We start from the raw sequence: 110,585 nt of genomic DNA on the forward strand, positions 1-110,585 counted from the left end.
TACGTAGAGGAGAGGAAGCGAGAGGAAGGAAGAATTGTGCTCGATAGCATCAATAAATGCAGCACAAGGCTGCAGAAATAACTGGGATGTCTGATGTCTGCTACTGCTACCTGCCCCTTCAAAGAACAACATATCCTTGGTCAGCGACATCTTTGTAACATCGTGTTGAGCTCACAGAGCTCACATAGCCTACCTACATACAGGTGGGATGCTAAATCAATGCATTAAAATAAATATTTAATCTTTATAAATGTAAACATATACATGATGACTGGTAATGCATTGAAGAGGAGTTGTGTGGGGCAGGAGGTAGCCTACTAGCTGTTGAATGTGCATGTAGGCTACTATAACAAGGTCATCATATTTTGCAGAAAAAAAAGGTATCAACACTGGAAAGATTTGATACATTTACATTTATAAACTTGGAGGAACTGATACAGTGAGAGGAATCAGTCTGCCCCTCTACTGACATAAGGCTCAGAGCCAAACAACAGCTCAAAGGGCAGCTATCTTGGCCTGTAGGTAAAATTATGTTTCTTGTGCTATGGTGTCTTGTAACAGCATGGCAAAGTTTAATATAGTTTATAAATAGCCTCTGTTTTACTGTCTTATTATGACAAATTATTAGCAACACTGGTTGCTATAGCAATTGAATGCCTTACAATCACTTCAGTGAAACTGAAAAAGTGATAACAAACTGAGTGGGAGGTGAGGAATAAGTGAACTTGTACACTGTCTGCCTCGGTCTGGTGGTTATGGAGAAACCACTGCTGTGCGTCCCTCTACTTCCGGGTTGGGATTTGTCCTCTGTCGAGCATCACTCCTCCTCTCGCGCGCAGCAGCAGCATCCACGAGCTCGCAGCTCGAGCGGTTTCCCAACAGCATGGTGTTTTGTAGAGTCGGGGTAACGCACCCGGAAAAAGAAAGACGAATAAAACAATAAAGTCATGGGTGAAGACTTTATCCCTGAGCCGGAGCGTCTGCTGACATTTGTGAGAAAACTTAAAGAGGTGTTTGACGTGTGTGACGAGGACTCAGACGGGTTTATCCGTCCTGAACACTTTGTGCAGTTGGGTTCTCAGTTTGGACAAACAGAACAGGTGAGAACATCTATCTTGGACATTTAGTAGCTTACATTTTTTGCCTAGCCTTTCTTTTCCCTCAAACTATTGGCTCCCTCCGCCATTATAGTGAGGTCAGGTGTTACAGTATAATAACGCTAGCCTTTGCCCGCGCCCTCATTATTATCTGTAATGTACAGGCTACTGTATCTGACCTCTCGAAAATATTTTACACGTAATATATGATGAAGAAAGTAACGTGAAGTTTCACTTTTTGACATGAGAGGCTAATTGTGAAGAGCTCAGCTGGACCGGACTGATGCAGAGGAGGTACACAATGAAAGTTCTGCAGGTTGAAGCTAAAGCAAAAATAAATTTTTAGTTTCTCAGGGAACAGTGGGAATAGATATGACACTCCAGCCAAACAACCTGATGACCCTTTACCTCGCTGACCTGAAAGTTTTCTGTGTAATACTTATGATGGTTGTTAAGTTTTACTGGAGCAGGAGAGTTACTCTGAATGCTCGCTGGGCGCTCTGTCTGGTGGAAATATGCTATTCACTTTTAACATTTTTCCAACATTTTAATTGCATGTGCAGAATAGTAGAGGCATCACATTTCTGATCTGAAGTGGGAAGTCATGTAGAAAAAAATCTGTTTGATTTGACAAAATCTAATATTAAAAAAAGGAGATGAAACCGACATATAAACCAGAGGAATAAGAACAAGGTGACTACTGAGAAAACTGAGATGTGAATAGTTCAAACTGGCCCAGCAGAGGACTGAAACTCAGTGTGAAGATAAGTAGCTACAGTATAGGCCATATATTTGTTTATAATATCTTATTGCTGAAATATTGGAATTAGTGTATATGACTGATAAGTGATAAGTAATAACTACAGAAATGCCAAAGATATGTCTGCAGTCACTGTAGTCTGTTAAGCAGAGAGCACTCAAGTTTTTATTCAAGGGTAAAACCTGGTGTCTTGGAAACAGTTTTTTAATAACCACATTTACAGGATCTATGTTGAAAATGTTTGTTTGTATTTTGTTATATTTTTTAAGAGAAAAAGGCTATCAGCTGATATATCATAATACTATTTTTAAGCTCTAAAACAGTGGTTCACAACATTTTTTCTTAAAGGACCCTTTTTTGTTATTCAGTAAACTGACGCCCCCTTACTAAGTGACATATTTTATGGATAGGTCTATTTTATATTATATTCAGTACATACCAATAGCAGTTCAAAATAAACTATATAATTAACCCAAATAGTGAACACACTGCAGGAAGTTTGTGTTAAACAAGGGATTTGGATGAATTTTGAGCCAGTTATTTCCCATGAATATTTCATCAGAGTTTTCTTGATATTTTTAGGATTTTTCTGATGTTTTTTTTTGGTTTTGTTTTTATTATTACTTATTAGGCATTTTTTGGACAAATTCAGTGTTTTATTCTCCCTGACTCTTAGCCGTTGTTGCATTACCTTATACTGTAGGGTTTTTATTTTACTTTTTTAATGCAGGCTTTTTAGCAGAAAGTGACGGCTCTGTGAATATCGCTTGTGTTAAAGTCTTCACCGTTACTTTTAAGTTTATATCGCTAAAAATAGTCTTAACTTCAAAAATTTGAATTTAGCATTCATCAAAGAAATGAATGAAATACAAAGATGTAGGTCTACTGTATATATTTATATATATATATAATTTATTTAGTTTTTCTCTTACACCACTTGCCCCTGCAATCCTCAGTGTAAGCCGGTGTAAGTAAGATATGTGTCCCTAGCATTTTGTACATGACGTGTATTTAAATCTAGACTGTTGAGTGTGGGTGCACCCTGCCTCTCACCCAATCTGTGAAACAGCTTCAGCTTCTGGCAGCACTGAACAGGACTGGCACTTCAGTATATGAGTGTATTTTGGAGTAGAAGGAAAGCCAATGAGGGTTTATTAAGATTGTTGTTGGAAAAGGGACCAGGACAGCAGCAGAGGAGAGCTCTTTCTCAGAAACTGCTGCTCATAGGCTGTTGGACAGGCTGCTCTGTCAAGCAACGCCATATTACCTCAGCCCTGAGTGGTTGTATTGCCATGTTATTGTTAAAACTGAATTACTATGAAGCTTAGAAACAAAGACTGCAGTCTATATCTGTTATTATTGGGAAATGTAAACTTAAAAACTCTGACGTCCAATAAGCCGCGATTCAGGATGCTGCTTTGCCTGACTGTGGATATATTTTTTTAGCATATCATTATGAAAGATCTACCTTCATAACAAAGTAGAAAATACTGTCATCTTTTGTAACTCATTTGACCTCAAAGAGCTTAGTTTTTAATGAATAAGCAATATTATGAGTTATATGTTAGATGTTTTTTATCAGAGCAGGTGTCACTGTGGACATCCCTTGTGTCTTGCTGCATGTCAGGGTAATTGAACAGAACTCTGTAGCTGGTTAGCTCCTCTGTGTTGTGTTGTTCATCTGCAGGAACATTGTGGAGGCACTGATTAGCTCCTCGGGGAAGCTTCCACTGACCTGGGAAATGGGTTATATAAGTGGATGCATAACTAAGGACCTACACATTAGTTGATACTATACAGCATCATGCAAAACATTTTATACTTAGTATGACCTTTTATTATTGTTAATCATTGTTTAAAAAGGATAATCCCATTCTTATGATCCAATTATCTGACGTTTGTATTGGAAATAATGCAGCATTTGCACAAAAAAGAAAATCTGTTCTTTTATAATGTGACTAAAATAAGACTGTGTATACAGAAAAACAAACACACATGCTAATTACACCTACTGTTTGGTTTGTGCTATTTAATTGATGCACTGCATTAAGCAGCGTCCTGCATACATCACCCTCTCATGTCATTGTCCTATATGGGCAAATCCCACCGGCTGCTCCGTGACAACCTGACCTAGTATTGTACACAGTAGGTGACACTCTCCCAGTCGTACAGACACATGCAAATGTGCACACACTAGCGTAATCCTACGTTTTTTTCTCTGACCTCTTTTCTTTCCCTTTCACTTTGTCCTTAAAATTTAAGTACAAGTGGGGCATCGGTGGCTTAGTGGTAGAGCAGGCGCCCCATGTACAAGGCTGTTGCGGCAGGGGCCTGGGTTCGAGTCCAGCCTGTGGCCTTTTGCTGCATGTCATCCCCTTTCTCTCTCCCCCTTTCACACTTAACTGTCCTGTCCATTAAAGGCAAAAAATGCCCCAAAAAAAATAAAAAAATTTAAGCACAAGTCAGAAACAATAAACTAGGCTGGCAGCACTCTTGAACAGGAACAGCTGACTTATACAGATCTCTTAAAACTGGGTGTCATCCAAACAGACAGGTTACCTTGATCTTAGTCCTCTATTGACCTCAATTTAAAAACACCTCAAAATGCTCTAATGAGCAGCACTTTGAGTGACCCAGTTGCCAGGGTAATCGTAATGAGGTTTCGACATGACCTATCTCAGAGTGTGTGCCATATGTTCTAGTAACAGGCAATAGGATTGGGTGGGTCTAAACATTTTAAAACTGGTTTGATATTAAGCCAAACACCAGACCAAACTGGTGTACCAAATTTCAACACTGGGTGTTTGGCTTGACTCAGCAGCCGCTCCCAGGTTGAACGTAATGACACTCAGCTTTGTTACTACCTCCACTGTCAGGTAAATGGCAGAACAAGAATGCCCCTCCCATTATGTGTTCACATGTTTTATAGCCTACAGAACAGTGAGGCGGATTAATGATGCAATATTCCCTCCTTAAACAGGCTGTATATAAGGTGCTCCATCTTGTCACGTCGCCCCAAAAAACAGGTATATTTAATGGACACATTAGTGGTGGGGGTTAAGGTTTAGGAAGTTAAGGATAAGGAGCTGGGTCACAGAATCTGATGGGTCACAGAATTTGGTGTAACACCGGCCTTTGTTTGGCAGTACATTTCCTAATAGGCTGTCAGACACTAGTAGCTCCATTATTCCATTTATTAGCAAACATAATATATTTATCAAGTTTTGTGAAACTTGCGTGAGCCGCTTCAACAGCAATGTCTTGCTATTTTATGGTGTGACAACGCTGTGGTCAAGGTCTGGTTTGGTTTAGGCACAAAAAACTCTTGGTTAGCGCAAATGAAAGGTAATGGCTTGGGTTAAAATGATCACTTGAAACATGGAACAGGAAATCTCATGGGAATTTTTGTGAATCTAGAGGAACTACACATGACCCTCACCTGCCTCATAGCACTACAGACAGCTGGTCTGGCTACTATGGCAGCCAGAGGCAAGATGTCGGCAAGTCATTCAGCAACAAGAGCGCTTTGCTCAAACTGCGCTGCAGGCACTGTGATGGTTGGAACAGAGTGAATCATCATTTTCTCCTTGTGTTTTATTCCTGCTTTCTGTCTGCTTCTGTGACGCTGTCGGCACAGGTTGCTGCTGTGGGCTACTTTTTCATTTGGCAGAAAGTGTAATAATGACAAATGCCAGTACAGCTGGTTGACATGAAATCAAGCTGGTTTAAGCCCATAAACTGGACCAGACTAGCAAAACTGGAAATGTTTAAAAAAAAAAAAATGTAGTGACACACTGTTTTTTTTCTTATTTTGACTCTTGTCATGGTGCTGTCTCTACCTCTCAGAGTTTGAGCATCAAGGTCCCACTCAAGTTTTTTTTTAACCTGGGAAAACTCTGAAGTTGTTTCCATCTAGTCACAAACCTTTGCTAAAATTAGAAATGGCTGTGGGTAGCTTGCAAAGAGAATAATGCATTATTCAGCCGTGGTGCAGAGTGCTTAAAGGCAGCAGCCCTCTTCAGTGATGTGATGTGGGTGGAGGATGTGCATGTACTTGGACATGTTTTGGTCACTTGAATTATACAAATGTGTGATATTGTACATGAGGTTTGTTGGTTCATTTAAATAAACAGCCCACTGCCTTCAGTCTTGGTTTAGGTCAAAAGTTATTTATAGTTGTTTTTATGGTAATCATGTCTGCCTCAGTGAGGGCCTGAGGATGGCGATATCATTTTGTCCATTTGTTTGACAGCAGGTCTGTTTTGAAGAATACAGCTACTAGTCAAATTTCTATGTAAATTACTCCACAACATTATCATGGTTCCCAGGGGAATTTTTCCTAAGGATTTTGGTGACCTCTTGCACGTTCATGGACTGTCATTACAACATAGTCTGACAGAAATACATGAAATGGACACGACCTTTTACGCATTATGTGGTGGTGGGCACGAAACTTCTTAAAATTATGTGCCAGCAACACGAAAACAACGCAATGAAAGTACGTCTACCAACGGCTGCACTTTTGGAAGTTACAATGTTATGTACTTACATAAATTACCTTTGTAAAGAACTTCGCGTACTTACATAAAGTCTGTAGTCACGTAGCTACGTTGACTTTTGTTTTCACATGGGACACAAACATCAGTCTCCTGGCTGAAAGTCCTTTTCTGTGAGACAAGGCTGGTCATTATTAGGCGCAGGGGAATGAGCTGGCAGGCATGAGCAGTCACAGGTGGGTTTTCAAAAAAAAAAAAAGGCTTTTATTACATTAAACAAAACATTAAAGAAACATTAAAGAAAATGAGCAACAAAGTTCTGGGCTCATAAAGGGGGTCAACTAAACAGAAGGTAACTCAAGCAATGCTTACTCAACATAAACTGAACACACTAAAGTGACCTAACATGACAAAATCTGACTAAACTAACTAAAAACAACAGGGAAACATACAGTATATGTAATGAGTGATCAGACCATTTGTGAAAGAATGGGGTAACAAAGACAAACACTACCCACTAAACTAAAAAACAGTACAGATGATCCATTAATATATTTAATTCAGTAATTAACCAACACAACACCAACTCTAAAGAAATAAACAGTCTGTGAACTATAAAACCCGACACCCCCATGATGTGGTGGACACGTGGTACATTCCAATTGGCCACTTCCTGTATTTAACAGCTCTGCTTTGAAGGGTGCATGTTTTGCTTCAGGTCTAACAAGATATCCATCCACCAACAGCCGCACTTTCAGCACTGGTAACTCAAAGAAATAGAAATGATGAATGATTGAAGGCAAACTTGTCTAAAGACAGTGTTGGGAAAGCTACTTTGAAGGCATAGCTTTTCAAGCTACCATTTACTTCACACTGGAAGAAGTTGAACTGCAGCAAAGGTACTCTAGGGTGAAATCCAGGTTGGCTAACTGGAGCTACTGAGAATAAATAGTTCAAACTACTTTGATCTCAAAAAAGATCAAATTGACAGTGTCCATAGACACAAAATTGTAACAACATATAATACAAAGAAATCAAATGCCACTCAAATGAGTTTATTGCAAAAACAAAAAGTGCCTATTGTTACACATTAAAATAAGGGGAAAAAAACATTATTCATGGGAAAGTGCAAGGAATGACAGCTTTACATCTGTCTACAATGTCCATCAGTGAGACGCCTGCCTATATTGAAGTTTAGTTTAACATATTCTTTCTGATGAACGCACTGCCTGGGCATGTCTTCACAGCGGTCAGGAGGGAGAAAAAAAGGCAACAGGGCTGGTCAAAAGGGGTTAAAGGAATGGTAGAATAAATATGAAAAATTATTCCTTTTCTTTTATGGCTTGTTTTTAGTTTCAGTAGTTCACTACACAAAATTGATTAAAAAGTAGTATGTATGTATTTGAAGTACCAGCAAGCTACTGCAAAATGTAGATAAACTAGGTACTAGTTTACTTACATGTAGTTTACTACCCCCAACACTGTCTAAAGACAAATTAAAGTGTGATTGTACAGAGGTTAACTAAATGTGTACACTACAACTCCAAACTAATGTACAGCCATAAACTGACGGGTGTTCAATGTCAGTGGTCAGATCTTAACAGAGGAGTAATGAATTATCAAGTATGTAACTGTAGAAAATGAAAGTGTGTGCAGGAGAGTTACTGACATTTAAATCAGTTATGTGGGAAGCAGCAGGTGAGGCCATTACAAGAGGACAAACTCTACTTACTCAAGAAAATATTAGTTTAGTGGGTGCCCAGAGGCTGATTCCTGTCCATTTTGTACATATGTGCACCACCATCAGGCCATAATATCAGTTTTGCACATCCAGTATCTCCTAATCTAATAGACAGATTGCCTTGAATTTGCCAAGATGATAAACATTGTTGATTTTAATGACTGTGTTACCTTCTTTCTGTTGTCATTGTCCAGATAAACTTAACATTTAGAACTCCTAAGGCTCTAAGAATATCAAAACCATCAGTAATAGCTGTTTGGCCAAATACCTACATTATAGTGCTCAAGTGCTGTGTTATAAACATTGCAAATTACAGTGAGGCTGTAAACATTGTTTTGTTTTCAATATGATAAAAGCAGTAAACAGTTTTCATTTAGACATTTATTGTTGGTTATAATCCCGCAAGCGCATAATCTTTTAACATCGTGTGTGACCTTTTGTTTGCATGACTTAGAATAGTAGAAGCTTTGAGGTAAAATTTGAATATTGGTTGTTTTTTTTCAACATTTTGAAAACAAAGTTTCTGGCAGTCTGTTTTTTGATGGATATTAGTTATTTTACAGCCTGGGAAGTCTGCAATTGAAAAGCCATGGTTTTGCTTGCATTGATAATGAAAAGAGAGAACGGATACAGCATCATAGAATATTATGAGTATCAAATTATCACTGTTATTCTTAATATGGCTGGTGATATGAACCCTTTTACAGCACTGCATCTCTGCAACGAGAATGTTGAAAAGACAGGATGAGTCATGTAAATTTAACTGCTTTGTGCTTATCAGCCACCTCTTGCTCGGAAACCTACTGGTTTACCGTGGCAGTGGGAGACACAGACCTGCATCAACACAATTATATACACACACATGGAAATACATGTTGAGGTGGATGAAGATGATGATAAACGTTACTTTTTCAATATCCTGACACCAGTATGATACTATAACTGTGTGTTAATACTGGTTATAGTATTTTTTCACAGCACACATTTTGAGTTGGTTTAGCAAAAAAAGCACAGGCCTTACTAAGAACACCAATGAATGCTTGGTTCTATTAAGCCAGTGGTACACCCAAGAAATGCAGTGGTTGTTTATGTTATAACAAAAATTGGGCTTTTCTTGCAATATGAAGTTTTTTTTTTTTTTTTAAAGAAAACCCCCTTTTCATGCAACAAAATAATATCTCAAATGTACGTATAAGGTATAAACTTAACCAATGCATGGGCACATTTTGTATTGTCTGGGCTGTAAGTAACTGGTCATTTTTGAACATATGCAGGTTTAGTATCATGGATCCCTGATGATTGCTCCACAGGACCTCAAACAGACAGACAGAAGTGTTATTTTTTAACTGACACAGGAAGCAAATAAACCTCATCCTTGATTAATTTCACTGTGCATTAACAGAAATGTGGTTAGTGTGCTCTGATAGCCATGCTGTTTTCTCCGTACTTTTTCACAGGTGAAGAAGTTGGCCAAATGTCTGGACCCCGATTCTCATGGGAGGATCAACTTCAAAGACTTCTGCCGTGGTGTCCTCACCATGAAAGGTCAGAGTGAGGCACCTGAGGAAATGTAGGCGTTTGCATGACTGTCTCTGGCATTAGGTGGTCATGTGTGCCTGTAAATATCACCGTTAGCAGGTCATATCAGAAACATATTAAGAAATGTAGTAGAGAATGTAGTTGCAGTGTTGACTTAATAGATTTAAGGGTTGCACAGGTTGTATTTTAGGGAGCAGCTGAGTCTGTAAGTGTATTGCTCCCTTTTACATTACTATAATCATTATTATTTATAGAGTACTTTTCAAAATCCACATTACAAAGCGCTTCATGGGGCAGGAAAATAAAACAAGTCATAAAATAATCAGGTATTAAAAATTTTGTGTATAAAACCAAGACAGTGTAAGAAAAAGTAAGAATAAGAAAAGAGAAGACAGTTCAAGGAAATAAATGATGAGTAACTATGTTTTATATGTATGACTCTAGTGAAGCCCTAATAATGCTACCCTGCTTCACCAAGTGGAATAAAGTTATCATTATGCCCACTCATCATATTTCCTCTCTCTGGGTTCAGTTCTCTTTGTGTTCTGCCCAGACAGAGAGTCTCTGTAAAACCAGGTCAGCTTATCCACTACAGTGGACCCAGGCCAATGAGGACAGAGGGACAGAGCAGGGGTGCTACCACTGAGCTACAGTGGAACTCATTTGGGTTCCTAGCTCTGCATTGTTGAGTTATATTGCATTGACCTGGCATTAATGATACGATGTTCATTTAACACTCGACTGTCAGTTAAAGGTAGAGTTGGCGTTTCTGGAGAAAGATTGTTGACAATGCCGTGTGGAGTTCAGCATGTTGGCATGTGCCAGATTTACTGTCCCTCTCACTCTCACTGCCTCTCTATACATCCATGGCCTTTCCCCTGACTTATGCATGAGCATTAACACCCCCTGTTGCTGAAAGACTGGAATGGTGTTGTGTGGCTCAGTTTGAGCCACTTTTTGTATGACAATCAAATTTTTTTTTCAGCGCTAGAGGTAGGCAATATGGCCCTAAAATAATATCACAATATTTCAGGATATATTTGCAATAACAATATTCTTGACATTATGACAAATTAGAAAAAAAATGTGTTATTAATTTAAGAAAACAGAATTGCAACAAAACAAATGAACAGTTTGCCTTCAAATATTCAATAAAAACTAAACAGAAAGGATCTCTCATTTCTTCAGTTTGTAAACAACAACAGTAACTCAGAGTGAGATTCAGATTCTGTATATAATATTAATAGTTCAACAAAATAAAATCTACCACAAATTACACATTTAAACAGCTCTCAAATGCAAAAAAAAAAAGTACCCTGTGATCTAAATAAATAAATCAACAGGCGATTTCCTTCTCTTTTAGCAAAATTGGGGTTGGGGGTTTTTTTCCACCTGGACCTTTATGTTCTGCCATTTCTCCTCTAATCATCGCGCTGTAACCTGTGACAGGCTTTAATGCTTTGATAACTATTGCACATTCACATATATGTAGTTTTTTGTCGAGTTGTGAGTGGCACATAGGTTTACATTACCAAAGGTTTAATCATGTGACGACACCGACTCCTGTGTGTGCACGGTGAGAGAGTAGAGGGAGAGATGCTGTTCAGCTGCCAGAGGAGCTGCTGAATGAGTTCCCTCTGCAGGGAGAGTAATTCATGCTAACTCGCTACAAAAGTCTGAGAAATCCGGGGCTGTTTATAAAACATTCAGTCCAGGCCTGATGACGCTACATTTTACTCCACAATACTGACGCTGCTCCTCTTTTTGGAATCACTGCAGAGTCGGTAATTTTGCTTTTAGTCATATTTGTTGTTCCCATGGGTAGCAATATGACGTCAGTGTGTCAACAAGCAGAAATATCTCAAGTATCTCAATATGAATTTTTCATATCTTGTTAAAGAATATACCAGTATTATCGTGAACGTGATGATATGGCACACCCTATTCAGTGCACAAACAGAACAGGTGAGGAGATATTTGCTAAATGTGACACACCATGGCGTGTATTAGATTAGAATCACTGACTGCACCTTTATGATCTATTTCCAAATGTGTGAGCAACACAGAAGGTGACATCCATTAGACTTCCATTTCACCACAGTACTGCATATCATTATGAAACACCATGAAGTCTCTCTGTTATAATGGTATCAAGTACACTAATAGAGTGCAGTTGGAATGACAGTTTATTGTAGTGCTCAACCTGAGGAGAATTATTAACTGAATTGGCAGCTCCCGTCATTTTTACTGAGCTTTATTGCAAGTTTTAGCTAATGTTTAACAACTTTACTGTTCTGGTTCACTCTCACCATCCTGGCAGCACAATTTCCAGCTGCAGCAGGCAGCTGTTTTTAGTTAAAAAAGGCTCTTAAAACCCTTTGTACCTACATGCTCAGCTCCAAACAGCAGACACACACAGTTAGTGACTAGCTGCGAAACATAATGGAGCATTTAGCTGCTAAAGAGACAGATATTTCCCTCAGGGGTTGGTAGAGACCAAAAAGAGCAGTAAAAGAGAGTGAATATTGGACTTAGATTCATCAGGTGGACAAAAACACGACTCCAAATGTATGGTAATGTTGCTCCTTAACTGCTGGATGTGTGAATAAGCACCTAAGATATCAACTTAAAAGGTGAAGAACATGTGAATATTGTGTTCACTTGTTCCCTCTGCCCTCATGTAGCCAAAAGAAAACAGTTATTGCAGATTTAAGCAAAAGTTTTTATCCCATACATCAGTTTATTGTGCTTTTTGTGGGAAAAAGTCTTGCATCCTTTACCTCACTTCAACTGTAAGCCCTCCCCTTGGTGCAACTTCACAACTGTTTTCCTGTTTCTCTCAACGGATTTGGGTTCTTAAATAATAGATCGGCTTCATAAATTACACCACTTATCTGCTCTCTCCTAAAAGTTTTATCACAGGGAGTGTTTGCGGTTTTGTGCTGATATTGACCCGCTGCTTTTGAAATGGTTTGGGAGCATCAGAGAAGCTTCTTCTCTACTTCTCTAAACCACACAGGAGAGTCTGGTTGTTGTGGCTTTTGATAGGTTTGCAGAACATTGTTGTGTTGAAAATCAAAACTAATGTGACAGTTTCCACTTTCTTCCCTTTTTAAAATTTCTCTTTTGAAAGTAAATAAAAATTATGGTGTTCAGGTGAATAACATTAGATGAAAACTGCAAAGATTACATCACTTAACACCACAAAGACAAGAACGGCAGTTAAATATCCTTAGTGAAAATACAACACACAATACACCAGTGTTTTTTTTTTCTTAACATAAGCTGTGTATTTAGCAGCACCTTTACTTTTAGCAGACTGGATAGGAAATGATTGCTCTGCAGAATCTCAGACGGACTGAGATGAGTCATGCATGCTTTTTTTCTTTGCAGGTTATGTTGGGATCCTTAAAAAGAAAAGTGGGGCACGGTTCACCACAAGGCCATATGAGATGGCTAAGAGTTGCTATTGGGTAAGTTTTTAAAGTGCCTGAGTCTGTGTGTGTGCATGTATAATAAGTGTCCAACTGAGTTGAACTGAAATTTATCAACCCCAACAACTTTTTTTCTCAACTGCCAGTCTCTGACACTCTCCCACTATCCTACATTAAAACGATAATGTTAAATCATTGTACATATCTCTGAATGCTGGATATAAGCTGGGCATTATATTGATATGATATTGATATCATAATGTGAGACTAGAAATCGTCTTAGATTTTGGGTATCATGTTTGGGTAAGTGTGGTCTTTTGCTGGTTCATTTTCTGAACTTACCAGACTGTTGTAGTTGTTCTATTATTTGCCTTTCCCCACTTAGTCATTATATATACACTACTGATGACTATTTATCAAATCTCATAGCACAAATGTTTTGGTAAACACTAATAGTCAACCCCGCAACATCACTGTAATATGGATATCGAGGTATTTGGTAAAAAATATAGTGAGATTTGATTTTCTCTTTATTGCCCAGACCTAGCTGGATATACTGTGTGTGTGTATATATAGATGAATATCAGCAAGTGGTTAATTGTAGTACAGCAAGAAACTACAAAAAGGACTTTGCAGCTTCCCTGTGACTCCCACTGTTTTAGTTTTACAGTCCTGTTGTGCACATGTGAGCAGTTGTTTGAGGAGAGTCCCCTTTTTACAGTGTGTGGGTTATACCATAGGTTTACATACAAAAAATGACTAAAACTTTCAGTTATCAATGTGCAAATAAGTAGAAGAAAATGTGCTAAATGTTCACCCTCAACAACCCTCAATATAAGATTGTCTTGTGGGGAGTTTAATTCATTTAACAAAACTGTTGTGCAATAATTTTTGAGTGCAACTTGTACTTCACCCGTTTGTCCACTTGGTGGTAGTGTTCAATTGAAGATGCGCAGTGGAGGGACAAATAGTATGTCAAGATCACTTACACACTTATTCACTTGTATGTTAGCTGTTTACTTTCAAGATTTCACAAATTATAAACAGATTTTCCAAATCATCTTAAGGGTTTTCCAGATGGAAAGTTTTTACAGATGTAGTAGTTGTTCTTATGGCCACAGTCTTTTGTCTGACTCATGTGACCTCTTGGTAAGCTGCGATAATTAGTTTGTTACATCACAGTCTAACTGAGATCCCTAGGCGTTACATGTGACACATATTTCATAAATTCCTGAGACTATCTCTTGGGAAATTTAATACTTTGTACAATACCACTCCCCCTGGCAGTAATAACATGGGTACTTTGCATAGCAACAAAGTCAAATAAACGTCAGCTCCACTTCATAGTTGAGAAATAACTGTTAGAACTGATCATGCTGCAGTTTGCGTCAGTATTCTAGCTGTAGAGTGTCTTTTAACATGACTCCACAGGTTTAGAGAAGTTAAGAGCCTTTTCATTGCCAATGGTACAGTGTAACATTTCATTATACCAATGGAGAAGTGCTCTTAAAATATTCACACTGGGTGAAATGCAATACAGTCGCTAGCTACTGCATCTTTCACAGGCAATACAAAACACTTCTCTTTTTTTGGAAGTGCTGTCTCATTTGCACACTTCCCTTTGAGTCAGGGCTTATAAAAGATCTGGTAGCATTCAAACCATCTTGTGTTCCACGAACAGGTGTGTGCCTTTATCTGAGATTGCGTTTCACTGCTCATCATTTTCTCCACACAGTGACAGGTAGGTGTTGCAGTTATGGGTTTAGTTGTCTGAGTAAAAATGCCTTGTGTTTCAACCTTGAAAATGTCTTTGAGATGACTGGGGAAGAAGAAATTAGACAGAATGGAATGGGATGCATGTTGCTGTACTTTTTGCAATGTAGAGACTTAGGGACATTTATAGAGGATTGTTAGACTGATGTTAATGGAGATGACCAGGATGATGCTGCTGCTGCTTCTGATTACAATGAAGCTAATGACAATGCTGATGTGTGGATAGTGTTCAGGACATCTTTTCAGAAGGCTAAGAAAAAAAGATAAGATAGCTACATCTTTTACATACAGCACGTAGACACTTTTGCTACACATCACCTTGTTATTACTGCTGTTTGAAGTTATGGTAAATCTACCTGCAGCTGTTGGTATGTCAGCAGCTTGGCCAGCCAATATAAATCACTGATCGTGCTGAGCAGCATAGATAGTATTTTGCAGGGAGTGTGTAAAGAGCTCTGCTGTTAGGTTAGATATATCGTGTTCTATGTAAAGCACTTCTTCTTTTCAACTTATGTTTTATCGAATGATTCCCTTGGGTGAAATACTCTACCAGCTCTAAACTGCTGCATGAAAAAGCAGCCGCTGCATTTCAACTCATTGGACGTTGCAGCCAGTCGATGCTTCAGTATTGGTTTCCACAGAAAAGCAGTATGCAACCCGAAGGTTCTTCCTCTGTTTCATCTATCGGTCTTGGTCTATGCAGAGCTTATCTCACTTTCCTGTAGGAAGGAGTTTTCCTCCTGTGTTGGATAGAGATAACGAGAAAGTAATGACTGCTACAGTATTTAACCTCCTCACTGATGGCACCCACTTTATTAACATCTCCTCTGTCTACTGGAGGTCTTTTGTACACGTCTCCTTATCTCATTCTCACATTAGAGAGGCTTCTCTTTTTTTGTTGGATGAACATATGTTGCATATTTTTTTGTAATTAGATTTATGATCCATAGAAGCCCAGTTATGTGAGTGCTGGGGTGTCCAGCTGTGGGAAAAAGGAGTAAAGTTGTGTTGCCATAGCAAGGAGAGGGAGGAATCCCAGAGCTCCCGAGGGTAGCTCTGCAGAGGGGTGTGTGTGTGTGTGTGTGTGTGTGTGAGAGAGAGGCAAGGGAGAGGGAGTGAAAGAGGAGCGGGAAGAAAGGTGAGAAGTGTCTTATTAGAGGATTTATTAGCTTGCTCTCTCCTGCTGCTTGGGTTCACACACTTTGATGCATACACATGCACACACACACATACACAAATATGAGTAAGCGCAAGGGAAAGACTCAGCATGGCCAAGGCAGGTGTGGGAATGAATTTTGGCATGAAGCAAAGACAGATTGAACTGGTGCACTAAGCACCTGGGAGAATACATATATCGTGTATGTGTGGGGATGTAGTAGTGGCCTACATGCATAGCCCCAGCATAACAGGAATAGCAAGATAGGAGAGAGGGTGGAAGAAGGCTGTAACTGATCAAATTTATGGACTGGATCATAAATGTGTATGTGTAACTGTGTATAAAATCTATATAACATGAACTTAAATCAGTCAAACATCATTGTTGACATTAAAACAGGGCTCGAAATACAGTGCAATGTGCCTATGCTGGTAGTGCAGGTAAAAGCAGAGCTGTGCATGTAATTCTCATTATTACTATTCACTCACCGCTGCAGATAACTTGGTGCAGAACATGTGAGTGAAGGGCTGCCAGCTCTCACACATTGATCCTGATTTATTGAATTTTTTTTTTATTTGTTTCACTCACGTTTATGCACCACAATCAGATTCACAATTAAAACAACTGTAAGCTGACAGCGCATGTAAATACAAGACAAAGTAGCACAACACAGTAGCATCGTGTAAACACTGTGGTCAAGCTAGCTGCCAATTGGATTTTGATGTACATGTATTCGTGCTGTTACTGTGGCCATACTTGGAGCAAATAAAAAGGTCTGAGATTAACATTACAGCAATAATTTAATTTATTTCTTGCTGAATAGGTGACATCACTATATAAGTCCTATAACAAGATTTTTAAAAACAAAATGTTCCCATATTAGGTTTTCTAAGCTGCTCAAAATGTTCCTACGACCATTCATTTTAAATTAATTTTACTGCAAATTATTGTAAATGGAAAGTCAGCTCAAACTATATTGTGTCACATTGAGTGTGTCCTCACACCACATAGTAAAGTAAAAAAAAATGGGTGCATGTAATTTCAAAACATATACACAGAGATCTCAAGGCAATTGAATCGAACGCAACTGGACTTGGTTTTGTTGCGTTCGATTCAATTGCCTTGAGATAACTATGACCTGGATGAATGAGAATATCCACAGGCATATACACAGAGAAAATATTTTAAGCCCTGGGCAGCTGTCTGTGGACATATTGTCCTCCCTGCACTCTGCACAGACAAATGCTCCTCCATGTGAACCCATCAGAACACTATGGGGCTCACATGTAACACGTTTTACATCAGTTGATTGATATTGATAGCATCAATTGATTTTTGGCCATGTGGGGACTTTGCGACAACACACCTACAACATATGATCACTTTATAAAGTTGCAAAGGCAAATATCTTAGTAAGCAGTTTACACATCCAGCAGATAGAGAGCAACATTAGGGTTCATTTAAGTCATGTCTCTGACTACCTGACAAATGTAAGTCCAATTTTCAATCTCTTTAGCTCTGTTTCTGCTCTACAGCAGCTCCTGAGGGAAATATCTCGCTCTTAAGCTTAAACTAGTTGCTGACACTGTATCTGTACATGAGGCATAGGAGCTTATTTGTTTTGTCAGACATGCTTGAGATGGGAAACTCAAGAACACATCTCTAACTTTGTCTGCTGTTTGGTGCAGGGCAGGTAGTGAACAGTGGGTTTATCTGAGCTTTTTTGCTGTAAACAGCTGCCAGCAGTGAATCAAAACCGTAATTAGGTTGCAGGCTGTAAAAACAAAAGTGAGCTAAAGACCATAAAATGCTCCATTGAGATGATCGAACTGCGCAATTGGATGATAATTGTCTGTGGGTTTGTCACTACAAATCCTCTCACATTACATGCAGTCATTTGACTCAGTTAATTTAAAAATTATTGATCAGCACAGCTTTAAGTAATCAAACCTGCTTAATGTGATGTTGTTGGAAATGATGTTGTCTGGAAACAAACACTTGTCAGTGATTTGTTACCACTAAGGCCTGCTCCGCACAGACATGGATGGTTTTGGAAACAGGATTTTTCCCTTTCATTCTTCCTCCAAAAAAAATCCCTTCCACACACACTGTTATGAAAAAAATCTCCTTCCAAATGAAAATGCAAAAACAATATTGAAGCACAGTAACCCTAAAGCTACATGGAGAAAATGCTGGCGAATCAGAAGCCTAGAGAAAAACTGTTACTGGTAGGCTACCTGGAGCAGTGACCTCCTTAGCACATTCTGACGCCTCTTTTCCTTAATATAGTGTAACAGTAGCTGTACATTTGTGTTACCAAGTAAAAAGTCCTGTTAGCAATGTTAGAGCCAGCACTATTTTAGTCATGTCTGCCATTGTACGAAAAGCCAGCTCATTTGTGATGCCTGACAAAGGGGGTAACAGCAAACACTCCGCCATTACAAGGCAAACTTTGTTTTCCGTCTACAAGGCAACACTAAAAATGGAGTTTCTGAAAGTCTTCACCTTGGACGCAATTTTAGTTAATGGTTAATTTTCCGTGACCTAAAACACAGTTTGTGTGTGGACAAAATGCCAGAACACATAGAAAAAGCTGTGTTTGCAAATGAATAAAAAGTAATTACACATCTAATCAATAGTGACCTGCTGATATTAATTGCATTTACATAATCAGGTCAATTAAACTGCATTAATCTCTTTGGAGACAGCTGACAAGCAAACTCCCACAAAGAAATTATATAAATATGCACATTTCAGATTATACTAATGTCTGCTTTTCAAATATTGATCAATGCATAACAAAATCCACTATTTTCGGACAATATCTTCAACATTTTAGCATAACATTCACAAACCTTTGGTGAGAGGCAATTATAAGCCTAAGTGCAAACCCTAAGTACTCTACACCAGTCCTTAACCAGCAGGGATCCTCAAAAAACAGATCCTGAAAAGATGTGGAAAACTGTGTGGTGGCCCAGATTTGCTGAGCCGCTGCAGAAAAATAATCAATAATTTACCCCTCATTTGTCCTCACATGGAGAGATGTTAATTTCTTCTCCTTGGGGTTTCGAAGAGGTCAGAGGAACCATCTGAGCTCTCTGTCTCTAATCTGCTTTCCTGTCGAAGCTTGTCTGCGCTTTCTCTGTGTGTGTGTTTTCTACATCTCCTGCTTGTTTCCTTTGATCTCTGTGCTGTCTTGAATGCATGTCCTCCCTGGGATATCATGGAGATGATTTTGTTCGTGTGTGTTTCACGGATGCAGAAGTTTGGTTTGCAGGTCAGAGGTGTGCACCACAAAATGCTGTCATCTTGTCACTCTTGTCTCTTTGTTTTAATGGTCTGCTGTAGTTTTACCTCTCATCCTCAGTTTAATATGTACTCTTGTTTGTAGCACATCTCCTGCCTTTATTCATTATCCATCACTCTCCAGCACTTTGCTGCCTCCCTTAACTTGAGCTTTGTTCTCCTTTCATCTTTTTCTAGAAATCTTTTTTATTCATTGCCTTATTCCCTCTCTCTTCTCCCCTTGCTTGTCTACATCTTCCTCTCCCTTCCTTTGATTTCTCCATCTCTTCCCACTTCCATCCTCCTCTTCTCCCTCCTTCCACATTAGCACTTCAGATGATCAGTGAGGAGGAGATTGCTCCGCCAGTCTCTGCAGTCATTTCATGGTCTGATTAAAGCTCTGTGATGGGAGGGAAGTGAGGGTGAGAGGGGAAATTGAGACAGCAGAGAGCAATATCAGTGAAAGTTGAAACAACGAACAGCGAAAAACATAAAAGGGATTTTAAAAAGGCAACCAAAAAGAAACAAAGAGAATACAAAGGGCAGGTTTACAGGTTAACCATTTACCACCTAAGAGGCAGAGGTAACATCCCCATCGCTGTCTACAACATGAATACTTCCTCATAACTGTCAACAAACCTTCCTCAGAGCTGTGTGGCTCTTTTTACAGTTTAACTCTCTGAGTTAGCGGAAGTTTGTCTAAAGGTCAACATCAGTTTATGGATAATGTATTCATGTTATTGTTCATGCAGTATGCATTAGGCACAATAGTCTTGCTCCTCTCACTCAGCAATGCAATGATGCAAATGGCTCATGGTTCGTATCACAGTGTCATTTCATGCTGAATGGTCAACAGTATGCCATAAACCACAATGAATAGCTAACCACTGCATCCACCCAGGACTAAATGTTGTTACTCTGTCTGCGGTATCACTGGATGCCACAACAGAACTGTTTGTGTTTCCTACTTTAACTGTGCCTTTCCTAAAGACCGTCCTCACCAGAAGAACAACAGCATCAGTCATTTGTTCAGATGGCTTCTATTACTAATGTTTACCGAACAAGGACGTCTTGTACCCTTGCAGATTGTTGTTTCTCAGAAGCAAAAGTACGGTGTTATTTTGGCACCTGAAAACCACTGAGGGAGGTCATGGTTGGTGGTTAGGCATACAAAGTGTGTGAGTTTGACATGAGAGGCCACGACCTGTTTCCTACCAACAATCAGAGTTGGTTTCTTTTAACCATGACCACACTTTTTCTGTAACCTTGACCAAAAAGTTTTGGCACCTAAGCCTGACTAATCCTTAACCATGGCAGTGGAAGATCATAAAGAACATGAATAATTTTAGTAGTAATCGTAGATGTGTTTTGGAAGGCACTGATGAATTATGTTGTCTGGTTGTCGGGGCACCAGATCTGAAAATGCTATAATTTGTGTCCTCTTGGCAGGCAGCAATAAAACCACATATTATAATGTCAAGTACGAAGGACTTAGTTTACTTACTTTAATTGGATCATGTCTTTGGCTGAATTTGTGGTAAAAAACATGACTGAAGGCAGAGACAGATCTGTCCCTTTAGTAGTAATACTTATTAGATAATTAGAGGGCATGTAGGTTTTAGTTTCCAGGGTTTCCAGGCTGAACTGTGGCAGGTGTAGAACATGCTGGATCGACTATCTCCTGTTGGGAGCCCCCATGAGTAACTGGAGAATGTTGCTGAGGTGTTTAAGCTGCACTGCTCACTCTTGTTTCCACGGTGACCCTGATCAGGATAACAGCACGATATGAAATCTACTTCTGTCATGTCTTTGTTGCAGATTGGGCGACCCAATTGTTAGAGGTTGACAGATAATTTCTCTTCTGTGTATCTTTGATTTCCATATGTTTTGTGTTTTTTGGCACACATGTGGAGCAGGATGTGTGAATCCCTGCAAGTTTGTGATGTTTGGACAATCCCAAACCAACACGGTAAACTTTCTGGCCACATTAAAAAGCCAACAGTGCTGACTGATAGCCTGCTGACAGCCATGGAAACCCTCCGATACGCGATGCCACATTGTGAACCATCTGGTATGATGTGATGTGATGGCACATTATGACAAGCTGTCTTTTAGATTTGCCATTTTTCTTGTGATCAGAGGACAATGCTGGCAGTGTGTGTTTTTTCTGTGATGTCTGCTAATGACCCAGACCTTTTCTCAGCTGCTGCGGTTAACGTCTTTTTGAAATTTAATTTGAGACAGCTGTCATATGCCATACAGAAGAATTGAGAGCTGACGTTGGTGTATTTTTGTGGACTTTCCTACAGTAACAATTACACATCAGTAATGCAATGTGCAATTACAGCTTCAAAATATTTGAGGATTTGCGGAAATGTTTATACTCTCAGAATTACAAATATTTGGGGTTATAAATGAACGTCACAGCCTAATTTCACATATTGTGATGATTCAATCTCTCCTTTTTGATAGCAACTCATAAGACAAGCTGATATTACATCATTAAAAAAACGTTGCTTTCAGGTACAAAACTCATCGTATCAGCTGTAAATCTATTACCATGTATCCAAGATTGTAAATGCAGTTTTTGTTGGTTTCACTGTGGATCGGTCTTTTGCTGTTTTACTGCCAAAACTGTGATTTGGTGTCAAACTGTACACATACTTTTGAGTATTGTAATAAAAACTGTAGGTATTATCATTTATCTATGCATTAGTTGGATCATGGTCATGATATGTGGTGCCAGTGGGTAGTTGAACCTGCGTAGCTGATGGCCTCAGTGACACAGGTAAACCAGATGTGGCTATTAGTGAGAAATCCACTTTAATTATAAACACTATTGTAGTATTATTCATATATAGTTGTAATCTGTAGTTAATCTGTAATAAATCCCATTTGGAACCCTGAAGTTAATCTTTTTGTACAGACTAGTCAGCCACATGTTCTTAGTGCGATCTGTAAGTCTTTGTTAATCATACAAATCCTTAAGAAGACACATGCATGACACGGTCTCAGTACAGTAGTGCGTTGTTCAGTATTTAAAAGTGGAGTTTTTTTCTTACACCTCCACTAGTCTGAAGGGGACAGGATGCTCTGTCAGAACCAACACATTCTCACTTCTAACTTGTCTTACTGATGTTTTGTTAGTGGCTTAGCCATGAAGCTACGATGCTCTAGGTACCCCTCTAGGGTCGCTTTTGGATGCTCAGGGACGGCGTGTCAATATCCACTTATTAAATGCATAGGGTCTTTTCAGAACTAACTTCTGTCTCCACAGGAAATGCATACAGTCGAGTTACAAACTACACTTCTAACCAATCTGCCACATCTGGGGGTGAAAAATGAGGCTTACAAAGAAGTGTCAAAACCTGCAGGTCCTTGAATGGCCCCTTGACAACGGTTCCAGAGGAGTTAATCCCCACAGACACCCATAATAAAATGCCCAACTTAACAGCAGAAATAAACATGTTTACAGTCTTATACAAAAAAGGATTATGTCTCTATAGCTAATTTCAACATTCATGATAACTGTATATATTGAAGGGCTGGAGTGCTTGAGTGACAGAATGTCTGCCAAGGTTGCTTCAGTTTGTGAGTCAGGAGCACATCTTGCTACTCAGCAGTTCTACCCCCTTGTCCAAATATGGTCACTTCTGTCTTTAAAAAAAACAAAAAACAAGATGGGGACAGCCAAAATGCCAAACTCCAGGCTTCAAAACGGCACTCCACAAACCAGTGTGCGATGTTGTGGTAGCTATATCCATTTTTTTTTAATAGTCTGTGCTTCTGACATAGGTTTACTTCATTTTTAGGTTTACTTCCTAAGGTTAGGGCAACAAAAGCATTTGTAACTTTACTTACTAATGTAAGGTACTGTATGCTACATTCTTGAAATAACTCAACGTTGACTTTTGGTTGTATCAAATAATGAAGTGGCCCCACGCATCTCTTACAGACGCTAAGGGGTGCCTTGGTGCATCAGTATCTGACGCCACAGGCCAAGCATCTGTATTTGATGTGTGGGGATCGAAAACAGGCTGTTGGAACTTCTTCACAGAGGGGCAAATACCTTTGGGAACCTCTGATTAGCAGGGGCTGTTTCTATATACATTATACATTTCTATAACTCTCTGAAACTGATAATCTGACATTCACAGCCACTTCTCACCATTGTTGGCCAGACAGACAGGTGAGAAGGTATGCTAGGTTTGAACTTCTCTCTCTGGCTCTCATTTTTTTTTATTTGTTACTCAACTAACAAATAACCACAACGATTTGTGACACAAACACGTCTGCAAACTATGTTTTTTTTTGTGCATAACCCTACCCCTCCTTTTTTTTGCATCCCAACAAGGTTCAGTACAGCAAAGTATACAATGGGAGACTGTAGTCTAAGTATAGTGGCATAGAGCAAGACACATTGAGACCAGTATGACATATATAACATACTGGTACATAAAATATTGCAGGTATCTTGCTACACAGTTGCTATACATATAATGTACACATATGACAGTGAAATGACTACAGGACTATAGCATTTCTGCCTCGGTCTATGGGAGAAGTAGAGCATGTGGGTTAACTAGCTGTAGAACATAGAGCCTCAAGCAAAAATCAATTGGTATTCATTGCGTTTGTTTGTTATTTTGATAGTATATTGACTTTGAGTACATCTAAAGAAGGTTATGGGAAGCCAGCGTGCATGAGAATACAGACTATGTCAGCTTTGTTTACCTCTGTCTGAGCAAGTGAAGAGAAAATGATGGGGTAGTGATGACAGTATAAAGAATGACACAAGGAAAGCATTAATAGATTGATGGATGTGAAGGAACGAGAGTTTGGAAAGAGATAAGAGCTGCGGAAGGAATGCAGACAAAGAGTCTGAGGAGAGATGAAAGGAAAACAGGCAAGAGAATATAAAGAAAAGATAAGAGGTGGACAAAGAAAGAAGAGATGAAGAACAGAGACAGATAAAATAAGCAGCACCTTTATCTAATTTGTTAATGGGCGAGCCATTTGGCCTGCGATTGTGAGTGACAGGGCCCATTAGTGCAGGTGACACTTGTCAGGCCTCACTTCTAAATCAGTTCTCTGTTTCAGATGGTAACAGGAACGAATGATATGGTCTGGATGAGCCAGAAACTAGTGTGTGGGGTCTGCACTGGGGCTGCCTTTCTTTAAAGGAAACATGGATTACACAGATCCTGAAAAAAAGCTTTAAATGATCTTAACCAAAGATTTTAAAAGTCTACAGTGCATTTAAATATTGCTTTTTAAATGTTATTCAAGTTATTCATCAAGATCTTTTTTATATTTGGGCTTCTTCGGACTTGTTAGTTTCATCATTGTTGATTTAACATTATTTTTTACAGTTATTTAAATTGCTAAACTTGCTGTTATCGCATTCTATCTGAAATTTGAATGGTCTGTGTATTATTTTAAAGAACCGTTTAACCCAAAATAAGAAAATACACAGGCACTTAGCTTGTGATGATCAAAGTGCCAAAACAATACATTTGAAAAATTCAACAGCAATGTCTCTTTCCAGAAATCATGACCCAGTTACTCAAGATAATCCACAGACCTTGTTGTGAGCTGCTCCATGTACAGTAGGAACTATTTTTTTCCACCAAACTACACTCACCAACTGAATCACTACGCAGAAGGAAGTATGCATCTACTGCTAGCTCACATAGCACCACTGAGCTAGTTAATGTTGCAGCTCAGCCGAGGAGGATGTCATTAATGGTTCCATCTCACACTGTCATGAGAATCTGGTCCATGAATAAATGCACGCTTCCTACTGCACAGCGAAATGGTTAACAGGTGTAGATCGGTAGCAGGAAAATAGTTCCTACATGAAACTGCTCACAACAAGGTCTGTGGATTATCTTGAGCAACCCAGTCATGATTTTTGGAAGAGACGTTGCTGTTGAGCTTTTAAAATGCATTTTGATGCTTTGAGCACCACAAGTTGAGTGCCATCTAGTTTCATTATATTGAAGAGATAATAGACATCCACAGCCGATATCTCCAACACTCAGATTAATAGATAGATTGATAAATAGCACTACAGGTAAGAGGAAAAATATGTACTTTTGATTTGGGGTGAACTGTCCCTTTAGAACTATGTGAAATAGGTGCCTCTCTGTGCTGAATTGACCACTGAAACAGAGTCCATCTGCATTGACAGAATTTAGGGGGAAAAACGTGATCACATGAAAAAACAGTAAGTGTAATGCAGCTGTGTGGAAAATATGCTCAATTTCTCACCCATCGATCACAATGCTGCGGAAGTCTGCAAAATGCCCTTGAGAAAAGCAGCCAGTCAGGCCAATACTGTGGAGTTGCAAGAAGAATTCTAACTCCGTTCAAGCAGAGAGCGATCAATGGATCGTATCAATAAGGAAAACACAGCAAGGCATCCTAGTGAAAATGGGACACGGTGCATGTAGCTGCAACCATTGTTAATTATTCCTCCCATTTGCTTCATGCGGCTTCACACTGTCAGTTACCAATTAATAACCAGAAAAAAATGTTTAATGCAGAATATGGCACTCATTTATTCAGACTCAGTTATACATCATATTCTCGGAGGATAGGAAATGCGCACACAATAGGCTGATTGGGAGAGAAGGGAATTACATGTTGATTTGGAAGAGCACAAGCATTGCAGCCTTCCAGTTTTTGGCACCAGTGTGTGTGGCTTAGTTGTCTAATTAAAGTTTTGAAAGACTTCCATACACATACAGACACACACACACACACACACACACACACATACACACAGTCTGGAATAGAGACAAGGCCCAGCAGTGTCCCACCAATGACAGTCAAGGACACACCGCCACCAAGCAGACATGATTATCCTGTTACTGTGCGGCTATAAGGGAGGACTGCTAATGAACAGAAACATCACTCGTTCACCCTGAGACCCTCCCTGTTTCTCTTCCTCCTTCTTTCTCTCTCTCCATCACACATACGAATCGCCTTTCTCCCACAATCTCGCAGACTAGCAATGGCTATATCATATATACTGGCTCTTGCTTCTGTTGTGCTGTCCGATTCCCCAGTGTAATGTTTATGCATGTATGTGCTGTACATAAACTTCTACATATTCCCTCTCAACCTTCTTACATTATTTTTTGCATCAATAGTCTCATACTTTGTGTTGTGGACCACGCCACCTTCCATTTGTCTCTTTCTCCCTCTTCACTGTCAGCATCTTGGAAAGCCAGACTGCAGAGCATCAGTACACTCAGACACAAGTAAAACGCAACTCAACTTTCTGATAAATTATGCTTCTCATTGGGGTTTGATAACCTCAGCCAATCCCACCATGTTGATGTGTGTGTGTGTGTGTCCCAGGGCTGTTTCTCTTGTGTTATGCAAAACAGAGTTGCAATATTTAACAACTTACAAACTCCACTAAAGGTGTTAAAAATCTTTTTATAGCAACAGTCATATTGCTGATATGAGAATATTACATTACGTTACATTACAAGCTCAAGGCAGTGTCGTGAGGTGAATTAGCATTTGGAAAAGAGCTGCAATGAATGAGACTAGCGAGGCTGGAGTCGGAGTGGAAGCGGAAGAAAGTGGTTTCGTGGTTATTTCTGCCGTTCCTCTTTAACTAGTTACTCTGTAAGTTTATGCGACTTTATTCTGACTTTGAGCAGGCTTTGAGCCTCTCTATCCCTGTGAGTGTGTGTGTTGCCACAGGTCCAGACCGTCTGTCAGTGGACAGAGGTCACCTCCTGCCAGGAGCATCTGGGTGGAGATCATGAAGCATGAGCTTTTACACACTCTCTCTCTCTCTCACACACACATACACACACACACACACACACACACACACACACACACACACACACACGTGCTGCATGCATTTATTTCTCTGTGCTTAGCTGCAGAGAAGCAAATTAATTCTGTAATGCAAGTGTGCAATTTCAGACTGAGTTCCAGGAAGTTTCTCAGCACTCTATCATGAATCACCAGATGGAGAGAATGAAGTTGTATTGTACTGTCTCAGAGGAAAGTAGAGCATAATTGTACCTTCACCACAATGAATTATGCAATGGTTTTCATGACTATTTACATTGTAGATTCTCACTAAAGGCATCAAAACTATGAATGAACACATGTGGAGTTATGTACTTAACAAAAAAAGGTGAAATAACTGAAAACATGTTTTATATTCTAGTTTCTTCAAAATAGCCACCCTTTGCTCTGATTACTGCTTTGCACACTCTTGGCATTCTCTCCATGAGCTTCAAGAGGTAGTCACCTGAAATGGTTTTCCAACAGTCTTGAAGGAGTTCCCAGAGGTGTTTAGCACTTGTTGGCCCCTTTGCCTTCACTCTGCGGTCCAGCTCACCCCAAACCATCTGGATTGGGTTCAGGTCCGGTGACTGTGGAGGCCAGGTCATCTGCCGCAGCACTCCATCACTCTCCTTCTTGGTCAAATAGCCCTTACACAGCCTGGAGGTGTGTTTGGGGTCATTGTCCTGTTGAAAAATAAATGATCGTCCAACTAAACGCAAACCGGATGGGATGGCATGTCGCTGCAGGATGCTGTGGCAGCCATGCTGGTTCAGTGTGCCTTCAATTTTGAATAAATCCACAACAGTGTCACCAGCAAAACACCCCCACACCATCACACCTCCTCCTCCATGCTTCACAGTGGGAACCAGGCATGTGGAATCCATCCGTTCACCTTTTCTGCGTCTCACAAAGACACGGCGGTTGGAACCAAAGATCTCAAATTTGGACTCATCAGACCAAAGCACAGATTTCCACTGGTCTAATGTCCATTCCTTGTGTTTCTTGGCCCAAACAAATCTCTTCTGCTTGTTGCCTCTCCTTAGCAGTGGTTTCCTAGCAGCTATTTGACCATGAAGGCCTGATTGGCGCAGTCTCCTCTTAACAGTTGTTCTAGAGATGGGTCTGCTGCTAGAACTCTGTGTGGCATTCATCTGGTCTCTGATCTGAGCTGCTGTTAACTTGCGATTTCTGAGGCTGGTGACTCGGATGAACTTATCCTCAGAAGCAGAGGTGACTCTTGGTCTTCCTTTCCTGGGTCGGTCCTCATGTGTGACAGTTTCGTTGTAGCGCTTGATGGTTTTTGCGACTCCACTTGGGGACACATTTAAAGTTTTTGCAATTTTCCGGACTGACTGACCTTCATTTCTTAAAGTAATGATGGCCACTCGTTTTTCTTTAGTTAGCTGATTGGTTCTTGCCATAATATGAATTTTAACAGTTGTCCAATAGGGCTGTCGGCTGTGTATTAACCTGACTTCTGCACAACACAACTGATGGTCCCAACCCCATTGATAAAGCAAGAAATTCCACTAATTAACCCTGATAAGGCACACCTGTGAAGTGGAAACCATTTCAGGTGACTACCTCTTGAAGCTCATGGAGAGAATGCCAAGAGTGTGCAAAGCAGTAATCAGAGCAAAGGGTGGCTATTTTGAAGAAACTAGAATATAAAACACGCATTGAATGAGAAGGTGTGTCCAAACTTTTGGCCTGTACTGTATATGTAGTAATTTTACCACAATGTTTTCCTAACCTTGAATACTTATTTTAACTCTTACCATGATTCTTCTCTAAACCTAACCAAGTTGTGTTTATACCTAAATCTAATCAAACCTTAAAGGTCCTGTATACGACATTCAAAGCATTAATATAACAGCAAACCTCCATTTGTTATGTAATGATATAGTGGAGTAATGGTGTCCTGTCCTTTCTGTGGTCGAAGGTCCAGCTGCATGTGCATCTTAATGCATGTGAGTTCCTGTGTGTGTATCCCCCTGCTGCTCTGCACTGTGCTTATACAGTGATTCCTGCTTATATCAGAGCCGCACCATCACAGAAGTGTTGCACCCACCCTCTAGTCTTGCCACCAGACAATCAGAGATCTCCGCCTTCTGATAGTCTGGGGGCACTCCTTTCTAAAATGTGTTTAACACACCGGCGAAAACGGCCGGCAACAAAGCAATGCCTCTTGCATTTTTGAAAAGGACACACCCTCCCGGAAATGTGCGCTCCCCCTTTTCTTGTCTGCAAGGACACAAACACACAGAGAGCTTGAAAATTGATGCCAAGAGATTAAACTCCGTTTTATCAAACATGTGCTCAGTCCACAAGATTGTGGAAATGAAGGACTTACAGCGACTTGAGCCATTTTGTACCGCTGCACGTGTTTCTAGTCGGACTATGTTTACGAGCACAGAGTTCAGCGAGCCACCGAAGGACCGCCCTGCGGATTTACTATTGGTTCTGCAACGTAGGGAGTTTTTTTAAACTCTGAAATTGTATCCGCCCATCTAAACACAAAATCAGGGAGAAAGTCATCAGTCTTTAGTTAAGCAAAGTGTCTAAAGACTGACTTGTGAGTCTACCCACCCTCCAGTTCCCCCCAGGCTAACACCCTTAGCTCTGAGTGTCTGATCAGAAAATGTGCTGTTCTAAAGGGCATGGACTAACAACATATTTCCCCATTTAATTTGGAGGACTTGTTGGGATGCAGACAGTCTATAAAGTACTGTATGTGCTTATGCAGCTGGTCTGTCCTCACTGTCCATCTCAGTATGTGCATAGTTGATCTCCGCCGGCCCTTCCTTTTTTAATGACACCCCATTTAACACTTTGCTTTGCCATCACTTTTAGCTATTAATTTCCAAACAACTTCTCTTTCTGTTTGGGTGTCTCTTTCATCATTCTGTGCACGACAGAGCAGAGTGCAGAGGAGACAACATGCAATCTGGCACAGCTGTTAAGTGTGGTTTCTGCAAAGAATGAAGAAGGAAGTGCTCAGCAGAACACAGTAAAGTGGCTGTGCATGAAGATCTTCTACATTGTTGCAAATGTCAACACGGATCTGCAGACACTTCTTGCCAGCATAAATCACCAAATCACACATGTCAATACTTATCAGTGGATGTACTCTCAAAAAGCACACATATTTATCATCATCAAGGCTGAAATGAGAAATTGTACTGCAGTTAACAAGCTAGCAGTATGTCCAACATCAATATAGAAGCATTTCCACTAGAAAATGACCCTTTCAGTCAACAACAGTTGCACAGACTGCACTGTTACTTTGTCAGACTGAATCTGAATGTCATTAAAGTGTCAGATAGCTGAATCAGTGTGACCTACAGGATACATTTTGTAGTTCAGTCTGGCATTGTGTCCAGCAGAGTCAGTTTTTTCAAACATTACCCCTGTGCCAGCCTTGTGCCCTGAGTCTTACTGAATTAGTTACTTTACTCTCTTTCTTACTGTCAGTCTCACTCTCCTCCGTAATTTATTGTCTTTTGCCTTTCGTGTCTCTCCATTGTTATCTCCCATGACCAGTGCTGGAGGTCTGGACAGATCTCTGCTGCCCGTCTGCCTGTCTTGTTATCTATAATGAGTGTCCAGACCCTTTCTCTCTCATTTCAAAGTGGATAAACTGAATTGCTTGCAACAGCACTGTTGCCCCCAACCTCTCTTTCTCTCTGTCCTACAAATCTGAGCCAGCATTTCTTGTTAGTCAAGGCCAGTGTGTAAAACACTGCACCCCTCTTCACTACCTCTGTTACCGCCCCTCTTTCCATTGTCTTACTCCACTTTTTCCTATTCTGCTGCTCATGTTTTATTTGGGCCTTGCCTGATTTAATCATTGATTTTCTCCACTAGATCTTTATTTCCTCTGATTCCCTTCCTCTCTGTGCAATTTTTGTTAACTTTGCTCCCCATTCTCTCCTTTGTTTTTCTCACAAGCTTACGATCAGTCCAAACATTTTTTCCTCCAGCATCACTTTCTCCTTCTTCCCCTCATCTTTTCCTCTCTGTCTCTCTCTTTTTTTTCTCCCTCACTCTCTTTCTGTTTGTTTAATTAGGTCGCTGATTTTCCTGTGATGTGTGGACTGAATAGAAAAGCTGTCACAAGAGCTCAGTTCTGGATCACTGCCTCCTCCTTCGCTCCCTTTCTCTCTCTCTTTCTCCCCTCTTTCATAAACAACACAGATATAAACACGCACACTCCCACTCATAGTGGGAGTTATGGCATTGCATCACACTAAGTGGTTGGTGGTTGATTCACCAAACTGACTGGAAGTTACCTCAAGGGCCACAAACTTTTAACGGACTGCTTTGTTTTGAATTTAGAGAAAATGGCGGTTAAATATCAGTTTTTAGTTTAGTTCCAGTGTCACTGTGTTTTTATTTTGCAAATAGGTGCATCGTGTCACACCCCTATCAACACTAAAGTGACTTAACATTCTAGCAACAACTTGTTCCCGCTGTGAGCAGATAGATTGAGCAGCACATGTAGCAAGTTAACAAGGCAATTTCACACATGAATGTTCCCTCTGCCTCAGCGTCACAGTGCAGCCATTAAGGAAGTTTAGTGCTTGCACAAACTGTTTCAACAGGTGTTTGACCAAATATTGTATCCTCCACAGTGTCATAAGAGGGTGACACACAAAAATGCACAATATCCTCTCAGCAGGCTCAAATCCTTTTTCCCTATTTCCACGCAAACAAGACCTGCGACTGAAAGAAAGGAGTCACCTTAGTGTGAATGTTTACCACAGCCAAATTCCTGCTTTGGCACCCAGGTGTCTCTGAACCACAACACTGACGCACAGCTTCCTTTGAGCAACTGAAATAATACTACAAATTTAAACACAGTGGTTTAAACAAAAATTACACACAATTGATGGTTCTCATTGGTGTTGTGATCTAAAGGCAGATAAGCCTAGTAGTAGTGACAGTGCTACATGTCAGGTATTCTGTTAAATTACTACAGTTCATGTTTGTGCTTTAATGCAGTGTTTGTTGTTTGCACTTTGCGACAGCTGTAAAGTACTACGAAGCTGTGAAAATAGCAGCAGTCTTCATGCATGATAAGATAAGATAATTCATGTGTCCATTCAGAATAGAAGACTAAAACTTGTTTGAACAGTTGAAACTTTGAAAACACAGTTAATCTGCCTATTGCTTCAACTTGTTACATTCAGCTACCTCGCCCACAGTGTGTGTGATTTGTGTGCATCCTCTGGGTTCGTACATCTCTTCGCATTTATATTCCATGACCTTGGTCAATAACTTCTTTCACGGTTCAGCGTTTTTCCTCCTGTCTGTCAGGCTAATTAGCAGCCATTGTCTGGATGCATTGTTTCGGTTCAGCTCACACCAACCCTTTGTGCCCACTCTAACCTTTTAATAGAGGAAGTAAAAACCTCCATTAAAACCTGAACATCCTGCAGAAGCTCTGTAGCACTTCTTCTTCAGCTCTGAGCTGCAGATACACCAGGGTTGTGATATAATGGTGAGAGAATTTTGAGTGTTAGCGTAACTTACAAACACAAATCTTTAAAAAGTTCATTTTCAGCGTCGTTCTTTTTCTGGTTCTCTCTGTCTCTCTGTCTCTGTCTCTGTCTCTCTCTCTAATCAGACTTGTCTTTATCTTTCTCACTACCTCATTGATCCCTCTGTCCCTTGCTGTCCCAGTGGTCTGGTAGTGATTTGATAGATGGATGGTCTGGGCGTATATTGATCATCAGGCTTTCATCTGTTGTCAGTCAGATGTTAGCCAGGCCTGCTCAGCATACTGACAGAGAAGATTCTGTGTGTTGGTTACGTGTCTTTTCTCCAACAATCTATTTTTGACTCTTGTTAAAGGACCAACAAGCGAAATCGTTTCACCTCTAGGTTTGTTGTTGTGCATGCCTGTAGACCAAAACAAAGTGTGTCATGTGCCACTCCTCCCTCTACCTCTGCTCTCCACCCCCCACCCCCCACCCCCGACTCGCCTCGTCTAGCAGTTAGCAATGTCTTGGTCTCTGCTTTGTTAAGCTATTCCCCTGCCTACTTCAATGATGATGGTACCTGTAATAAATGTAATATATTTGCTGAGATGGAGGCGAGGCTCAGTGACTAGAGGAGCTGGTAGAAGTGCTCCATAGCTGTTAAGTTACTCCAGTAGCCGGTGGCAGCCAACTTGGCTAGTGCTAACACAGGGAGCTAACGCTAAAGTTCCTCCTCTTCTCCGTTAGGCTTTAACGGACTACATGACTACTCCACGGTCGCATGACTCTTGACGTCACCGCCACTAAGCTTTCAACTGATTTCGGCCGCTTTATTTTAAAAACATTGTATAATGGGGAAATCGGGCTGTTTAAGCTAAATAAGAAGCTGTAATGGTGGACTGCCAGCACTCTCGCCTGTTCAGGGGTGATGACGTTCACTGCCCCCGACAGGGTTTATAGTCGTATTGAGCAACTTGTTAGCAACCGCCTTTTTTACGACATGTAAAAGCTTCAAAATTCACAAGTAGGGTATTTACTGATGTGTTTTATGTCGTAGAACAAAACCTGAAACTCGCTTAAGCTTTTGTTAACCACAGACCTTATTTGAGGCATTTTACCAAAATCCCATTCAAAAAACGTATTGACTTTTAGACAAGAGAACCGGAAGTGCTAAAAGCGCTAACGGAGTTCCGGGTTTACTGGCACACTCAATTAGAAATAACACTAAATATACTGTAGTTATGATATGCTGCCAAAGATCTTATCTTAAGGTCGTTTCTTAGCCAACAGCTGGTGTCAATATGAATTTGTAATTCAAAACTCTACACACAGTTTGCATAAAAAGAAAGAAGAGGAAAAATACGTTATCTGTTTAACAAACTTTTCCCCTTCCCCTCCCCTGCTGTGGAGAGCTCTGTGAAACCGTCATTTGCATCGTTGCTTTATACATGTACCCACAGTACATGTTTGTGTGTTTGCATACCATCCTAAAGTGCATACCGTCTTCTCTGTCTAAAGCGTATTGTATGCTGGATGCTGTCATTCATAACTGTGTCAGAGTACATTGTGTGCTTCCATAAACAGATGCATTCTCACCATGTGAAATGTAATCAATACCTCCACAGCTGTGTGTGAGTTTTCCCTGTAGGCAAAACTAACCCAGTAGCCTGCTTTCACTCATATTACAGCCATATAGTAACCAAGAGATAGATGTGTCCTGCTGTGGGAAGTGGCTCCTTTATCTGACCTGCAGGATTCCTTCAGAATATTCTGTGTTATTGGATACTTGCATTTTAATTACCAACATCTCTCTGAAAGCTGATGAACCTTGTAATGGCTGTGGTTCATATTTCAAAGACAATATACGTTGTTCTTAATAGATCTAGAGATAATGTTGCAATCATGCAATCCATGCAGTACTGTACTGTTCTTGCTTGTGACTTCTGCATGCGTCAAACTGTCGACACACAGCCTAGCTAAGTGGATGGCTTGACACCCCAGCTTGACAGCTGCTAAGCTGCGGACCACAGCAAGGCACTGTTTAAGACCAATAAACTAAGCAGCAGTTGTTTTTAGAAAGATATTGTAACGTTTCCAGCAGTGACTGTGCCACCAAAAGCCGGTGCTTTTTAGCAAGCTGCGGCGGTACGTCCAGCGGCACTTGGTCCACCAAACATGAGTGTTTTTAGTGAGCAGTTGCTGCATTTCCAGTGGTGACTGTGCCACCAAGATCAGGCATTCAATCTTTTTTCCCCAACCATAACCATAGAATTTTTGCCTAAATACGACCACACATTAACCACTGCATTGTTGAAATATAAAGAAACGTAGAGTTTCAACATGACCACAACAAAATAACATACAAATGTTACATATCCATGGTTTGCAGAAATGTACAATGCAGCTGATTATTCTTGCGATTTGGTTGCTACGTACAATGGTATATATTGTTGCATGAATTAAGTTCAAGAATATGCTTTTGGAAGCTGATACTAAATCACTGTTCATACTTTTTGACAGCATTCATTTATATCCTTTTATATATGTACCTTTGTGTGAATTGATATTTTTATCTCTGTCTGTACCGGGTTTGTGTACAGTCTGTGTGCATTGCCTCCTGTTGGAGTGAAACTAGACTGAAAATTCATATTGCATAGATGTATTTGTCTGCCATCATTCTTTTCATTTGACTTTTATATTTCCCCCCTCTGTTCATGTGTCCTCCCCTCTTGTAAAAAATTCATTGTCTACATTTTTCAATCACACGCACTGAGACTCAGTTATTCATGGTGTCGCTTTTTCTGTCAAGCCCACTGAACTCAAGATAGCAGCAGAAATAATAGTGCAGATTTCAGACTTTTCAATCGCTCTCTCTCGCTTTCTCGCTCACTGACTTGCTCACTCACACTCTATCTGACCCCCGCCTCTCACACCTACATTATCATGATAGTGAATTTCGCAAAGTTGCGAAGTAAGTGCTTACATTATGTCAGATCTTAGGCTCAGTAACAGATGTTAGTTTCTAACCTCCAACCCTGTATAATCATAGATAATTATTGCATATAAAATTTAAATTGTGTTTGGTTATCAATTATGCCAGAAATTATAAGTCATTTAAAAGATAAAATCTGTGACTGTGGCACTGTCCAGTAGTCTGATTGGTCAGGGGGCAGGAGCTGTAAAGGAATTCAGTAGGCTGGAGAATCAACTGTAACAATACTGAACACCCGAGGTCAGCGAAACAAAGGACACATGGCAGAACAGCTGGCCAAATGGTCTGAAATGAAATTTACCTGTCACATGTCACGACATTTATGCATCACGGCAATGCATAAATGCATGTTTGTACCGCACGTGAATCTGGGCATCCATTTGGACTTTTTTTGTCCACAAGAAGTAGCAGCAGAGTTTTTGGCATCCACAGCACTCGGCCTAAATAAGCAGTGGGTTGGTAGAGTCCCTGCCTCGTTTATTTCTTGTAAGCTTCCTCAGCTCTCCTCTCCCTGTATCAGTCTCTGCCCCCACCCTCTTTCTCTCTGTCATTCGTCTTGCTGCATTGCGAACCTCAGCAGCTGGTTGAGAATCCCCACAGAGCTGTTTCAGCTGAACTCTGCTACACGCACATTTGTTAGTTTTTTTTTTTATTACTACTGTGTGTGTGAATGCTCTTAAGGGTGTCCGTGTGTTTGCTTTAGCCCTGTGTCCATTCATCTATGAGGAGTATAGTACAGATTTCTCAACCACCATCTCTCTCTCTGACACCTACCCTCATCACTTTAACACTACGCCTCTCTTCACTCCTTTATACACCATTATAGAAAGTAACGCAATAATGTCTTCTCCTCTCTGAATAGCATTAACATAACTGTGTTCACACTTTGTGAAAGCATGTAGTGAAAACCAGGCCCTTGGTCCATAACTGTGTGTGTTGCTGTCTGAATGAGGCAGGTAGACATGAATAGAATTGTAAATGGCTTCTTTGAAAAGGGGGAAAGGGGCCAACCCTCTAACAAATTGCACATAAACAAATAGCCACAGGCCATTGGCTGAGCCACTGCCAACATCTTTTAAAAGTGAAGAAGAAAGAACTGGAGGGAGAGAGAGAGAGAGAGAAAGGAAACCGTAGGAAGGGCGAATTCCTTTCCATGTAATTTAAGGTTTCATTTGGCTCCCTCCAATTGGATCATATCTCTTTCCTCCTCTTCATCTTTCTCACCACCTTTCCCTCCTCTTCTCATTACTTCATCAGTGTAAGAGTACTCACATGTAGCAACAGGACTCAAGCATCTATGGCTCTCTGACACATACTGTATGAGACATGGAGATTAGCCACCTTTAAGAGAATTAGTCATAAAATTAATACTGAAATATGTCAACAGGCGGAAGAGAGGGACAAATAGCAAGAAGGTAAGAAGTTCACTGACATTTCCTCGTAATTTTAGAAGGATTAAGTTTTGGCCCAGCTTCCATCAGGTCCTGCCAGGGGCTACTGACGGAGTCTAGTTACTGGAACAAGACATGAAGTGGTGAAACCTGAGCTAACACCATACCAACAAAAGTCTTAAAACAGACATTCATATACCCGAAAATATGAGATTTTATAATCATTACAATGATAAAATTTAAAGATGAAGATATGAATCTATATATAAACAGCAATGAGGGGAAATAATAATACAAGAACTGCACAAAAATAGCATACGGATGAAAAAGAAGAGAAAAATACACAAACTATCATCCTTCTCTTTTTATTTCAAATAGCACAGAGAGCGGAGGGGGGTTTGTTTTGTTGGCAGTAGAGTGTGTGATTTATGTTTCCACAGCATGGGGAGCAGGTCCTTCAACTAAGTAGGACAACAGAAATATGGGAGGCAGGGATGTCCTCAGATGACAATATGAGAGAGCGGATAATAATAGTAGCTTGATTAGTCAAGCAGTAATGCAGCAATATAGCAAATATATCTTAGAAATGATTCACAGTGAAATATAATCTTGTTTGTGATCAGTTCTTTATCATATGTATATAAACAAACAGAACAAAGTGAACAAACAAAGAGATTCAGTCCGATAAGATGGCACATGGCATCCCCACCCAAAAAGCTCACCTATCTTACACTTTCCCATACCTAATGTAGTTAGCAACCCCTCTACTTGTATTTACTGCATATACATACACATAAGAAGCACAAGTATTGCATGTGAGATGTAGATTGCTACTGGAAATCTTTATAGAAATGAGACCATATCCTCCGCCTGTATTGCTTTGTGCACCCCAGATGAAACCAGGTCATCCCATTGTCTTTATGAAAAATGTATGGCTTCACACCGACGCAGATACACTGGTTGTTAAAAAATGGTTCTATCTACCAGCACTCTGACTGCTGTTGTATCATGGTGATGTCCATATGGACCTCATTTCAGTTGTGTCCCATTAGGGGTGTAAAGTTACTTGAAATTATGATCATGTAGTGTTAGAGCCTGTCTATAGTAAACTCTAGCCACATTCACCTTTTCACTTGGCTAACAAGATGTAGACAGTCTTTAAGGCAAGATGAATTTTGAATGCAAAATAGCTCCACTAGGGGCAGACACCATCAAACAATAGTAACACACATGATAATCACATTTTTGGAGCTCTAATTAGAAGTTTGGTCTCTTCAGTTGTGACTCCCAAGTTGTTTTTTGTTACTCTGATAGAGTCTGGTCACTGTTTAACTAGAATAGGAGCAATTTTGAAAATACAGTGAGGGGTAAAGTAAAGAGTGGCAGCTGAAAGAATGATTGAAATGCCCTGCAGAGCTGAGATAAGAACAACAACAAAAAAGGTAAACATTACGGAGAGTATTTCCTTACTTTTATTTAAAATCTCTGGTGTCTCTTTGAGGGTTCAGTGAAATTATTTAGAAATGTAGTAGAAATAGCAAAGCTGAAAATTGTTACTTTAAAAAAAAAAATACCATAGCAAAATAGTTTTGCTTTAAACGGGGGTTGGTGCAAAGGGAATTTAGAGTTTCCATTCATCAGCATGTCAATTTAAAAAAGTATCAATGTTGTTTATTTGTTAGCTTCACTGATGACTAAGTAATAGTAATTACCTTTTTTAAACGAAGACTTGGATTTTTGGCACATATCTCTGTCACATCAGTACAACATATTATATTATTATATTTTGAAAGGATTTCACGAAAGATATGAAGATTTTCTCCACTTAAAATGATATGTTCCAACAAATAAAACACAAACATGTAGGTCTCTTAGATTGGATTAACCAGAAATTTTACCCATCAATACCTATAGCCCTTTTTACACAGAGATCATACTGAAGTGCTGCTACAAGGCTGCCGCCTTTGCATGTTTGCACAGATCCAAACAACAGCAGCATCATGCCGCCCTAGTGTGGGATTTTTAGATAGCAGGCCAGCTTCCTGCAAGCAAAAGAGGTGTGATGGGTGTGACATCTAACACAACAGTGTCTACATCTAGTGTAATAAATAACATGTTGACAGTGCTTTCTATCAAAACAATAGCAACAACATACCAACAACAGCTATTTACTGTCCCTGTTACTGTATGATCTCCTGATCACCCCCTCTGCTTAGAGTTTAAGGAGCTCCTGGACCTCATTGTCTCCCCAATTTGTGGACATTTTTGGATGCCATTTTCTTCTGCCTTGAGTTAGCTGCTAACTGCTGCGAGCTGCTTTTTAAAAGTCCTGGTGCTGGGTGAAAACTTTATACTTGTCCCGTCCATAGTCCTGTCCTGACAGCTGTCCCTTTTACACAGAAGTTGACTCTGCACTGTTACTACCTCTGCTGCTGGCTTAAAGGCAAGATTACTCTGTCCCCCAAATTCTAGTATAATAAATTCAGTTCTTGTTTTGTCTGACCAGCAGTCCCAAACCCAAAGATATTCCGTTTGATAACCCAACCAACAAATATGTACACTGGAGAACCTGGAACCAGAGTATTTTTGGCATTATTGCTTTAAATTTTATTTTAACATATGATCCATTGAAATAGTTTCCGATTCATCCTCTAATTGATTAATGGACAAATTGCAGATACAGGTAGTTTTTGAACTCATAGACAGTTTTGGCTGTGAGAAATGGACAAACAAGTGCCTCTAGCTGCTGCTTTGCCATCACCTCCCTCCCTTTCTCTAATACTTCCACGCCCCTTTTCTCCATCTTCATTGTGACTAACCAGTACGTCTTTTCTTTTTGACCCATCTTGAGGAATCTGCTGCATCACTGAAGACAAACTGTTTCAGTTTAAGTGACAACAATCACCTCCCTCCCCCCTCCACAGCCCACACAGGCACTGGCCTCTTCCCCAGCAGACAGACACAGAGGCAGGCAGGGCTTGATATGCAAATATAGCCTGAGTAGGCGGCAGCCGAGAGCAGAGTGTGCAGCAATGTGAGGACTCTCACAGGCCCCGCCCACAGAAGCCAGTTGCTAAGCAACCACCCGCAAGGGGGAGGGAGGGGGGAGGAGGGGCCATGAATTCAACAACTGTTGCCTGATCTGAGCTCTCACGGTGTGAATGCAAGTCAGCCGGCGAACCAGTCAGCGAGAGAGGGAAAGTGTGTGAGTGTGTGAGGTGCAGAGTCTGTGCTTGTGTCTGTGTGTGTTTGTGTGTGTGTGTGTGTGTGTGAGTGTGTGTGTGTTACAGAGAGAGAGAGAGAGGCAGTCTGTCGGTGTAAGAGAAGCCAGGCAGCCGGTGCAGTGTTTTAAAGTGAACGATACATCCTGCTCCGCTCCTCTGCCTCTCTTTGGACTATACCACTAACAGGGACTCACCCTTTGGACTATCCCGACGCTTCCTCCTCCTCTTGCCTTTGAAGGGAACACCTGTGTGTGCCGTGTTTGTGTTTGTGTGTGAGCCAAGACAACGGACTTAGCCCCGGTGATCAGGGAACAGTGGATGACTTCAGTTGATGAGGTTTTTGCTGGTGGAAAGACGGGGACTGCTGACCATGGACTCCCCTCACTAGTAAACGGGGTAAGCAACCAGACTGCACCCAACCAGCTGGAAAATGGGGGTGATGAAAGATCACTTGACAGAATGAGAACAAAACAGAGAAAGGATTCAACAGAGAGATGAGAGGGTTTGGTGAAAGAAAGGCAGAAACATGAAGGCAGCACAGATAGTTTATGTTAAGGGGGGGGGGGGCTGGCCTGTTAAAGGGGGGGCCAGTGCAGAGTCCATTGTCCCCCAGTTTGTGTTTGAATGTGTGTGTTGCATGCAGTTGACCCTGCCTCACAGCTTCCCTGTCTCTGTTGCTCAGCTGTCGGTGTCTGTGTCATCATGCTACACAGTCCTGTCTCTTCTGTTCGCTCTCTTCCCATCACTGTCTGCTCTGCACTATCCCTGCCTAACATTTTCTGTTCCTGCCTCAATCACTGGTGGCTCTGATGCGGTTCAACATCTCTCTGATGGTAATGGGATTAATTGGAAAGCGGGTGGCTGCAAGGATAGGAAATGACAGAGAGTGAACGAGATCAAAAGAAGTGTGCAGGGAACAGGACAGATATAGCATGGCCGGATACAGATAGATCAGAGAAGATGGAGGTAAATGTGAGAACAACAGGTTTGTTGTTAACAGGTCTAACGGGAATGATATTTGGCACATAAATGTAAGACAGTCTAGTCTGATATGATTCAGGGCTCAGGTTCTGTCTTGTGTATTTAACATCTTTAATACTAATAGTGAGCAGTCTGGAAAATGTCTGGAATAATTGTGCTCTAAAGTGTAATTCAAGTTATTCCAGTCTGTTTATTTAGGATGCAGTTCAGTGGAAAAGGGGAAGTTTACACCATAACAATCACGTTGTGTTTTGAACCGAATACACTGAATGTCTGTGCAGACATTTCACCCATAACAGGGCTTAGGAATTAGTGTTTTATTGAAATAAGTTTAATTTACTACTAGGATGTCATGATGCAAATAATTTAGAAGTAAAAAATTAAAGTACTGACAGTCAGTTGACAGCGTCTTCATTTAAAACATGTTAGATTTAGGTCATCTAGAAAAAAAAAAGTACACAATGCTCTGTTGACAGTACAACTTGTAGGCCTACTTGCTGTATTTTTTTGTACTTTCCCAGATCCTTTTGTTCCTCCAAAAATAGAAAGACAAGGTGAGATTTATTTTTATTGTGGGGATTTCAATAGCAACACATGACGTCAGACTCTGTAGTCGTTTCGAATGCTCCTGGTCTGTGACTGGACATTACATAATGAGATTTACTCTTCTTCAGCCAAGCAGGAAATTCTCTGTTGATTGTCTAGAGACAGGGGAGTTTTATTTTCCACTAAAATAATTGTCCTTATCGTTATATAGTTAAACATTGGTGCTGTTTACAGTAATTTGATTTTGTTTCCTTAAACAAGATTGACAGACTTCAGCCAAATGTCTTTGACAGTGCACAGTGAGTACACCAGGACTAGAATAACTAGATTAACATGCAGCACTGAGCTGTACTGCATGAATGGAGGCTAATCTGCAGGAGTTAGAACAGTCACAGCCCTTAATGATTTCTGTCATACTTTGTTACACATCGATACTGAGAGAGAAGAAAGAATAATCTCTAGACAAAGCAAAGAATTTTATCAACACAAATGCATTTGTGTTTTCTTAGAGTTAATGCTCTGCAGTTTTAAAGCCATATATTGCCTCTGAGCTTCTTGTGCTTGCCGTTTTCCTTTGAGAAAATGCTTAAATTAGTTATTTCTAGCACAAAACACGAAATGTGAACTCTAAAATGACATGCAACAGCTGAAGAGAAGCAGGCTCCTGACCACCTGCTGAGGGTCTGCCACTTGCAGCACACTGACATGCTCTGTTCAACTAGAGGGCTGACAAGCAGTCCTTTAGGAGAAAGACAAAGCACTTTGTTAAAGAAAGACTTTCTTTTCTTTTTCACTGGGCATGAGTTCGATGACACAGAAAGGACAATCAACACGCTAGACTCAACACACTTTGAGACGTGGCACTTGAACAATAAATGAGACTGAGACTTGACAAGTGTTTGCTACATATGAGTCAGTGTTGTGCCTTTCCTTGAAAATGAATCAAACTTCTCTTCTTGTAATCCCTAATGATACTAGTGATGATTGTAATTCAAGGGAGACATGATTGAACCATCCTAAATGCTGAATCAGAGGACCTAACGCAATAAAACAAATGAATCAGCCAAAAAATTATAACTGATTCATTTTTTTAGGGCAATTATATGGCAAAACTCTAAGCTTCTAAAATGTCTCGTTTTGCTGCTTTCTCGGTTTTATATCCTTTTAAATTAATGATATAAATTGATTTTTAGACTGCTGGTTGGACAAACAAGAAATCTGATGATATTACTTGATGCTCTGGGAGATAGTGAGGGACATTTGTCACTGTTTTTGAATTACAACAATCATTAGATGCAGCCCCTGGTGAACAACAATGCTGTTGTAGGGCTAAAAGCAAAACACTCACATGACTTTGGTTTGACTTCTGTGGGTGAATGCCGACTTCCTTGTTTTGATGTGAAGCTGCAGCGTGTTTTGTTCAAACATACTGTAAGTAGTTGTCAAACACTTAGGAGTTGAGAACAGGTGGTTGGCACATAGAGAGCAAATGGATTAATAAACCCCCACACACCTGCCAACTTGGTGTGACAGCTTCCCTTAATTACTCTTCAATATGTCAGTGAAGCTGTTTGGCCTACATTTGGATTTTTGGAACATGTGCCCACAAAAGCATTTAGTTTCCTTTTTACTTTCTAGTTAAGTCTCTCTCAAGGATTGGTAACTGATGTGCACAGGGGTGAGAAAGTACAACATATCTCTTCTTTGGTTTAACTTCTGGAGAGGTTTTATTCCAGTATCACATATCCAGTCTGTCTGTTCACACCTGACAACAGAATGCATCTTCACATGCATCCCAACTGGGGATATTGGACATTTGAATATTCGTTCGTTGGGTAGGTGTTCGATTTTCAATTTAGGGATTCGAATGTCTGGATTTTTTATCTTTTTTTCTTTTTCAAATCTTTGTTGGCGCTATGCCATTTTTGTGCTTCTTTTTCACAGGGATTTGTCATGGGGTAATCACTGAATTCTGTACATATTATTATTATGAGCATTCAGTGTTTCCCACAGAATTACAGTCTGTTTGTGATGGTGGGGAGGCAGCAACAGCTGATCCCCGCCCGACATTCAGCTGTTGCTGTAGTTCGATGCAGCGCTGAGTCTGCGGAACTGCTCTCCTGCTGACAAATGGTCAGTCTAAAATCTGCTCTGTTTGTATGAGCTTGAGCTTGATTCTGTTGTCAAACCTGTTAATAACTGTTGGATAATGTTAGTCGTGCAATGCTAACAGTTAGCCCTGTCACTGTGTGTATGCAAGGGGACTCTCGCCAGTTGTCTCCTGCAGCAGTATTCTCATGATAAACAGAGAGAGTGAGAATGAGGCAAGAAGGGGCTGAGCTAAGGTAATAGATAAATAGAAAAGTCATGTTCAGCTGTCCCTGGCCCCGAAAGCTTTAAATATTTGCTTTTCATGATTACTGAAACTCCAGAGCCCAAAAATGGTATTTAGGAAAGCCCTAGCCTCGAGTGATGATTTGTGATTGGATCTCACTTCCCTGCTCTACATGCATATAAACATGTGCATAATTTCTGTTTGCTAAGACCAATTGGGTTGTTGTTTTTAAACACAGAGGCAGCAATGCACTTCCCATGCCTAGTCTGCTGGAAATGGAAAGAAGAAGTTTGCAAAAACCTGGCGGGCAAAATCAAAACAGTACAGAAGGGTTCTATTTCTGCAAGCCAAAACATGCAAGAAGTTTTGCACACTTGAGTTGGTGTTCCTTCAATGTGGCCCAGAACACTTTTGCGTACTCACTGCTGAAAAATGTGGCCATATGTGTCCCAGACCATCCCTGAATATGGTCTGAACAATCTGATCGTAAGACGCATTGAGGACGCATGGGGTGCATTCACACCTGTATTCAGAGCTGTCCACTTTTTATGTGATCGTGCAAGATGCCATGTAACACACATGGTGTAAATAGTGCCGCCCACACTTGCACATGAACTGCATTGACTGAATGTTGTGCTTTGCGTGCAGCTTTGTAATTCACAAGTAATTGAACTAAATTGTGTTGTCATGTTCTCAGGGATTTTTCTTTGTAATCAAAGACGAGCTTCACCCACTGATTCACACACACAAACAGCATAATAGAACCGTTGAATCACTTGTACTAAAGGGATGTATTTCAAGTTCTCCTTGTTTAACGGGCCTACTGTACACACACACACACACACACACACACAAACGTTTGGAAACAAACTAACGATCTTGGCTGACAGCACTCTTTTAGTCATCACTAGCCTCAACTGTCACCACTACATGGTTTTAACCCTTTACTCTAAATCTTAACTCTAAACCCAAATTTTTACCTTAAATTTCCCCCTGATGAAGTCAGGAGAAGCCAAAATAAACCCTTGGCTTTCTACTTTTAAAGGGCATTTTCTTTTCATTCAGTAGATGCAGACATACAACAGAAAACACAGGCACACACTGTCTCACCTGATGGGGTTTCTTGCGTGTATCTAACTGGGTTTCATTGAGTATACCTCCACACAGTCTCCAGTGTACGGCTCCAGTCCCTCCCTACATTGTCCTTTGTCCACGCAACATTCCTGGTAATCCAACCAGCTGCCGGTTAGAACTAGGTGGAAACAAATGTGTGTGAGTTTGTGATTGAAACCTGTGTGGAGTGGTAATGTGTTCATTCATGTGTAGTTGTTCGTGTTAAAGCCCCAGTGTTATGTTACTTACAGTTATGACTGAAAGATGAATGACCAGGAAGATAGACAGGCTTTATTTAAAAGTCCTCACAATTTGGAGTCTCAGGTGTTTTGTGTGTGTGTGTGTGTGTGTGTGTGTGTGTGTGTGTGTGTGTGTGTCTCATTTACTGAAAGTTTCACACAGTGTTGACTTAACAAAATGGTCATGAAATATGAGTCATCATTACTTCCCCTTTTAGTACTGTGTGAGGGTGTGGATGTGTAGGAAGAGTATTGCTTATACCTTATGAGCTGAATAACACAGACATGCAGGCCGACATGCACACACACACTATCACAGAATTTTGTAAAAGTGGTACGGGAGCAATCAAAATAGGTTTGGATTTGATCATCACTTAATAACTAAAGACTATTTAAAGGTAATACCTTTCCATTAGGGTTTACAACTGACTGTTATTTTCATTATAGATTTGTCTATTGATAGTTTTTTCAAGTAATTGCGTATTTGTTTAAGAAATGTCAAAAAATAACCCCAGAATATTCAGTTTAATATCAGTGATAAAGAATAGCAGCAATTCCCCACATTTGAGAAGCAGGAACCAGCAAATGTTTGGCACTTACCCTTGACAGATTGCTCAAGTTACTGACTAATCAAATAATTGACAAATCATTTCTGCCTCCTTTGTACATGTTTGTGAATTAGAATATCATTTTAAGGTTCTGTAAAGCCTCTTATGTCCCTCCTGTCTCAGAGCCTCTTGTTACCCACTGGTGGGATCTGAGGCTCAGAATGACAGAAGCACCCACCACCAACACAGTCAAAACGCTGGATATCAAAGCAAAGGCATTAAACGATTCACTTTATAGGTGAATGTTTCTGTGGTGGCAGCACTTGAGGAGCTCAGGGCTTCGAAGAATGGGGAGAAAAAGAGTAAGAGAGGATGAAATGAACAAAGAAAGAGAGAGACGTAAAGCCTCTGCAGAGAAACGCCTCTCATCTCTGAGCTCGCACTGACAAACACAAATGGAGAGACTGCTGTTCTTTCCCTTCTGCCCTTCTCTCGGCTTCACTCTTTTCTCTCCTTCTGATCCATCGTCTATATACCCCCTTTCTCAATCTGTCCCTCACTCTCCTGCTCATCCTCTAGTCGCTGACTCGCACTAAATCAAAGCTTCATCAGTGTGGATCGATCCAGTCAATGTCAGTTCATGCATCTGCTCATCCAGTCCCTCCCCACACTGGTGTAGCACTCCATCTCTGTTTTGTCTTTTCTTTTGCACAACACTTGTTTTGTGTGATTGTGCAGCAACAAGATGGTTACCACCCTACTAGTTATACAACAAATGGGCAACAGGAACAACACATTTTAAAGCCCTATAAGCTGCATTATTCCTTTAATCTACTTTTGCTCAAATGACAAACCACAAAAGTGTTCCTTAGATATTTTCAGAGGGTGGTCCTCCCCAATAGAGATCACAGCTCACTTGAAGACTTATAAGACTGATGTGTCTCTGATAAGGCAAGAAGCTTAAACCTTTAAAATGCAGAACATTTTAAAGGGATACAACAATGTGGGTGGTTCTCCCACATCTCCCTGCTCATTGCATCATCCGGTGGATTTTCTTCTGGCTCTAGGGCTATTGCCACAAATTATACTTAGGCATTTTCATGTGCCAGCCACCACGGAGTAGAAGCAGATCGAAAGAGAGAACCACCCCTCTTTCTCTCTCTCTGAGACCAAACTGATCAAACTGTATAACTAAGCAGTGCTGAACTAATATAAACCAATATTCCGTTACTGTATTGCCTATTTCTCACCAAAAATGTCTCCAGAAACATATTTTTAGTGCACTGTTTAGCCGTTATACAAGAAGATGAACAGGAAGTGGGTGCCATACTGTTTCCAGTATTGTAAAAATGGAGGCTGAAAAAACTTAAACAGTAAAACTAAGCATTGCCGATCAAATGTAAACCAAGATTCTGTTACTGCGTCACCTATGTCTTGCCTCCAATGTTTTCAGAAGCATATTTTAGCTTAACTGTTTAGCTTTAACTGTAACTGTAGATCATTTGTTACCAACCGGCTGCCATATTGTTTCCTGTGTCAAAACAGACAAGCTGGCATTTCGTGCTCAACAGGCAGGAGCATTTATTGGTCCGGTGCAGCATGGTGTATTCTAGTAGTTGTAGGTTTTCAACCTCTTGAGAAAAGCAATCCAACAGCCCTTTTTCTCTGTTTTCCCTGGTCATTTGGCACCAATTTCAGAAGTATATGCATCTGTTTTCTGCATAGACAGCCCAGTGTTATGAAAAGACCATCTTTCCGGCTACTCCTGTAACTGATAAACCACCAAACAGATCAACTTGCATCAAGAATTCTCTCGGTTCCTATTTCTTTTATTGATATGTACGGTATTAGCTGCTGTCTCCTCCGTCTGGTCATTTAGATGTTGCCAGGGTAAAGACAAAAACAACTTAAAAGTTCATGGTAAACGACTCGTGGGAATCTCCCTGTGCTGGCAGCATCTTTAGCTGAGAAAATAAGATATTCAGGTTGTACCAGTCGTGCCCACTCATGGTCTGCTAAGTTTAAAGCCATCTTCTCCCTCTTTTTACATGTAGATCAATAAGGCTGTGAAATGCATCATCATCCACATAATTCTTCACTGTGCCAGGAGGGCAGATTAATGATTTGTTCAGCACTAAACTGGTATTGACTCTCAGCACTCAGCATAGACTAAAGGGGTGTGAGGAGAGGTGGATCGAGAGTCTGTCTTTTTAATGACAACAACAACACTGCTGCTGTTGTTGTTGTCCAACATGATAAAGAGCTAGAGTCTTTGATGACTTTGAGATTGAACAGTAACCTCAAATTAATTGGCATTTCAGTAAGTAATTACTCTGCCTGTCACTCTCTATGGGAGTTTTTGTACGTGTGCGTGCGTGAACGTTGATTACAATGATACACTGTTACTACATGATAGAACATCGATTAGCTACTGAAAACAGGAGTTAGTCTTGTCAAAAATACTTGGCCAGTAAAGTTGAACCTGGTTTTAACTGTGAAAAGACAAGATGTCAGAGTGAAGACAATGAAGACAATTACAATAAAAGAAACAGAATAAACTTGTACATTTTCTCAAAATTTTTAGAAGATGATTTCTTTTATTTTTTTCCTCCAAATTGAACAAGAAGATTTACCCATTCCCTCTAGAACAGGGGTGTCAGACTCATAGTTCATGGGCCACATACAGCCCAATTTGATCTCAAATGGGCTGGACCAGTAACACCATTGTATAATAACCTTTGAATAACACCTCCAAATTGTTCCCCTCCCTTCATTGATATAATGATAATATAATAGTATAATAATGTTATTGTAACCTTTTAAAGAGCAGTGAACTTTTACTTCTTAATAATATTCAGACATTGGATGTAGAATATGAAAAAAAGGTTAACACCTAAAAAGTATATATGAGTATAAAGTACCTTGAGACAAAAAATACAGGTTATGCCTCCTGGGATGACTAGACAAGCTTAAGGAACACTGCAGTTACCTCCATAATCCAGCCAGTATGCTGCTGGATAGCAGGTTAATTAATGTGTATGAGGAGATTTTTAGAAAGCTGGTGATAATATTTGGCAGCAGTTGAGCGCTGCTGCTAAATCAATAAGTGGAAACATTGCTACACTAAGTATTCATTGTTTTTACAGAGAACGGTACTCTGGTCAGGGTGGAAAAGCCTCTGAAGCAGCATTTTACATCACTGTTTGAGTTGCTGCACCCTTTGGCAGACAAGTTCTGGCCTGCGGGCCTTATGTTTGACACCCTTGCTCTCATGTACACATAGTACATGATACATTCAGTTTCCGAAGAACGACGATTCAGTGTCACTGAACTTCCTAAGAATAACCTTTACTGTTTGCGCACCAGTGAAACATATCTCCATGAGGAATTTGCATCCTGAATTTGGGTAACTAAATGATTTGACTAAAGGTCACGTCAGAGGAAATGAGATTGCAAGTGAATATGGGAAGACTTTGAAATAAACTTTCCAGTGCATCTCTGAATGCAGCATTCACCTCCCACTCACCTGTTTGTTCCAAATCTGTCTCTTGCATAAACACACACAAGAAAATACTGTATGTTTGCCTCCCTAGCAACTAGCACTGTAGCAGTAATTAAAATACAATAACAATTTTCAATACTGTAATCTTTCACAGTGTTGCTCAACAACGGTAACATGACAAATACATTACTCAACGTTTTGAGTTTCAGGACTGTGTCAACATGGTGAGATTGGTATTCATCATTCATGTTACATAAACATTCATCTATGCACTGCTGAAAAACTAATGTCACTGCCAAGCTCAACCGAAGCTTAATTAGGAGATCAAATTATTTTCCATTACTTAAAAAAGATTTCTAAATTTGAGGCATGTGTTGCACAGATTTAATAGTAGTGCTTTAAGTTGTCTTTTTAAGTTGGTTCCAGTGTCTCCGGCCTTTTCTCTGCTCTTCCATCTGTCTCTTTTATTTCTCTGCACTTGACACGTAGTAGTGTCTCTCTGAATCTCTTGAGCTTCCCGTAGAGGAGTAACACGTGTCCCTGCTCTTTATTTTCTATCCCTCTATCTCTTCTCTCCTCACTTATGTTTCTATTGCAGCTGCAGTGGATGTAAATAATACATTTTTCTCCGAGAGCCTGGCTGTGTTAGAGCTTACTCTGTGTCGTACATAACTGTTCATGCTGCACAACTGTTGCACAAAATCTGTAGCTGGAAAATCTGGGCTAACCGTCTTTGTGTTGGCACTGAAGGTGTACAGGTGACCTGTATTTTCCCAGAGAGAGTTTGTGGAGGGCACATGCTTATTCAGCCACACCTGACATCTAATAAATCTGTCACATGTGGGTAATTCAGTGCTGAATGAGGATGTGTAAAAGCTCATCTTCAAACCTAGCACCTGGACAGGGCTCTGCTAAGAGGGTAGCTGGACAGAAAGAGCATACACTAACATGCTGTCTACACATACACGTTGTCTTTAAATATATGTATATATGTATATATATATATATATATATATATATATATATATGTATATAAAGACACATTACCAGACTTAGATAGACCACAAACACACAGCAACAGTCTGTTCAGTCAGCCTGAATTTCTTATCTCAGGAAAGGAGACAGGATTTTTCTTTTGTCTTCTTCATCTTTTTCTTCTCTGACATTAGCCTCACCTGGGAGAACGGGAAGAAAAGTAGAAAAGATTCGATGTCTGTATTTTAACTAGGTCAGACCCTGCAGCAACAGACTTGGAGAGATCAGAAATCTTTTTCCTATTTTATTTAAGAATGTGGGGGGAAAACCCATGTACAGCAGCATGCATGCTGTGCAGAGCAATGCTATGAAGCCGCAGAGTTCTTACATCTGGTCTATCATAGACATGAATGTTGTTCAAAGTACAACACAGTGTAAGTTCTCCTAATTCAGTAAAGTTTTGTTGTGCATTTGGACCAAATAGAATTATTCATCCTTATATTTGGTATACATGTTGACTACAGGGCATCATATCACATATCTTTAAAAATGCTAGTGATATGTGAAAATATTCACTTGCAAAACATAGTTAAAAATAGATTTTGGTGTAGTACATCAGGTGTACTACCAAACACTGAAAGGTTTTAGACACATGCATGTCAGGCTTCAGGCTGAGCCACTGCGATTAAAAGCACAGTATATCTTTGCATCCGGGGTTCAACGCCACTGGCAGGTCGGACACTGTTTGGCAGGCCAGCTGTGTTTGTGCTCCGGGGAATCAAGGAACTCAGAACAGTCTGTAGGCTTGTGTTTTGGCAGTTACAGCCCCGAGGCTTTTCTGGAGCAGGCAGGTACAGAGCAATGCTTCCTGTAAACACACACACACAGCTCCTCTGTCAATCATCCCTTTTTACTATTCTCATCAGAGTGACTGGTAGAGTGCAAAATGGGATGTTACTGTCCATCAGTATCTTTGCCTGAAACAACAGCTGTCAGACCAGATTTAATTGGCAGCCTAAATGATGGCACACTTTGCTCCCAAACATGATACGTGACTGACTGCTCAACGTCTATCGTCTCTGAACACCTGAGTATTCACCTCAACAGAGGAAAATGAAGGTCTTTAAATATTTTTGAAATGACAATTAAATACAATCTCTACTAGGCTGATTGTATTAGTGTAATGTAGGTACACTATATGGTATGAATAACTATATAGATATAATTATTACTGATTTTTTATCACTCTATTAGGTAGAAATTTCCTGTTAATGTAAATTTATTGCATAAGCAGAATATCTCTCCTCTTCAGCCCATATTGAGGGCTCGGTTCTTTTTTTTACTGACTCGTTCTTCTAACATTATTTTTAGTTTATATTACATGAGCTAGCATTACATATGGAAAAAAACCTCCTCTGCTCTCTTCCTCAAAACAAGCGCAACAGGTGTCGAGCCTCCCTGCTGTGTCTGCTTGTTCAGTTTTTTCAAATTGTTGTGGTGACGTACAGAGGAGGGCTGCCGGTTTCCTCACCTCACACTGTTTCTTTTTTCTGCTGCAGGGAAATAAGGAGTCTGGTCTAAGGAATGCTAAAGAGACCTTTATCCCTGGTTTTATTCTCTGTGACTCAGCTTCAGACCCCATGGTGGCTCTTTTGTAACAGCACAGAGCCTCAGTTTATGAGTTCAGTGGGCACTTTTTAATTTAGTTGTGCACAAGCATGAAGGTTCCTGTTGGGTTGGGTATGGGATAGGGATGTAAGCAAATATGAATACATTATTCAGACATGAACAGATAATCCCGTTTGGATATTGCAGTATTTTATAATAATAATATTTGTGATTTACAGACCATCTCTAGAGTAAAATGGCCAAGAAAACTTTTGGTCAATTGCCTTTTTTCATAGACACTTAAAACCAACTTTATTTTCATCGGAACTGCTTACACAACCTCTTTTTATGATTAAGTGATATGGCCCAATAAAGGTATTATGGCCCCTTTCTCTGATTATTTGTGTTTTTATTGATTTAGTCATTTTCATTAGCATTCTCATTTTTTATACGTAAGGCCATCTTTGCATTTCTCTGGACCTCCTCCCATCATGTAAACAACTTCCAGTCTTTAGGGAAAAATCAAGCAATATGTAATTTTGATTTGTGTTTTCTCACTGTTACAGACTCTTAAACGTTCCATTTCTTTCTCTAAAAATCTAGCTATTTGTATTAATTTCTCACCACTCCCTTACAAGTTACACAAGTCATTTAGGACTTACTTTTTTTAAGATAATGATCAAATTCAAATCATGTTGTATTATTTGATTATTTAGGTACATTGCTCAAGTATTGGTATTTTGTATACTTTGTTATACATACATACCACATACTTAATATATCACACGAGATGGAGTGCCAATATTCAGTAAAACAGCACAACCTATGATGACAACCTATCTGATATTGTTTTAATATAACGGTTTTAAAAGTGCCTTTTATTAGTTAATAGAAAAACGTGACAATGGATTATGATTTATTTGTTTATTTATACTTTATTTAGCTAAGCCAACAGAAATAGCATCACAGTTAGATTGGGACTGGGCTGTTGCCAAGCAACACATAAACATTTCCTGCACAAAAACTTAATGTTCTATGTAGGTTTACATGTTACCACAGGCCAGCTACTTTGTATAAGGTACAGTTATCTGTATGTTTCCATTTATTTTGCAACCAGTGAAATAAGAGTCTGTTGACAGTCGCTTTGGTGGCATGTGGGTTAACAGCTGAATCAGACAGGGCATTGCGACATCGGTTGACATGAGCACACCTGGAGGTTTGCAGTGAGGTATCCAGGCTTCTTTCCTTCCCTTTGTCCTCTTCTTACATCCATTCATAATTTAACTCGAGTGTTATTTGTGGAATTAAGTTCCTCTCTGTGGTGAAAAGTTTGTTGCGATGACCATTAATGTAGCCTAATTGTCAGTTAAAGTAATTAATGGTTTAGAACACCTGTAGAGTGACGTGACACTTGCATAGTTAAAAGTCAAAGTGGCGTTGCACTCTATATCAACACTCTACTTTGTCAGAAGTAACAATTGTATAATTTTACATACAATCTAGATGTTTTCTAACAAGTTTTTGATGTGGGCCCTGCTCACTTCTGGTATAAATCCGACATATATTTTTATGACATACATACCCCTCATATGGGATTGGAAATTCACTGTTCAGCCATGATTTCTACATCAGTGGAACTTAAAAGATGAAAAGTCAGGGTTGTGTGTGTGAGAGAGACAGAGAGCTGTCTGAATCTTAGTTGCTGACACCTTTTATTAGTCTGTAATGTTGTCTAATACCCACCTGACTGTCCTCAAGCTAATTTGTTATCTCTCTGCCTCTCATATCTTCCTTCAGCGTACTCACATTCTCGTCTAATCTCGCCCGCACACTGTACCTCTAATTCCTTTTCATTCCTTCTTGGCTTTGTTCTTTATGCCCTCTTTTTCTTCTCCTCTCATGTTAGCTGTATTCTTCTCTGCTATACTTATTATTCCTCCCCACCTCCATCCATACCACCATCCATGCCTGTTTGACTCCCTCTCCCCGTTTCTGTTGCTACCCAACATGTCACCCTGCTCTCTCTCCTGATAACCTATTTGCTTACCCTCCTGCTTCATGCTGCAGTGTTTCAGCTGTTCAGTCATGCTGAGATAATTCCTTGTTCTCTGTTAAATTAGACGGGATTTGAGCCGTTGAAGAGTGAAACTAGATGGACCTGTGACCTTTGACATGTTGCCCTCTAACCTTTCCTAGCCCTCCAGACCTCCTGTGTGCACTTAAGACCATTCCCACAGTGAAAGAATTTACTAAATGGGATGATTTGTAAACAGCTCTGCTGAAACTAATAACAGGTTAATGTCATTTTGCTGAATTCCAAAGGACTTCCATGTCTTTGAATGTATTTTGGAGGAATACAAACATTTGTCCACCATTTGGCATTTCAGTGGTGTAATACAAGTTCTAGACCTTTTTTTGCTTTAATTGTTTTTTAACATAGTTTCTAGTCCCCCTCCATTCAAAAAAATGTGTTTTTCTTATGATCATGTCCCCTAGAATATCTCACCTTGACTACAGTATACTGACTTGTATCTGTGCAAGATGTTTTCACATTCCTCTACTGAAGAGGGCAATGTCTGTGCACTATCCTAAAATCTGAGATTCAAACGGCCAAGTTAGATTAGGAACGTCACTAATATGAAAGCCAATCGCTGTCCAATATGGGAGATGCATATCAATGGGGGAACAGACTTCGATAAAACACTGGCAAAGAAACCTGGAGCCCCCTGCGTAGAGCGGATTTGTCATTACAGAAAGCATGAGTTTGCATAGTGAACATATTGACAGCAAACATGGTAGAATGTGCAGTTTTTGTACATAAACTAGACCCTGGAGCTTCCTTCCACTGTCTACCAAAAACATTATGTTTCAGAAACTCTAACAGGGTATTAGCCACTGCCAGCTAGCCTGCAAGCTAACAAGCGAGCAAACAACATAAATAAAAGATGTTGACTAAACTTGCCGTTATGCTAGTCACTGATTTTGGTGTGCAGCAGACTGCTCATCTGAGTCAGGGTCTGACTGAGACTCAAACATCTATGGCTTAATCCCACCGATGTTTCCTTTAATGCTAACATTAGCCATCTTGATGCGCCTTGCTGCTCTTGCACCAGTCACTCTAGTTCACTCGATTGACGGGCACAGTTGTTAGCATGGGAATGAGGTTAAACCCACTTTTTATAGCATCAAATAATAGTTTAAACCAAAATGATCAGAAAATTGAACACTTGATCATACAATAGCGTGATGAAAACTACCTACAATGAAAGAAACAATCATTGGGGAAAATGTATTTGACTTGTACTTTGAGTTTTTAGCTTGGCCCATGCCCCGTCTGCTAACATGGAGGTAGCAGGCTTTATGACCTATACTGTAGCCAGCCCCCAGGAGGCGATTGAGATGTTTTGGCTTCCCTTTGGGGAACTGTCATCAATCTGCATTATACAGTCTAAGGTTTCATCTGTCTGCCATTTTAGCCACTGGGGATGGACTGCAAAGAACTTACATTGATACTCTTTGGTGACAGGGGATAGCTATGAATAGCTGCCAGTGAAAACAAAGCACTATTCTCTTAATGTTTTGGTTGCCCAGTTTTAATAAGAGCCATCATTTTCCTGGGAGATTGTACCTGGTGGCAGACAGAATTGCACAGTGAAAGCCAGGCTTATAGGGAACCAATTCAAACACTGATGGTGACATTATTCTATAGCCGTTACATTGTGCAATCATGATTTACTTCGTAATGATTAATTAAAGAAAAAACTTGCCACTTTAAAGGTTTTCACTGAGAAGGATTTTGGCAGCATCACCTCATAATCACAGTAAGAGCCACTCTCAAGCTCTAAATGTTTGTTTTTTTACAGGTCAGTGTAAATGTGTGTGTAAACTTACTCTCCCCTCCTTACTCTCTCTCTGCCTTTCCTCTCATCATTCTCCAGGGTGGTGAGGAGGAGCGGCTGTGTCCGGTCATCATGTGCACGCGGGCCTATCCTGACCCCGTCCCTGAGTGCCAGCTGTTCCCGGGAGAGGTGGAGGACCCTGAGGAGGAGGTGGCAGACGAGAGCAGGGAGAGGGAATCAGACAGAGACAGTGCAGTGGAAAGTACCCAAGGGTCAGACACCTCTGACGGACTGATCAGACCTGGAGACAAGGAAGACTCACTGGGAGATCTCTTTTTCCCCGGGGAGAAGTAAGTATTGTTCTCCTGTTTACGCTTTCTATTCTCCTTGTTCCAATGCTGCATACAGAAGAGTATTCATGGAAATGAAAATTCATGGGGACAAATGTCTGTTTCTGCTTAGCTGAATGCTCCTCACTGCTGTTTTCTCAATCAGACTCTCTAAAATTCTCTGTCAGACTAAAAACATTATTTTCAAATGAAGGCCCAAGTCCCACGGCCACAGAACCATTTTTCCTCTCCCCACCACTCTTTTTGTATAATGAATCTGTCTGCAAGTGATATTTTGGGGAAATGTATCCTCTAAACTCAGTATACAAGGGGCTGCTTTTGTGATCATGTGTCATCATTCATTTTAGGTCAGAACCTGAAACATTTTGTACTCATAACCATGGGTGCAGATCTGATGACAAGTTTGGGGAGGACACAATCAGTTGTGATTTTTTTTAATTGCACGCGTGCAAATCATGCCCACAGAGCGCTTGAGATTCCCAGCATATTTCACGATTTCACAGAGGCTCATCACCAAGTCATTCAAAAAGCACTACAAAGAGAATCATATGCTTACCTTTACTGTTTATTTCTCTTAAACAGCCAGTAGTACATGGAACCAGCCATCACCCTCCTTTTCACTGCTTCGCTGTTAGTTAATGCTACTTCTAGTTTCAGGGTCTCAGGCATGTTATGTCCACTCACGTTCTCATCTCTCGCCTTTCACAGATTCCCATTTCTCCTCATCATCTTCCCTTTCTCCCAGTATATAGGACTACTGTATACATTTGTTCAATTTCAATCATTTAGGCTATTTAGAATTGGGGGGGGGGGCAATTTGTGTTTTTCAGAATTTGGGGGGACATGTCCCCCCATCCCCCCTGGGATCTGCACCCATGCTCCTAACATTACTTATAGAGTGCCTATGTTTTAATTTACCACCTAAAATGAATGAACTGAATACAGAGTGTAACTAAGTACAATGTCTCCTCCTCTTTTTCCTCAGGTGTGGTCAGACCAGCGTCTCAGTGACCTCTGACTTATCAACACGTTCCTCAGCTTCTCTGAACGAGGAGCAGTTTGAGGACTACGGAGAAGGGGAGGAACCAGACTACACTCCCAGCAGCCCCTGCCCAGACGACGAGACTCGGACCAACGGGTACTCGGACCTCGGCTCATCTGTTCCTTCCAGGTAAGAGAAACTTAGACAGAGAAGCATTGTTCACAGGGATTGCTTTTACATGCTTGTAGCCCATTATTTGAAACTTTGGCCGTGTTTCAGATGAACATCCAACACTGTAATGTTATATGTATGACAGAAAAAAAGGAAAAGCATAATAGGTCCACTTTAATGTTCTGCAAACAAGGGCAGAGTTGTTATTTAACACTGTAACTTCTATGTATTAAATGGGTGTGGAGACTGTCATCTGCTGCTTATGAGACAAGACTTATGGATTATCAGGTGGTTTGCCATCTCTGCCAATAATTTCCATGCTGACAACTGACTGTTCTTATTGACAGTGTTTTGGAGTGGTCAACTTGGTGGCAGTGTCAAATTTTGATGTCACGGCGACCACAATAAATGTCCAACATTTAAATGTTAAAACAGTGATTAGGTCTCTCCCCTGCCTCCTCCAAAGAAATGTTGTGTTTTGTCAAATTCTCTCAAACTCTGAATAGTTGTACTTTTTACCCAAGTAAGCTTGTTGCAACAGTAAGAGGAACTCCACACATGCTAATTGTGCAGCTAAGTGGATAATGACAGATGATTATTTACTTGTTTAAGATTGTTTTACTGATGACCTACTTTAGTTTGAATTTAATATCATGTTGTTTTGGGTGTAACAGGGCGTGATGTAGAGAACCTCCACACAAATCACAAGGAGAAGATGGTTACTGCAAAAATAGTTTTAATCAGCCGATAAACTGAAATAATTGTTTTCCAGCTTTCTGGGTGAATCATAGCACTTCTTCCAGGCCCAGTAGAACATGTTTTGTGGCCCAGCACCCACTGTGGTCCTCGGTTCAGAAAATTATACATTTCAGTTGTGTGTAGGCTTCTTTTCGGTTTGGTAAAGGTCAAGTTATGATAAAAATGTTGACCCGTTTCTGTAGCTTCAGCTGTGTTGAATAATATGGAGCTGAGGCTCCACTCTGCAGAATCATTACCTGACTCTTATTATTCTGAGTTTTGACTGTAGCAGTGTAGCTTAGGAGTTCTTGCCCTTAAGGCCACATTAATATTCATCAAAGGCTTGTGTTTAATGGGATTAAGTCTCCCGGCTGATAGAGTGGCAATACTGCTCTATGCTCCTTCCACGCATACCAAGCAGACAAAACTCGCCAAATGGAGTTGGCGTGGAGATTTAAATTCAAAATGAGGCCCGCATTTACAAGAAGTCTTAGACAGCTCAGCATGGGAAAAAAGTTTGAATAACTACAGTGTGAAGAAGTTTAAAGGTGCACTCTATTTTTAGCACAGTGTCCCCTAAACCAAGAATGAGTTTTAGGTTGAGTTCAGTGAGCTGGAAGAAAATAATGGTAGTTATTTGACACTTAAACAAAAATCATTGTGTGTATCTTCACAGACATGTCTTGCATTATGGCTTTTTCTTATTTTGGCAGAAGGACTAGTAATAGAGTCTTTGTTTTTTTGTCTTGCTTTAACTGTCTGCTACTCTCAACATACTGTAACACAGTATGAAGACATGATCATCTCACGGATGGTCAGAGCATGTTTTTTCTCCTTAGTCTTTGACATCTCTTTCTCCGTCTGTTTCAGTTTCAGTTTTTTATTGCACTCACGTGGTGTCTCAAACAGTCCTACGTTTACACATAATGCATCTTCTCAGTGTATTGAAAAGCTGTATATGTTTCTCTGTGTGTTAAAAGTGCGGGCCAGACTCCTCATAAGGTGCGTCAGCATTACACCGGTGAACTGATGGATGTCTACTGTTCCCAGTGCAGCAAAAAGGTCAACCTCCTAAATGACCTGGAGGTTCGCCTCAAAAACCTCAAGGCTAACAGGTAGGAGACACAAATGCACACAGACACACACACAGTATGACACAGGATATACACCCACCAAATGTCAGTTGTCAGGGTTTTTTTTTGTGTGGCCTTTTTCTGCCCTCAAATGTTTCCTGCTGACCACAGTACTCTTATTCTGACTGTAAGCCAGTCAAGTTGAGTCAAATCAAATCAGCATGTATTCGCTGACTGCAAATTTTTCCTGCCACTTGAATTCAAATTAAAGTCAATATAACTCCGTGTGGTGAAATATGCTGTAGCAGTCATGCAACGCCCAGCGCCATAAACAAAAGCTTCTACTTGAAAACCGGTAGGGTGACTCAATTCTGTGAGAAACTAGCATTAATCACCCCGGCAGGTAATTTTTAAACACAACAATGGTATATTAATAGACAATACCATAATTATCTATGACAGCAATGATACACCACCCTGTTTTTATGTGAGACAGACACAAATGTCAGCCATTATGTGTGAAGCACAGGAAACATTCAGATGGTTTTGAAGTTTATGATGACTGGAGAGGTCACTGTTTGCTTTGTGAGCTCTTTTTGTTTAGTATAATTTGATAAGCGTGTCTGAAGTGTTCGACCCCCGTTTCATGCACAAACACATCATCATCATTCACATGCGCACACACACACAAACACTAATTGACTGTTACATAAGGCTTTCACTCCTGTGCTTACCTCACCAACCATTGTAATAGGGAATCTATTATTGGAAACATAATCCGTGGTGACCATTAATAGCTCCACTGGCTACCTGCGAACACAAATGTACGCACACACAGAGTTAGTAAAGAACACTAAATGTTGTAGAATAATCTTTTTAAACTGTGAAGTCATTTTTTGTCTTACTTTGTCTTGTTACTTGGACGCTGTGCTGACTCTACAGGATTTCTCCCCAGGGAGAAACAGCTCCATAATCCAGCATGTCTCTCTAATAACAGCTATGCTTTCGCCTTATGAATAATGAAGTGCAGATGGACAGAAAGAGACAGTGGAAAGAGCAAGAGTAAGAGAGAATGAAAAGAAATCAATTGGAGAAATCAGGGCTGAATCATATCGGAAAATAATCAGAATAAATTGAAAATCAGATTTAGACCAATATTTCAATTACAACTTAAATTTTTTAAAATGTCCTTATCTTCCTCTCTCTTCTTTCTTATCTGCATTATTATTTTCGTTATTGAAAAATAAATATGAATCTTGTTTATCTCAGTACTGTAAGAAACATGTGCAACAACTGTTTCTGCTTCAGTTTCCAAAACATGGTCAGAATGTTGATGCCCACTCCAAGGCTAACACTCTACTTTACCAGCTCATCCACTGTAAAAGGGTCGTTTACATGCTGCGTTTTTTACACCCTCAAATCCTGTGTCAATGTAGATGCGCAGAAGACACGCTAAAAAGTGAGAGCGATACTGTTACGCCATGTAAGCACCCACTTTTCAGGACACAACAGCTGCGCCCTGAAATAGGCTAAACAAAGTTCAACTACAGGAACACAGCAAAGCGCACTATATGTCATGTGACAGGGAACAGCCAATCACAACCAGCATATCTTTTTCCTTTTCCCGTAAATATCAGTCTAGGGGAAATATGGGGGAGAAATTGTTCAATTTACTGCAAGGCTACTCAGAGCTTTGCAGTCAGTCCCATAGAAAATATTTTAATACATACACACTAATAAAACAACACCATCAAAGCTTACACATGGCATTTACAAGTAGTTTTCTTCATCTACTCATTCTCATATGTCACGTGGAGCGAAGGGCAGTATATGTGCGCATGAAGCCCAAGGGGCAAGGTGTTTCCAGTCCTCTGGTTGGTTGGATTGTGTTGCATTAAAAAAAAAAAAATCTATTACATCTCAATATAGATTTCAATTCACGTAGTCATTCAGCCTTGCTTCAAATGGGGTGAGCTCATAGGAAGTGGATACAGACTGATTAAGATGGTTGTGGGAATGGATTGTGATGAAGACAAATGAATATAAAACTGTAAAAAAAAAAATAAAAAATTTAAAGGCACCATATGCATAAATCCAAAGAATGGCTGACTTCAGGATAGACTTAATGGATTCTGAATGGACAGAGGAAGGAGCTTTTGCCATTAAGCAACATACAGTATTTAAAGGAGCACTTGTACTTGTCAGGCTCCTTAACACACAATTACTTACATTAAATTGGCCACAGTGAAGCATGAGTTATAAATATGGTTTGAAAAATAGGGGATTATTGAGGAAGACATGCTCGCGACCATGGAAATGAGAGTTCGTGTTAAACACAAAATGTTTGGTATCATTTGCCAGTCCAGTAAATATTGGTATTATGTTTATGTGAAAGATTCTTTCTCTACCACACTGTATGTCAAGGTGCTTCACTTTTGAGAACATCTGTGTCTAACTTATACATTTAATCATTTAGCTTATGGGAAGAAGCAACAGTGCAGGGTTTAAGTTTAGGAGCACAACCCCAGAAATGCACTGCTCATAATTTTAACCATGTAGAGCTCACACAGGTCACATGCATTTTACATGGAATGTTCAATAATAAATGTGTTTGTGCAAATGAAAGTTCAGTGATTAAAGATAACTTCTTCTAGCAGTAATTCTGCTCTGCAGTTTTAGCTTCTTAGACTTCTTCAAAGAGGGCATTAGGTTAAGTGAAACATTAGTTGCAAGGGAATCGTTTTGTCACTCAGGATTAAACACTGTAAAATTTAGCTTCATCTAAATGCTGAGAGGTTATGCAGGATGATCAGCCTCTGAGACACCATTGTCAAGTTATTTCTTGGTGAAGCCTCTTGATATTGTAACATTTTATAATGTGTTTTTTTCCACAACCGCTGTTTGCACTGAATGACATGCGTGTCTTTGAGCTTCTCCAGAGTTGGTACCAAAAAAATAGGATTGACACGACACAGATAGAAACACACCTAAACTGTTTCACATGGATGCAACAGTGATCATTCCTGTATTTGCACAGAGTAGATTTTTATCGAATTAGCCAACTTAAGTGTACACTGCTGATGCACCACCTCACCGTGAGTTGGTGCTAATGTTAGTTGAATGTCCACATCATACATTCATTTGTGTGGCCCTACAGTATGTTTGCTCGTTTGTGTTAATCCGATGTGAAACCCAGCACAGACAGCCACATCAGACTGAAAGACTCTTAGGGCTTTTGTCCCCCTGAGACAGTTGCTGAGCCAACAGAAACCCCGGCTCACTGAACCAGGAGTGAAATTGTGTTATCATTGACATGTCCTTCAGTGTTTCTTTCTCTCTCTCTGTCTGTCCTGCATGTCTGTCATACTGAATAGCCAAAATCTTAATTGCCATCAGCAGTTAGTTCTAGTGCGTCGTTGAGCTGCAAGTCTAGACGTATCCGTGGCAATTCACTGTAATAAAAATGTCTTGTCATTTTTGTGTTTTTCCCCTGTGTAGCCCCAACAGGAAAATCTCCAGCACTGCTTTTGGAAGGTAAGTCGCTCACCTGTTGTGTGTGCAAGTGTGCGTGCTTCTATGTGTGTCTACAGGGAAGGTCACTCACTTGTACTTTGTGTGTTTATGCACTATACAGCCCGTGCTGCACGTGTTTGCTCTATTTGTTGACATAGGCACACAAACACACACGCACGGCAAGATTAGTTATCACTGGGCTGCCTGACCATTGTGCCCTAACAGTCAGTTAATTAGTAACTGGTTATTCAGAGAAAATGCATGAAAATCTATATGGAATTAATCTGATCTGAAACCAGACGTGCTGTAAAATCTTTTGTTTTTGTTTCTGGAGTTGAGGGGAAAAAAAGAGTTCGGACATCAGCTTTTTTAGTGTCAGCCATGTATATCTCTTCATGGCCTGTTGATCTGAAGTAAGTGAAATGTTTTGTATCCAGGCTTCTGTCCTATTTTCACCCACAGTAACTGAGTTATAGTGACAGAGTGAAAATGGCCTGTCAGACCTGATCTATGTATTCAATATAAGGTTTGGCACTCTCTGCTCGTTCCCTCTTCTGTCCTCTCTGTCTGGTTTGATTACTTCTTCCACTTTATTGCTCTCTTTATCTGCTCTTCTGTTCTTTCTCCTTTCTGCTTCCTCTTTTTTTCATTTATCTCCTCTCCTCTTTCGTCTTTCCTCCTCTCCTTTCCATATTGCTAATCTCAGTAATGGATCAGAAGCCTGCTGTTCTCAAGTTATTTCCATCAGAGGAAAAAGATGGCAGCTGTAGTCACATCACGGCATGAATGTCACACTTGATTGTGTGACATAGTCAGCTATACGCACACCTGTGTGGGTGTCTGTTCGAGCATGTGTGTGTACTCATTTAGATTCTGTTTGCAGCAGCTTCTCTGCTTGGCACTGTCCTTATAGTTCTATACCATCCATGCAATCTTGCAGCAGGAGCACTGCAAAGCTGAGCTCATTTCCCCTCACTCTCTCTCTCACATACACATATATACAGTATATACTGGAAGTAAATGCTCTCAGATCCAGCTGGTCCTCACCTGGATCTATTCTGGGCAGATTCTTTAACTTTCTGTGTTTCTGTGTGTTTGAGCAGGCAGCTGCTTCACAACAGCAACTTGAGCAGCAGTAACGGCAGCACGGAAGACCTTTTCCGAGACAGCATTGACTCCTGTGACATTGATATCAATGAGAAGGTATGATTATGTTCATGTCCTTTAGTGCGCATGCCGTTGTGTTTGCTCATATGTTGATCAGTATCAGCAGGCCTTTTTGTAACTGAGCTTCTTTTTGAGCACTGAACAAATGCTTGTGGGAAGTAATAACTCTTCCTGTTTCTGTGTGACTACTGAAAACTCATAAAAGATTGAATATTTCTCACCTTCAGCATTTTTCAGCACTAAAATCACAGAGAGTGAAGAGTTGTTCCTGGTGGATGCACAGCTTAATTTTAGCACAATCCCTGTCAGGATTCCTCCTGTGTCTGCAAATTCAAGGAACAGGGTTAACATTTTTTAGCCTTTGAAACCTTGGGCATTACTCAGACAGAGTGCTGCAGGACAAAAAGCTAATGGGAGTTTCGGTGTTGTGTGCGATGACATTTAATCTCCCCGAAAACCTCTTTAGTCTCATTTTGCCTCTTATTAGCAACTACCTTTTTGTAAGACGCATAAAAGCTTCAAAATTTTAGAGTGGGGTATTTATTGATTTATTTTATGCAGCAGAACAAAACATGTAAATCTCTTGAGCTTGTGTTAACCGCAGATCTTATTTCAGGCATCAAACCAAAAACCCATTCACTTGGCCCATTGGCTTTTAGATGAGGGAGCCTGAAGCGCAAACATGCCAACTCATTTCTGTGTTTGAGGACTCATTCCTGCACCACTCTATGCTTGCAGTAGGAAGTAATAATAGCCCTTCCTGTTTCTGTATGACTACTAAAAACCCATAAAAGATTAAATATATCTCACCTTCAGCATTTAAGGGACTAAAATCACAGAGTGAGAAGAGCTGTTCCTGGTGGATGCACAGCTTAATTTTAGGATGAGCCCTGTCAGGATTCTTTTTACATCTGCAAATCCAAAGAATAGTGCTATTATTTTAAGCCTTTAAGACCCTCTGAGTTGCACAGCTACTTTTAGGAATTCTGGAAAGTGTTGTTGTTGTGTTTGGTTTGTTGAGGGATATTTCCTAGTTTTCAAACTGGCCAGCATTTTTCAGCATCTTCAGTCTCGAGATATAATCGTCACAGTGTTTACGTTTATGGTGCAAAGTCATGTTTTGATAAACTTTCTGTTTTTATCAGGTGACGTCTCTTGAGAAGAAGGTGGCAGAGCTTGAGAATGAGATTTTGATGAACGGGGATCTCAAGTCCAAGCTGAAGCAGGAGAACACACAACTAGTACACAGGTAGGGTCAGAAAACTGGATTTCATAAATACATATGATTTAGTAGAACAAATAACTTCTTGTTGTTGAAAAGGTTTTGTCCCTTGAACGACAAATTGTGTAGACATAAAGTAACAGAGTGTTGCAGCAATTTAGTCTTTATTACCACTCAGTTCACATTGATACTGTATTGAATGAATTTTGTGTGATGTGTTCATTGCCTCAGGGTTCATGAGCTTGAGGAGCAGCTGAAAGACCAGGAGACGCGAGCAGAACAAAATCTGCAGGAGGAGCTAAGACGACACCGAGAGTCCTACAGCAAGATGGAGAGAGACAAGAACACACAGATAGAGCTGCTGACCAACCGGTGAGAAACAGACAGATAATTACGCACACTACACATACTTGGATGTTTTTTATTTATATGCAAATGTGTGAATTCATTAAAGAGATGCTGAGATGCTGTTTTGATTATGGACAGCTGGATTGTGGCTCTTAAATCCCCAGGGTATGGACATTGACATGCCTGCCTGTTCAGAGAAAGTGCAGAATGTAAAACTGTATGCTAAACACAGCTCAGAGATTCCTCCTGGGGTTAGTCAGTTGCCTGTGGAGCTACAGCATATACTGTGGACGTTTGCTTAAACCGCTGCCTTAGCTTAATAAAAGACACACTCAGCTTTTATATAAAAGTAAACTGATGTCCAGAGTGTTGTGTTTTTAGAGTCAAGCAGCTGGAGGAGGACAACAGTGAGATGAGTCTCAGCATGTGTCGGCTCAAATCACAGACAGAGAAACTGGATGAGGTAAGTGTTGTTTACTTTTTGTATTTCTTCCTATGTTTGCTTTCTTTTATCTTGTTTGTCGTTTCTTTTTGTGTCCTTGACATACATTGAAGGGGGAACTCCACCAATTTTGTTTACAAGTTGTGGAGAGTACTACTGCATGTGTGAAAAAGTTGTATAAAGCCTTTTGTGGTTCAGACCTGAACTGTTGACAGAAGGGTTGTATTATGGGTAATGTAGGCACCAGGTTTTGAATAGAAGGAGAACGTATGGGGGGAAGAGCATATCTCTTATTCTGCTGCATTGATTTTGATCATTTTTACTTTGAACTGTCCATTGCGAGTCCAGCTGATGCTCCTAACCTGTATCAGCTCTCCAGTTAACTATCTGTTTCTCTTCCTCACATGCAAGGTCTTTGTAATTTCCATTTCCACACTTGTCAACACAGCCCCACTGCCCTTTTAAAAAATGGCAGTTTCCCTCATAGTTGAGTAATGTTCAACATACATACACACGCACACACAGACCACAGATAATGGAGAACTATATTTTATTTATGAGATGAGATGTTAGAAACAGCCACTGGGGGCTGAATCACACCTCTATATTGAAACAGTGCTATGCAAATGCCACCAAAACCGATAGCTGTCAACTCTTGCTCACATAATACGAACGTGTGACCGAAGGTGTCACAGAAATGAGTCAGAAAACTTGTCTCTGTATGGAAACACTTGTCAGTGAAATTTTCATGTATAAATGTACACTGAAAGCCTTTTTGTACCAAACACCTGTTTTGCTTATATTTATGCATGCAGAAGTTTCTATACATGTGCATGTTTTGGTGGGTTTGTAAATTTTGAATGATTGCATACTCTAAATGGAATGTCTTTCTCATAATGTATGAGTTTATGTGTGCTTGTCTGATTTGACATAACTGAAACATGTAAATAACACAAACTTTAAACTGTAACTGTCTGTGTATCTGTCGTTCCTCAGGAGAAGCAAAGGATGACAGACAAGCTAGAGGACACCAGTTTACGCCTGAAGGACGAGATGGACCTCTACAGGAAAATGATGGACAAACTGAGACAGAACAGACAGCAGTTCCAGAAAGAAAAGGACGCCATGCAGGAGGTGGGAGGGACTATTTTATGCAACCACACGCATGCACAGAGTGGGTTGTGTGTTCTGCTGCTCACTCTGTTCTCTTTCACTCCTCTCTCTCTCTCTCGCTGCCTCATACACCTACGCCTACACCTTCAAAATACTGCACTGGCATTATATAACTTCGCTCATCCGTCCTTTCTCTGTGTGTAGCTGATAGAGGACCTGCGTCGAGAGCTGGAGCACTTGCAGCTCTTCAAGCTGGAGGCAGAGAGGCCCGGCCGCAGTCGCAGCTCTTCCTCCGGGCTGGCAGACTTCAACAGCAGGACCAGGGAGGTGGAGCTAGAGCACGAGGTCAAGAGGCTCAAACAGGTACTGATAAAAGACTGTTCAAACGTCTTTGTTGTGCATAGGCAGGTCAATGTAGCGACTGAGTTTGTTTTAAGATGCAGCGATAATACGCTTTCACATTAATTTTAGAGAGTGGGAAGTAAAATGGCACCTGTTGTACAGCTTTGGTTTGAAAGCACTGAAGCAGGTTGAATGAAGCCTTTTATCTACAAATACCTGATTTGTTACAGAGTACTTGTCATGGTTGCTTTTTTTTTTTTTTTCAAAGCAGCTGCAGCAGTATCTTGGCTGATCAGTTGTTTTTAATTCACTTGCTGCACAAATTACTTGTTTTCCTATCCTTGGTTTCTAAAGTGTGTCTTAATTTTACACATTTTTTATGGAATACAGGTTTGTTTTATTCATTTAAGGCTTTTTTAAAATATATTTTTCGCCATTTAACATGACTGACCGCCATGCTACTTACTCTTTACAATTATTTTACACACAATGGCATCAAGTGCACTATTTTCATAAACCAAGCCCCACTCTTGTTGTTTATCATGGCTGCATATGCTAAGTGGTTGACATTGAAACAGGGTGGGTTTAGGCAGAATATGTTATCATGCAATACCAATGTGGTTTTGTTCCGGTAACATTCAGAGCCAATCACACTGGCTTCTTATTCCCTTAATATCCCCTTTAACAGCAGCACCATCCTCCACATGCTGTACTGATAGTCTGGTGATGGACTTTAACCCAACTGCAGAGTACACATGTTCTCTATATTTTCCACCATTCTTTAGTTTCTGTATTCCCAGATACAGTGACATTTGCCTCGAGGTATCTGCCTGCCAGATATAAATGTCATGTTACTGTTCCCAGTCCCGCAAAGTGAACAGACCTGGTGCAAAGTAAACATTAGAGTCAAGGGAGTGGATGAATGTTCTCTCTGATAAGACTAGTAAAAATAGATGTTAATACTATTTGAAGTTGTGTAGAAGCCTGTTTCTGACTCATTTTCATGACATGTAATGTTATGCATTAGAAATTATGCTTCCAAGTTCCTAAGCTAATGGAAAACGCCATTCAAAAAGCCGAAGTTACTAAAATGACTCAGCTTTGAATAAACTCTGTGTAGTCAGTTAGAAGTGGGGATTTGCACAGTGTGTCTATCTTATCAGGTACTAAGATTGTAAAGTCCATGTCCCCCTGTAGCCACACACCAGGCTTGTCACATTACGTCCAGACAAACAAGAAGGTGAATGATAATAATGGTTTTATTCCAGCTTCAATCTGCAGATTCTTCTTTTTTCTGTTTTTGTCTCTGAACATTTCAACTTCTTATCCTGAGCTACTTCCTCCAGTTTAGATTTAGAACAATTTGATTGTGCTTGGATGAACAAATTACGTAGCTGTACGTCTACCTTGAAAGACACTGCCCTGTGACATCCATTAGGATTAGCTCACTATCTTATGCTTGCCTGTGCACTTCTGTAAATGTCTGTATGTGTGTGTGCAGCGATTTGTGTCCCAGGACTTTCTTCCCCCTGAACTCCAGCACCTGGTGTTGTCTGGGGCTCGGCTCCGTCCTGGTCTGATGGTAAAATTGCTTCCGTGACCTTTGACCTCCCAATTAACCACTAATCACAATGGAGTAGAGTGAACTTGCCCAAGCTGAATTGGGGTCAGTGCTGCAATTCCCTCACTAATGGTCGAGGACCAGGCGAGGGAAAAGCAAACTGACCTCTTGTCGGCACTCAAAGGCAACTTAATCATGGAGCTTTCATAACACACCAGACAAAGCAGGGGAGCAGTTTGTTCTGTAACACGTATAACCCACGTTACGTCCCATAGGTGTTGCCAAAATAGATTGCTGTGTTTGCTGCTGGATGAGGTGCAAAGTGCAGTGTTTTGTGGTATGGGTTGAGTGAGGCTTGAGTAGCAGCCATCTTTTGAAAAGCATTATCACCGCTGCGCTGATACACTTTTGTGGTCCAGATCTCATTCTCTGTCTCTCTCTCCTCTACTATTCTGTACTTTTAGGAGAACCAGAAGCTGAAGGAGCAGAACGATGATCTTAACGGTCAGATCCTCAGCCTCAGTCTGTATGAAGCCAAGACACTGTTTGCCACGCAGACCAAGGCCCAGTCTCTAGCTGCTGAGATAGAAAATGCCTCCAGAGACCAGGTAAAATGAGAAAAATGTTCACAGTGTAGTTTATTCTTGAACACGTGTGTGTCTATGTTGTCTTTGTTGCCTGTTATACAAACCACCAAGCTTCTTAAATGGGATTTAATTTGAACAATGTTAATGATGCTTTACATACAGTAGTTAGAGAGTAACTGTATTTCTAGGACTCTGACCAACACCATGGAAACAAGCTGTCCATGCCTAAAATGGGACAACACAGTGTCGGCAGGTCCTTAAAAAAGTCCTTGAATGTCTTAAATTCAATTTTATAAATATTAGCCCTTAAAAGTCTTAAATAGTCTTGACTTTGTATTTTTGAGGTCTTACTTGCCACAAACATTTGATCTAATTTAATATATCCATCTTTTAATTTCTTTATGTCAAAATGAGTCGGGCTGTTCGGCATGAAAGTCCACTATTTTTTCTTTCTTTCCTTTTTTTTCCCAAATCTTTTTATTGAGTTTTCTTCAGACATGACGATGTCAGTACAGTAAATCCAGGACATGGCAAAGCATCTGTGAGAGACAAAACAATAGAAAAAATGAACCATCCACCCTCCCACCGCCCCATGTTGGTCATGGTCACAAAATAAATCAATAGGCCTAAATAAGAATAAAAATAAAATAATGAGATAAAAACTTAAAAATTATAGGCATATAGTAGAGTAGACAACAGGTACAGAGGATCATGGGGAAGGAATAGTGAGGAACCCTCTTTCCCCCTGTAATGGGCTCCATCTCAGGAACACTATCAGCATCAGGAATAAAAGTGAGGTCACTAATAAAGTCTTGTAGGGGACTCAAGGTGTGAAAGTCTACATTTCTGATGTGACAAATATTTAAACCTACCACTAAGCTTAACACTCTATAGATTAACCTAACTCACTCTAACAACCACATTCCTAACATAATACCCACCTCTGCACAGGACTATATACTACTTACCTTTATACTTACCTGCAATGCTTGAGTAAGAACAAGGTGATTTCTCCAAATATCAATCTTAAATTTGGTTGAAAGTGATTTTGAAAAGGTCTTAAAAATAACAAATGTAAGTGTCTGTTACATGTAGACACCCTGAAAAGGCACTCATTTTTACCTTTAGGTGCATTAGGGCTGAAACAACTCAGTCACTAGAAAATGGAATGGTAACTATTTGGGTAATGGATTATTGCTGGTCTTTTTTTAAGCAAAAATGCCAAATATTCTCTGGCTCCACCTCCTTTAATGTGTGGTTTTGCTGCTTTTCTTTGTTTTGTGTCTTAGAAAACAGATTTTTTTTAGTGTTTTGGACTGTTGGTTAGACAAAACAAGCAAATTGATCAAAGGACTTGGGGCTGTAGGGAATTGTGATGGGCATTGTTTTCCATTTTATAACATTTTATAGACCAAATTATTAATTAACTGATCAAAAAATAAGAGAGTCAAGAGCTTAATCAGTAATTAAAACATTCACAGAGACTCACAAAGAATGTGAGATGCTCCAGCAATTCAAATTTGCAATAGGCCGCCGTTTTCATGACAGTGTGACATAACGTCTGTTATGCACAACATTGTTAGATGATGCCTTTATTTAAGGTGCAAAAGCTCCGAAAATTGTCATTGTTCCAAAAAAAAAAAAAAGGAAAAAAATTTGGTCCCGTTTTCGTTTTCGCGAAAGATTTACGTTCTGGTAAAAGCACTTTTGACAAGAACAGAAGTTAAAAAATTATATTGAGGTGTCAATAAATCACACTAAAACAATGCCCCAGGTGTTTAAAGGCCAAAAGTGGCATTTCTGTATACATAACAATTAATGCGCCTGATTATTACAGGTGTACCCCTAAAAAAGAATTTGAATATAGCCAAGACTATATACAGAATTAAATATCTGTAGCAAAGTAAAACTAAGAGACTCTTGTGCTACAATATATGTTGATGAACTATAATGAAAATGTGTGTTATACATTTCTCCCACCAGTTAATGGAAGCCCTGAAGGAGCAGGAGGAAATCAACATACGTCTGCGACAGTACATGGACAAAATCATCTTGTCCATCCTGGACCACAACCCCTCCATCCTGGAGATCAAGGGCAACTAGCAGTGACTCAACTGGAGTGAGAGTCGTTCCCAGTCTCGGGAGAATGAGGATCATTCCAGTTGTTCGATCAGAACCTGCAACCCGAGTCAGGAATCTGTACAGGAAAGCGGAGAGAGCCAGAGCCAGGCTTAGAAACTGGAACTTAGAAATAGACACACATTGCCCCCTGCTGTTTGTGGCAGGAACAGAAAGGGAGTTTTCTCAACCAGGGATTGCTCTCTGGCAGCAGGTCATACTACTGTGACTCTTTGACTTGATCGACCCTGCTCTGTTTTTATTTGCTGTCTATGCTGTGAACTGTAGTTACTGTAACAACTTTGAGATCATATGATAAAACAGGTGATTTCTTCCCAGGAATATCCTGCGCTCAACATGCTTTGAGGATCGACGAAGTTGCTCCATGCAGTACACTGGACATTTGTACTTTGGCATAAAAACTGGAAGGATGTAACAAACGTGATGGGGGTTCTGCTGTATCCTGGTGTAATATTAGCTGTATTATCCACAGATAGACAGTTTGGTGTGATGTTTTAGGAAAATACGGTGAGACAGACGAACAATTCGGCAAGCAGACTGTAAACCCGACTCTTAGAGGCATGAAGGCAGACCAGTCGAGTGTTGCCTGATCTGTAAACTGCCCATCTTTTCTCCTCTGTAGGTGTTCTCTGAAGAATGCATTTGATGACATATTTGTACAGGCACGTTTAAAGAGAGGATAGAGAAAAGTGTCAAAAGTGGTTGGAGAAAGAAAACAATGAGAACCCCTATAACTTCAAAGGAAGCAGGAGGTTTTGAAAGAAGTGGGGCATCAGATGATGGACTGTGTATGCAAGCAAAGGAGGGTTTTAGTGAAGTCGGTAATGGTTAATTGAAGGTGAAATTGTTTAACTCCTGAGAACATGTCTTCCAGTAACCTTGCAACAGCACTTGCAGTGTCAATCAGTCCACTGAGAAGTGGCCCTTAGTTGGTTCAGGCGAGTGTCACTTTATGGAGCAGAAGCTGCAACCAAGGAGTGTCTTTAAACTGTAACTTCCATGGCTGCTATTTGCTAGCAATGCGTTGGCTTGAGAAGGTACACTGTTGCTAGCAATAGACCCAATGATGTTGCACAGAAATGTAAGGATATGAATGTACAGGGTGTATGGTGGATTCATGTTGGAGTGACTGGTAGCCATTGTAACATGGTTTACTGAATCATCTCTTTATGCTCAGTGAAATCAACTCAGATATTGTACGTGAGCATGCACTGGAAACTCACTTTTTGGTACAAAACAACTGGATTAGCAATCTCATTGAAGCCTACAGATTGTTTTTAAAGCCCTCTGAAACTCTCTAATACTGTAAATATAATGAATGTACAACTGGATATTTCACATTCTGTGAGGCCAAAAAGGCTTTTTGACTTTAAATCTCAGTAATTGGTTTTGACACGTGGTAACACACACGTACAGTATTCAGTGCTGTAATGAAGAGGGCATTGTTTAGGGGAAAGAAAACAATTACAATCTGCTGTATTATGTAATTCTTCTAAACTTGAGTTTTGCTTCCTTGCACAAAAAAAAAAACTTTTCTTTTGCATGGTTCACCTTTTCTTCTGTGTGTGCCTTTTGAGGACATTTTTCAAGACGATGTTGCTATAGATTTACATAGTTTTTTGAAGGTACATTCTATGTCCACGTCTGACATATTTTCTTGACTTGTAAATGTTGTAATTAAATAGTGATGATTTGTATTCATGTGCCACTCACCACTCTTTTTCAGATTAATACTATGAAAACTATTTTATACAGTTTTATCAAGAAAGAACTTGCTTAGGTGTCCTGTTAGAAAAGCAGTAGGCTATAGCACAACGCTTTGTATGGTATGCAGGCCAGGTTAGCATTTTGGGAATATTTTGTCAATGTAATAATTTTTATGCATTTGGGGATGCTTTCTTTCATTTCTCAATTTATTTTGTTAGTCATGGTAAGTCCATTGCTTTTCAACCTGCTTCAAAATGGCTTTTTATATGGTTGTAAACTGTCTTCCTAACTTAAACTAAATGGTGAGCATTAAGAGCAATATTAACTTATTTACCAATACCTGCTGATTTGTGTCTTGTTTTGCTTCACAAATCGTTTCACTCTTTAGCTGCTCATGCCATTCTAGATTAAAGAATGAATAAATAAACAGTACATTAAACTGTAAAATTTGTCACAAATCCATTTCTTGTAGCTCCTATATTTTGAGTCATTAGGGCTTTCCAATGTGATGTAGTCACCATGAACAGCAATTAAAAATGGCTTTGGCAGTGATGCTGTCGTGTGAAATGTATCATTTTGAATTAAGTTACAAATTACAGGTAAAAAAACTCCTCCTGAATATCTGGATTTTGAGTTAGAGAAAAAATCTGAGCACACTATAGCAGGTGCTGGGTTCGTGGCCTGTGAGAACAGTGCTGGAGAAACACTGATTTGTAATGTGAAACTGCTTTGTTCAGTTTTTAGCAGTTTTAATCACCTTCTTTGTTTTGGAAAAAAAGAAACTTCTGCAGATAATTTGGCTCCCAGTGAAAACCACCTGAGCAATTAACACTGAAGGGATTCTAATCTTGAAGTTTCAGTTGCTTGCATCTGCATTCCTCAACACTAGACGCCACTAAATCCCTTAAATCTTACACACTGAACCTTTAATGGAAAGCTGGTTGCATTTGAAGCAATCATTTGAACACCTTTCAGAAGTTGGCCCACACAGCTGGAGTTGAAAAACATGTTGGGAGGGATAGATCTATTTTGGCATGAAGCGTATAGTATTTGTCTAAAAATGTGTGAACAGAAGAACAAGGTATGTACCCTAATATTGCAAGTGTGATTGTTGAACATCTCATCACACTGTTAAAATGCTGCTGTAACAGCCTACACTGTTGTGGGAGGGCCTCCAGTAGCTTTCCAGTTCACCGTGCAGGCCAGTCAAGTTCTTCTTCTGCACCAAACTCCAAAAACCATTTCATCAGGGACGTTGCTTTGTGCTTGAGGGGGCAAAGTCATGCTGAGTCAGGAGGCAGCCTTCCTGAACTGCAGCCTTAAACTTGGAAGCACCACTGACGCACCACTGTATGAGATAGCATTAAGACTTCCTTTAATTTAAATAGGGAGCTTGCCAAAACTAAAAGCCCCAAAGTACATACTGTAAATGCATGTGGACAGTGGTAGGAGTGTATCTATCATAATACAAATGCAAATGTTTCCTTGTGGTAGTACAGCGGACATTTTTTGTAGATTATATGAGCCAATTCTGCTCAGTCTGAAATGTTTACTTTGTCTTAATATTAGGCACACACACCTTTTTGTTTCATTTTACACTCATACATTGAAAGGTGGTGCACATTCTGTGTGTGCTGCGCTGATGGTGAGTTGCTGCCGAAGACTATACTACAATATAGGCATTTATCAATTTAAATTACGTCACTGTCAGATTCTGGTTCAGGTACGGAGCAGGAAGAACAATGAATTCAGCAACTATTTCCCATGGGACATGAACAAAACATCAGCCGTCTCTATCCTAACAGGTAGAAATGCTCTAACACACAACAAAACATATAAGCTATAAATCAAAATCAAAACTATCCATGTAAAATAACCAAATTTAAAAAGAATCAGTATTTTGGGCTAAAATAAACATTTACTGTTACTACTGAGTTTTGTAGATTTGTCCATTTTCCATTGTTAAAATGCAATGTTACAAATTCCTGCAGGGATTGTAATGCAGGAAGCTGCGGCAGACAAAATAACACACACATATACGTATATTCATGTGGTGGATATGTAGTCTCTAGTCTGATTGTAATACTAGTACGAATTTGCTCATCTTGAGATGCATTCAGGGTCCCTCCTTTTCTTACGTACCCTGTTTGATTTGTGTGAAAGATGGACATGAAAGATGGAGTGTGTCTACACTGCAGGGGCAAGAGTTTGTCTGTCCTTATCTTGGAGATTTCTCACACACACAGGCTTCACCTGTCCTGATCTATCTGACAGCAGCACAATATTTTGCTATATTGCCATATTTATTTTAAATATTTCAAGGAATGTAAAGTGTCTACATTTACCAGCTGCATTTGAACACCTCAGCCGTGGTCGCTCCTGTTTCGATAAACGTCATGGCCTTCCTATCGGGATGTGGTGGCATTAAAAGAATAACTTCCCAACTTTTCAGCTGTATAAAACGGTGCCACAGGCTCATGGCAGGGGATACCTGAACCCGGCGGCATGTTTTCTTAAAAACATTTTAAATTGGACATACGAATTAAAAAAAAAAAAACACGCCATGGATATGACATGGTTTTCTGGCGCCACCTATCGTCGTATCGTGTGCTACACCTGGGGGGTGGAAGTTACCTCATTCTTCCTCAGGCTACAGTACGGGTAAGTAGTAATTTAGAGTCAATTTATGGAGTTAATTTCTCATTAAAGGCGTTACTGGGAATCCCTTAGCTGTATTTTGTTAACTTCTCCCCATGGTGAGCACATAAACTGTCAACAGCCGACATGGCAGTAAATGTCATCATAACGCTAATGAGGAGTGTTAGCCTGCTGCACGTAGTTAGCATGCAGCTGGCACAGAGCCAAACAAGCTAAGCTAACTTAAAGTGGCTTTTATCAAGGTAACGTTACTGTCAAAAATGTAGCTGTTATTGTGACAAACACAATGTCAACTCATGAAGCGTGTAAAACGATAGTGAAAAAAAAAAAACATTTTGGATCTGACCGAGTGTATTTAATTGATTTCAAATGGATCGTGACTAACTTAACATTGTATCAAACAGTAACAGTAAAGTGCGCCAAGGCAAAGCCAGAATGTTGAGAAGCAACAATAGTGTTAAAATCAACAAAAGATGAAATAAACAATATTATAAAGCTAAAATAGAGCTGCTAATTTACACCACAAGAAGCCAGATAGAGGTGTAACACAAGTGCACCATATAGATATGATAATAGTCTCTATGTGGAATTTAGAGTGGATGAGTTGTTTCAACATGACTTTCAACATGGAGGTAGCTAAACCAGTGGCTAGCAGCTAACAATGCCAAGTCCATAAACACCGCTAAACAAGGGCAACGCTGAGCACGTTTACATGCGCACAATAATCAGATATCTGGGAATAATCAGGTAATGGTAATAATCCAATTTGACGCGTTTACATGCACTTCAATAATCTGATAATCAGAAAAACCTGGTTTACATGATTCAGTCCTTCAGTTGGATTTCTCCCCAAGTACATGACATAAAACTCAAACTTCCTGTTACAGTAGGTACTCATATCCTTGAAAAACCATAATACCAAGTCATATATTTGCAAAATAAAGCACTCATCATGCTGACAGCTTATATTCTTACAGTACTGTTTGTTTTTATCATTAACAAATACATGTGAGAGCATTCTAATGTGTAGTTTATCAATGTGGAGCCAATTTTACATACTTTGGGTAGATTCGGTACTGCAAAGTGCAATATACAAGTGTGTTGTATATAAACTTGTCACACAAAGTGCATAACATATAAGTAAGATAAAATAAAAGTGACAATTTAAACACTGAGAATATAAAAATATATTATTTTACATAAAATCTTTATCTGAAAGGAAACAAAAGCTGTCAGGTTAACGTAGTGGAGTAGAAAGTACAATATTTTCCTCTAAAATGTAGTGGAGTGGGAGTATAAAATAGCAAAACCCGAAAGAAACCAGATTAAAGGGTATACATGCACCGAATAATCTGACTATTGGGGACAAAGCTAGGTGTGTTTATCTGATTTCTCATAATCAGATAATGGCTTTTATCTGATAAAGCCTATCGGAATATGCTGTTTACATGACCACTTGAATAATCAGGTAACTCCAGAAATCAGATAATGATCAGTTTATTAGTGTGCATGTAAATGCGCTCAGTGTTGGCAGAGCTAACAGTGTTATCCACAGAGTTTAAAATATTCCAGGCTGAAAATTACTTGTACTGGTTTTATTACTATTTGGATTTGATTATTTTATTGTTTTCGATCAGTACAACCAAGATGTACAAGTACAACTGGGGGCCTATGTCAGGGGACCAGAGTCATTTAGGCCAGTCAATCTGTGGTTTGACCCAGGGGAAATTACAATAGAAATCATTCATGGCATTTTGTGATCTCTTGGGACATCCAAATATCATATTAAAAGTATAGCATTACATATTCAGTGGATCAAGGTAAATGCATGTCACAGCATCAGACAAAGAAGTACATGTGTCTGCTTCAGAACATAATATTTTCATATCAGATAGCCTATGTTTAAATATTAGTTTTTTAGGATGTTCTTTCCCATATAACCATCAGATACGACCTGTTCTGACTGTATATGTGCATTTTAGTGGCTACCCGTACCCCAAAATGATCTTTTTTTTAATCCAAACAAAGTCAGTGAAATTAGGTCATAAAGCATATAATCATTCGGTTTTCAGCACATGCAAAGTTGTTTGTCCATGACAACCATGGTGCATATCAGCACTCAGACTGAGACCATAAATGAGAATGGCTTAGTCATTCTTTTGTTGTTGGTGCCATTGAAGGTTGATATCTTTGACTAAGCTTTATTATGTTGAAATATGGTCCAGAGATAAAGAGTTTTTCATGATACCAAACTAGAATTTGCCACCTTGAGTAGTACCACTTCGTGAAAATTCTGACCTGGGCCCATAGACTGGACCCATAAACACAATCACCACCGATTTCCCATAATGTTTTCGACCGTAACGAATAGAAGTTTCCACGATTGTCCCGTATGTGTTTCCTATCCCATCCCATCTAAGACGTACAGGATGTCTTTTTCTGGTACATCATCATGAGGCACAGTATTTCATATTGCGTTGAATTAAAAAAATAAGACGTTGACATTAAGAGTAAAGATGCTGATAGAATAGAATAGAATAGAGTAGAAAACTTGCTGATAGAACCAGACAGCTCACACACACTCAAAATTACAGCAAATGATGCCGTTATAGATACTAAATATACAGAATATTTACACCCAGAATAGATGTGGATACACCAATAGGAGCAGTGTGGTACAAACTGTATGTGGAGAATTTGGCAATAAAAAAATTGATTGTCGTGTAGTAGTACCCGAAATACAGGTACAATACATCAGAATATCCTTTTAAAAAGTGTTTTATTGAAAAGATTGACCTCAAAAACTTAACAATAGACATCAGATATGTTGAATATGTGTACATAGAACCTCTGATATTAACATAATTTCACCCAGACCATGTAACTAAAAAATGTTGAAACTTTCCTTTTGACCATTAGAACCATTAAAGGCTATTTAACATTACTATTGCAGCTTCTCCTAGGTTGGGCCTATTTTTGGGTTAGATTGACCGGACTTATTGGAATTCATCTGAGACCATGAATGAACCTAATTTTATCACCATACACCCAATAGTTACAAATATAATATTTTCATTAATATAAAAAATATAGAAGTCTAAAGAAGTCCATTTAGTTAGATTTTAGATTATTAAAGAGGGGTTGTGTGTAGGGCTGCCATGATTAGTCGACTTATCGATGACTAATCGACTATTAAAATAATTGGTGACTATTTTAGAAGTCGACTAATCGCTAATAGCCCTATAAAAATTGTTTAAATTTAAGCGGCTGTCAAATAACAAAGACTGCAGTTATTTTTATGTTATGTAATCTTTATTCACACTGTATTTATTAATTAAAACAACATATGTCATGTATTGTAGCTTAATTCCTACACAAAAATGACAGTGTCAGGGCTTAAAGTGAAAATTTTGTCAATTGTTCTCCGTCTATAATTTTGCGCCCTACTTGAGCCATGCCCACCTCTATTTATTTTTCACCCCTCTCTCCAGTTCTGCTGTATTAACATCGGGTTTAATATATTTTGCTTCCATCTCTCTGTCCTGCTCTACTCTACTTCAACACTACTTAGCTCTCTCTCTACTCTACCAGTAGACTACCACATCCACCTGTTGCACAAAACGCACATAGCAGTGTTTCCCCTAGGATGGAGTTGTAGCAGCGGAGGTGAAGCACACGCATAAAAAATAATTTTCACATGCGTGAAACTTTTTTGTATGCTTGCAAAGCACAGCCTGCTGGGATGTTTCTATGTATCTACTGGCACCAGAAGGGCTCTTTAGGACTAAATACATACAGTACATGTGTGCACAGTAATAAGCAGGTGAAATGTCTGTCTAGCTTCCATATGAGGTGTCTCAAGATTTAGGAACATACAATTTTATTGAATATAATAAAGTAAAAAGTCACTTGACATGCTGCTTTTTTGTGCTATGACCTATTAAAGTGTTGGAAGTTGTTATTTATGTGACAACGCCTGAACGCAACACAAGCTCAGCATGAGTGCCGTGCTGAGCTGCTGTGCGAGCAGCGTGTTTGTCTGTGCGTAACAGCAGTCTGTTGGTTATTTACACACCGTCCATTTCAATAACTTTGTCAGCTGACAAACTGCACCGGGCTCGGGGTCAGGTTTGGTCAGGAAAATGCGGCCCCAGCCGCTCTAGCGTGCTCACCTGTGTGTGGCAGAACTCCGCCGTTCGCGATACAGAGAGCAGAGGAGAATTGTTAACGCGTGACCATGTAGAGACAGAAATGACACGATGACATAACACCATAAATAGTATATTGTTATGTTATTATATGAAGCGTCCGTCGCGCAAAATAATATCAATGGGGGCTGTGGGCAGGACATTGTTACACAGCTGTGCCTGTGACTTCAGGCAGAGATCAGAGCAGAAGAGCACGTTTTAAAATACATTTATTTTATCAATTAGTTATTAACTTTTACTATTTTTAGCAACTTCCCCGATCAGGCAAGTGAGTTGTTAGTTTACATGCCTGACCGTGAGTTTTACTTGCCCCGGGCAATCAGGCAATCCTTACTGTTGAGCCCTGGTCGACAATGAAAATAATCAGCCCTAGTTGTGTGTAACTGTTTCTGTTTTGTTTTGCCTCTTTCACTTTTTCACTCACATCAAACCCTCCGTCTATACATTTCAGGTGCAGTGATGCCTCAGAATGGTATGAACTACGTGGGCAGAAGAGGAGGAACGCGTCACAACACCTGGAAAGCCAGCAGTCAGGTCCCAAGCACAGGTTGGGTTAATGGAGCCATTGTTCACAATGGCTACCCGGCTGCTGCTACAGGAACCAGTGAGACGACACCAGCTGGCACACTGAATGGTACCAAACCACAGTGCATGGTTAATGGTTATATTAACCATGGGTACAAGGGCAAGAGTACAAGAGCTGCACCCCCAAGAACCCCCAGGAAACAAGGAAGTATGATTTCAGTTGTCACTGATGCCTCAGCAGCTGGCAGGGGTCGCAGTGCGAGAACTCCAGGTGGTATCTCAGTGGAAGGGCCCACCAGTCTAGACACTGTTGCTTCGCCATGTAATTCTGACCGAACTGCACCACGACCCAGCGGGTCAACAGCATCAAGGAACCCAAGAAGAAGAGAGAAATTTAGAAGGAAGAAGAGGTACGTCACCTTCCCTACAGATGCTATGAATGCATCAGTAAAAAAATATTTATTCATAGTTACTCACACCTCTCTCAATCCACTCTCCCCCGGAATAACTTGTGTGTGAGCTGTTACAAGGCTGGTGTAGACAGTTGCCTTGGTTGAAATGGAAATGTATCCTGTCTTTCAGACAGGCAACTAAAAATGTGACTGATACGGTGTGATTTCTACTGTCTTAATAGCTGTGCAAGATAAGTAAGTACAATGTCAAAGGAATTGTTTGCAAATACATTTATATCCTTTGTTGCTGAGAGTTAGATCAGAGTATTGATACTGCTCTCATCTATCTAACAAAAGGCTACAGCCAGGAGACTCTAAACAGGGCAAACAGCAAGGAATAATCATACACATAACCCCTGTTAAACCGACAATTGTTCATACACTTTGTGTTTTCATGAATAAAGCAAAAAAGATGTAGGGTGTTAATTAGTGAGCGTAGAGGTGCTGGCAGCCCCTTTGGACAGAGGCGGGTTAGCTCTCCTCCCTGTATCCATTCTTTATGCTAAGACAAGATAATTTGCTTCTGGTTGTAGCCTTATATTTAATAAAAACATGCATGAGAGAGATATCAACCCTTTGATCCAACTCACAGCAAGGAAGCAAATAAATTTATTTCCCGATATCTGACTCCTACTTTCTGAATAAATATGAATTGACAAGGAGCAATATCAGATTATCAAACATAATGTATGGAAAGATTTGCTGATTTCTGTATGTAAATAAGAAATTTGCCTTTTGTAGAGACAGTGAAGTCCTCTGGCCGGAGGTGCCACTACCGATGCCACAACAAGAGGCAGAGGACTGGGAAAAAGAGACCCAAGAGATCACACTGACTGACTGGGAAGAGAACTGTTTTGATGTCACACCCTACGGTAAAGAAGAGACACCTAAATATTACTATTTCTCCTCCCAAAGCACTTTATTGATGATATATGCTGATAAGTTAATATGAATTAACGTTCACCTACTTAGCAGTACAGACAGTTTTGGAACGCAATGAAGTGCTGTACTTAGGTACTGCACAATTTAGAGGTACTTGTATTTCAGAAGGGAATATTGTACTCTTTACTCAACTATATTTATTGGACAGTTTTAGTTGCCAGTTGCTATGCAAATTAATACAAATTATAAATCAACTCAATAATGATGTTATGTTATAGGTTAAGCTAGCCAGCAGTATATAAAGTAAATAAAATGAGCTCCACCTGTACAAGCCCCAACATTTAAGTGGGGCTGGACGATACGGCAAAAAATATGTCGCAGTAATTTTTTCCATGATGATTGATATCGATATTTATTATGATATAAAGTTTAGTAACGCTGCCAGTTTGAAGACTATCTTGATATTGACTGAAGCTTGAAGGAATCCAAGGGTTCATCAAAAAAAAAAACGCATGTGGATTAAGAGGAGGCAAGAAGTTAGTGTGGACACAGTGGCCAAAGACACTATATTTGTGCAAGCTGTGCAAGTTTGTGTTCTGCTTGTTGAACATGTTTGAAAAATTGATCATACTGTCTGTTCCTTTTGTTGTATTTATGTATAATGAGCATTGTTGTCAGTTCCCACAGTAAAACATATCCTAAAGTCAGTTTCATTCCCTTCTGTGGGCTCTGCACTGAGGTTATGTTGCTGTCCACTCTGTGTGGAGCACAGGTCTGTCCTGCAAACAGGCAGCAACAGAGCACGGGCAGCAAAAATATGTAGCAGACTGACTTGCTGTTGTCATGTTTATTTCTGTCATGTGAGAGGCTGCTAGATTAACTCATATTAAGTGAAAATGTCCAAAAATGATCACCGTTGTCGACACAGATTTAATCACAATCCCCTATTGCGATCGGTTAATCGCCCAGTTCCACATATTAATGCATCAATAATTATAGTCTGATAACATCATATATACAATTCAGAAATGGACCATTCTACATAATGAATACTTTTACTTTTGCTATTTTAAGTATGTTTTGATGCTAATACTTCTGTACTTGTACTTAAACAAGATTTAATGCAAGACTTGTATTTCTAACAGTGTATTTTTACACTGTGATGTTGCTGCTTTTAATTTAAGGCATACTATGCAGGATTTTTCACGTACTATTAACACAACATTCATACTTGGCCCACCCTCTTCAGCTTAATGAGACTATGAGATAGTCTAAGAACAAAGCAGTGAATCAAATAAGTAAAAAAAATATTTTCTGATTATTTCATGGCAGTTACGTTCTAAAGCACAAATAAACACGCCCTCACCTCAGCACAACCCTGCGGGAAGTTGCTGTATGGCCAGATTTTGTGTGAATTCAGCTGAGGCACATGTTTCATCATGTCAGCTTGGCTTCTCTGCTCTATGTGTGTATGTGTGTGTGCATGCATGTGGCTCAACCTCGATCTTGATCAAACAGACAGACAGACCCGCAGCTCGCATCCAATGAGCAGAAGAAAAGGACGGAGACAGCGGTGTAACCTGGTCACTGCATTTTTATAGAGTCCTGACCTTGCACTGCTATTGACTCGGGGCTACACACCATTACCCAAAGGTGGACACTCAGACACGTAGTGGACAAACCAAAATTAGAAGAAAACACAGGCAGAGGGCAGCTTCTCTGCAGATACAGACACTGCAACACATAGCGAGTAGATAATCCTGCATAGTATGCCTTTAAATCAATGATCTGAATCCTCCTTGTACCATACTGGTGGATTACAAAATCTGCCAGCCACTCAATAGATTACTATTGTGTTTTTTGGCTTGTGAGCAAAGCAAAACTAGCAGCGACTTGCATTATATAGCAGCCTTTAGCTGGTAGCTGGTGCTCATTTCCAACCCTGATCGTTAGCACTGCCATCAGATGAAAAAAATAAAAACGTATTCAGCAAATGTCACCTTTTTCAAGGTTTATCTCACAACAAACTCTTATAAGGATCCAGGTCAAAAGTTTTACCGGTATCCTGTGTCTCCTTCAGGTCCACAAGATGCGATCCCTTGTTCTTTGAGGGACTTGACACTCAAGCAAATGGACACAGTTGGCCTGCCAGTGACAGCCAGTTACACACCAGCCGTACATCACCCACTCCCCATCACGTGGTCCCCCTACAGCATTCCCACTGAGCCTGACCAGTTTGCAGACGCTGACGAGTAAGCCAGACATGTGCTGTTGCATTAGAGGATTAGTAGAAATCAATGTTCACATAGAAAAAAGAAACTGAAGAGTTCTGCAGTGAATCTAGTTAGCCCTTCTTGACATTGTTCAGATTTGGGGATCCTGGAAAGTACCCATGCTTAGAATATTTGTTTAGTCTGCATCTGTGTTATTTACCTCATCTAATACATTAGTGGAAGGAATTAAATTTAAAACGTACTCTAGGTTAGCGTTAATGCAAAGCTTTAAAATCAAATAGGTTAATGCTGTCATAGGCCAAAGATTGTATGGTGGAGCCTAGGTTGCAATGAGGTTGTTTTTTTATTGTAGGTTTTATTTTATATTTTATATTCAGATTTTATATTGTAACATATTAGTTTGTTAGGTTTTTGTGATCTTAAGAAATGATTTTAGATAAACTACCATACTTTGCAGTTGTACCACTTCAGTTAGTGTTGTCTCTGAAAACGGTCATGCATGTACTGTTCTTCTATTTCATACCTTCATAATTTTGCTAGTATTCCAAGAACTGAACTGAAATAATAGTTTTTATGTACAGTTTTTTGTGTTTTAAAACGCCGGGTATGGGAACACTTGTCGTAATAAGTTGCTCTTTTGATCTATCAATTCTGTTGTCCATAAATTGGACGTTCACAACAAGTACACGAAGCAGCAATTTTAATTTGGGGACGGTAAACGTCAGCAAGAAATTATGGTTTGATTATGTAACAGCAACAAATCGTTATCCGCCCTTTCAGACTTTCATTTTCATTATCACAACCACAATAAATTAAATTTTCCTTTACCTCGTTGTGGTCAAACCTTGCATGTTTATCTCCGTGAGTCACCACTGCAGTCGAGTGTGGCAGGGCTGTCCAGACAGAGGTGGTCGTCCTCTGTTTAGAGAGATCTAAAAAGAGGACGACCAGTTCTTCCATTTTACTTAATGAATCAAAAGATATTGTCATGTTGCCCAGTATGTATATATCCCACTAGTCTCATGTTATGGAGATTTTAGCAGTAATGACAACTTTTGGCCACTAGATGGTAGAGTTGGTGTCAGATTTAGCCTCCTCACAGTTCCTCCATGCACCTTTGGGAGTTCAATGGGTTCATTCCCAAGGACTTGGGATACATAAGCACTTACTTGCACACTGTTCAAACCCCCTTTCCCCCCTGTTGTTTTACTCAAAATGCAACTAAAGACAGAGTTGCAGGCAACTGATACTAAGCTGATTAATGTCATCTAATAGTGCTAAATCATTCATGTCCACAGACACCGTGTCAATAATAGATTGAGGTCTTAATCTCTGGTGAGATTCTCAGTTGTGTGCTCTGATGAGACTTTGTAGTTGAATTCTGAGTAGAGCTCTTTTTTCCCAAAGTATACAACATCAGATCATTTCCTATCAAAGAGATGAGGTAGATTTTGATGTTCCCTAGCCATCTGTGTGAATTTCATTGTTGATGTAAAGGGCAAAATGTGACTGGGGGAGTGCTGATGGTGATGATAGGGGAGGATGATGTTGTACTTTTTTGGTGTTTGCAGACACTTAAGGTGGGGACTGAATGGCTACTGAGCAATTTGTGTTTAAGTCATGTTGAAGTGTTCATCTGAGTTGCAGACAGGTAATAATGAAGTGAAATAAGACAAACATGACATGCCAAAATTAAGGCTACATCCACACTAATATGTTTTTGTTTATAATACATAACTATTGCTATATTCACACCTAGCGTCCACACTAGTCCGGCGTTTTGGAACCCCTTAAACAGAGACCTTTGAAAATACTGCTAACCCCGTTTTCGTCTGAAAACTGGGGCTTGCGTTTAGTCTGGATTGGCAGAAACAGAAATTTTTGGACACAATGATGCAATCACTCACATTCACTTCCCAGTTAGGTATTATCAGTCACAGCTTTGTCAAGTCAAAACAATATAGCTAGGCCTGGTGTGGGCACTCATTTCCCATCGCTATGGGTTCCTCCAGCGATGGATAATGCTTGCGGCCCATGCAGCTCTGATATGTAGCTGGATTTGTTTGTAATGATTCACAACCTGTTTTCTGGCTGCCTTGACAGCCTTATACTCACGTGTTACTCTCAGTAACAGTCCCACCTTGTCGTCGGTCCAAGCAAAGAAATCTCTGGTCTTACTTTTCGCCATCTCCTTAGTATTGTCTGTAACTAAGCTATTAACCCCTGAGTAGACTATCTGCTTCCTGTTTACACCAGCACACATGCCCTTTTCAAGTGTGGACATGTGACAGTGTGGATGTGGCCTAAGGGTGTCAAGAGTGAACCCTGCCTCTCAATCAGTGCATGTAGGAATAGCCCCTCCACCCCTGAACAGGAGAAGTAGTTTAGAAAATAGACAGATGGATGATTGTCAGAATGTGAGTTTTAATCTGTTTGTCTGTTTGAAGCGTCAGTTTCCAGGAAGCTGACCCACACTAAATGTCATTGTTAATTTACCCGACCGCTGATCATTCTTTGCGAACTTGGCTCGCCCTACTGCGAAAATCCGCTCCGAGGCAGAATTCACATATGCTATTTGTTTGATCTTAGACAGTTTAATAAATATTTGTGTGCATGCAGAACTCTCTCTCAAACCCAGAAACCAGAAAACCCAGAATTGAATTTGTCATGTTGTCATGTGATTAGGTCTTGTTGCTGCTTCTTTGAAAGGAAGTGTTGTTTTTCTCAACTCTGCTGAACCTATTTTGTGAAAACTAAATGCTTTTCACTGAGAATTTCCTCATTTATAGTCCCCCCTCAACACTGGGAATCTGTACACAAAACCCATCTGTTATTAATTGTCATTGGAGCAGCGCACATACCCTCACATTTAGCTTTGTGAGAGGCTGCTTCACATTCACAAATCCTGACTAAACCAGCATCTTTTTTTTAAAGTGTTTTCTTTAGGGTGGATTTCCCCTTGAAAACTGCAGTAGCTGTATTAGTCTTGCTTTATAATTTTGTGGGGGTGGTATCAGGGTTAAAATGTTAGGAAATAGCGTGTTTCATACATGTTGTAATCCTAGTGAGTGATTAATGCTCCTATATGTCTCAGTGGAGCCTTTCTCCACATCCTGCATTTGGACAAATAAGCAGACTGCTTGCCTGCCTACGTCCACACTGCAGTTATGGTGTTGGTCAAGATCAGCTTATTGCTTGTAGTTCATGTTTTAACTGAAGCTGAGTACATTATTAGAGTGTTGGTAGTACACTGACCACCCACATTATTTTATTGCATTGATAGCCAGACAGACTTTGATGATAATACAAGTTACATTTCCCAGTGCTGAGATGACTTTGGGAAATTAGGTCCAGGCCTTTATAGCGCCGCATTTCTTCGGTGTGAATCATCCCCAGTTATTTCATCTGGTTCCAGTGTGACCAGTCATTTAGCATTCAGCGTCTCGATTGATCTGGCAACATAATGGTTTGTTAGCCTGGCACAGGAAGAAACCCAGGAGGAGACAGGAAGGAGGACTGTGGTCAGTTTAACCTCCTGCAGCTAACCAAAGCAAACACATTGCGGTATAGTGGATAGACATTTTGTCAGAAAAATCGTTATTCTAAACCAACTGTCCTAATGGTAAATCCTTCCTGTGCTTCCACGTGGACGCTGCTGCCAAACGCTCGACCTAGTTGTAACTACACATGTAATTTCAGGTCAACTATGCATTTCTTAACATAAACAAGTGCCACTTTAAGACCCATACCAACAATTAATTGATACGATCCTACTTATAAGTATTGTCTGTTGTCCAAAAACAATTAAAAACACATCAGTAAGAGAGAACCGGATATGTATTTTTGATTAATCCATCACTTGAAGTAGTCCCCCACAAATTCACTATTATCTCCTTTTAATTGCTACAAACTACAGTGCCCAGCTGTTTAAGGTAGTTACTAGGCCTTTAAAAAAAAAGAAAAAGAAAATGAATCTATATAGTTGTGACCTTTGCCACAGACAGGGTCGAGGAGTCAGAAAGTATCGAGATGTAGTAACACATTGTTGGCTTTGGCCTTGTCATGGGGTTTGGGAAATATATACAAGATATGACTTTCTGTGATTCAAACAATTCAAACAAGTTAGCAAATTCGAGTGTGGGTATTGTAAAATATTTAGGTTTAGGTTAAGCAGCCTTAAGGGTTTGGAGCCCCAAAACATATTTGAGCCTTACAATGAAGGTAACACAGCCTCTTAGCCTCAGCCTCAACTTGACTATAATGTCTAAATGAGCACTTATGAAATTGTTTGACCACAAAGTGACTTCTCTGCAGTGGGCCACATATGTTTATTTGCCACTTTAACTTTGTATCATTGGCGGTGAAAGCAAACAGAGCTGTCCATGCACTATTAAATTCTCTATTCACCTTGAGACCTTTCCGTTTTGGATTTGGAATCCATAGCTAGCCTTGCTAGGCTGAGTCAAGATTGGCCACTGCTCTTGAGGTTCGGCAATATTTAGAGGAAAAGGTGCCACTAGGCCATAAATTATAAAACATTTTTTATATCAGTTTGTAGTCTACACATTTCTACAAATAGGAATTTAAAAATTAATTAAGGCCTACGACAATCATAAATAAAAAATCAAATGTTAAAAAAGCAGTAGTATTCATTTCCATGTAATGTTTTTCATCAAAAGCCACAAGGAGCCACTGAAAGGGGCTAAAGAACCTCTCTGCAGGTTGCCTGGTTTAACATGTCTTAGAAACTAAAAATCAGAACCAAAATACTGTAATGATGGTGTTTTATATTAATATGCCTCAGTCCTCCTAATTCAAAGTGCTTTATTGATAGAGGGTGCAATTAGGTTGCCATAGTTAGAATGACCATCAAAAAAAACCCTCTGTTCCTTCACATTCTTCCATACAAACAGCCAGTACAATATGCTGTATCAATAGGATCCTGTTCCCCTTCCTCCTCCTTTAAATGACCTCCTGCAGTGCATGATAAATTGCACATCCAGTTCAGACAGGCCCTTAGCTCTCTGTTTCTCCTCTGTGACTCACCTCCAGTCATGGCTTTTTTCATCTCTCTTCAGTGTGTCCGGTCATTTCCCGTGCCTTCTCTTGATTGATCTTGTAACAGTATGTTGGCAAGTACAGGAAGATGCCTGTGGTTAGCTAACCACAGCCAGAGCTAACCAGTACAAAAACATAAATAAATTGGCTGTTTTTGGGGGGTAGGAATTCTGGTAAATTTGAACAATTATCTGCAGTCCACAGTAGTGAAAATTGGTAAAAGATGGAAACTACAAGGCCCTTTTGGAAAAAGTGCCTCAGTCAGGTTAGATCCATGCCAGTGTTTTTTTTTTTTTTGTCTACAGAAATTTGGCAGCATTAAATTTAATGACTCCTTGGCACTTTTTGAATTCTCTAAACTTTCTGGTGGATACAAATGGTGGATAGTATTAAATGGTTTGTTTTTAGGCTGTGAGGACGTGAACACATTGATTTCTCTGAGGTTCTGTAAACCAACTGTATCGCTCCCAAAGAAGACAGTTTATGGTTTCCTGTCATTGTGACTTGACCCAGTAGGAAGACAGCCAGGTTGAAGGGATCTGGGTGACAGACCATCGAGAAAGAAATGCACATAGCCTGTGGAACTAGCTGGCAGCACTGTCTGCAAAGATTACAGCAGGCTGATGACCAAGCACACTGTTTCTTAACTTTGTGATGAAAAAACAAAGGTGCTGCAACGCTCTGTCCTGACTTTCCCTCCAAGTAGGTGAGCTTATACACTAGGTCATCTGTGGGCTCTCAGCCTGAGACAGTTAACAACTCGGTGTGCTTAATAAGTTTTAGCACATTAAGTGTTTTTGGGTGGATTGTTCTAAAAGAAACCGTTGTCACATCTGTTGAACAGAGGAAGGGCAACAGATTTTGCTGAGTCAGAGTGATTGGAATCAGGGGGTGTTTGCCTGAAGTAAAATCTTCACCATATGGTGAAACTGGAGCACTGCACCAGTACAAGCCTGGCTCTGGTAAATTGACTTCCTGAGTGTCACTGTAATACTATTCTAGGACATTCCTATTGTAACATGATGGGTTTTTGTGAGGTTACAGTTAAGGAAATACATATGTTTTAACATAGTCCTCCTGACTTGAATTATAGCAGCATATGTCAGCTATGCTGAATGACAGTCCAGTTGGTGGACATTCACAACTGTCTCTAACATTACATAGTGAGATATGAAAGATTGTGCCATCCTTAAATGTTTAACATCACATTGACACAGACATTTCCACAGAGAACTAAAAGGAGAAAAGAAGAAACTGTCAGGATGATTTTCCCAGTGTTACGGGTACATGTTATACGAAAATAGATTCAAGAATGTGCGTACAGTTAGTCTCCTACAAAGAAAGGTGGCTTAGGTTGTACAGCCTGAGATTAGTGTTGCTCTCGTTTAGACTTGTTCATGTTCTTATCATGGCCTCCTGTAACATAGGACTATGATCAGGTCATTGTCGGCTCAGTCTATACTTAAAGGAATTTCTTTTAAGAATTTGGAAGTTGTAGTTTTTCTTTTAGATTGATTTAGATTATCTTGCCTTTTTTGCTGCAATAGTCATCCTCCTGTAAATATAATCTATAGGGCTGCAACTATTTATTTCATTATAAATTAATCTGATTTTCTTCTGTAATCTATTACTTTGGCTGCTTAAAGGCCTGTGCAATTGATTGATATATTGATAATGTGGTAAGTGTTGTCTTTTCTTGGTTTTAGCGGTTGAATTACAGTAAAGTGATGTAATTCTTTGAATGTACCAGACTGTTCTAGCTGTTCTATTATTTGCCTATACTCACTTAGTCATTATACTGTAAAACTTCAATCAGTAGCCCGGGCTATTATTTGTTTAAATCACTGAAATCAACAGGCATATATTTGGGACAGTTGTCTTCATGGGACAGGCCTTTAACTCCTTTCAAACAAAGGAGTAAAGATTTGGAAATACAGTTAAATTGTTTATTTAAACCAGTTGTTTAAAAATTTGGCTTCAGATTATAAATCAATTATGAATCATTCATTTGATCAAGCTCAGACAGACAACACATCAGAGAAGGCGTAAGTTATGACACTCGAGGATTATGGCGCCCGGCATACTTACACAACACCACTTTATCCTGTTAGAACAATACTCACAACTTGGATGAATTTTTTATGAAAAATCCTTTTGATTCTTCTGATCTGAGGACTTATAGGGTAATCGAGGAATGAACACATAATTAAAGGCAGACAACAATCCAGTTTATACACCCAAAGAGCTTATATAAAAAAATTAACTGCTTGGCAACCAGACCAGGCCTCTAATTGAGACAAGCATCTATTTTTTCAAAATTTGTAGCCACACTGGGCTAGTAAAAGGGATTAATTGACATTTTATTGTATTCACATTCCTGATGACTATTTATCAAGAATCTCATTGTGGAAATATTTTATGAAAGCACCAATAATTAACCCTACAATATTGTTGCAATACTGATATCAAGTTATTTGGTCAAAAATATTGTGACATTCTATTTTCTCCATATCGCCTAGCCCTAGTTCAAACCTGAAAGAAATAACGATTTGACATTTATCATAATAATTATTAATATCAACCAACCGAAAAATTTTATTGTAAGAACATTTTAGGCGTTCGCCTATAATATGTCAATAAATAAAACGTCCCTTACACCCAGATTAACATTGAGTTTGTTTTGCCGGACCAACAGTCCCAAACCCAAACATTTTCATTTTGGTTTCATAGAAGAAGGTAAAAGAAGCTGCCTAAAAATTTCAGCTCTTCTACTGTATGAAGCAGTTGGTGAACTCAAACAGTGTTAATCTTATTTAAATTGCGAATGTCCTTTTAATTTTGATCTATGTTGAGTTGAACCCCAAGCCCAAACTGACCGTCATGTTCACTGTTCTATACTCCATTCCTCCGCCATCCTTACCCGAAGCCTTACTTAAGGTGTTAGGAGGAGATATCACCTTCTTTTGAGTCTTTGGCTGAACACACAGTAATTAAAGGGTTATTTGTCTCCATGCAGGCAACATTTAACGCCTGCAGTACTGTGCCAGGCCCAGACAGAGGCAGTGTTTATCAGCCATGCAGCTACTGACCCTCTGGCCTGTTGGGATGCTGGGCTCGTAGCTCGACTGGCTGCTACGCACCGGCCTGTGACAACCTGCTTGTCTGGCTGCTCTGCCTACCTGTCTGCCTCCTACTCGCCTGCCTATATTTGTCTTCCTACCTGTTTTGGCAGTCTCTTACTGACAGCCCTCTCTGTCTCCCTGTCAAACTACTCGCCTGGGTGTCTCAGTGCTGCCTCTCTGGACATATCCCGTCCAGTTGCCTTTTTTTTTCATGCTTTTCCTCCTGCCTGTCAGTCTTGCTGCAGTAGCTGCGGAGCTGTCAGTCCTTTCCTCCTCTCTGGTCGTCTTTTGTCATTCTGTCTGCCTGTCTGGGTTCCCAGCTGAGGGATGTCTGGGTAGGTGCTGGATAACAAGGACCCCGCAGACCCACCACTCACATACAAGAACAGATACAGGGGAGGGAGGGTGAGAGAAGGGGGGAGGAGGAGGCTGTGACAGATGAAAGGAGAGATAAATGGAGAAAAGAAAAAGAGGAACAGGGAGGGAGCACATACAGTAAGAGAGGGTGTGGAAAGAGAGAGGGTGAGAGGCAGGGAAGGAATGAACACATGGAGACAGACGTGCATTAAAAGGAGACGACGAAGGGAGGATGAAACAGATGGATAGGTGGGAAAGCAGAGCGGACTGAGTGAAAGAAGTAGTGAGACGGGGAGACGGAGAGAAACGAGGCATACTGCTTATTAAGAGGCTTACACTCCACTGCTGTTTCTTTATTGAATTAACACGCAGACATACTGTTAGTCTGAGGAGCAGAACCGTGACTCTATAGGGACTTAATATGCACTGAAACACACATCCGACCGCACACTCCATCCCTCTCACACCTTTGCACACTCTTGCACACCCACACAGGCAGTCATGTAGTGTCAGACTCCTGGGTCTCTGCACACAGTGATTGTGATGAGACCTGCATCTGAATTACAGATGAGAGCGGCGAGTGTAAAGTGCTGCAGTTGGAGTTACAAATTTACAGCTCATTTGTATAAAACATAACTCTGACTGTAGTTAATCTCATCGGACAACCTGGGCGTGTTATATCTCTTTTTGCATGTTGTTGTGGCCAAACACTCATCTCCAACTATATTTAGAGTAAATATATATAGAACCTCAGTGGGCATAAAATAAAGCGATGTACTGAGGTCATGTATTGAGTTATTTAGGGCTGGAACAAAAAACAAACAGAATACAGTTAATTGCAAACTATTTTGAGAATCAATTATCCTCTGGTTCCAGCTTCTTCATTGTGAGGATTTGCTGCTTTTCTCAACTTAATATTGAAAATTGAATATCTTTTGGTCTGGCAGAAAATGCCATTTGAACACTTGGACTCGAGGAAATTGTGATAGGCATTTTTTTTTAGTATTTTCTTCTATTTATCTATCTATCTATCTATTGAAGATAATTGTTAGTTAAGCTGCAGTGGCGCCCCCATGGGGTGGCCAGGGGGGGCCATGACCACCCTGGTACAATTGCTGCCCTAACTGAAAAGAATTGGAGGCTGACATCACTGTCTTTAAGAGGCTAGTGATATCCTATGAAAATAGACAACCTAAGGCATCCATTGATACCAACCATGTCATGCTAGCTTGTGAGAAAAGGGGCTAAATAATGTTTCAAAGTCAGGCTAAATTTTGGTGAGGGAACAACTGGCATGGCCATTTTTTGATTGGGGTCCCTTTAACTGTCACCTCAAAATATCTGAATAAAAATTGGTTCTATGGGTACCCATGAGTCTCCCCTAAAGTTGAGAAGGCGTGTTTTCAATAAATGTTTTGTTTCTTACAATAGATCTACCTCTACAATTTAAAGCTGTATGTTTGTCTTGTTAAGGAAAAGGACAACCAGCCTTTTTGAAGAACAATGAATCGCCTAATGTGTAGATACGTAACACATTAAGACAGGATTGTTGTGGAACTCAAAATGTTAACTGTACTGGTATTAATTTATGGACATCAGATAATTATATTAATCATAGACTGTATTTATAATTATAGGCAACACACCTCCACTTACCCCCACTGTACAAAAATGAAGCCAAAATATCCTAGATGCGGCTGCTGTCATCTTGCGCTGGTGACATCATTTTGAGCCAGAGTCAGCACAGATCTCTGCAGTCTCAAGTTCCCGCCCAAACACCTGTCCGTCCAATCGAGAGTGCCACACGTAGCTGTCAACCATGACATCAAATTCCCTTTCTATACTATCAAGTAACTAATTAAAACATAATTGTAATAAGAACCACCAAAAATGACCATCTTTGGGAAAAATGTATTTAATGTGTAACCACGAACATGAAGGGAGCAGGGTGTATGACCTGTACTGCAGCCAGCTACCAGGGGGCGATCAATATGTTTTGGCTTCACTTTTGGGGAGCTGTCGTGTCCATCTTTATTATACAGTCTATGATATTAACATAGCATTCAGCTAGCCTATACTTTAACAGCTAATGGAATTCCTGAAATTCAGTAATGGCTTTTGGTTTTGGTATGCCACACTTTCAGGGGCCCCATCTGGCCACCCCTATGAAAAATTTCTGGGGGCGCCACTGGTGAGGTGCTGTGAACTGACTCTTCAATATACAGTCCAGTGGGCTCAGTAGAAGCTCATGTGCTTAAACAGGTGGTAGTCTTCATTAAAAATGTCCAACTCACATATTTAGCTTAACTCCCACTGCTTTTTATTCAGTGTAGAGTGATTGCTCATAGCATTTGCCTACATGCTATTTGCTGAGCTAGTAATTCAGTGTGTGTGTGTGTGTGTGTGTGTGTGTGTGTGTGTGTGTGTTTAAGAGAGAGTGAGAAAGCACTGGAAAGGAAGAAGAGCGGGAGGGTTTTTTTTTTATATCATCCTCTCTGCGTGTCTTTGATCAGCAGGGCTGAACCCAGAATCCTCATTCTCCACATTGCTCTGTGGAGCGATAAGAGGAGTTGTTGCTAGCTAGCTTACACCTCCCACGCCCATTTCTACAATACACAAACACACATACACACACTCGCACTCTGCACACCATACATCACCCAGGAATCTGCCCTTTTAAAGATGAATTACATTCACTTTCCTGTCTCTGTCTGCCCCTCCCTTTTTCTCACTCACAAACACACACACACACACTCACACTGTGCGAACTGAACAGGCTGATACATGACCAAGGGTCTTCAAGCTCTCCTGCCATCCATTCAGAAAAACGTAACCTTTTTTCCGCCCCTCCCTCCTCCCTCGTCTGTCTCGGCCCATGTGTTGTCTTTCCATGCCTTTTGGAGCTGTGGTCAGCAGAGCCATCTTTGCAGCTGTATCCACAGTCATAACTAACTTTCCGTAGGGGAAGGCCCGTCTGACAGCACACAACAAAGGAATGTGACCCGACTGTCACAGCTGATAGAGATATCTGTGGCCTCGTGTGTTCATTTGCACCGTAGCAGTAGCTGGCGGTGGAGTTCAGCTGTTCCTCCATTATTACAGTATCGGGTAATTGTCTTGTAATACAAGTCTGACTTTACAGCCGTTCTCACAGTGACCATTCCCTCCCTTTTATCTTCACTGGAAAATGCTCTTTAACGCATGCTCCAACGTCAAATTGTGGGCGGCGGTATGGGAATGATGCTTGTAAAAATTGATTATTTGGAGATGAGAAGCTGCACCTCTCATTCAGCCGTGACATACAGAACCCTACATTGCAATATGTTTTTGGCCATCTGCTGTGTTGGGATGCTGCCAGGATTTGCTGGTCACACTTTACTCCTAAAGTAAAGCTGTCAAGTCATTTCTGTTGGCACACCACATGTGTTTGTTTTGTTAAATTTGACTCTCTTTTGGAGTCACTTCTTTCAGGATGACATATAGAGGAGTATACCCATGTGGTGATTTTGATTAGGAGTAAAACAATTAGTTGATTAATTAGCAAATTAATCTGCAACTATTTGATTTTTAAGTCATCTTTTCAGCAAATATTCTCTAGTTTCAGCTACTCGAATGTGAACTTTTGCTCTATTCCTTTGTGGTGCATGATAACTTGAACACTTGTGGGGTTTTGACTGTTGCTTTATAGAAAACAATCAATTTGAATATACCAACTTGGTGTAACTATAACTAACTATAATGGGCATTTTCACTATTCAGTGAGAGCTAAAGCAGTAAATCTACTGTTCTATTGTCTATCTAAATAAAACAACAAAACAGCACATTAATCACCAACTATATTTAAAAGTATTACATACATTGTATCTTGGTATTTGACTAATATAAGACATTAGGAAATTTCACAGACATTTTCCACTGTTTTCAGACATTTTATAGACCAATCAATCGATTGAGAAATGATTACCAATTAATCGATAGCCCTGTTTCTTATGTCATATGTACCAACCAAAGACTGTGTGTATATACACGTGGATGGATGACATGAGCTCCCCAAAAGTGAAGCCGCAACATCTCGATGGCCCCCTGGTGGCTGGCTGCAGTACTGGTCACAAACCCCGCCTCCTCCATGTTAGTGGATGGGACATTGGCCAAACTAAAAAAATCAATATATACAGTACAGGCCAAAAGTTTGGACACACCTTCTCATTCAATGCGTTTTCTTTATTTTCATGACTGTTTACATTGTAGATTCTCACTGAAGGCATCAAAACTATGAATGAACACATGTGGAGTTATGTACTTAACAAAAAAAGGTGAAATAACTGAAAACATGTTTTATATTCTAGTTTCTTCAAAATAGCCACCCTTTGCTCTGATTACTGCTTTGCACACTCTTGGCATTCTCTCCATGAGCTTCAAGAGGTAGTCACCTGAAATGGTTTCCACTTCACAGGTGTGCCTTATCAGGGTTAATTAGTGGAATTTCTTGCTTTATCAATGGGGTTGGGACCATCAGTTGTGTTGTGCAGAAGTCAGGTTAATACACAGCCGACAGCCCTATTGGACAACTGTTAAAATTCATATTATGGCAAGAACCAATCAGCTAACTAAAGAAAAACGAGTGGCCATCATAACTTTAAGAAATGAAGGTCAGTCAGTCCGGAAAATTGCAAAACTTTAAATGTGTCCCCAAGTGGAGTCGCAAAAACCATCAAGCGCTACAACGAAACTGGCACACATGAGGACCGACCCAGGAAAGGAAGACCAAGAGTCACCTCTGCTTCTGAGGATAAGTTCATCCGAGTCACCAGCCTCAGAAATCGCAAGTTAACAGCAGCTCAGATCAGAGACCAGATGAATGCCACACAGAGTTCTAGCAGCAGACCCATCTCTAGAACAACTGTTAAGAGGAGACTGCGCCAATCAGGCCTTCATGGTCAAATAGCTGCTAGGAAACCACTGCTAAGGAGAGGCAACAAGCAGAAGAGATTTGTTTGGGCCAAGAAACACAAGGAATGGACATTAGACCAGTGGAAATCTGTGCTTTGGTCTGATGAGTCCAAATTTGAGATCTTTGGTTCCAACCGCCGTGTCTTTGTGAGACGCAGAAAAGGTGAACGGATGGATTCCACATGCCTGGTTCCCACTGTGAAGCATGGAGGAGGAAGTGTGATGGTGTGGGGGTGTTTTGCTGGTGACACTGTTGGGGATTTATTCAAAATTGAAGGCACACTGAACCAGCATGGCTACCACAGCATCCTGCAGCGACATGCCATCCCATCTGGTTTGCGTTTAGTTGGACGATCATTTATTTTTCAACAGGACAATGACCCCAAACACACCTCCAGGCTGTGTAAGGGCTATTTGACCAAGAAGGACAGTGATGGAGAGCTGCGGCAGATGACCTGGCCTCCACAGTCACCGGACCTGAACCCAATCCAGATGGTTTGGGGTGAGCTGGACCGCAGAGTGAAGGCAAAGGGGCCAACAAGTGCTAAACACCTCTGGGAACTCCTTCAAGACTGTTGGAAAACCATTTCAGGTGACTACCTCTTGAAGCTCATGGAGAGAATGCCAAGAGTGTGCAAAGCAGTAATCAGAGCAAAGGGTGGCTATTTTGAAGAAACTAGAATATAAAACATGTTTTCAGTTATTTCACCTTTTTTTGTTAAGTACATAACTCCACATGTGTTCATTCATAGTTTTGATGCCTTCAGTGAGAATCTACAATGTAAATAGTCATGAAAATAAAGAAAACGCATTGAATGAGAAGGTGTGTCCAAACTTTTGGCCTGTACTGTACATCACTGGAATTTTTCCCAAAGATGGCTTCTATTATTTAAGGTAGTTCTTCTTATTTTGATGAATGCTCAAGTGTTTATTTTTCTGATAGGTTTGGTTTAAATTATTTATTTGATGCTTTCATGAGTTGATTGGACGGGTGTATGGGCGGGAACTTGATACTGCAAAGACTGCTACTGCGCAGACTCTGTCTCCTAATGACGGCTTCATTTTTATACAGTGGTAGGAAATGGGGATGGGTTGTCCATCTCTATATACAGTCTAAGGCACCATTCGATAAATAGGGTAAATAATTGACAGATTCGATCCGTTATGTAATGTTTTCATGAGTCACAGCAGATTATTGGTTATCAATACCTGAACGTGGCTGCATGTGTAATTGACAGGATTTCCTGGATAGTATTCCTCACATGATGCTTCATATACATGTCACTTATTCAGTCTGTTTCACTTTGGCCAAACTATCCCTTCATAATGAATAAATCATTTGTGTTTCATATGAACAGGCAGAAGATCCCCCACATACTAATTAACCTGGGCATGTTTTGTCATGCTCCCTGTCAAAGACCTCTCTTAACACACACAGACATAAAACAGAGCTGCCTGCCATTAAAATGTTGGCACAGCTCGGGCAGAAAAGTGTGCATCTGGTGGAACGGCACCTCTGTGCTCCTGGCGGTGTAACCTGGCACCGGCTGCAGAGAGATGGCAGCAGGATGGCAGCTTAGCAGGCAGACAAACAGAGGGAGCGGGCACTGTATCCAGGACGAGCAAGGTCACCGGCGCAGGTTGATTGAGTGCTCGTAGGAGTGGGTGACCTCCTTCGCTTCCCCTCGGTGGCAAAAGGGAGAGGAGAATGAGGGGAGGATGGAGCAGGAAAGGAGAGGAGGGAGTTAAGCACTTGTGTCGCTGCTATCTGTCCCACTTTCTCTCTCCCCTTTCTCTCTCTCTTTCTTTCTTTCTCCATCTCTGTCCCTGTGGTTACACTTATAGACACATTCTCTGTTCACATACACTCATATTTACACAGTACCATACAGTATACTTCCTCACGCACTTCAGGGCACAATTAAATTCTCTCTGCTTCTATTTTGTACATTTCTACATACAGCGTCCATGTTCAGTGTACTTTGGTGTGCCTACACACCACATATAAACGCCTTGGACCTTGGCCGTGTTCATTATATAGCATCAAAGCAACGCCCTATAATTTAGAGCCTGTGTTAAGTTTATCTGACTTACTCTTTGTCTCAGCCACCTTCTTCATCTTAGCCAGCTCCTTTTGTACAGGGCCATATTATTGTACATTAGCACAGCCATGGTTGCCGTGCAGCATTGATCACACTTAATCACTGTGACAGACGAGCAGGTTGGTGAGTCAGCAGGCGTTCACGTCCATGTGTGTCAAGAGGGTCTACCACTGAAATGTAACAGGCAGGCTTAAAACCTGGCTATCATGTGTAAATGTGAATAGCACAGCAGGGCTGATCTGGGGAGGGCAGAGAGGAGGAGGAGGAGGAGGAGGAGGAGGAAGATGAGGATTTAAAGGAATAGTTCAGCATTTTAAGACATAAGCTTTCCTATTTGTTTTGGTTACTTTCCAGGGGAAGAAAATTGATAGCACTCTCCTGTTGTACACTTAATATGAAGCAGCCAGTTAGTTATCTCCTGCATTGTAAGACTGGGAACAGGTGGAAACAGCTAGCCTAGCTCTCTCCCGACTTGCAAAATCTGCCTACCAGCACTTCAGAAGCTCACTCATTTATAGCATATAATCTAATTTGTTTGATTAGAGCTTCCTAAATCGCACCCCTTTTAACTCTGTGTTCCTTTGTGCCAGAAACAGCTAAGAAAGATTGGTATTTGGCAGACTGTCTGCCATTTGTCTCTTTTACTGTTATACTTAGATATGCTATATGCTAAAATATGCAAATTTTGGAGATAGTCAAAAAATGTGGCTGGAGGACTGTCACGTCTTTATGGACACATTATATTGCATATAGTCATTACTCAAGTTAACTAGTGTTAACAAAACACTAGCTGCCTAGCTAGCTAATGTATAACTACATCAAGAGGAGTTAACCTCATCCTCATGCCAAGATGGCGCCTATTCATTCTGATGAAGTTGCTCACCTGGCACATACACCAAAAAAGTTTTCTATGTCCGTGGTTTACCTCTGTGGTATGTGTCCCATTGAATATGTGCAAAAGTGTTCCTCAGGCTGTGTTCCCCACTACTTCCCGCTCGGCTCATAGACTTTACATCATGATGACATCACAGATTTTTAAATTGCTTTTCTTGGCTTGAGGAAAGTTTTACAAATATAAAACCACCATTCAACAGTTTTACAGACATAAATATTTTTTGAGACGCAGGAGATTTTTTTGCTGCAATACCGCGAGTAGCCACTGGGATCAATTCGCTGCACGATTGAGCTGCTTTCCTGGGGGCTTGGCCTTTTATTTTCTTAAGTTGCTGACATAATGATGAGATGACATGAATTGTTGTTTGCCAGAAAAGATCAAGGCCAACATTCCTTGTTTATATCATTTCTGTCAGGCTGTGCCACCCTAAAGTAACTAATATAACTTTCTACAGTAAAGGGAGACGAACATTAGGTCAGCAGCATGGTCTTTATTCATTACTTAATACATAGAATACTTTACTGATACCCAGAAGGTGAAATGGAGACACATGCCTGGCAGTACAGGTGCAATGTTGACTGATGGTCTTGTCATCCTCGATCTTTAATTCTTTCTTTTTCGTTGAGACTGTAAAGCCTTAATTTGCATTGTTTTGCCTGGTTTATGAAACATTCTGAATATATCCTTCCATCACATACTGTAGTCCTCGCTGTTGGCTTCTTGAAGCTTTATTGCCTGATGCCCAGAGACTAAGCAATGAGCACTGTGGCACCCAGCTAAGCTGAACTGGCATCATTTTGTTTTTTGTTTTTTTGTCAAGCTTGTCCAAGCTAAGCAACAGTAACTAAGGAGAGTGGGACTGAGGATGGGTCAATTCGTACTAAAAACCAAAGTGTAAAAATTACATGTTGTGGTTTTAAGGGATGTATAGAGAGAACTGGATACAGTATTGGAGGCGGGACCCCGCTGATTCCTTGACGTTGCTCAGTGGTGCATGAAGCTAAAATGTGTGTATAAAATTACCTTGATGATCGGCACTGCTTCCTCATCATTAGGCCCATAGAGCAAGCATACCTGAGAATTCGACTGACTGAGCCAGCTACCTCAGATTTAGCACTCTGCTAACTTCAGTGGGGATAAAATTAAGCAGTCATGGGGCTCTTCTAGACCTTCATGTTATTGAACTTAATTGATCAAATTCTGATAGTAAAACGAGTCATTTCGAGGGGGTTGTAATGCCAAAAAAATGCATCAGCAAGTCTGTGGTTAAGAAGTCATTTTGGGCCTAATGGCATTATGTGACAGACTCATAAGTTATGATTCCCCTGTTTAGCCAGTAGTAGTCCAGTGCGCTTCCTGGGGGCCTGGGTGGTCTGTGCCAGACTATTTCTTAGCTGGGCGCAGTGACTTACTGGAGTCTCCACTGGTTGCCTGGAAACCTCACTATGACAAGATTATTGATTAGTGAGCTTTAGAGGTGTTGCTAGACAGATTTCCTATACTTTGGACAGGGCAAGGAATGCTGTTTCCTCCTGTTTCTAGTCTTTATGCTAAGCTAAACTAATTGGCTGGAGGCTGTGGTGTCATATTTAGCTTACAGACATTAGTGTGGTATTTATCTTATCATCTAACTCTCAGCAGTAATGCAAATAAGTGTTTCTCCTGAATGTCAAACACTTCCTTTAACAGTGCAGCCGTTGTCAAAGGTGCTTTTTTGTTTTACATTGAGTTTTTCAGGCTTCCTCTCTTATTCATGCCTCGTGTGCCCTTCCTTCTCCCTTTCTCCTTGTTCTTCAACCCTTCGCTCTCGTTGCTGACGTCTGTCTCTCCTCTCACAAATCGCTCTCTCTGCAGTCTCTCTACCTTCAGGCCTTGGAACAAACCTTTAAACTCCCACACTCGTGCTCCTTGCTGGCCTCCATTGCCGCGTGAGTTTGTTTAGCGTGTTTTATCACCTCATACACAACCCCACAATGCAATTCAGCTGCAAAACATTGTGTGCAGGGCTCCATCGTCAGCTGGGGATGAGGAGCGTTTCTTGCACCTTCTCCCCTATCGCACGTCCACTAACACCTACCTCCGTGCTGGGTCTTTTGGGTCATGACAGGGATACATGCTTTGTCTGGAATCTAGCCTTCCGGATGTTTCTAACAGGTGCCCTTAGACACTCCTGTATCTATGTCTGCTGAGATATGTGGCCTGGGTGATGTGTGTGTCCGTGTGGGTAAGTGTTTGTGTGCGTGTTGGCAGTGACTCCTGCATCCTCCAGGGGGTCATCAGGGGCACTCTCTGTAAACAGATCTTCCTGGGCATCAGCAAATCCTCTGGCTGGAGCACATGCTCTATACCATTCTGTCATTTTCTCTTTCACACACACGCACACACACACACATACGGGCACATAAACACTCCCACTCATGCATTCACACATATTGCTTATCTGTTGACCAGAGGTTTCAGTCTCTCTCCCTCTCTCTCTCTCTCTCTGCGCACAGTCTCTCTCTACCCCTCTCCCTGACATTGGGGCCTCCCACTTGCTTTACCATTTCCAGGAAGTGGGTAAAACCCGTCTTGAGTTTCGCTCCCCTCCATTCCAAGCTTCCAGGTGGAGAAAATAGACTCCGCTCTCACCCTTGTCCAAATCTGTCCCCACGTTGGGTGCGGAAAACAAACAGTGGCGCTGCCCGACAGGTCCAGGGGGGACGTGAGAACCTGCGGACTGTTTGAACACAGCCCAAGACTGCTTGCACTTCAAAGCTGCTGCATTTCATTTGTCATTTCCTCCACCTTCCACCCAGATTATTGCCCCAGACACACGGGGCAATAAGTCTGCCGCCATGACTGAAGCTCCCTCTTACGTCACACCCTGCTGTCATACATCACTTTGAGCCCCATAAATAGCCTCTCACGGTCTCAGCCGCTACCAAGATGCCAAACTGTCAGATGGTTTAGTTTCTTACAGGCTGTAATGATGTGCTGCTACAATCAGTATAGCCTCTCATGTTGAAAACTATTCTAAGATATGCCGTGAGGATTCCTAGAAGGAGAGCGATGTTCAGTCGCTTCCTGGAAACAATCGTCAATCATGTGACAGCATTGTCTATTTCCTCTTCCAAGTAGCACCTACTGCTGCTGAGTTCTGCCTCTTGTAGTAAGCTGGGATGCTGCCAGCGTTTACAGCCTGCACTTAAATTATATATATATTAGCCACAAATGATGCAGTTTAATGGGACAAGTGTCATAATATGACCGCACGTCCTTTTAAAAGGTGTCATTTGTTTACTTTCAGCTATGTATTTTTGAGGATTGATAATTTTAGGTTGTCACACGGGCCACTGCTGCACTGAGACAACACAATTATAACCTGTCATTAGAGACGCATTGATTATCATCCGTCATTTCTTCATTTCAGTCACAAATGTTTCAGAGAACATTGCACACAACTCTTTCTCATCGAATTTTTTTTTTTTTTTTTAGATTTCATTGGAAGTATTTTTTGTCAGGCTGCCAGGTAAAGAAAACAACAGATTCTACGAAAGTAAACTTCTCACACAACCGCTTTCTACCATTTTGGCAGGTCTCTCAGTGAGCAGTGTTTTGGCAGCTCTCCCTCATGTGTGTGTGATAGTTGTTTGCTGAGTTTCAGGAAGGCTCACTTTGCCAGCAGGCCTGAAACAATAGAGCACGGTTTTCTCAGCGTGTTGCTGCTCAGCGTAGGCCTTCGCCTGCAAGAGCGAGAGGGAAACCCCGGACTTGCCACCTCCTGCTTCTCCTCCTCCTCCTCCTCCCCCTTCTTCTTCTTCTTCCTCTTCTTCTTCTTCTCCACCTCCTCCTCTTTCTCCTCCTCCCTCTTTCTCTCTCTCCCCCCTCTCTGATGACTCAGAGAAATGTGCTTGGCTCGGCTCCCGCTGCCAAAACTCAAACCGAGGTCTGATGAAAATGGAGTGAAACTGACAGAAGATTCCTTTATAAGAATTTGGCTGGATTAAGGCCTTAAGCTATTTCAGATGCACTGGGGTTCAATAAGTGCAATAAAAGAGAAAGATTTGTTGAAGATAGACCGAATGGGTTCATATTTCTGAACTTCATACATGTTTGTGTGCTCGCACTGTCTTGCTGGAGCCGGTTGAAGGCAGCCGGTTGCTGCCAAGCACAGTTGCAAACATCGTAGCACAGTTTCAAGGCTGGGAGTTCTTAAAAAAAATTGCTGATAAGATTTAACCGAGGGTAATGCTGATTTATGCTGTCTGTTTTTGATATAATAGACTTAAATCTAATGCCGTCCTGACACAGTGATGTCTGCGTTTTCAAGTATCTATTTTCTTTTACCTCCTGTTAAAAGAAGACATTTGGCTGAGAAAAAAAAAAACATACTGAAAGTATTTTATATATTTTATGACTGACTGTAAAGCAAGTAAAAATGGTAAAAATAGATTTTTTAAACAGGTTTATAACTTGCTCTCCCACAACAAAACTGCCTTTATTTTTTTAATCCTAACTTTATATTTAATTCATTAAAACAACATTGTATTTTAAAGGTACTTTTATTTGTCTTAAAAGGGCTGACTGACAGAAGAAGTTAATTTAAAATAATCATCCTTATATAACTATTTTGTGTAATACATTACTAAAGACTAAATAAATAACATAATCAGAAAGACTGTTATTTCACCAAAACATTTGAAATGACTTTACAGTAGAAATGGAAAAATGCTGTTTAAGCTGATTTAGCCAAATTATTGAAAATCAAGAAACTCTTTTCTAGATTTTAGTTACACAATCCACTATGTAGAGCACAATTTTAAAAATTGTTTATAATTTTTTGTAAATTTTTTTTATATCACTTTATATCAATTCAAAACTAATTTCCTAACTAATTTTTAAAATGAAAATGACAGCAGTCTAACATAAAATTTTAAATCAAACCCCTCTTTATCGCTTATAAAAAGAGCACAATAATGCTTAATAACAATACTAAATAATACTGGAACAATATGTAATTAAAATAAAGATCCAGCAGGTTGGTCAGGTATTGTAGGTCTTTTGCTCATTTGCTTTGCCGTGGTAAAATAAATACATGTATTAATGCTTTTTGTTTTACTGTTTAATAACCTTAACACTGTGTTATTCATTTTCTTATCACACGTACAATTTGCAATTTTCTGTTCCCACATTAATCATAACTAATAGTATCTGCTATTATATTAGTAGTAATAATAGCCAATATATCACACAGCATATCACTAAATTTATCCCATGTGATCTTCCATTATACACACATTTTACACTTATTTATATAAATAATAAAATGTATTTGTCTTCTCTGTAATACATGCCTTGTGAGAGGTTGAATAAACAACCTGTTTAGGTAGAGGTAGATTTGGTTTTAAATGTTAACAAGATTTTCTTTGGTATTATACAATGTCCTTTATTTTATATATATATATAAGAAATAATATCTCAAAAGCAGTTTCAATGTAGTGTTGATAAATGTTTAATCAGAAGACACAGACATACTGTATGGCAGCAGGATTTTTAAATGATTTGCAGAGTGACTCACAAACGGTTTTCCAGACTTCTTGTTCTTGTTGCTTCTTGTCTGACCACTTGGCTTTTTCATTCAGGTTTTATGTGTCACTGTGGCTAATCGGTAGCTTCAGAGCATTAAAATGGTAGTTTTGGCAGCTCTGTCCAGTCGGCCCTCTAAAACTTTGGCTTTTGTTTGTGACGTATTTTTTGGGAGCTCTGGCAAACAGTTGGACCGTGTGCCATCAGTGGTGTGAAGGTATGTGTTATGTACTTAATGATACATAGTTTTTGTTCCTGTTTGCCTTGTGTGCTTGTATAGTCACTGCTTAGCAGTGAATGAGATGCCTTGACTCACCTTAATCTGCTGACCAACATGCCCCTCTCATGATCTATCTCCTCCTTCCTCCTCTTCTTTTTGTGTCTTTGGCTTTAGCTTGCTCTTCTCCTCTCCTTTCGTTCACATTATCTGTGTTTCTCCATCTCTCCCAACTGTTGCTCTTCTTGAAATTCCCACTTGATCTTTGTCTCTCATATGATCTTGCGGTCTTTGACTCTTTTTATCTTTATAATTCTATTCTGCTTTACCATTCCTTTTCTTTCTTTATTCATCACCCACCTCTGTATGCCACACACACAACATAACCAAAAGCCCCTGATAGTTTCTGTCAGAAATATCTACTCCTTGTCACAGTCCTCTCTCTTGTGAGAGCATAAAATAAAAACTTTGTGAATAAGAAATTTGGAAAAAATATAACATTAGAACTCACTGCACACAGATGGATAAATGTGGCAATAATAGCACAGCAGATTTTATTGGCAGTGCTTTGTAGAGTATTAGGTTTAACTGTTGGCTGTAATATATTTGGCCAGCTACAATAGCTGCTCTAAAGCTAGCATTGTTGAGGGGTCCCCCAGGGCTTGTACGTTGGCCCCACACAGTTTCTTCTCTGCAAAAGCATCTGCTTTGTTCTCGGCTCTGAAGTATCATCTTTCAGATCACATATCTAACCACTATATTGATCTTAATAGCTCGAGCCTACGGCCCTCTGATACAGACTCACAGGCAAACACACACACACACTATCACAGAAGCACAGTTGGTCACTACTCTCACAAAGGGCACACACATGCAGAGTCATGCACAGAGCTAATCGAATGGCTTGTGCAACACTGGTTATAAATCTGTTGAAGGAAATGACCCACTGTTAAGAGCAAGATTCCCCGGCTACTTTGGGCACTGTTTAAATGTGTCTACGTGAGAAAGAGAATACACTCTTTATCTATTTACTCAGCAATCTTGAGTATATGTATGATTACACACAGTTGTTCTATATGCATATTGTAAGTGGGTGCGTGTTTGTACGTATTTGGCAGCTCTTTCCATAACTCTCCTGTGTGTTTGTTCCACAGGAAATTAGTTTTGTGCAAACGGGTGTTTATGATGAACCTGATTTGGCCTCTTTGTGTGCTTTGACAGGCATGCAAGTGCAACTGCTGTACATGCATGCATATATGTTATGGTCTGTGCATGCATGTGTTACTGCATGTGTGTCACATAACACAGCAGACTCAGAGGGGTTTTATATGGTCGGCCCTATTGCTGGTAGAAATCCCTGAGTGAGCAAGAGAAGCAGAGCAAGAGAGCAACAGAGCGTCAGTGTGTGTGTGCATATGTATGTATGTGTGGGTGGACTTGTGTGTGTGTGCGTGTGTGTGTGTGTGTGTGTGTGTGTGTGTGCATTCTGCAAAAAGAAGCAGAGCGACAGTTTGTTTGAAGCCTGCCACTGAGACTAGCATCAAACACCACCTCAACTCTTTGCCCTTCAGCCTGTAATCACACACAGTTGCACATCGCCAAAACGTCTCAGGCTCTATCTTCCTCTCTGATGCACTCAAAAACACACACTTCTCTCCTGATCTTCTTTTCATATTAGTATTTTAAAAAAAGGCAAAGAGACCAACAGAAAAAAATCAAACAATAAAGCTGCAGGTATTTTCCCCCCTTCTTCCATTCCAGGCATTTACAGTATCTGCCTTGTCCATCTGTTAGACAAACAAGAGCATGTACAAACACAGGTTGTCTTGTCAATCAGACGGCACATCGGTTTGTTAAGACATCTGAACTCCTCTGAGGTTATCGTTTGTCAGGTCTGGGAAAAGATATAAGTGGAAAAAAAAACATTCAATAAGACCAAAGAATAACTACAATTAAAGGAACAGTGTGTGGGATTTAGTGGCATCTAGTGGTAAGGATTGCAGATTGCAACCAGCTGAAATGTCTCCCAAGCGTAAACTCCCAGTTAGGATATCTTTAGTGTTTATTGTTCAGGAGGTTTTAATCAGGAGCTGAATTATCTGCAAGGATCTCCTCTTTGCCAAAACAAACACACAAGATGATTAAAACCAGTAAAAACACTGAATAACAGTTTAATGTTAAAATTCAGTGTTTCTTCAATGCTGTTTGGCTCATTGCAGACGGGCTGCTCGCCCAGCACCTGCTAATGTGTGCTTACCTTTTTTTCATGATAACTTAGGATTTAGACACTCAGGAAGTTCCTACCAGAAGCTGAATTATCCACAGAGGTCTCTTCTGCTCCAAAACAAACAGACCAAGTGATTTAAACCAGTTAAAAAAACTAAATAAAGCAGTTTCACATTGAAAAGTCAGTGGTCATTGCTGAGAGGCTGCTAACTATGGTGGTCGACGTGAAAATGTTAATGGAATCACCAGTGTTTGGTTTGTTCGTTCTGAGCTACTGTAGAAACATGGTGGACTCCGTGTACAAGGACCCGCTCCCTATGTAAATATAAACAGCTCATTATTAATTGACAAAAACACAACAATTCTTATTTTCAGTTGACTATATACTAAAGAAAACATATGTTGTTCCATTTCTGCCAGTATATCCCCCTAAATCCTACATACTGAACCTTTGAGTAAGAATGTTATTTTATTTTTTTATTTTTTTATAACTGCTTGACTAAAACATTCCTTAATTAAAGAAAAACAAGTGATAACAGATGTATACATATTTAGATGATTGCTAATGCTGGTTAAGGTGTGTCTTCAGTGAAGCTGAAACTTGTAGGCCCCGTGTGCACATGACCTAGATTACTGGATGCCACACATCTCCAATAGGAAGTTGAAAGTAAGAAAGACTGTCTTTGGTTAAAAATATGTCAGGGAAATTCCTTTGTGACTCACACTAAGTTGGTGCTGGCTTGTTCTGAATCTGGGTTGGTGTCGGGTTTGGTGAAGTCCACCACCCTCTGGTCTCTTCCTCCCCCTGTCTGTCTGGATGGATGGGAGGGATGGAGAGTGGGTGTGGGGAGACAGGTTTTAACCACCGCCCTTTGTAGTGAGATACAGTCTGGGTGATGACACTGAGTCATCCTTGCTTTCTAAGCTCTCCTCTTTCTTATTAGTATTCTGCATCATGGCTCCTGTTCTCACCACACCCTGCCAGTGTTACGCACACTGTACAGTGTGCTGTAGGTCTACACACAGTCCCCCACAGGCCTTTTTTCTCTAAATCTGGGTCAGGACCCAATTGAGAGTTAAGGGAAGATTAAAATGTGCCTCAAATATTCAGAGAAAATTGGCATGTAAATCTATTGCCTCTGCCTTTTAACTGAGACCTAAAGCCTTCCTGTTCCCCTATACGTAAGGATGAAATCACTGTAGCCTAAAGATATGTCATTTTTCATGCCAAGGGAGAGAGTTGCATCATTTGCATGGTGCAATACTCCAAATGATGCAACTCATACTGCAGATAAGCAAACACAATAGTCTGAAAAATCTGTCTGGGTTCACAAGGAAAAATCTGTTGAAAATATGTACAGTCCATCAACCACAAAGTCTCTAACTGATTGCCAGCTTTACTCAAACAGTACTGTGCTGCCTTTATACTGTTTATAGATCTGTACTCCAGTGGCACTAACTTTAGGCCTTTTCCACAACATTCTGTTTATTCATTCAGTTCATAGAAACATAGAAACTGTGTTTTTCTTAGCAATGCTAGCGGTTTGGCTTTTGGGCACAGCAGCGTTGGTGCATCAGTCGCTCTGCCTGTCGGTCCACCACTGTGGCCCCAAACTGAAATATCTCAACAAGTACTACATAAAGTGTCATGAACTTCTGTACAGACATTCGTGATTTTGGGCTCATGCATTCTAAATACCTGAAATGGACACAGTCTTAACAACACATTACCTGGTGGTGGGCCGCAAATGTGTTCACAGGATGTGCTGGCAACACAAAAACAATGCCAATGCAA

The 110,585-nt window shown here is 40.3% G+C and overlaps 2 protein-coding genes across 6 annotated transcripts; both read left to right on the top strand.

Moving 5' to 3' along the window:
- The first annotated feature begins 872 nt into the window (after nt 1-872).
- On the top strand, nt 873-73,888 carry rab11fip4b (RAB11 family interacting protein 4 (class II) b). Of its 5 annotated transcripts, XM_033624523.2 has the most exons (16): nt 873-1,100; nt 9,552-9,639; nt 13,027-13,106; nt 55,981-56,231; nt 57,217-57,402; nt 59,103-59,237; nt 62,694-62,729; nt 63,812-63,911; nt 65,021-65,124; nt 65,329-65,469; nt 65,827-65,908; nt 66,884-67,021; nt 67,205-67,363; nt 68,844-68,924; nt 69,368-69,511; nt 71,474-73,888. In XM_033624523.2, exons 1-16 carry the CDS (start codon nt 948-950, stop codon nt 71,591-71,593), a joined length of 1,998 nt encoding a protein of 665 aa, XP_033480414.1. In that variant the 5' UTR covers nt 873-947; the 3' UTR covers nt 71,594-73,888. The 5 variants fall into 5 exon arrangements, with proteins under 5 accessions (XP_033480414.1, XP_078021184.1, XP_078021194.1 ...); XM_078165058.1 differs by lacking the exon at nt 68,844-68,924 and having other exon boundaries at nt 879-1,100; XM_078165068.1 differs by lacking the exons at nt 873-1,100; nt 9,552-9,639; nt 13,027-13,106 and adding an exon at nt 14,671-14,808.
- Nucleotides 73,889-75,827: 1,939 nt separating this feature from the next.
- LOC117255307 (uncharacterized) lies at nt 75,828-85,138 on the top strand. The gene is made up of 4 exons (XM_033624054.2): nt 75,828-75,997; nt 80,654-81,137; nt 81,921-82,051; nt 84,142-85,138. The coding sequence occupies exons 2-4, from the start codon at nt 80,662-80,664 to the stop codon at nt 84,315-84,317; spliced, it is 783 nt and encodes a 260-aa protein (XP_033479945.2). The 5' UTR covers nt 75,828-75,997; nt 80,654-80,661; the 3' UTR covers nt 84,318-85,138.
- The last annotated feature ends 25,447 nt before the right edge of the window (nt 85,139-110,585 follow it).

The sequence above is a fragment of the Epinephelus lanceolatus genome, chromosome 3, assembly GCF_041903045.1.
Source record: "Epinephelus lanceolatus isolate andai-2023 chromosome 3, ASM4190304v1, whole genome shotgun sequence".
In the NCBI taxonomy this organism is placed as follows: Eukaryota; Metazoa; Chordata; class Actinopteri; order Perciformes; family Serranidae; genus Epinephelus; species Epinephelus lanceolatus.

Excerpts from the sequence above, each read along its gene's own strand:
- rab11fip4b (XM_033624523.2), top strand. The coding sequence starts at position 948 with ATGGGTGAAGACTTTATCCCTGAGCCGGAGCGTCTGCTGACATTTGTG. Across the intron at positions 56,232-57,216 it reads CTCTTTTTCCCCGGGGAGAA|GTGTGGTCAGACCAGCGTCT; the intron begins GTAAGTATTGTT and ends CTTTTTCCTCAG. Across the intron at positions 62,730-63,811 it reads TCCAGCACTGCTTTTGGAAG|GCAGCTGCTTCACAACAGCA; the intron begins GTAAGTCGCTCA and ends GTGTTTGAGCAG.
- LOC117255307 (XM_033624054.2), top strand. The coding sequence starts at position 80,662 with ATGCCTCAGAATGGTATGAACTACGTGGGCAGAAGAGGAGGAACGCGT. Across the intron at positions 81,138-81,920 it reads AAATTTAGAAGGAAGAAGAG|AGACAGTGAAGTCCTCTGGC; the intron begins GTACGTCACCTT and ends TGCCTTTTGTAG. Across the intron at positions 82,052-84,141 it reads TTTTGATGTCACACCCTACG|GTCCACAAGATGCGATCCCT; the intron begins GTAAAGAAGAGA and ends TGTCTCCTTCAG.